The following is a 144,179-nucleotide window of genomic DNA, read 5'->3' on the forward strand; positions in this document are numbered from 1 at the left end:
TAAATTCTACCTTTGATGGCATCTAAGAAAATGTATTGACCAATAACAGACTAAAGAAAAACACAGAGAGCTCTTCTGGTTTCAAAGCAAATGTCAGAATGAACAATATACCCGCATCAAAACTGTCTCACTTTGTAAATCATATGATCATCTCAATAGATACAAATTAGTATTTTTATTTTAAACTGTTATCCATTTTTCTATAATTTTATTGCAGGAAAACCCAATAGGTTTCAAGCTACCAATTTATAATTCATTATAATAACTAACATTTCTGGAGTGCTTTATATGTGGCCAGGCACTCTTCCAAATGACTCAGGAAATGATGTTTAAATTGAAAATGGATGGATAAGAGTTGGTGGGCAATTGGGTATGTGTTTGGCATTAGAGGCAGAGAGGAGGATCCCAGGAAGAGGAAACAACACTAGGGAAGATCCTGCATTGCATGAACATGTCAAGGACTCTTCCACTTAAACTGCAGGAAAAAAAAATACACTGAATCATAGAAACCAGAAAGGCCTGGGGTAGAGTTTGAAGTTGACTGAGAATGAGCCCAAGGGACCTTTCTGGTGTGATAGAAATGTCCTATACCCTAAATATATAAAGTTATAAATTTGTCAAAATTGCAAAATGTGCACTTAAAATGGTTGCATTTATTGCATATTAATTACACCTCTATAAAGTTGATTTTTAAAAAATAGAAAGGGGATATGGCATCAGAAAGCATTAGAGTGCAAATGTCACTGACAACCTTTCAGGCCATAGTAAGGACTTTGGCATTTTCTACAAAGGAAGAAGCTATGAGAGGCTATGAAGGGAAGAAAAGGTATGATCACATTTGTGTTTTAAATATTCATTGTGACAAAAAGAAAAAAGAGCTTGGAAAAGTGTATGTGATGAATAATTAGGAGGCAATTACAATCATGCAGCAGAGATAGAAAAAAAGAAGATTTTTGTATCTGATACAAGAAAAGGCTCCAGTTTCATTCTTTTTCAGGTAGCTATCTATTAGCAGGTGAAATCAACAAGACTTATTAACTATTTGGCAGTAATCAGTGGAGAAAGAAAGGAGTTCAGAATGGTCCTACGCTTCTGGCAGGGTGTGTTGCAGCACTGCTAATGGAAATACGGCATGCTGCACAGAGAACGCCTTTATGTGGTTTTCAGAGTGGAGGGAAAACGAAGGTGGGCAATGGATAAATAAATTAGGTTGAGCCAAATTCAGTTTGAGGTTATGAGAGTGAAGTAAGATAGTAAAGTACAGATAAAAGTAAACTGTTAAAAGTGCACCTAGAGCCCAAATGAGTGGCAAAAACTAAAGACATAACCCCGGAACCCAGACTGGAACACCATAAAGACAAATAGCAGCATAAAAACAAACATTAACATAAAAGTTTTTCTGAATATGTTCCCAAGTTGTCTTTTAGTTAAAAAAAAACAACACACATATATGTAAATACAAAGACACATATATAGTTGCACAAGTAACTGCAACTACAAATATTTTAAGCTGAATGTTTTCCAAGATAGCATAATAGATCAGAATTTAAAATTTTATAGTACTCTTTCTTTATAATTATTATATATATTTTAATCTGTATCAAAAAATTTTAAAGCTCCCTAGTTAATGAGTTTATTTTTAAAACTGTGTATACTGTATCCTCTTGGAAATTAACAGTAAATATCACACTAAAATATTAAGGCTTCTAAAAGTTCTATAATTAAAATATGATTTAACTTTGTTTAAAATAGTGTTTCCCAAATTTATTTGAATACAGTGCCCATTTTTGAGCAATAGGCTTTTGCAGACATAATGGTCACAAAATATAATCTGAAAAATATTTATCTACACAATTTTCAAAATTATTTTCTGTTTTGCTGCTTATTTCTCCACATGACATCTGGTAGGAATAATGGGGACAACTGTTTTATCTTGGAAACATATTCACTTTTATTATTTAATCCCAAAATATTCCTTTCTGTTAGAAAATTATCCATATAAATCTTCTGATTAATGAATCAGGTACATGTATTTCCTTATTTTAGCATTGTTCTTATCCTGGTAATACTGCATAAATTTTCCAGGATCACTTCTGACTCTGAAATTATGTAACCTCTGCAAAATATATTCATCATTTTTCATTTAAAAATAATTCCCATTGCCAAAGACTTTCTACACTATGAACTTATAAATTAGTATGACTCTATTGAAAAGTAAAAATACTGCTATAAAATAAAGATGCTTTGGAATTCACCCAACCCCAATAATATTCTGTAAAGCCGCCATCCAACTAAGGCCCATGAGAAAGACCTTAGCATAAATTGAATTTATATCTAAAAGCTCCAATTAGACCCCTGCTGAAGTCATTATCATTAGGTTTTCGATTGTGCCTAGCCACTAAAATAGTTGTTCTCACTGTACACAATAAATGAGAAGCAAAACCGAATCATAACATTTTCAAACCGGAAGGCACTTTAGAGATTAGCTATTTCAAACTCTGCAGTTTACAGATGAGGAAAAGGAGTGGCAGGGAGGTTAAGTGACTTGTTTAGAAGCAGTTTTCAAAACTAAAATTTCTTATGAGTAGGATATATTATGTGAGTTAAAAGGTTTTGAAATGTTGTGGAATATTTTCTCTAATCAAATACATAATATCAGTTGTAGAACATTTTTTAGAAGTAGTAAAATTATTGAATTTATTCATGATGGCTGAGATTACAATGTTTTTCAGACAATTCTGTATCATTCACTTCTAAGTATTTTCTTTTTCAACATAATTCGTTTATCACTTCAAGTGCATATATCATTAAACCTTTCAGTAATCTTGAATCATCTGTGTTATCAGAAATCTTCCTATTTTATTATAAAGCAAAAGGAGTTATTCACAGAAGATTTGCTGGTTTTGCAGTCAAAACTGACTTCACAAAAAGGAAATGTACAAATAAAATAGGAACTATTTGTTCTATATTTCACCATCTTAGAGGAGGCAGGAATCACCCAAGCCAGCGCTGATACAAAGAGGAAACTGAGTCACACGGCTCTTGGTGGATATTGGATGAGACAGAGGAAGAGTTTAAGTGAGCAGCATCATCATACAGGTACAGATGGAACTGAGCAAAATTCTCTCAAATGATTTATAAATTTAAAAATTCAAAGTGTTGGGAAAGATGTGAGGAGTCATCCAGACTCAATCTCTTTTATAAAAAGTGAGAAAAATGAGGACCAGGAGGAAAAGTGACTTGGCCTTTGTATTAGCCAGGGATACAGTGATGCTGAAGGCCAGGCCTTCTGGATTCTGTTAGATTACTTTGACCTCTCTCTACTGTGGAGACCAGAGGACACACGTATCTGTGGGAAACTGTACATGTGAAGTCAGGGACAGAGTAACAGGCCGGGGAGCATGCAGGCTGCAATCTGAGAGTGCTGCTGGGGTCTCAGAGTGTCTGATTGGTATGTCTGTTTCTCCATATACTAGATGCTCAGAGACTAGTGACCTATGGTCTTTGGACTCTGTAGATTAAAGTCATTTCTTTTTCTAGTAAAACTCTCATTGTTAGTCGATTTTTGGAGATTATTGAGAGAGAGTCCATAGTACACAAGCTGTGGAGTTACCACCATCACTGCCAGGACCTCTAGCTTTGCTGATAAAGTAGCTGATATTTTGAGCAATGTGATTCTGGAAAATGAGATATGCACTTATGCACTATTATCATCTCTCACAGGATCCCACTCAGCTCCTTCTGCACTCCCCAATCCACCCTTCCATCCAATTTTTTGAAATGGTGCTGCCTTTGAATACAGAACCAGATGAGGACAAAAATGTACCAGAAAATCTCTAATATGTCATTGACTTTGTTTAGGCTTAGAAGTTTCTAAGGCCGTTTTCAAAGCCAAGATCATTTGGATTTCCCCTCAGTGATATAGCTATACATGATTAAGATTGCCTTCTCCAATTCAGAACTTTTATAACCCATTAGCTATTTATTCTAAACTTCCTTCATAGACCTGTTTGATCATTACTACTGATTGTAAGTCTTTGATCGTATTATTTTGTCTGCCTACTCCACGCTTCTAAAGGCTAAAACAAACTTAACTTTAATTCTGGGATAGGGTTCCACGACCTGGAATGCATCAGATGCAATGTTGAAATCAAGGACAGAGCCAGAAAGTCAATGATAACACAAAATGAGCTTTATTCACCATCAAGTTTATGGGAGATTGTGAAGAAATAGATGAAAGGGCCAGGAACAGGTCAAGAAGTGGTGTTTAAACAACATTGATTTGAAGGTGCTAGATAAGGTAAAGTTTGTACATATGTTGATTTAGTAGCCCTATGTATCAGTCTGTTCTCACAGTGCTATGAAGAAATACCTGAGACTGGGTAATTTATAAAAGAAAGAGGTTTAATTGACTCAAAGTTCTGCATGGCTGGGGAGGTCTCAGGAAACTTACAATCATGGTGGAAGGAACAGGAAGCATGTCCTTCTTCACATGGAGGCAGCAAGGAGAAATGTGGAGGAAGTGGGGAAAATGCCTCTTATGTAACCATGAAATATCACAAGAACAGCATCAGGCTAACCGCCCCCATGATTCAATTACTTCCCTCTGGGTCCCTCCCACAACATGTGGGATTATGGGATTACAATTCGAGATGAGATATGGGTGGGGAAACAAAGGCAAACCATATCACCCTCATATACCAAATGCTTAGCACTCCCATTTCTTTTGTCTTTTCTAAAGCTCTCAGAAAAATTGGGATTGTAGAGAAGGCTAAACCAGACCAGTGGGCTTTGACCTCTCTGCACCATGGAGACCAGAGGACACAGGCTATTGTACATGTGAAGTCAGGGATAGAGTAGCAGGCTAGCGAGCATCTAGGCTGCAATCTGTGAGTTGCCATCTGCAGCTGTCCCATTTTCCTTTCTCTCTGAGCATTCAGGCTGCTGCTCATTCTTTCTGGGGTGGCCACCATAGGACCTCCTGCATTCTGTAGCCTCTTCAGGTCTTATGCTTCCATCAGTGCTTTTCTTTTTTACTGACATTTTCTTCCTTTTCTTCTCATTGTTCTCTCAAGCCAGTAAGCAAACACCTTCCTTTTCTAGTGTCCAGCCATCAGTGAGCGCATCCATAGACCCCAATAGCAGAAGCTGTCCTTGTCCAACCAGTGATTTACAACTTGCCACATGCTCATGGTACCTGGGGACCGAGAAGGGTGGTACCCAATTGTACTCAGCTCACTGCACTGGAAACCACTGCCATTCCCCACTGAAATCTCGTACCTGCCGCCTTCCTTCCCACCATCTATGCCCTGATTCTGAGCCTGGCAGCCCCTGTCAGACCCCTAACATTCTCCTGGTGACCTTTATCTATTAGAAAATCCTTTATCCCATCTTGAATTGTGGCGTCAGTCAGGAGATAATTTGTCAAACACCTTTGTCAGTATAATACATCTGAATCTCAAGTAGATCTAAGTTCATATTCTTGCATTCTCAGGAAAAATTACTGTCCAGGCTGTTTACACCTGTGCAAGAGGCATCATGGAGATCACTGAGTATTTTGTGTTTTGACTATTTCGCTCACTACTGTATATATGCACTATGACTTCATTGAATGTATTTGTATATTTATATATGTATTGGTTTTTTGTTTTGTTTTGTTTTTTAGACAGAGTCTCACCCTGTCGCCTAGGCTGTGCAGTGATGCGATCTTGGCTCATTGCAACCTCTGCCTCCCAGGTTTAAGTGATTCTCCTGCCTCAGCCTCTCGAGTAGCTGGGATTACAGGCATCTGCCACTACGCCAGGCTAATTTTTGTATTTTTTTTGTAGTGACGGGGTTTCACCATATTGGCCAGGCTGGTCTTGAACTCCTGACCTTATGATACACCCGCCTCAGCCTCCCAAAGTGCTGACATTACAGGCATGAGCAACTGTGCCCGGCCTATTTATTGCGTTTTTATAACTAGACTTACATAGAAAATTCTAACAACATATCTTGCCATCCCTTACACAATTCTTTGTACCAAGTAAATGCTTCATTAGAGGACTCTTGGTTACTCAAAATAATGGACAAAACAAATGATGTGACTAAATCAAAGTGGAAAATAATTTAAATTGTGTTTGCTTATTTTATTTGTATTTACTAGTGGCCATGAACAGAGCTATTCTTGGAATCTATGCCACTACAAGATTGTGGTGCTGCTGTCAAGTCCTACTGAATTGTACCATTTTCCACCTCACTTCTCTGCAGCATTACCTTTTTTTCTCTCTACACTATTGATCAAGAGAATCAATTTTACAATTGAGGAAAACCATCAGACTAAATAGAACTTTGTTCAATTGTTCTTATGCTAAAGTTCACTATCTTTCTGCCCATACTTTCCCAAGCTGAAAGAAGTAATTAAACATTATAGGATAAAAGGTCTTCCCTTTCAGCACCAACTGGCTTGTGGGCTGTATTTAGCTATAACTACAAACAGTAATGACAATAATGTTAATAAACTTTAAGTAGAGAAAATGACTCGATAAACAAGAAACCAAGATTAGTTGTATTTAAACTATCATGAGGTTAATCGAGGTTGAGTATCCATGTTTTTAGTTCCCATAAAAATAAAGCTGGCTTTGGTTCTCACTTAAAAAAATTCTTCATACAACCAAGGCTATTTCAGAAGTTTCAACTAGCACTAATAAAAGATCTTTTCTATATAGTTGCATTGCCTTAAGAACTCTGATAAGAAAATCACTGTGATAAAAAGAAAATGGATAAATATAATTAGTTGGTCTTACAGTCCCACAATCTTTCTAAACAGTGTTACAGCTTAATTTGTACAGGAGTCAATGACCGTTTATACTAGCACCATACCATACAGAATATTTTGGATTTCCACCTTAAATTAATAATTTCATTACAATAACAGAATAGAATGGTTCCAAAAGCCAATGGCGCTCCAGCATTCCTCATACTTTTTGCTTCTATATGAAGTAAAAAAGTGTTTCAAATAGAGCGCAAATAGCATAAATTGCAATGAACTACAATCAGTACTAGAACAGTAATAAAAATGCTACATATATAAGATGAACTATGTTACGTGAGCTGAATAATAACTGACTTTCCTCAACTAGCCAAAACAGATACTTTTAAAACTATAGTGGTTTCCTTTGATTTTATAATTAGTTAGAAATGGTATTTTGAAAGAAAAGAAGCCAATATTTTTCTAAAAGAATGTTTGACTTTGGTATTTCTCCTTCAGAAGTACCTGTGAGAGATGGATATAAGGTTTTAATTCTATAATTTCTGCAAGTTTACAATAACCTTGCATGTGGCCAAAGGATATTGTTTAAATATACTATATTCAATATTATATTCTCCTCCTTTCCATGGTGCTGCATATACAAGAAATACATTTTAAAATTTAAAGTATATCCGTATTGGAAATATTGGGATTTTATGAACACCATTTGTAATTATTGGCAACACACAGAAAAACAACTGAAAATATCGAGTAAAGTCACATATAGATTCATCATATCTATCTGGTCATTTAATTCTTTTATTTAAAGTAGGATTTAAGTAAATATAAACTGTACTTTGGAATTAATGTGAGCACTTAGCAATGCTCACTAGACTTGGACTTGATATAGATTTGACTTGTTCAGGAGCTATTGTGACCAGGGAATTATGGTGTATAACAGTTTTTTCAATACACTCACATGGAAAAGGTGATTCTTGACATTTACATAATAGATTTGTTTGTATATTGTAAGTCATTCCCTAAACCACCTTCTGTAGGCCAAATTCAAAATTTTATACCAGAATTGACTGACAGTGATTTAGAGATACCCATGGAGGTTTGAGCAAGGGAAGAAAAGTCAGCCCTCATGAGGTAGCTGTGACACTTTTAGGCTATTACTTGTAGCAGCACCAGCCAAGCCAAAAAACAAACTGCTTTCTGACAATTCTCACTGCAGCATATTCACAGTCTTTTCTCCCCTCCTTTCTCTCTTCAATGCTGAGGGGTCCCATGCAGATTCCTAGGACTCTCAGACACCTATCAGTTCACACATTGTCACCGTCACTGCCAGCATCCCCTTATCCAACTTATTCTCTTTCTTTCCAAATCTTTCCCTCCTCCTCAGTCCTCAATCAATTGCAGGCAGTGAGAACAGCAATAAGAAAAGGCAACTTGCAGTGCTGCTTTAGAAGACAGCTAGAGAGTTTCCCACAGGCAGCCACATACGTAAGCCTGGCATATCCCACTCACTTTTCCCTTCACCATGCTCCAGAACATTACAGGCATCTACTTCAAGTGACTTAACAACTGCAAGCCACCCAGAATTCAGATCAAGTCCCCATGGAAAGGATCAGACAGAGACAACGTTCCTGTGAGAGAGGGAGGCTCATGGCTTGACTTCTCTTTTTCCCAGGAGATAATGGGCAGGCAATTGCCTCTCCTGCTGCCTATGAAGGTCTGAACCCACTCACTGGAACACCTGAACCCTAGGAGGCAAAGGCACTGCCAGCAGGGATGATGCTTAAGAAATGGTACTCATTGATAGCTTCCCAAAAGTGAAATATTATACCCATACCATAAAAAAGTCTACTGTATTTTTTTAGACATTTGACTTCTCAAACATATTTTTGTAGAATGTTTTGTATCATGAAGTACAGGCTGGCTGTATCCTACAAAAGATGCAACAAGTTATGAATCTATATGCCCTCCTTAGAATTCTTAAATTGCTTTGTAATTTAAAACATTCTCCCATTTCAGCAGGACTTGCTAAAAAATAAGTTGCAAAAATATATATCTTTATTTATTATCTTGTCCTTTCAGGGCACAGCATTTGAGTAGAGCTTTCATTACAACTTAAATGACATTAAGTTCAACCAATTGATTTAAAATATTTATAATGTGTTCAAAAGTTACCCTTAAGAAGCTTCACAGGACAAACTATGCTTCCTGAGCAAAACTCTGAGCAGTTTTATGACCCTGCCAATACATATGGGTCAGTTCTTTTGAGGAATCTTCAATAAATGCCAGGGTTTCAAGCAGTGGAATCATAATTTCTTTTAATTTTCAGAATAATTTTGCTAAATTTTTTGGAAAACAATGAAACTGTTAAATCTATGTGTATTTTTATAATGACTTTCTACCTAGCAATTCATGTTCTTCATATAATTATTGAAGGGGAAATTTTTTAATAGTTTTTTAATTTTATTTGTGGATTTTTAAAACTTATGATAAAAGTGTATAGACTAAGCACTTTTGTGTCCCTAGGACAAGTCAGTAAGCAGGAAACATTCAAGATGGGTATATATCTTCCAAGAGAGCAGGCAGAAAGAAGTTGGTGGGATCTATCATGAGGTGTCTGCCCCAAAATGCCTCAGGTAACCCCCTCTTCATTGGAACCATCAATAAATCAAGGAGACATAGAAAATGTGGACATACTGGCCAGGCACGGTGGCTCACACCTGTAATTCCAGCACTTTGGGAGGCTGAGGCAGGCTGATCACTTGAAGTCAGGAGTTCAAGGCCAGCCTCACCAACATGGTGAAACCTCGTCTCTACTAAAAATACAAGAAAAAAAAAAATAGCCGGGTGTGGAGGCATGCACCAGTGGTCCTAGCTACTCAAGAGGCTGAGGCAGGAGAATTGCTTGAACCTGGGAGGTGGAGGTTACAGTGAGCCACGATCGCGCCACTGCATTCCAGCCTGGGTGACGGAAAGAGACTTTGTCTCAAAAAACAAAACAAAACAAAAAAAAGAAAATGTGGATATACTTTCACAGGGTGTCACAATGGGCAGTGAAGAAAATACAGTCAATCACGCTACTATCTCCTGCTGCTGTTTATTTAAATAATCTGTATTTTTCTAAAAATTGACATTGAAAGCTGTATGAGGAGCCTAAAATGTTCTAATTATATCAACCTCACTGGTTCTGACATACTTCTAAAGAAAGGACATAGTAGTACAACAACAATAATAATGACCAGCAATTTCATCTAACATTGTGATAGACCTGACAGTTCATTGAGTGATTTCATAAGCAGTACTTTAGTGTTGATACACAGATATGATTAGCATTCCCACTATACAGATAATGATATCAAAGCTCTGAGGCAACACACAGCCTTCTAACATTAATGAGTAACTAAGTGGCAGAGGAGAAAGTCACCCAGGGCTTCTGACTACAAGTCTAAGTTTATTTTTCCTATATCCTATGCTATGGAATCCCCTCAAAATGAACTCAAATAATCAAATCTCCTGTTGGAATTTGCCAATGCATGCATTTTATACATTATTATCTTATAATTCCCCATGATACAAAATATTTGTTTATAGAAGAAAGAAAGAGAAGTAAAATTTGCTGATCACTCACTACATTGTAGGTGGGCCATTTTTATTACTTTCATATGTATCATAACAGTATATTAACATTGACTATCTTTCATTAATATATATTTTTCTAAGAAAAAATGGACATAATTATTATCCCCTTTGCTTCTAAAATTTTTGGCTACATGTTATTTATTTAATTAGGATAATCCCTAATTTATCAGCAATGATTTTATGCCAACTCGAGATTTTTGGTGAAGAAAATCTAACCTACAGATATTTTTTCAAGTATAATGACATTTTTGTGACTAATAAGTTTAATAGCTCATGAAGTTGATATAATGTTATACTTCATGGACATTTAATAAAACATTTATTCATTTATTATAGATTTTGCCGTTTTAAAAATAGGTTCCAGGGACAATTTCTTTTCCTCATCTCAAACTTTTTCTTTTACAGTCACTGAAAAACCTATAGTCCCCTAGCACTCTGCTCCAGTGCCTGAGAAATAAAGTGGCCTGAGCACAATGCCAAGCACTTTACAGACCTCATCTCACAAAATTATCTGCCCAGTAAAAAAGGAATGCTGGGCTGCAGATTATAGGTTACAATAGCAACTCCCCACAAAAATCTATAAAGAGGAGGACAATATCCTAGGGAATTCCTATCACACCAGTAATTTCAGTGTTCCTCTATTGGAATAACAGTTCAGTTAAGGGGGGAAAATTGTAAGATACAGGATAAATGCAAAAAAATAGATGAAATCCTTTTCTCCTCTTTAAAAATGTTACTGGAAATCATAGTCAATTATGGATGTTGATACAAAATGTACCATAATATTGGTTTATTAGTTGTGATGAATATATCACACCAATGGAAGATCTTAGGTATACTGGGTGCAGGGTATACCAGAACTCCCTGAACAACCTTTGCAAGCCTTCTGCAAACCTGAAGCTATTCTAGAATAAAATATTTATTTTTATAAATGCAATTAAATATTTAAAATAGAGAGCAAGTCACTAATAATCTTTTCTGTATCCTCTCCCTTTCTTTCCTTTCCCTTCATGGACAATTCCACCATAGAGCCATTAGGTTGGGTAGCGCTAACTGCCTATGGAGAGAGCAGCCTTTTAAGGGATGGTGGAATCTTTTTTTTAACTTTTTTATTATACTTTAAGTTCTAGTGTACATGTGCACAAGGTGCAGGTTTGTTACATATGTATACATGTGCCATGTTGGTGTGCTGCACCCATTAACTCATTATTTACATTAAGTATATCTCCCAATGCTATCCCTCCCCCCTCCCCCCATCCCACAACAGGCCCCGCTGTGTGATGTTCCCCTTCTTGTGTCCATGTGTTCTCATTGTTCAGTTCTCACTATGAGTGAGAATATGTGGTATTTGGTTTTCTGTCCTTGTGATAGTTTGCTGAGAATGATGGTTTCCAGCTTCATCCATGTCCCTACAAAGGACATGAACTCATCATTTTTTATGGCTGCATAGTATTCCATGGTGTATATGTGCCACATTTTCTTAATCCAGTCTATCACTGATGGACACTTGGGTTGGTTCCAAGTCTTTGCTATTGTGAATAGTGCCACAATAAACATACGTGTGCATGTGTCTTTATAGCAGCATGATTTATAATCCTTTGGGTATATACCCAGTAATGGGATGGCTGGGTCAAATGGTATTGCTAGTTCTAGATTGTTGAGGAATCGCCACACTGTCTTCCACAGTGGTTGAACTAGTTTACAGTCCCACCAACAGTGTAAAAGTGTTCCTGTTTCTCCACATCCTCTCCAGCACCTGTTGTTTCCTGACTTTTTAATGATTGCCATTCTAACCGGTGTGAGATGGTATCTCATTGTGGTTTTGATTTGCATTTCTCCGATGGCCAGTGATAATGAGCATTTTTTCATGTGTCTGTTGTCTGCATAAATGTCTTCTTTTGAGAAGTGTCTGTTCATATCCTTTGCCCACTTTTTGATGGGGTTGTTCGATTTTTTCTTGTAAATTTGTTTGAGTTCATTGTAGATTCTGGATATTAGCCTTTTGTCAGATGAGTAGATTGCAAAAATGTTCTCCCATTCTGTAGGTTGCCTGTTCACTCTGATGGTAGTTTCTTTTGCTGTGCAAAAGCTCTTTAGTTTGATTAGATACCATTTGTCAATTTTGGCTTTTGTTGCCATTGCTTTTGGTGTTTTAGACATGAAGTCCCTGCCCATGCCTATGTCCTGAATGGTATTGCCTAGGTTTTCTTCTGCGGCTTTTATGGTTTTAGGTCTAAGCAAGGTGAATGAAGCATCCACACAGGAAGAAGGCACAGCAAAGGGGATTTGGAACCCAGTGTAATAGGAAGGGAATCTGCATGTGAGTGCAGCTTGGCATGGGGTAACAGAGTCTGAGCAGGGTGATGAGGACATTCATGCAAGAGGAAAGCTCAATGAGGGGTGTTAAATTTGAAGTTGGGTGCGGAGGATATCCTGCCAAAAGAGGGAGGAATTGCCTGGTGTGAAATATTTAGAGTCGGAGTAGGATAGCAAGAGCATTCACCAGCAAGAGGCCTGGTACGGGGTGACAGAAACCAAGAAGGGTGGAAAGTGTCCACATTTTGAGAAAGAATGACCAAAATGGGATTCTGGAGCTTGACAAAGGTAAAGAGGGCTATGTGAATGGGTGTCCTAGAGTGTGCTGACAGAGCATGAGCAGGTTAAAAATGGTGACCATGCAGTGGGAGAGGAAGGCAGCTTGGCATGGGAAGACAGAGCCCCAAAAGAGCAGGGAGGTACACATATGCAAAAGAGGAAAGCCGAGTGCGGTGTGTGGGAACCTAAGCAGGCTGAGCAAGTGCTATCCAGTGGGTGGAACTACACAGTGAAAGTGTCAGAAAGGTGTCACAGCCTGAGAAGGTGAAGGAGGACATTGGCAAGGAGGAGCTACTTTGCATGGGATATCAGAGCATGACCAAGTGGGGAAAGGTGCCCACAAGGGGGAAGGAACAGCAACAATGTGAGATTGGTTACATACAAGGGACATTATATATCATAATAATAATATATATAATATATTCTAATAACATACCTAACATATAGTTATATACATATCCTAATAATAACATAGCCTCACACTAATTTTAACTGATATTCTAATATGGAAAGAACTTGACTTGAAAAACTGTACTGGGTTTCTGGTATTAAACACAATAAATTGTATTCTATGCCTAGCTTTTGTCCAAGTTATGTTTTGTTATACTGAGTTTCTACAGAATCATATGGATAGCATAGATAAGAGATTACAATTAAATAATAAAATAACTTTTTAAATGTTATATATAGAGAATATATAAAAATATATAGAGATTTTATATATTTTATTATATATAACATTTAGAATATTCTTTTATTGTAATTTATCTATGCCATACATACATATATGTGAGAATATACATAATACATATATGTATGAACACATATATACATATATGTAAGAATATATACACACACATATATATGTGTATATAAGAATATATATATTATTTTTAAACCAAGAAATTTGCAGGACAAGATTAATCCTCAGAAATAATTCCACTAAAAGCTCAGGATTATAAACAGGGTACTATTCAAAATTTTTCTTATCTGTCTTCAGTTACAAACTTGACATGTTTGTTTGTGTTTTTTCAAGATGAAAGAAAAGTAAGGGGAAACAAAAGTAAAAAATTCAAGTCTTTCTGTAGGAAATGAAGGAGAAGGAAGAAACTTTTATTGGATGTCAGAGTTTACATTAGGCACTTAATATTATCATATTTTGCTCTACACAACAACTTTAGGTAGGCATTGACATCTATTCCCATTTTTTAAATTAGAAAACTAACAGATTTCATTCATAGCTTAATGTTCCAATTATAATAAAATATAGAGGCCAAATTTAAACCCCAAATTGTCTTTACATGAAATCCATGGTCTTTTCAATGAACTAAGTTGCCTCAACTGAGTCTCATCATAATCTATGAGTATATGAGTAGAAAAAGTGCTATTATCATTAAACTTTCTGTGTGTGTGTGTGTGTGTGTTTGAAGGGAGGTAAGAGACAGTGATTGGTTCATATGGTTCTATGACTAGAAAGATTATACATCAAACCCCAGAATGGAAATAAACTTGCTCTGTAACAGAGTCATGTAAGAATTAAAATAACACATTATTCCAAAGAGTCTACATTCTTTCATGCATTATTCAGTCTGGTTAAATAATAGCCAGATGTACACCTTTTTAAAGCTGTTTGATCTTTGGAAACATGTATAAAAGTATATATACTGTTCTTTTACCAGAAATATGAAAAGTCTTATTCACTTGACAAAATGTTTTCCAGATACAGCATTTACTGACGTGATAATTAGCCAATATCCAAGAACAGAATATATAACATATTAGAGCCAGAAAATAAGTACTATAAATATCAATTCTGCATACATTTCTCTCAAATCAGAATTTTCACACTTCCAGAAATGTCTTATCTCTGTTTCTTCATGAGTACTACTTAGCCTGATGGTGCATTGGCTATGCATGTCAAGAATTCACTACAAAACCTAGTGAGTGCAAATTCACCATTTTTCTTTAGCATTTAAAACTCCAAGCAATTATGCATGGACTGTTGCTAAGGGTCTTAGAGTAGTTAAGTGTATAACAACTATATAACTAATGTAGCATCTTTAATAGATAAAATACCCTGTAGATAAGAAAATATATAAGTTTATGTGGATCTTAAGAATATTTCCAACTTACATTTCAAAAAGAACGGGTATGACTTGAAAAATTGTCCTAAGTTTCTAGTATTTAACACAATAAACTTCTTTCCTATGTCTAGACTTTAGCCAAGATACATTTTGTTATGTTGAATTTCAACAGAATAATATGGATCTCATATATTAGTAGCGAGAAAAGAGTTTATATCAAAAACATGAAGAAATTGATGCCATGTAAAAACAACTACAGTAAGAAACCTTAGTCTACATAAGAAAATATAATAACACTTAAAAATATTTAGCAAACCGCACACAGAGAATTAAACATTTTTTTCTTTTTTCTTTTTTTTTTTTTTTTAGATGGAGTCTCGCTCTTTGGCCCAGGCTGGAGTGCTGTGGCGTGATCTCGGCTCACTGCAAGCTCCGCCTCCCGGGTTCGCCATTCTCCTGCCTCAGCCTCCAGAGTAGCTGGGACTACATGTGTCCGCCACCACGCCTGGCTAATTTTTTGTATTTTTAGTAGAGACGGGGGGGTTTCACCGTGTTAACCAGGATGGTCTCGATCTCATGACCTCATGATCCACCCGCCTCAGCATCCCAAAGTGCTGGGATTATAGGCGTGAGAGAATTAAACATGTTTTTAAAACTCTATATAAGATTTATGGGAAACTATTTTTTAAAATTAAAATATAATTGACATTACATGTAATTCACCATTTTTTAATTGTGGTAAAAACCACCTAACATAAAATTTACCATTTTAATTATTTTTAAGTTTACAGTTCAATAGTGTGAGGTATATTCACATCTCCAGAACTTTTTTTTTTTTTGCAAAATAGAAATGTTATATCCATTAAACAACTCCCCATTTTCCCCTCTCCTTGGTCCCTAGTAACCACCATTCTACTTTCTGTTTCTAGGAATTTGACTAATTTAGATACCTCATATATGTGGACTCAAACAGTATTTGGTTGTGTGTGTGTGTGACTGGCTTATTTCACTTGGCATGTCTTCCAGGTTCATTTGTGTTGTAGTGTGCGACAGGATTTCCTTCCTTTTTAAGGCTGAATAATATTCCATTGTGTATATGTATATATACATACATACACACGTACATATATATATATATATATATATATATATACATACACACACATTTTTAAATCAATTCATTCATCAATGTCCAGTTGTGTTGCTTCCACTTCTTAGCTATTGTGAATAGTGCTGGTATAAACATGGGTGGGCAAATATCTCTTGGAGACCCTACTTTTGATTCTTTTGGCTACATACCTAGAAGTGGGATTGTTGACTCATCTGGTAAATCTATTTTTGTGCTTTGAGGAACCTCCATACAGTTTTCCATGGTGGTTGCACCATTTTACAATCCCATCAACAGTGTACAAGCATTCCAATGTTTCCACATTCTTGTCAACAGTTGTTATTTTCTGTTTTTTTGATAGTAGCCATCGTAATGGATGTTAAGTGCACACTAATTTTTTACATGGGTAATGGACACTATATTACCAGAAATATTAAAGACAAAATTAAATGCCTTTTGGACTGAATAAAGGTCAATTTCTTTGGAATGGATGAAGGACAATCTTCCTTGGATTCGTAGGGATAGATTATTGGCTGGTGCCTAAGTACTCAACTATTATACCATGAAATCTATATTGTCTGTGTTAAGAAAGGTTGTACCACTCCTACACGATTCTAATTACTCTGGTAGAGGCTACTGTAACAAGAAGCGGAGATTTCCAGTGTATATGAGAATTTATCGACAAAAGATATTACATGGTATATGATCATCAAAAAGTTCTCAATTCTTTTTAAAGTTCTGGGGTACATGTGCAGGGTGTGCAGGTTTGTTACAGAGATAAATGTGTACCATGGTGGTTTGCTGCACCTATCAACTCATCACCTAAGTATTAAGCCCAGCATACATTAGCTATTTTCTTCTGATGCTCTCCCTCCCCTGTCTCACAGGCCCCTGTGTGTGTTATTCCCCTCCCTATGTCTATATGTTCTCATTGTTCAGCTCCTACTTATGAATGAGAACATACGGCATTTGGTTTTCTGTTCCTGTGTTAGTTTACTGAGGATAATGGCTTCCAATTCCATTTATGCCCCTGCAAATGACATGATTTCATTCTTTTTTATAGCTGCATAGTACTCCAGGTGTATATGTACCACCTTTTCTTTATCCAATCTATCACTGATGGGCATCTGGGTTGATTCCATATCTTTGATATTGTAAATAGTGCTGCAGTAAACATATATGTGCATGTACCTTTATAATAGAATGGTTTATAGTCCTTTGGGTATATACACAGTAATGGGATTGCTAGGTCAAATGGTATTTATGGTTCTTGGCCTTTGAGGAATCGCCACACTGTCTTCCACAATAGTTGAACTAATTTACATGCCCGCCAACAGTGTAAAAGTGTTCGTATCTCTCCGCACCATCTGTTGTTCCTTGACTTTTTAATAATTGTCATTCTGACTGGTGTGAAATTGTATCTCATTGTGGTTTTAATTTTCTCTAAAGATCAGTGATGTTGAGCTTTTTTGCATATGTTTATTTGCTGCAAACCAACAGCCATACAGTTGGTATTTCTGACAACCCCAGTGCAACACTTTGATGTAATGGCAGGATCTTTGCTAGGTTTGGTCAGAATTAACATAAGAGCACCTCACACCTTAAACTCAACTATTTCTGATAACAAAACTAGTATCCATTTAGTCTGTTTTTTAATGCTTTTTTTTTTTAATTCTGAGATGGGCATTCTAATTTTGGTGGGTTTCTCAGTTTATCCTATCAAGGGTTTAACTAAGAAGCAACTCCTGGGCATAAACTGGTTCATCTTTCTGTAGAATAACTTGAAAATATTTGTCAAACCCTTAAAAAATACATAATCATTTTGCCACATATTTTACATCTGAAATTACTTAAATTGTAAAATGAATTAACTAAGATTCAAAGATGTTCATAGACTGTTGCTTATTTTAACAAAAAAGTAGGCAATTTAAAAATGTTGAAGATTGGAAGGTTATTTAACAAAGTGCATTTGTACATTGGAATTTATGCAGCCATTAAACATAAAGCTATTGCTTTATTGTTTACACTTTAATACTTTTTTATGCTTTTTTTTTTTTTAATGTGAGACAGGGTCTTGCCCTGTTGCCCAGGCTAGAGTGCAGTGAAGCAATCACAGCTTACTGAAACTTTAATCTCCCTGGACTCAGGTGGTCCTTCCACCTCAGCCTCTCGAGTAGCTGGGACTACAGGTGTGCAGCACCACACCTTGATAATTTTTTTTTTTTTGGACTTTTGTAGAGATGAGGTTTTGCCATATTGCCCAGGCTGGTCTCGAACTGCTGGGCTCAGGCAATCCACCTGCCTTGGCCTCCTTAAGTGCTGGATTACAGGCATGAGGCCCTGGGCTCAGCTCTTTTTTATGATTTTTATACACTTTTACATTGTCTTTAAATATATTTTAAAGTACTTTTAGTTCTTATTTTTATTTTACTAATAACAGGAATTCATAACATGTTACTAAGTGGTAAAAGCAAGGTAGAAAACCATAATTATAATACAAGGCAGAAAAGCATGACTGTGTGAGTGAGAGTGTGCAACATTATCAGGGATACATGTTAACTAAAACTCATTATATTTCAAACTAAACACATCTGTACGCAATTGCAATTACAGAGGAGCATCACGGAACATTGGTAGTGGTTAATTTATCTGGGTCACGAGATACAAGTGAATATCATCTTCTTGTTGGCTATGTTTGTTTTCTAAATGTTCTATAAGAAATGTATATTACCTGTGTCATATAAAACAATAAAGGAGTGGAAACTCAGCATGAATACATGAGAGCAATTTCTCAGGTTGGTCCATAGCTACTTGGCCTTTGGTCTCAGAAAGGTCAGGATGGTTACTGATATTGAAGATGGCCACCTTCCACTGCTAAGAGAAGCAACTGTGCTGAAAGGCTGGGAACATTTGGGGCAGGAAGCATTCACTCTTAACTATGTGTGTTGACTTCTATCTCCTCACATTCTCATAAGGGAGAAGACAAATCAATACTGTCAATAAAAAGTGTTTCTGTGTCCTTGAGAGAAGCTTTTATGCATAAAAAAATTCATCGGTTTACTTGGTTTTAAAGCTTAATATAAATTTGTCAAATTAGCAAATTCAAAACCTGACTTACCCTCAAGCTTTTAAAATCAATTTATAAATTATTAGTCTAGCATATTTTAATAGTATAAGAGGATTTCAATTGATCATTGGCCCAATTTTTTAAAATCCTTCCTTTAAAGACAATTCCTTTAAAATTGCCTGGCTGATAAATCAAATAGCTCAGAAGGAAGGTAGATAGGTAGGTAGGTTGGTAGATAGGTAGGTAGGTTGGTAGATTGGTAAGTAGGTAGGTAGGTAGGTAGGTAGGTAGGTAGATAGGTAGATAGATAGATAGATAGATAGATAGATGATAGATAGATAGATAGATAGATGACAAACAATAATAGATTCTGTATACATACATAAAATCTTAAATGTTTCAATGTTATATAAAACTTGGTAAGATTTCTATTTAAAATAACAGATCTAAATCAATTACTCAGTTATGCATTTTAAGATGGAATTAAAAAGCTAACCTGTTACTTAGTAAGGCAGATTCTTTCACATTAGAAATCCTTAAAATACTAAGTGTGTACACCTCCTCTTAATACAAAAATATGCTGCCAAATTTAGTTATTTTAGATATTTCTACTATAAATTACAAATCTTCCAGGGTTAAAAGAATTTTATCTAAGAAGGAAATGATATCACTACAAACAGTTTTGAGGTTACCTTCTTAGCCAATTGAAGATCTATATTGATCTGGGATTTCAACCCAGTTGCTGACTATTTTGTCAGTGCAACTAAGGGTCACCTTGAGCCCTATGCATAGTCTATAAAAGGGATTTCATAACTTACCAATGGTAGAGTTCTTAACTCTTATAAGCCACATAGCCTTACCTAATTTTTAAGTTAGGTTAACTTTCATCCTGCTATCAGTACCACTTAACTAAATCTGATATGTTGAGTCATTGCTCCATTCCCTTCTGAATTCTTTTTAGATGCTTTTCCAGGAGGACCAAAATTTCATTGTATTTTACATATTTTTCACAGCTTTTAATCACAATGTCTAATGTCTACTGACAAATATTTGTATATCCACATATATTCTTGAGACATAATGCGAGAGTTAGAAGATGGTTAAATCCCAGTACACTGTTCAATTTAGAGGTGAGGAGATCTCACTTCCTTCTTGCTACTCTACCCTCTACCCTAGACAAGACGATAATATAATACTTACTGACAATGCCTAGGAAAGAAGACCTACTTAAAAAAAAATCCAGACTACTTTCCTGGTTTACTTTTTTTTTTTTTTTTTTGAGATGATGTCTCACTCTTGTCCCCCAGGCTGGAGTGCAATGGTGCAATCTCGGCTCACTGCAACCTCCGTCTCCCGGGTTCAAGTGATTCTCCTGCCTCAGCCTCCCGAGTAGCTGGGATTACAGGCGCATGCCACCATGCCTGGCTAATTTTTAGTAGACATGGGTTTTCACCATGTTGGCCGGACGGGTCTCGAACTCCTGACCTCAGGTGATCCGCCCGCCTCAGCCTCCTAAAGTGCTGGGATTACAGGCATGAGCCACCGTGCCTGGCCTGGTTTTCTTTTCAGAAGAGATAAAGAGAGTACATATTTGAATGTAAGCCTGATTGCTGGGCCTTCAATGTGGTGTCATTTGAGGTTCACTGCATCAGAGGTACCATGCTTCTCTTCACCCTATGGCTCACACTAACAGCAACCAGACAGTTTACAGTTTAGTGAAGGCTTTTCCACTTCAGTTGTAGGAAATCCTTTGACCAGAGAATTTAATAATGAAGAAGAAAAATTACTGCCTTATATTTAGAATACCTTGTTTATACTTTCCTGAGGGCAGAAAGGTAAAATAGACTTGGTTATGCACAAGATTTTACTTTAGATACAATTATTTACTGATTCTCAATCCCAAAATCATGTTGCAAATCTATAAAGCTGTCTATAATCTTACAGAAGAGTTACAGCTTGAGACCTTTTGTATTGTATAGCTCTCACCAACATAGGAGTGCTCTAGTTTTATCTATGGCATGAATAAAAAGACACTGGCACCCAGCACCAGGATTATCATCCACTTACTCGGAAAAAAAAATGATTAATTTAAGATAAATAGATGCTGGCTTCAGACACACTGATTGTATTTCCCAGATATTGCTGCAGCAACATTCTCTCCTCTTAGAGGTTATAAAGTATTCAGAGCGATCATTCTTTTCTACTCACATAACACAAAGCATTCAAGATTTAATCTAGCTCTTCTGTATGGTGTGGTTGAATTTTATTTGACTTTGCCATCACCCTACCCATACAAAATTCTTCCTCTTTAATTTTATTTTGTATAACATAAACTTATTTTTGTTCTTTTTATTGTTCACCTTTATATCTTATTATAGAAAAAAATGCTTAACTATTAAATAGTAAAATTATGCCAATTAAAACTAACTTGAAAGTCAAATAGAAAACAGCAATCACAGCCTGAAACTAATGTTTTAAAAGTTTGCAGAGCATGGCTATGCTTTAGTTTTCCCTTAAAATATTTCATTTTCTCTAAAGATTGGCTTTCTGAAATATAGGTTAAAAGTATAAAGTTATCTTCGGTCAAAAAAGATACGGATTTTTCATTTTTTAAGTCACAAAGAAAACAGTTTTTTGAAGGCAGAGAAGATATACACTAGGCCAGAGACCTGCACTTGAATTCCAATATAATAATATGACCGTGAAGAATGTTCCTCTTTTTAAGAGGCATAGGTCTTGGAGAATGACCTTATAAAAAATGTAAAACTAGCCTGGTTCTCAAATAGATCACTGGAGGCAAATTTCTAACAACAATGAGTCACTGAACACAGGTCACACCATTGGCCTTAACCTCTAGAAACTTATTAAATATCACCTCCCTGGACCCTGTGAGCCTGAGATCTAAAATGGGCCTTCAGTTTGCTCAAGAGGCAAAGCTTAAAAGTATGCTTTCTTTCTACTATGATAATGGCTTATTACTGAAAAGTTTTAAGAACTTTTCTAACAACACACACACATACACACACACACACACACACACCTCAAATGAGATAGGCATTAAATGTAGGTCCATGGTAGACAGATGCATTATTTTGAGAAGCAGATGAGAGATTTAACCCATATAACAATGACTAGGCCAGGCTATTTCTCTACCTTATATTAAGGTAGAGTAGATGCCAGATATGAAAGTTAACTTACACTTGCAATTCTGTTAATGATTAAAACAAAATTACTCTTCCCAGAAAACCAAACCAAAAAAGTGTGGCCTCTCTTAAATCCAAACTATCCTTAATAAAAATTATAATTAGGAGCAAATATAATCACAGCAACTGCAATCGATACTCAAGTTGTATAGCTAAAAGAGTTGACAATTTTAAGGACTGGGTAATCCAAATAATTTTAATGTTTGACTCTAAAACTAATTATATGATTTTGAGAACTTTGCCTTTATAGTTATGCTTTTATTCACCTTGTATGATTAATGTTTAGATTTTTCTGAGTATACCACAACTGAACAGTGGAAGGGATATAGCCAATTTAAAATTTAAAAATTTAAATAGAAAATACATAGAAATAATGATTCCTACTAGCTAAATCAATGGGTTAGAAATAAGGTCCTCATAGTTAGATCAGCCACTATCTTACAAAATGTGGCACTTAAAACTTCCTGAGTTAGGAAAAAAAAAGCATAAAGCTATTATCTATATTTCAGCACGCAAGGCACACAGAGCCCAGAACAGCTTTGCCTGGGAACTCTTGGAACACGTACCACTATTGAAATGGTTTCCATGAGGCCAACAGTGGCACATATGTAGTTAAGAGGTACTTGTCATTGAGACAAAGAACTATAATGACAGGTGAGACATGGACCAGAGAGGCATTCATGATGATGATGGAGGACAGGTGCCTATACTTCCCATACCACTGCATTCTTACTCTAGACCCCCAGGAATGTGCTGTCCTTAATGAAGCAGGCACCATCAACACTGTGCTCTACTTCATCACCCTTTTATATTTTCACAAAATAGTCTTCACAAAAAAAGTGATCGTACTTTATGTTCACATATATTAAAACAGTGATACATAAGTCTCTCAACTGTCCACAACTGCTAGTGCTAGTAGGTACAGTTTCCAAAGAAATGTGGAGGTATCTTGAGTTAAAATGGGCAAAGGGCTTTAAATTTAATGGATGCTGGGAAAGTTTCAGGATAATAAAGGCTTGTTGGATAAATTAAAGGCAATCTGCTTAGGCATCTAGCACATAGCTAATATTTAAAAATATTTTATTATGTTGTTTTTACTGTACTCCTGCTCTAGTCACATGGAATAAAAACAATATGTTATTTAGACTTGGATTAATATTACTGTTACTTTAAAAAGAAATACGTTTTAAAGTTCTAAATTCTAGCCTAGACTCTCATTGCATATTTGGAATACAATAATGTTTTAGTAGGGCATACCTGACTGTAAAATTTCTGTCTTCCCAAAACTAGTCACCATTAAATGTGTAACTCATCATATAACTTTACTGCTTAAAACATTTAATGGTTCTCAATATTAAGTGTCATAAAATTCAGATTCCTACAACTTCTTTCAGAATAGCTCTAACACCACTTTATCCACTGAAACTTTTACAATATATTAAAAAATACTCTAGTGTGAAATATTATCTCCCTGTTTTAGTATTTCATGAGCACACATTTTCTGGCAACTTTACAAGTAAGCAACTTGAAATCAGTAATATCTGTCTCTTTTTGCCACGGTTTTCTTAATTGCAAACGGAGTACGTTATGTCAGGGGTACCAAGTTCCCCTCCAGCTCTAAACTTCTAGTCAAATTTTCTCCATTCCATGTGACAACTGTTCAAAGCTAAACCAAAAGGAAGCACTAAAATAGATATTAGCTTTTAGCATAATAGGTTATATGGGCCTGAGTAATGAAATTGTGAAGATATTACTCTAATCATAATAAAATTTGTATGTGTAAAGCAACTTTGCTATTACACAAAGATTTTAAGTCATAAAAAACTAAATTCAAATTTGTTGTGTTTATGTCACCTCATCATAATGTGCACTGTGTGTTAGTTAAGTCATAAAGCTTTAGTGTTCTGTCCTGCAAAGAAGCTGAAAAAAAACTGATTAAAAGAAGATAAAAGAAACATAACTGAGAGTTTAGTGTTATATGTAGTCTCCAAATCTCTGTATAGAAGCTGACAATCTTAAGGTATTTTCGAAGCATACCATACAGCATTCCATTTTCAGATTCCACCTTCCTGGCTGGACACAATGATAGAAAAGACAAAAAGATACCCAGCATGCTAGTTTTTAATAGGTAAAAACCTAGGATTACTATACGACTATTAATCTACTATCTTCCTCCTCTATAGTTTACTATCAGAGTGCTTTCATTCTTCTTACTGACAAATGTGGAGGAGTGGTCGACCCTCTGACCACTTATTCTCCTTTGATCCACTCAATGCTTGCAGCCTGGCTTTGCTCAACTATTTTACCAGATCTATTTTTCTTTAAACCCCTAGGAAACGTAATTGCCAATATTAAATGGTCACCCCAGTCCTTAGGCTTTTTTATTTTTGTTTAGAATTTTACCTCAACCACCAACTTTTAAACGTTTCTCCTGCAGTGACCTTCATAAGCCTGTGTTTTCTTAATTCTCTACCTATTTCTGATTTGTTGTTGCCTCTTTCACTGCCTCTTATTTGCCTACTCCCTAAAACTGGATGTTCCATAATGTGCTCCTCCACCTTCTTCTTTCCTTTCACTATCTCATGACTTCATTGTTTCCCATGGTGTCAGTTCTACCCTCAATGCAGACAACTATCAAATTTTCATCATAAGTCCAGACTTCCTCAGATCTTCAGATTCATAGTTACATATATACCTGGATATTTCCATGGCCTCTCCACTTCAAGATAATCTACACAAACTATTTTTCTTCCCAAATCTGGGCATCCTCCTGTATCTTCCATCTTTATTTAAAGAAAAAATGTTAGTCCTCCCAGTGACTGATATTCAAACCTTCAGTGTCATCTCTAAATCCTTGCATTCCTAACCTCCCATATCCAGTGGATCAGGTCTATTCTACCTTGGTGATGGCTCGCACATTTTCAGTCTTAGCAACTGCTTTAGTTCAGACTGTATCCAACTGGCGCAAATTCTTTGAAGACTCACCTTTTACTCAGTAGTATGCAAGGTGTCTGGACTAAAATTCCTGGACTGTTTCTTAGTAATTTCCCTATCTTATACCCTTATATTTTCCTATCTTGACTCTTAGTTGGTAGGTACAGATTTCCCAGAGTGAAGCTTCTCTTTGTTCAATTTGGTTCATGATCCATCATTCTACAAGTTCTACTCAATAGCAGGCTCTCAGGCTAGACTATCCTAGACTTACAAACAAAGCAACACATGTATCATCATTCACCAAACCACTGCAATAGCCTTATTTTTTAATGTTATTTTTTTCTGAACATAATAACATAGACACACTTGAAAAATTTGGAAAATACAAAACAAATATCCGTCCAAAATTCTACCAATTAAAACATGGCTAGATTTCTCTCTATTCTTGTTTCTGTGACTTTTTAAAAATAAGGTTGGGAATCCAATTTAAACTTAAAATGTTTTTCAAAAAACCATTTTAAAATTATGCACAGTTGCAGACTGGAAAACTTAAGGGGGTGCCTTATAGTATCAATGTTAGGAGTTTTATTTAGTGCATTTAACGTAACTGGCAATTGCAAAATCCACTTTGCCTGCATATGTGAAAAATATAGACGGTTATCTTGTTTCCCCTATGAAATTCTGCACTTGATATTCAGTATATACTCCACCTTCATTAATTTCTTCTGCCACTATGTTCTGCCTTAGCACTCAGTTGCATTCTTTCCCTTTTTTTTTTTTTTCCTGTTCATTATGGTTTAAATCTGAGAACCACATGAGGGTAGAATATATTATCTTTAAAAAAATTACGAAAAATTATATAGGCAAATTATTTTCTTAAATTTGATGGACAAATGTCAAAATGTTATTTTTCATATCATTTATAATCTTGTCCCAATCCACTTAACAAAGTTTGGTTAGATCTCAGAGAAAATTACATTCCAGAGTAGTTTTTTTCTTTTCCCTGAGATAGGGGGAAACTTTACTACAATTAGTAAGTGTGGTACAGAATTTCATGCAAATGAGGTGTGCCAGCAGTGTGACAATTTTAACATATTTTAACAAAAACAAAAATGAATGCATAAACTTGCTGCTGCTTAGACCACTGTAGCTTCTAGGACCCAGTTTCTTTTACTGATTTAAAAACAAAACAGAAAAAAGTTGTGCCTGAATAAAGATATTACTAGTTCACTTTCGCACTGTTATAAAGATACTACCTGAGACTGGGCAATTTATAAACAAAAGAAGTTTAATTGACTCACAGTTTCGCATGATTGAGGAGGTCTCAGGAAACTTGCAGTCATGGCAGAAGGTGAAGCAGAACAAGGAGCTTCTTCACTTGAGGCGGGAGGGAGCGAGCACAGGAGAAACCGCCATTTTTAAAGCCATCAGATTTCCTGAGAATTCCCTGGCTATCACCAGAGCAGCATGAGGGAAACTGCCCCAAGATCCAATCACCTCCCACCAAATCCCTCCCTCAACACATGGAGATTACAATTCGAAATGAGATTTGGGTAGGGCCACACAGCCAAACCATATCAGATCCAAATTTTATTTTTAAATATCTATAATTTTTCATATTATGCTATTCTTTTCAGTGAATAACTATTTTTCCTCCCTTGAAATATTCTTCAAAATTAATTTCAAGGGCATCGTAGTAGTTGTTCATTAATACATATATTCATTTTTTCAAAGTTCTTTTTTCTATAAAAACTGTCTTTATATTTCAAATGTTTGTCAGTAATTTTATTTCTTTTTTAAAATTTTTTCTTCACTTAGCTTCAACTTGAAACTCATAATTTTATTTACTTACCATGGGATCTAGAAGAGGCATTACTTAGTCAAAGAGTAGATTTTTAAGCTTATGATTTACATTTGCAAATTGGTTTTCAGCAAAGTTGAAACAATTTACTGTTAAGCTGGCAGAAGATAAGAGGGATCACTTGCCAACTGCAGAGTTCTTAAAAGGGCTCTGGGTGCCTCTAGTATTTCCCATCTCCAATTCCTCTGCACTTCAGGGCAACTTCCTAAACAGTTATAATTACAGGCACTCAGGAAATTCTCATGATTCTCTATTATCCACGGAGTAAAATTCAAACTTCTGAGCGTGGCATAGAAGTCCTCCACAAACTGCTTCCAAGTTACTTTTTTTTTTTTTTCCCTCTCCTCCCACCACTCACCCTCTAGCAGTTCTGCTCCAGGCTACATTTAAAATCACCTGGAGAGGTTTTAACAAACTACACACCAGGGTTCCATTCCAGACTAATTAAGTAAGACTGGGAACTGGCTTTTGGGGTGCTGGGTGGGCGCACCAGAATCTTGCAAATCACCACTAAAGAACTTACTCATGTAACCAAATACCACCTGTTCCCCAAAAACCTACGGAAATAAAATAAAATAAAATAAAATAAAAAATTCTCCACTAGATTATTCTAATAGACAGTCAGGGTTTGAATCACTGTGAGTTAGCCTCTTCTTTCTTAAAGTGAGGTATGTAGAGAGACTGGGAGATTACTTGTCAAAAATGCAAATTCTTGGGTCTCACTTTAAGCCTACTAACTTAGACATTTTTGGCCTAGAGACCAGGAATCTTCAGTTTAACAAATTTGCAGATTCTGTGGTTTGAGGACTAGTGCTTTAGCCAGAACAGATTGTTTCCATTTTCTTAATGGTGTGCCACACTTCCTATCTTTAACATATGCCCTCTGCTGTTTATGCTTTAAGCACACACACACACACACACACACACACACACACAAATCATATCTATTTTTTAATTCCCAGCTTAAATGCTCATTCTTCCAGCCAAATTTAAATGTTTCCAAATTTTGTGCTTTCATTGTTCATTGTTTATATCTTTGCACTCTTGTATACGCCCATCCAGCCCTGTACTAAACATAGTCATGGGGATCTTAAGATCCAGTAACAGAATTAAATTTTTCATGTGCAGATAAAATATCTGATTCACAAGAATATTTCCATAGAGCCTGGCACATTTTTCTACAAATAGTAGATAGATGAAAACTATGTGAAATGTTGTAATCAATTAACTAAATGTTCCTAGCCTGCACTCTCCTTGATAAGTAATTACCAAACACTGTTCCGTAATACTATTGGTGAAGAGAGTCAATGCGAGAGAAAGTAATCTAGTTTGTTTGTTTTTTTTTTCTTGGAGGGGGAGTATCTTTTTCAATAAATGTTCAAATACCTAGTGATTTGATAACTAAGCTCCCTCAGATTTGCTATGCTAAATCAAATATATTTTTTGTCTACTCAATAGCTTATTATATGTGCTCTTAGTGAAAGGCTGTACCCAAGTTGTAAGCCATTTATTTAGATGATTAGTTCTCTTTGGCTGATCATTTTGATATAAGACATAAAGTGAAAGGAAATGATTTAGAGTGTTTTGTTTCGCTAGGACCTGAGCACAGGTGAGAGTTTAAAGCCTGGTATTCCAGATGGAAATCAAGTTTAGTAAGTGCACAACCTCACATTTTAAAGGAATGAATGTGAGACCAATTCATGAGGCTGTCCTTCAATCCTGTTTCTCTGAAGGCCATGCTCAAATGAGAACTCTTTCACTAACGTTTCTAAGAAAACTCCAGAGTTACCCTTTCTAAATTGGTGTTTCTAAAGCACTAAACATCATTTGCATGATATTTATTGTTTTTCCCTGCTCTGTCTCAAGAACATCTCAGATTCATGTACATTTCGTCACCTGTACCTGACTCTAAGCTCCTGAAATTAGGGAGTAGGTATTTTTCAGACTTACATTTCTTATAGTGCCTAATGATATCACCTGGCACACCAAAGGCGTCAATAAATCTGAGATAAATGAGTAGATAATAACAGTAGATAAATGTTGCTGAAACCTAGGTATAATGTAGAAGTTTTTCTTTAAATTTACTTTATCCAAACCATAAGCTATCCTTCACTTCCAGAGGAATCATCTCATAGACAGGGGGAAGAATGACACTGTGGTCATGGATAGAAATAGGAGATAATTTACCTCCTCTTTACCCAGGTAGACAGAATATGGAGGCTGCTGAGAGAAGATTTTAATTGTGTGCAAAATACTTAACTACTCTAAATTTTGGTTTCCTCCCGTATAAACTGTAGAAAAGATTCTATCTATCATATAGGGTTACTGTTAAAAGTAGCTTAGTTACTGTATGTAAAAGTATCTAGTGCATGGCACATGGTAAATAATAAATGGTATTTAATTGTTTTAATCCTTTCTGTCTGGCTTACAAAAACAAAAAGGACATGATAAATTTGTTATTCAGGAGCATTTGGTTCTGAAAAAGGAAACCAGGGCATAAGTATATCAGTAACAATAAGGTGTACTGTGTGACACGAGTTACAAGTATATGCTATGTATTAACATCAGATAAGATGAATTAAAAAGGTAGATAAGTAGAATAATTGAAAGAAGACTTGGCATCCTAAGCTTCTATTAAGGTTCTGTGACTTATCAGTTGTTTGAACTTGAACTTGGATAGCTATTCTGAACAGATCGCTCTGGGTAGAATAACACAAATGCTTCTTTATCCAGATACATAGACAGACAGATAGAAGAGTTCTCTTGAGTCACCATCTGAAGGTAAATAATTTGCCCTTAATAGATGGCACATAAGGATTGTGGCACCTGGGCACTTAAAGCTGAATGTCCATTGAGCAGAGAGTGTACAATTCTAATTACACATGACAATGAATTAAAAACTGTCTGAATTGCATGTTGCTTCTATTTCTATCTAGTCAGAACTTACTCTTGACAGTTCAGAGTGTGATTGATGAATGATAAGAAAACAAGTTGCCTTTAAACCTTTCAGATAGCCATGTGACAATGAAGCTAAAATTTTTAGGAAGCAACCCAATTGCAAAAAAATAATTTGAAAATGGAAAATTACATTGAGAAAATGGAATAAAGATGTCAAACCATCCATGGAGATTAAAAACTATTGCTTCTGAATGTATTAGTTTGAACCATGCAACATTGTCTCTACTTGCCTTTTTTGACTTACAGAAATGATAGTTCATATGTTTTTCAAGATAACAACAATTAGGCTTTGTTAAGATATTATCACTCTTTTGAAGAAAGGAGAGCTTAGTTGATTTTCTATAGAGTTTATATGTTTATCATGATGAAATATCATTCTTCTATTAGGTTTATATTGGAGGAATCTAGATATATGAAATAAAAGGAAAACAAAAAGCACACATGGTGAGAAAAGATGACCACTAAGCTTCTTTTGATAGGAATAAAAGGTAGAAAGACACATGTGATTATCAGAGAGATATTGTGTTGGAAGTATTGATCAGAGTGGGGAGCTATGATTTAGAAGAAGGGGGAAGCCATCAAGGTTCTGATACCCATGGAAATAGAAATCTTAAAAAAGAGATTTGGAAAAAGCAGTGCACAAAAACTAGACCTGGAGGAGAATGAGCAAAGCCAGAAGATAAAACAAGCAGAACTATGAAATCGTTTTTATTATTTATTCTGAGATTCAGGGAATCCAAGAAGATAGTGGGAATCTGACAAGGTGAGTTAACAATCTTGTTCAAAACTTGATAGTACATCACTCTCATTTGCTGTGGCAATTCTTTATATTTTGAGAACATAATTATAATAAAAATATGTAAATGAAGTCAACAGAAAGTTGAGGTGGAACAGTACATCCTGGGGTTAGCCTTATCTTGAGGGATAGTTCTCGGCCATGTTAGGGAAGAAATTGGGCTGTCAGTAAGAAACAGTTTCATGAAGAGGAAGAATCTCACCTGTGTATAAAAGACTAGTTTGAGTTTGTGCACTGAAAAGGGGCTCCTGGGTAGCAGTACCTCATAAATTATCCTACTGACTTTGATCAGTAGCTGTGTTAGGTAACAAATCACACCATTGCATGTCCCCATGTTCTCTCTGGTTTAATCCATGACTGGAAATTGGAAATAAATACCAGAAGTCACTCTGGATGTGGTGAAGGCAGAGGCTTTGCCTCCCAGCATTCTATGGAGGGGAAGAAAGCAGGGAGGACTTTGTAAAATGAGAATCTTTTTAACTTTATAAAGTAGATGTATCAAAGGGCTTATGGTTTCACACTCTTAGCTGAATTTGTGGGGTGGAGAAATCTAGAAATACTGTGGGTAGAGACCCTTATTATAATCCAAATAAAGAAGTAGTACTATGAAAGAGGTAGTGTAAATCAAGAACCCTTAAGGCATATTAAAGTGAGTAAAAAGACTTAGTAAAAAGAATAGAGTTGGAGTATATAACTTGGATGAAACATGAACAAATAATACCAAGGATTTTGGCCTGGGAACTGAGAGGAAAAAACGTGTTAATTTAGACACAAGTGGGGTATTTGTAAAGGGAAACATGTTTAATAAGGAAAATAATTGTTTAAATGTTTTCATTTTAAATTTGAAAAGACAGAGTTGCATCCAAGGAGAGAAGAGTTGTGAATAAGTGACTGGAGATAATAATTTGAGAATTTTCTGTGCAAAAATAATCTAGAATGGGAGCTCAGTTTTTTCTTCTTTCTCAACCCCAATTAACTAGTTGTGCCTACCTTGAGCCTCAGATTGAAAAATATTTTTAGTCCACAGGTAAGCTCAGAAGGAAAGCCCCATGATCAATTTCCAATATCAATCGTGCAATCTAGTGGCAAGAGCGGCTTTAAGGACCACTTACCTGCCCTCACAAAAGAGACATATAGATGGTGCTGAGCTAACTGGGCAAAGAAGTAGAGCGAGAGATCCCACCACATCATGAGCGCAGAGCCTCAGTATTTTCCAGAGTTGGATGTGAGAAGGTATTGCCGGGCAAGGCCTCATACAGAGATTTAGAAAGAAATCAAAGAAAGTGCAGTATCATAGAAACCAGGAGAGGAGAGAAGGCCATAATGAAGGCTCTGGTCAACATGGACACTTTCTTCCAACAAAGCTGTAAGAAGAATGAGAGTGAGATAATAACTAGACTGGGCAATGACATGGTTTGGCACCATGGTTTACATCTTGGGAAAGATTGTATTGCTTCAGGGAGTGATAAAGTGAATCACAATGAGGAAGAATAGTCCATTTTTATGTATTACACAATTAATTAATTATTAAGTCACCTCTCTGCCTTCATTTACTTGGATAATTTATCATTGTATTATCATTAAAATTAGATCATTAGTTTGGATAATACAGAACTCAGGGAAAAAATTACTCTTAGGTTTAATTGTTAAAAATTGAATAAACGTTTTTTAAACTTGTTTTAAAATTACTGTTTAGAACTCATGTGGATGCAATTTTAAGAGATGCATCTCTTAAGACACAATTTTAAGAGGTGCATCTCTTAAATTCACATTAAGTAAGCCAAATCTTACTATATAACTTTCTCATCATATATTCACCATTACATAGATTCAGATATGTGTTCTTGAAGTCTTTAGTTAGTGTCTAAGTAGAACGGAGGAGTTCTACAACCATACTTTTTATTTATCAAAAAGAAAAAATGAAAGGAAAAAAAGAAAGGAAAAAGATGTCCAGATTCTCACCATCTGTCTGACTTACAAATGCACCTGACTAAAAATAAACCATTCAGGAATAAGCCATTCACACTTCCTCTGCAGTGACTTTGAAGTGTTTGTCGAGATACCCGTATTAAGAAACTTGGCGCTCTGGTCCTTTAATGGTGCTGACATTCTGACTCACGTATGCCCGAGGGAAGGCAGAACACAGGACAGCTGAGAACACCAGAGGACTGGCAGTTGGGAGCCTGATGGAGGACAAGTAGGGCCTTGAGGACAGGTGCGTGACAGAAGCACAGGAAAAAAAAGAAAAATGGTAAGTTGACCTGGAAAAAAAATTGAGGAGATTTGTAAGCAGAGTAAGTTAAAGTAGCAGAATACTTTCATGTAGCCCTTACAACAATAAAAACAACAAGAAAACAAATAAAGGGGGGGGAAAATGAATCATTTCTGAGATTCGTCGATAGGAGAAAAAACAAAGAACCAAAACTTTTCCCTTGAAATGTTTACTGTTATTATTCAAGGAACATTATTAACTATTAGTGACATGACTAAAGGTTACATAAGCTAATTAGGACTTAAAAAGCCTTGGATTTTTTTTTAAAGTTATAGACCAGTTATATTTGTAAAAGAAACTGGAAGAATTACCATAAAATACCATTTTTAAAAAATTTGGCTTATAAAGGACAATCTGTAATCACCATTACACGACATTTACAAAGTTTTTTCCTAGGATATGATTTAACTCTTTCGTTGTAAACTTTTAAAAAAGTCTATAGTTTGAGTATTGTTTTAACATTGTCTTTCATTTCAAATACATTGTTGCCTGATAAAACTGGCAAAAGATTGGGATTTTACTATTTAGTAACATTTGACAAACTGTGATTTACTCTTTTTTTTTTTTGTCAGAAGAAATAAAAACACGAGTTCATCAGTAAAGAGGTACCCTGGCAGCATAAATATTATGATAAGCTAAAAACTGGAATCATCTGGAAAAATAAATAAGACTCCTCATGTCCTTTTCGGTCCATAACCAGAAGGGCAGCAAAAGGCCTTTGCCACTGGAACCTCTTCTTTTTCTCCAAGTCCCACGTAGCAATTACCTGCACTTTCAAGAAGACAAACAACGACTACACCTAAAGAAATTCCTTCTTCATAGGATGTTTCTAGTGGCCAAGATACAAGCAAATGTAGAAAGAAAAGATGTTGCTGACTACTATGAACAAATGTTTCAGTCAGTTTTGAAACATCACCTAGGAGAAGCAGTGACAGGATTGCTGCTCATCTATCCCACTTCCATTCTGCATATCCTCGAGTCCTCCAGCGACACTCTCTACCAAGTTCTTTTAGATTATATTGGCCATGACAAAGATGAAACAGTATTTTTTATTCAACAAATGAAAATTATAGTCATTTCTCATAACATTCCAATGAGGCTTTTTATGCAATGGCATGTTTCAGTGATAAAAGTTCCAGATATGTATCTCGATGATGTGACACAGTCACAGTCCCTAAAAGAGGTCATCACAGATTTTCTCACACAAACTCATAAACTGTCACTCTACCTTTGCAAGACTATGAAAGTAGGCACTAAAGGACCAGGCGATAACTTACACCAAGTTGCACCTGACCTACTCCTCTCAGAAGAAATCATAAAGTACTTGTGCAAATCCAAAGAATTCATGGACCCGGCAACATTTATAAACATGTATAATAGACCCATACACATCACTCTGGATTCTGAGGTGGTATGGCCTGCTCCTTCACGTTTCTAGGATTGAGAGGGATAATGTGCCCATGTCTGTTAAGGAGTTTGTGCTACTTAAATAAAAAAGAAAACATTTTTAAAGTTACTGGTCTCTTTTAAAAGAGACAGAACATTGCAATATACACAGAGGTAATATATTAATCTTTACAGAGTATGTTGAGCTAAACTTTAAAATGTATCTATTTGTTGTGGTATTAAGTTCAATACATTATTTTACTAGGTAGATGGGTTTAATAAGTTTATCATAAGCTCTCAAATATTAACATCATTTTCATGAATTGACACTTTTCAAAAAAAAGTATGGCTGAAAAAAGACAAACGGAATTCAGATTATCATCCAATCCCTCAAGAGTTAATAAACAGTCACTACTACATAGCAGAAGTACAGTGTTCTGAGGGTACAAAATCGAGAAGAAAAATCCCACCCTTGAGTTGCTTGCAACCTCAGGTTAGAGGCAAGTACATGTAGAAGTAGTTATGATATGACATATAATGTAATATAATATATCATTATAGTAGCAGTATATAGGAAGGGCTTTGAGAGCACAAGTAAAGGAATAATCACTGTATAATTCCTGCATTCAGAAAACAAAATCTAATTATTGAAAATATTTCCAAAGCTCACATATTCTGGCCTATATAATCAAGAATATTGAGACCATTATAAAGCTACAGAAAACAATAGCTATTTGGAATGAAATGAAAATACATTATCAGGTGGCATTGTGCTACTCCATGCAACATCATTTATTGAACATCCCTCTATGTTACAAACATTTGCCAGGCACTGAGGAATATGGCAGGGTACACAGAAAACATTATCTGCCCACTATTAAAACTTACTTCTAAATGATTTTATGTAAAATAAACAATCTGGTTATTTTCTCAATTCACTTTCTAGAAAGCAACTAATTATATATAATTTCTATGTGACCAATTTCAAGTTGATCCCTTCTTTTATCCAGATGAATATTTTTTGCATTGTTTAAAAGTTTTTAGCTTGTTTAAACAATTAATTGACATCAATATTTTGAAAACTGCAATGATATTTGTCCCAAATCACCTTAATATCTTATGAAACCAACTTTGGAGTTAATGGAGAAAATACTTATCATTATAGTTTTATTTTTTATTATTTTTTTTCATTTTTAGCTTCTTTGAGGACAAACCAATCTCAGTGTGCACCTCAATTTTTCATTTGAAGAAAATTTTGTTCTGCATATGAAAATACTGACCAAATTGTATGTAACAAACAAAATTTATATAATAAACAAAAATGATATGCATCGTTGTTACATAACAGAATCAAATTTTAGGAAAGACCATTCTATTTTCCAAATTTTGTAATACTTCATTAATTAGAATGGTATTTTTCAGTTTTAACTGAAGTTTCAAGTTAGTAACAGAAAAAAATGTTTAAGATAAAATGAAAATTCTTCTAGCTAAGAAAGAGTATATAACTTTCAAAATTTATATCAATTTAGAAAAAAACACCTAATATTAAACAGCATTATGCTGTCTATTCTTTGAACTGTGAAAAAGACACAGGGGCACGTCAATAGTAAATGATTAGTGATAAACTGACTGGAAACGTAAGTAAATATTTTCCCAGCAAAAAAGGAATAGAGAAAACGTTCAACAAAGATACAATCCTTGGTCCAGGATTAGAATGAATGTGAAAGTGGTTTGGGAGAGAAGACGAGCATATGTAAGAGAATAACTGATAATAAATGTTTATTGGATCAGATAGAATTCCTTTAGCAGGGTGAATTTTGTTTGGGAATATTATTTTCTAAAGTTATCTAGTGAATAGAAGTTTGAGTTTTGGATAAAAATTATATATTTATAAATCAGAAAATATGGCATATTGTATTTTCCAGAAATGGTTACTGCAATATATCCAATCCCACATGCCTTTCTTACAACATGAGCTTGATATTCCTCCTATTGTGTAGTGGCTTCTAACTCTCTCCCCTTGAATGCAGGCAGACCTCTTCTGTGACTGCCTTAACCGATAAAATACAAAAGAAGTTATTCCGTGTGATCTCGAAGGCTAGGACATAAAAATGTGCACTTTGCCTTGCTCACTTGAATGCTAGCTCCTGGAATTCAAACACTATTCTGTGAGCAATCCAGCAATTTCAGACAACATCCCCAGCTAAGGTCGCAGCCAACAGCCCCTATCATCCACTAGACATGTGAGTGAGTGAGACTTCAGGTGACCCCAGACCCCAGGCTTCCAGTAAACCTGGGAAGCCAGCTCAGTTGACATTGTGTGGAGAAGAAATGAGCTGTTTCCACTGAGTCCTGCCCAAATCGGAGTTCTGTGAACATTAGTGATTATTGTTTATTTAACCACTAAGGTTTGGGTGAATGATTACGCAGCACTGTGGAAAAATAATACATATGTAATGGGAAAAATAATATATATGTATATAAGCTCTTTGTATCACTTATTATTCATTAATTTATGTACCAAAATTTATTGGATAGCTACTGGTAAAAATGTACTAGTAGGCCAATCACTGTGCTAGTCACTGGATGTACAAGTAGCAATAAGAGGTATATTCAACACACTGCCTGGCATAGATTTTTTATGGGTCTATAATACTTTTTGGTGTGAGAATACCAATAGAAACCTAATTCACTAAGCCAAAAAGAGAATTATTAACAATCTTAATCATTTTTGGAAGAAGTTATAGAATATCTCTCAACGATGAAATTGCTGATTTACTTAGCATATCGTAATTTTAAAGAATTCATGAAGGCTCACTATGAAAATAACTGGAAAATAAACACAGTGTGACTAGAAACAATTTCAGTTATTTAGTTATTTGTTCATTTTTGTGAACACATCAGAATGAATGTATTCAAATAAATTTACCCCGTATAGGAGTCACTTCAGGAAGATTTATATTTGTCCAGGTAGCAACACCATTGCTGAAAACATTTTGGGACCCTTTGGCAGTTGAATAAAGGAGGTTTATAAATCAAAGGGAGTTAAAATATTTTAATTATATCTAATTTTTGATCTCCAAATTATTGTTATACTCCAACTTAATTAGTAACTTTAAGATTTGATCTCCATTGATAGAATTTTTTTAATCTATACTCACTCTCAAAGACAGATCTGCTGTCACTGAACATATTAAAAAGAGCGTGGCAATGCTTCTAAGGGGAAGTAAAAATTGTTTTCAGTAACAAATGAGTTATTGAGATACTTATATAGGTCACTGATATAATGTCTTCAAATTGGACTCATTTAGCTATGTATGTTTGGGTACATTTGATAAAATCCAGAAATCTTACATTTATACCTTACAAATTTAGCTTAATGAAATCCAAAAATGTGAACTTTTAAGCCTTAGTATGACTGATAAGGTAATTCTTAACTCAATGAAAGTTATAATAGAATGAAGATACATGCACGCGTATGTTCATTGCAGCCCTATTCAACAATAGCAAAGACATGGAATCAACTCAAATGCCCATCAGTGATAGACTGGATAAAGAAAATGTGATATATGTATATGTGATATGTGATATGGAATACTATGAATATATACTATACAGAAAAAGGAACAAGATCATGTCCTTTGCAGGCACATGGATGGAGAAGGGAGGGCATTATCCTTAGCAGACTAATGCAGGAACAGAAAACCAAATACCTCATGTTCTCACTTATAAATGGGAGCTGAACATTGAGAACACATAGACACAAGGAGGGAAACAACACCCACTGGGGCCTGTCAGGGGTGCAAGGGGTGGGAGAGCATCAGGGTAAATAGCTAATGCACGTGGGGCTTGATACCTAAGGGATGGGAAGACAGGTGCAGCAAACCACCATGGCATACATTTACCTACGTAAAAAATCTGCACGTCCTGCACATGTACCCGGAACTTCAAATAAAATATTTTAAAAACAAAGAAAGCTACAGTTGCCTTAAAATAAAATTTTAAATAGAGTACATAACTTAACCCACAGAAAAATGAATATTTAACAGTGTGAACATATAATATTTAATATTCATATAACAGCGAACATATATATAAAGCCAATGATCATATAACATTCAAATGATGTGGCCAGCACCATTCTAATTCTTTTCTTTTTATATGAATACTTGAGTACAGACTGCCCCGTTGATAATCCTATGCTTGTTTCAGAGTTGACATTCAAGAAGGTAATAGATTTCTTGCAGAATAACTTAAATAATATTACTTGAAAGGAAAAACTCTTCCAGGGTGAATTCTAACATTCTACTATCATAAATTTAATAAAAAAGGCATCTGGATCCCTTCATGGAGCATTATTGCTTAATACAAATAGAATTTGACATCCAGTGACTGTATCATAACTCTACAAACACAAAACCACATTTCAATTAAGTTAAACCTATCGCTAGCAGTAGAATGCCCCAACTTCCACAAGGAAGTGGAAATGAAGCAGCCTATCACCAACCTCACATAGCCAAGTACTTTCAAATCATTTCATATTGTATTAAATAATTTAATGCAGAATTAAAGTTCTCCCCCTTGTGGTCAGTTACTTAAATTTCCTGATTACCTGTGGACAGGATGTATGTAGTAAAAACAGTGCATAGATTTTAAGAGCATACAGAGAGAACCCAAAAAGTACCTTTCAAATATCTGTTTGACTCCTCTTATTCCACAGGTAAAGATTCTGAGACCTAAAGACATTGAGGTGTTTTGCCAATGGTAAAAGGAAATGTAACAGTATACTGGTATAACAGTGTAACAACAGTAACAATAAAAGCAAGATAACAGTATTCTCCCATTTAGGGTCTTGTGATTATTAACTTCACCACATTAATTATGCAGACCTTTATTCCTCTACAAGTAAGTAACTTTAAGCAAATTATGCCTGTTTACTCACTTTTTCTCATTCGTTTAGAACTTTTTATTGGTATGGACAGTTTATAATATCTGAGAAAAATTTTATATTAGCTGGCCTCATGTTGAGTTGCTATATAAAAAAACTAGTTCTTATTACCATTTCTGTGTTTTCTTATATTTTTGAAAGACCAAGTTTGATACATTTTATTTTGGTTATTTGTTTAGTTGTTAATTTCTAACAATGGTTGGACTTTGGATTTATTAAAATACTTTTGCTAGTATGTTTCTATATAGGCAGAAACGTAAAAGAGATTTTCCATATAATTTAGACCAAATATATTTTATTTAAGCATAAGTAGATATAAATTTCAAATGAAAAAGAAACCATTTTTAACTGAATGTGAATATTTATAGAATTAGTTCACCTGTAATTTCAGTTGAAAAGATTACCAATTATCCTTAAAGAGGATACGAAGAGAATAATAGTGTTGTCAAGGCATTCTTCTCTTTCCCTGATCACTCTAGTTGCACACTTCTCTAATTCATTCTAATTAATGCCATGACCTCAACTCCCATCTAAGAGATAATGACTTCAAATACATATTTTATATCTTCATTAATTCATTTAACAAATATGTGTTATACAACTATGTTGTTTGCATTCCTGCCTACACCCTGAAGATACAATGGTAAAAAAGACAGGGCCAGTGTTTCCAGTGAGCACATACTCTGGAAGAGGAAACAAAAAACAAATAAACAAATAGAGAAAATGACTTCAGATGGTTTCATGTGCTATGAAAAAAGTCATAATGTTGACAGTAACTAATGGGTCTGGTTTACATTCGGTGGTCAGTGAAGCCTTCTCAAACTGAGATCTGAATGAAAAGAGGTGGGGTGGTAACGGTCAGAACATTCTATATGACAGAACAACAAGTGTAAAGGCTCTGGGGGAGAAGCAAGCTTGGTGTGTTGAAGGACAGAAGGAATACCAGAGAGACCAGAGTACTGGAAGCAAGAGGGGAGTGAGGTTGGTGAGAGTGGCCAGGGTTACACTATGTAGGGCCTTGTTGCCATGATTAGGGGTTCTGGATTTAATTCTACATGTTTTCTTCACTACTACACCAAATTCCACCTGGCCTCCAGTCCTCATGCAGGGCCTTCTCAAGAAGTCCCACTGGAACCCCACAGGCATCTGCACCTCCACATGCACTAGATGAATGCATCATTCCCTGCCGCCACTATTCCTTCAACCTACCCCTCCCCATACCCTCTTTGTTGCTATAAAATGAACCACTCTCCAAACGGCTGCTAAGTCAGAAATTCAAAAATTATCCTAGATTCCTTTCTGTCTTTTTATGATTGACAGCCAATCAATCCAATCCTCATCTGTTTTCCACAGTGTTCCCATTGTCTGATCTTGTTTCTGTGCCCTGCTTAGGCATTTTCCTCACTCCAATTTCTTCTTCCTACTCTCTCTTCTCAGTTATGTCATGTTTCTATCAAACACAGAGACAGTGTAGCATAAGGTTTAATCAAGAGAGCCACTCTGGTATCAAATTGCTGAACTGAAACCAGGTTCTACAACTTTTTAGAAGTGTAATTTGTTTCTTTACCTTTCTGTACCTCAGTTTCCTCATCTGCACAATGAGAGTGATAACAGGATCTGTATTTTACGATTAGTTATTGGTGTTAACCCATAAAACAATGGTGTAAAGATCCCATCATATGGTGACATCTTTGAAGAATGTTTAAACACTTCATTACAGAATTCACAGTTTGAAACAGTTAAATTCACTGCAATAAAACTGTGCAAACCTCATCTTTTAAGTAATATTCTCAGATTCATCTTTCACATATATATGTAAATTCCTAGTAATAAGGCCTTTAAACTCAATGAGAAGGAATGTCTTTAAAGAAGTGTGCATAAACACTTACTCACAGAGTTCACTATTTGGTTAACAGGTAAATTCACAGTAATTTGAGTATAGTCACACTCAATAAATATTATTCCCCTGATCAAAATTATTCAATGGATTCCATTTCACCTTCAGGATAAAAAGCAAAATTCTATAATAAATAATCTGCAAAACCTTGATTCTCTGATCCATGCTTACTTTGCTACCCAGATTCACCTTATGGTTTTCTCTTGTCTCTTTCTCCTTTCTCATAGTCTTTTCTCACACTTTGTTCTCTAACAGTTCCCTAATTTTTCCATGCTCTTTGCTTCTATCACCCTTCCTCACTTCTCTTAGCAAAATTCTGCTTAGTAATCAAATTATGTCCTCTGTGAAGACTGGCAAACTCAAGGAACTTTTTTCTGTCCTCACTGTACATCGTACTCAACCACATTCTAGAAATTCTGCTGCCATGTTTGTGTGCACACTCATCTTCCTGCCAGCAACTTGTAAACAATTGCCATGGCCCTTTTTCATTTGTATATTTAGTGTCTTATCACAAAAAGGAATCATTTAAAATATCTGTAAGAATTATTCCATAAGGTTAATTTTACTTTTATCAAAAGTGTTATGCAATCTCATAAACAGGCCATTATCAATATTTTCATTATTGAAATGGAAATCAAACAATTTTTGTTGGAATTATCAAGCAAAAATTGCTCCTTCCTGGTTGGATATCTCCAGTATTGCTATCTTTAGATGAGGTGTAGGTCATATAAATTATATTAAATCTTATTCTTTGTTGAAACAGCTAGGTACCAACAGTATTTTCTGATATAAGTGAGGAACTCCTAGGAAAGAAAAACAGAATAAAAGCAGTTTGATAAATTAAAATAAATTAAGCTAAAAGAGGAATTAGCCCAAAGATTATTCTTAGCCTGAAATCTCCTACATCTCCCCTTAATCTTACAGCTGCATTCAGTAAAGAGAAAAAAAATCAGCAGTGCTTATTGAGCTTAATTTCTTCCTTTAGTCAAATAAAAGTCATTCAAACATTAATCCAAGAATTATTTATTGATTGCCCATTATATGCAGAGTCATATCCTAGGGACTATGGAAGACACAAACACATAAAGCGCTCTCTATAGCTCTCCCCAGATTCACTGGTATAGCATCTACTCTATTTGCAATTAAAATTTAGGTGCCAAGGTGTCCTTTGGTACTATATTGAAATAGCTTGCCCACTATTTCTCTCAAATGGTACTGGGAGTATATGACAAATATTACATTTTATTTTCTCTCTGCATTTAGTTATTCAGCAAGGATGAACTGAAAAACAGTGTCAGGCACTTTGCCAAGCATCAGCAGGGGTACAATCATAAGCAAAATAAGCATAATTTCTACGTTAGAGAGCATGCAGGATCTTTCTCCCTTCACCCCAGACATATAAAAGGAAATTAAACAATTATAATAAGTGTTGTCATCCTGGATATACAAGTTACAATGGTTTCCTAACTTCACCTAATTTAGAGGATCGGGAATGCCTCTAAGAGAACAAAGACACAGGGATTTCTGAAAGTTAAATAGAAGTAAGCCAATTAAAAGTCAAGGAGTAGGAGGGGAATGTTCCTGGCAGAGGAGATTTTATGTACTTATCTATATATGTATGTATTCTAGCAGAGGGATATTCTAAAATCTGAAGGCAAGAAGATGCATACTGTGTTGGGAGAACTGAGAGAATTTCTACAAGGCAGGGCCTCAAGTACAAAGGGGAGTCATAAGAGATGAGGCTGGATAGCAAGGTATGGGGCCAGATTATGCAAACATTTAAAGCGGAATAAAGAAGTATCATGACCTTATCTTAATAGAAATGGAAAGTAGTTTTATTTTTATGAGAGAAATACTATGGTTAGTTATGCATTATAGAAGGACCACTCTGAACTGTGGGAAACAGATCGGATGAGAACTAGGTAACGAGACTGTATAGATACACTTAAGAGGCTACTACAACAATCTAGGAAAGAGATAATAGAAGTCTGTACAAAAACAGACTCCTATAGTCTCCTTTACTGAATAGAAAGAGGTGGAAAGAATCAAGAGATGTGTCCAATACCTTGGTATTTGTCTGAAAATAGAATGTTAAGAAGAGGAAAGAGTCTAGGATGAAGTACCAGGCAGGTGAAGATGCCATTCCCTAAGATCAAGAATATTGGAGGAGCAACAGTTTGGGTTTCAAAGGAAGTGAGATGAGGTTTGTCGTTTTGGACATGCCGAATTTGAGGTGTCTGAGAATCACCGATGTTATACTATCCAATACAGAGTTTGATGTATTTCCTCAAAGCTCGTAGGTAGATCTGTCAAGAACATGAAGATTTGTAAATCAATTTCTGGATAATGACTGAGACTTCAGGAATGGTGCTATCTATTACCCACACAAATATATAGAATAAGCAGAGAAGAAAGCCTCATTCTAAATCTTGAGAAATGCCTATGGAAAAAAAAAAAAGAGCCATCTACAAAGAAATCTAAGATAACATAATTTAAATTGCCAAGAAGCAGAAAAAGAAAAGCAGAGAAAGAAAAGAACATTCCCTAAAGAGGAGAATACTCAACAACATCAATTTCTGCCTCAAAGTCAAGTAACAAAGAAATGTAAAAGTAAGTTTAATAACAAGAAGGTCACTGGTGACTTGGAGAGGGTGACCTATGCAAAGTGGCAGAGGCAGAAGCAGGATTTGGTGGGTTGAGGAGCGAGAGTCTGGTGAGGAAACAAGTATAGACAGTATTTCCAAAAGCTTGGCCGTTGGCAGTGAATGTGCGGAGTATATTTAAAAATATAAAGGTCATTTTTAGGATTCTAAAGTTTTTGGTAAAAGGAAGATAACCTCTTTATTCTGGTTTCCAGTGAGGTTGGTTCTGTCCTTTCATGTGAGATTCAATGTCCAATTGTGGCCCCAGGGTAAAAGGGCTCTATCCAGTTTTGAATGGCAGTGTATAATAATCCTGGACTTTAAAGGTCCCCGAGTGACTATGTGCACAGCTCAGGAACAGCATGTTGTCTTCTTAATAAACATTTGTTTAGATAAATAATTGCACTAATCTCTAGAAGAAACCAAGCTGTGCAGAAAGTGAGTTTAGAATATGTGCAAGCTGTAATGTTACAGCTCAAGCCTTGGGTTAATACACTGCTATTTCCATGGTCAAACTTTTACAGTTAATTGCAGATTGTCTCCTGTGTTCTATATACTTTACGGATCAGCCACATTGTATTTATAAATTTTGCTCTGAAATTTGGCCCTTATCCAGGTCACTTCTTTTTTTGCCCAGTTAGGGCATGCTAGCAAGTCACGAATTATAATCAAATCTCACTTTTCCAAACTAATGACTTTAAAGAGCAATAATGCATGATCCAAAATGATGGTGAATTCATGAACCATTTATCTCTGTAATGTATATTCATTAATTATATTCATGAAACTTGTAATGTATATTCATTAAATATATATTCATTAAACTTGACTATGAATATGTCTTATATGATATTCATAACAAAATGATAAAGCATTTCAACCAAAATGACCCAAGGGGCCTTGGAAATTTTTCCAACTTCTCTGTTCCCATTTCCTACTATGTTCTACTGTTTATATCACATTTTATGTTGCAGTAACTTCTTAGAATAAACTAACATATCATGTTTTTTAGGATGGAAGATGCAAGGAAGTTCAATCTACTCTTTTACCATTCCCGTATTATTGTAACGATTCTCTGCAGCTATGTTTCTCTTTCCCTGTTTCTCTGAACATTTTTATTCACAAAAGTGAAGACAGTAGTATAACAAACCTATTTACCCATCACTCACCTTCGACAATGATCAGCATCTCTTTTCAAAATGTACTATTTTTTAAGAAATATGACTATCATACCTCTAAGATATTACGGATGAAGACATCACACTAAGGGAACTTCTAATACTGTCTATTCCGGCCCAGTGTCTCAGTGAGGAAAATGAAGCATGTAGAGATGCGCCCAAAGTTACAGCACTAATCAATAGGAGTGCAGAAGCTAGATGTAGTCCCCATCTTTCTCATTCTCCCCTTGAAATCAGGACTACACTTCTACTGCCTTATTTTGGGTATAGAATTTTTCCCAAAATCCACATATTACTGTTACTTTCTACAATCTCACAAAGCACAAACGACATGCAAAAACTTCAAGTATTTATAAGTCTGGCACTTTAGCCACGTGCCTAGTGGGTTGACTTATTGGGGTGAGGGAGCTGAATAATAAACTGTAAGAGACAAAGTTTTGAATTATTTTTAACCAGCATGATTTTTATTAAGGTACTCAATATTACCTTTTAATGAGATGATTTCCACAGTTTCTATATTCCTTTTACCACATAAAGGGAAGGTAATTATCAGTTCGACATTTGCACGTTTGGCCTTTTTGCAAAAGTGCCAGTGATTCTGTAACTGAAGAAATGTTTAGGGATCTCACATAATATTAAGTTGAAATAAGTATGATGCTTCCCCCAAGAGTCCTCTTGTACACAAATGCTTATTTGTGCGATGATTCTTAGGAAGACCACTCACCCATGCTCGCTGCTAAAGATATTTACACAGAATACTGTACCATATCAGAGGAGCTGGAAAACCATAGGTAAGCAAGTTTTACTCACAGAAGCACCATTTCTTATTTCTCACACTACCTTGTTCTCCCTGCTAATATTAACCAAGTGATGGTTGCATAAACGTAAGTAATTACTTTACAAATGACAATAAGGCAATGTTTTCCCACTGTGTGTTTCTACAAGAAGCATCAAAATATCTCTTTGATGAAGGAGACTCCTAGTTAATTAAAGGAAATAAAATGCCTGTGTAAATAAAATTACATACATTTGCATATTTGAAATATAATTATATAGAGGTGGAGATATTAGTGTATATAAATACATGTGCACGTATATACATATATGTATATATATAACTATATTGAAATAAAGAAACCAATTAAGATTCATAAAATGGCTCCTAATCAAGTGGAAGAACCAGGGGGTTAACTATCAGTGTTTAACAGTGCTGTACAAGAAAGGCTTTGCATAAATAATGCAGATTATTTCTATTAATTATGTCCTCCCTGTCCCTCCTCTGATCTCCTTCTGATAGAGCTGCCCATGGACTTTTCTCAGAGTGTATCTTTCCATAGTTCCCTGAGTGAGATACAGATGTGTGACCCTGTCACCCTCTCCTCCCCAACCCAATCTCTTTTTCTCTCCTCTCTTGCCCTATTACACAACACACACACACACACACACACACACGCACGCACACAAAAGCTGGAATAGTCACTACTTACAAATTGGTGTAGAAAGCCCTTTTGTAAGGCAGCAAATTATGAAACTAAAATAAGAAGCAGAGATGAGATATTTGGAAATAGACTATAAACAATGAGTCACCTCAGCTCCCAATTTCCTTTCCCATCTTGGCCAAGGCCTGGAGACATTTTCTACCCCCGAGTCCTCTCAATCAATGGGGTAATTCTTTTATGCTTAAGTCAGGTAAAGTGTTGCAGGGTTTTTTGTCTCTTGAAGCTAATAAGAGCCTGAGTAACCTGAGGATATTTTCAAAGGAACCTACTCACACATAGCAGAAAGAATCCCAGGTTTCACATTTGAGGATCTGTGTTCAAATCTCAGATTTTCCACTCACTAACTGTGACTTTGAGTAGTTTGTTTAGCCTCTGGGTCTCAGCATTTTGTAAATTGAATGAGCACAGAAATATTAAATAAAATAAATGATATAAGAAAATTATCAGCAACTCCATAAATGTTTATTGAATTAAGCTGTGTTTGGCATATAGTCTGTTGGCCCACACTTTCCATAATGCAGTTATGATGATCAGCTTTGTGACAAGGACATAAAAAGTTTTGAATTCTGACCAGTAGCCCTGGGTGACCTCAAGAATGTTAGACCAATTAGTCAAGCTGCTGATATATAATGTCTCTACAACAAGGAGTCAGTAGGCTGAAGATACTCTAGAATATGTCTTAGCAAGTCAAAGCCCAGGGTAAGTCCTTAAGCAGGCTTCTGCTGCTGCTCTTAATATCCTCAGGAAGAACATGAGCTACACTTCAATAAACGCTTGAATGCCAATTCAGATAACCAGACCCTGATCACTTAATTAACTTCTATTAGTATGCATTATGGAAACCCTTCTTATATTCTTCAATAATAATGTGAATATCAGAAAATTACTTCACTCTTTCAATTAAATGGCTTAATATACATACGAAGGAATTTTTATTGTTTTTTAAAGAACTCAAATTCTAAGATTAAAATAGACTTGTGTCGGTTTTATGGGGTTTTGTTTCCATTATGTGTTTCTAACAAGAAATGTGTTGCTTAACTACATGTGCCTAAAAGAATGAGATAATAATACTACTGTGCCTTGTTGCCTGATGTATAAATTAGATTTTAATATTCATACCTATGAACAGAATTAGTACATTATAAAATAAGTAAAAGTGCATAATGATAAGGGAAGCAAAATACACATTTTTGTTTCTTCCTGTGAAGAAAGATAAGAGATTTCAAATTATATCATTATTTGCAGTTTACGTGAGATAAAATTGTTGAAAAGTATTTGCTTCACTTTTGAATTGTTACACACTTTTGATGTCTTTGCATTCTCAGAAAGCGTCTTTATAGTTTTTTGTAATTGTCAATTAGAGTCTTTACCATTAGGCCACATGCAGTGGCTTATGCCTTTAATCCTAGCATTTTGGGAGGCTGAAGTGGGCAGATCGTTTGAGCCCAGGTGTTTGAGACCAGTCTGGGCAATATGGTGGAACCCTTTCTCTACAAAAAATCAAAAATTAGCCAGGCTTAGTGGTGCTCCTGTAGTCCCAGCTACTCAGGAGGCTCAGGTGGGAGGATCACCTGAGTCCTGGGAGGTCAAGGCTGCAATGAGCCATGATCATGCCACTGCACTCCCTCCTGAGTGACAGAGTGAGATCCTCTCTCAAAAAAAAAAAAAAAAAAAAAAAAAAAAGACAAAAAGGTATTTACCATTAATTTCTTACTTAAAAAAAGTCTGAATATCAGTTAATTATACATACATATTAACTGCTGAAGATATGAGTATGTGTCTAATTTTTAGTTTTTTGAGGAACCTCCAAACTGTTCTTTTTAGTGAATGTACTAATTTACATTCCCACCAGCAGTGTACAAGGGTTCCCTTTTCTCCACATCCTCACCAGTATTTTGTATTCCCTGTCTTTTGGATATAAGCCATTTTAACTGGAGTGAGATGACATCTTATTGTAGTTTTGATTTGCATTTCTCTGATGATCAATGATGATGCACACCTTTTCATGTAAGTTTTATCTTTTAATTTTGTTGATTATGTATATACCAAATTTTACTTTTACTTAATATTTACATTTTGACCCACTCTAAATCAACTGAGATTGAATGAATGAATGACCAGTTGGACAGTTTATTGAGTATCTTCTAACCCATAGACCCTGTAGCACCTTAGGGCTATCATTTACTTGGATAAAGAAGACACTGATCCTATTGCTGGGGGAATCGAAGAAAGGAGAACAGATATGTGAATCAACAATTTAAATGCCATTATTCTGTAATAAAAGAATGTGAAAATTTTCATGGTGGCACAGAGAGGGAATAATAGTCAATTCTCAGAGAAGTAGTTTCACATTTGAGCTTTGTAATTTGAAAGCCCTGGAATGAAGCCCTAGCATTCTTCCATGCAATGTAGTAAAATGTGAAGTTAAAGTTTGATCTTTTATCTAATCTGCAAATGAAAGATAACAGTGTCTCCAGCTTAAGGTTGTGTTAAGGATTAAATATGACAACACGTGAAAGGCTGACTTTAGCACCGTATGTCTGGCATATAGTGAGTGCTTCCTTCATGTTACTCTGATTGTGAACTGGGCACTAGGGAGATATTTAGTCACCATGGAAGCTTCACAGAGAATATTCACAGGAGTTATTGCAGAAAAAGGAGAGAACAGACAGTGAGCCAGCCATAAAACCTTCCTCATCCTCTGGCCTCAGTGTTATAAATCCAGGGATTATTCATGAGTTGACATTGGTTCAATAATTTCATAATGTCAATGGGCACAAAAAATTCATGGAATACTTGTTTAAAATGCATAGCCCAGGCCCTACTCCGGACATTCTGATTCATTAAGTCTAGTGTGGGGGCCTAAAATCTTCAACTTAATCCCATTTAAACAACAATTGATGGAGATGAGCCCTAAAGCCATTCTAGCTTGATTTTATTAAAATTAAACTGCCATACTTGACATGTCATTTAGTAGTCTTTTTTGCCATCTTTATATCTCAGAATCAGGGAAAAGTGACACACATGCACAAAAAGTACTTACTTTGATTACTTTTAAATAACACAAATTGTCCTCTCTCTAGAATATTCAGAAATTTTAAAACCCCAATTTTTGAAAATGGAACTGGGGAGCCATGAGCAGAAAGATCAGAAATGGACATTTACCACAGATTTATTTGTTTAATGTGCACTTTCCATGCTAGACTGCACATTCCATTGGAGCAGACAACATGGATACCTTTTGCACATCAGCTGCTCCACCAGCTAGTACAATGCTAGGCACCATTAATCGAGAAGTACTTTCAGGGTAATGCCCGCATTCCTTGGCAGGATACATGAGTGGTAAGAGAAGTGCAGGGTAGGGGTAGATTGGAGATATATTTAGGAATGAAAATTAGCAGATTTCCCAATCTAATGAGGGACTACAGAAAAATATTCTCAAGCTTCAAGCCTAGGCTGCTAGATGAAGACAATGTCCCCAACCAAGGGGGAAGAATATTTGTTGGAAGAGTAATTTTGTTTTAAAGATTACATGTTTGAGATTTCTAAGGAAAACAATAGCCAGTGAATAACTACAGATATATAGGAGTCTAAAATTCTGAGATATAGTAAGCAGAATAATGATCTTCATAGATGTCCACGATCAGGACCTGTGAGTGCTGTCTTGCATGTCAAAAGGGACTTTATAGATGTGATTAAAACTAAAGACCTTGAAATGGGAAGAGTATCCTGGCTTATCCAAGTGGACCCAATCTAACCATGAGTTATTTAAAGCAAAGAGTTTTTCCCACTGCATAGAATCATAAAGATGGCAGCATGAGAGGAAGTTTCTAGCTTGAAAATGGGGATAGGTTGCAATGAGCCTAAGAATGTAGGGAACTTCTATCTAGAAGCTGGAAAAAAACCATTAAAATGAATTCTCTTTTGAGAGAATACCTGTGGAAAGCAGGGCAGCTTTACCTATAACTTGATTATAGCCTAGTGACACTAACCCACAGAATGGCAAAATAATAAATTTATGTTATTTTTTTCACTAAATTTGTGGTAGTTCATTACAGTAGCAGTGGGAAACTAATACATGAGGTGTGAGTTGAATATAAATATTTGTACCCATTCTTTAGATTTCTGTATAACAGATATATACATATATATTCAGAAAATAATTTCCTTCATTAGTTAATGCCACTTCCTCTCAGTTTCTGCAATTTTTTTTTTTTTTTTTTTTTTAGATGGAGTCTCACTCTGTCACCCATGCTGGAGTGCAGTGGTGTGATCTCAGCTCACTGCAACCTCTGCCTCTGGGTCTCAAATTATTCTCATCCCGCAGCCTCCAGAGTAGCTGGGATTACAGACACATGCCACCACGCCTGGCTAATTTTTATATTTTTAGTAGAGATGGGGTTTCACCATGTTGGCCAGGCCAGGCTGATCTCGAATTCCTGACCTTAAGTGATCCACCCACCTTGGCCTCCCAAAGTGCTGGTATTACAGGCGTGAGCCACTGCGCCCGGCCAGTTTCTGCAATCTTATATTAAATGGTCTAAATACGGTGCTGGGTATTTGTCTGATAGCATTCAGCTTTATTCTCACTCTTTCTACTTTACTCTGGGACTGCATGCCTGTAAACTGCTGGTTTGAAGCCAGTAAAGTACCTATCCCAGATCCCCTTGCCAGATGGTCTCTGGTTGGGTCTTCCAAAGGAAAGGACTGGTGGGAGAGTGGAAGTTAGGAGAAGAAAAGAAGCCATGATTAATTTTCTTCTGCTTCTGCGTCCAACTGCCTTAGCATCTTAGCGCTCATGAGTTTTGGTGGTGGCAGAATCAGCACCAGGCCAGTGGTTGCCTCTCTGCAATACCAGCATCATTATGGCAGCAGCCAGTGGTTGTAGGCACCAGTCGCTCACCTTGTCAGTGAGTCCAGTAGCACCAGCAGGACTGTGGGCTCATGGATGCCTGCAAAGCAAAGGTCAGGTGGTTTTAGCAGCAGCTGCAGCACTCCCAGGTACATGCTTGTAAGGTCCACATAATACTGCTTATACCACTTTCCCCTTTGCCCTTCCAGCTCTAGGGGCAATAGTGACTTCCTGCAGTTACTAATTCTGGGTAATAGCAACTAACTCTTTTCTCTCCCTCAGGCTTTTTAACACATCGGTAAACAATTACTTGGTATTGGATTACCTCTGTTTGAAAAGCTGAGAATAATTTCTGTTATCCTGACTAGACACTGATACAAATGTTTTTGCACTAATATTTCCTTATTTTAAATAAGGAAGTGAACAGGGTGGGGGTGGGGGTTTATGGGTTACTAATTGGGGTTCATCAGAATTTCCAAAGACAGAAAGACATTTAAACAGTAATGAGGTTGGATGCTTCCCAGCACAGAGACAGTAGTTTTAGATTAAATATCTAGCCTTATAGAAAAGAGAGAGAAAAATCCTTCCACATGGCAGCAAGTTCATGAAAACAACTGGTCTACTTAACTCAATTTGCTCTGAAAAAAAAAAAAAAAACACCACGAGAAATAGAAAAGCCACTACAAATGTATCATTATCTTGAATTAAAGCTGTACCAGGAAAGTAGGGCACACACTGACCATTTTTTTATTATGAGAGTTGTGAAAACACAGGGCTGCTATTTGCAATAGTTGTGCTCAACATAATGCTAACTGGCCCTCATGCCTGAACTTCTCTTCCCAATAAAAACCAACTACAGTATAATGTGATCTGATAGGGCCATCCAGAAGAGCAACAATTTCAACAATTTGATACAAAAATTTTAAGTTCCCCGTCACTACTGAGAACATTTTAAGGAGTCATGAAACCTGTTTTTAACAGAACAAGCCAACTGTGATCAAAGTAATCATCAGCTCCTTTCATTGTACACTTACTATTGTGCAAGACCCTGTGTTAAGCCCTTAACATTAATTAGCTCATTCACTGCCTGCAAAGGCCCTATAAGACAAGTAACACCACAAGTGAACAACCTGAGCCTGATAATGGTGAAGTAGTCAAACAGCTGGTCAGAGCTGGAATAGAAGGTCAAACCAGCTCAGTCCAACTCTAAAATCAATACCTGTAAGCACCTCTTGTACTTAGTACAAGAAGGGAAAATTTTCATGTTCCCACCTTAAAATTGGAGGGACAACATGCAGAAATGCATGAATCAAGGCAACTTACATATATAAACTATACCACAAAGCCCTACACATATCACAATTTTATTTTCAAATTTTAAATAAATATAGAAAGAGACAAGCTTTGTCACCAAGCAACACTGGAAAGGGCTCATATTTTAGTGGCCATACATGCTTTTCAGGAATGAGGAGAGTTGCCTCGTCTGTTGACTCTTATAAGAAGAGAAGAACTGAAAATTAACTTTATAGAGCTATACACAGGAATGGATCCTGAATTTACTGCACATGTAATTAAATTAGTGATGATTCAACTTTGGAACTCCTATTTTCTTGTTTATAAATTATTTCTGATTTTTGTTCCAAATAATAACAACAACAACAAAAAAGTCATGGTTACCTACTCATTTGGCATGACTGAGAAGAAGTAGAAAAGCTTCTGTTGGGACTATGGAATGATCACGTTTAGTTCTGTAGTTGGATTAAAGGCCATATATCTCTCTACTTGAGATGATTTTCTTATTTCCTTGTTACAGGGCCTACAGGGTCCTGCATGGTTGTTCCTCACATATCAGCCTTTGCTTTCTTGTTGCCCCTCGGCCTCTGAGCCAACCTCCAAAGAACCGTTCCTTGGGTCCTGACTCAGAGCTCTATGCCAAAATAGCTCCTCCTCATTCTTCATGTCTCGGATTAGGCATCATTTACTCCGGGAAGTCTTACCCAATTCTAGGACTAGGTAGGGTGACCCTGTTTATCCTTCTTTAGCATCAGTTACTTATCTTCACAAGAATTTTAAATTCTTATACATTTTTATATAAGGTATTAAGAAATAAAAATCTGTTTGTTGCCTATCTTCCTTAGTCTCCACTAACACGGACAGCATGTCTGTTGTGTTGACTTCACTATCACCAGTACCTGTAACAGTACCCAGCATGTAGTAAGGACCCCAAAATGTTTGTGAAAACTTACTATCTGAATTCCACCCAGCCTCAAGGCATAGCCATAATCCCCCTGAGAACTTTTCACTGGGAACTTTGGTGACAGGGTCTTCCAAAAAGAACAGCACAGAGCTCTTCCATCCAGTGCCCTTTCCTTTAAGTCCTCATTTTTCTATTAGGAGCTTCCTTTTTGTGGTCTCTACAATTTAGAGGGCCCTAAACCTACCCCATCAAAGCAGAACCTTACAATAACACTCATCTTCAGCTCTCATTATTCTTTTCAGTGGTCTCCCACATTTTCTTTCAGAGACCCAACACCTGAGGTATTAGATTAAGAGAATTGTTTCCAGATCCTTTATTCACATTGAAGAATAAATACTTAGTAGGATGAACAGATACCTCTAATGTATATTTTCATTTAGCAGCATCTAAATTGAAATGTCTGGCATTGACCACTAGGAACAGAGAATTCTCCATAGAGTAGAAACAGAACCTTCACTATGGACAGGGGCCAACTGTGCCTCTCTTACTCACAGATACCCAATGAAAAAGAGGTACTCTGGACCTCACACTAGATCAGGTCCAATCTAGTGCTCTAATGCTTTCTTTCCTCTCAGTCTTACATCTAGAACATCCCCTCAGCCTCTAGCTGATCACACTTTTGGTACTGGCCCATAGGCTGCACCCCACAACCAGACTAAGAGGATTAACAGGAGCCTTTCAATTGCTGTAATCCCCTTGGTCACTTGGAGGTGGCTGAAGTTTCAAAATTTAAAAAAAAAAAAAACTTAAAAAACAAAAGAGCAAAATTGAAAAGTCTCTAGATAAAAATTTAGAATTGTATAGATCTAAATTAATTTTAAACTCTGACCTAAGTGCTTTGTGTGTGAGTCAACTGACCCATGACAACAGAGATAACTATCTCAGTCCATCCATTTCAGATGCCCCTTACCTCACTTTTTTCCTTTTTCTGTTTTATCCAAAGGAGTTTGGTCACTGATACAGTTTGGATATTTGTCCCCACCCAAATCTCATGTTGAATTGTAATTTCCAGTACTGGAAGTGGGGCCTGGTGAGAGGTGTTCAGATCACGGGGGCAGATCCCTCATGGCTTTGTGCTGTCTTCATGATATGAGTTCTCAGGTGATCTGGTCATTTAAAAGAGAGTGGCATCTCCCTCACCCCCCTTTCTTGCCCCTGTTCTGGCCATATGACATGCAGGCTCCCACTTTACCTTCCACCATGATTGTAAGCTTCCTAAAACCTCCCCAGAAGCCAAGCAGATGCCAGCACCATGCCACCTGTAAAGCCTGCAGAACCGTGAGCCAATTAAATCTGTTTTCTTTATACCTAACCCAGTCTCAGGTATTTCTTTATAGCAATACAAGAATGACCTAATACAGTCATTTATCCAAGTAGTGTTACTTCCCAGGATTATTTGGTTTATGGAAAACATATCTGCTCTTCCCACAATGTGATTTATCTTTCAGTTTTGCTACATGGCCAGCAAGTGTCTGACAGACAATATACTCTTAAAAAATACTTGTTGAATATGTGATTGATTGACTGACTGACAGAATGAATGAATGAATGACTTGGACTCCCCAGTTGAAATATTTTTGTTTTTAATTCTAGAACTCTTTGGCTTCTTCCAGATGTTAGTTCTATATCCAGGTTTCTGCTACACATACTGCTAATTCCTGCTTTACTTTTTAAAGTGGGCCTCCCCTCCTACTTGAGCACTTAGCTCAGGTGAAAATTTCTTGTGCTTTCTTGAATTTACCCACTCAGGAGTTCCTGAGGGCTGAGCTCCCAAAGTCACTTTAACATTTTTCATAAAAACTGCAAACAGAATGAAACTAATATGTAATCAACACTTAGAGATGGAATTAATTGGCAGTGTATCAGATAGCTAATTTAATTACTCCAGGTAAGATGTATGAATTTTAACCATGTTTTAGAAACAGCAGCTGCTTCCCCTTCATGGTCCATCTAAGTGTTATTCAGATCAAAGTATTCTGGGCTTATGCCAAAAGCACCTTTCCTGCCCAGATACAGAGGAAAAGGAAGAAGCTTTCACCATTCAAGACCTTCCCCCCACCTTTAAATAAAGTAGTTCTGCTTATGACTATTTTGCCTGGCTCCTAGAATTTCCTTTGAACAAAGGATATCATAGCTTTAAAAATAAAGCAACCACCACCTGAAATACACTGGTCAAGTATTACTGAGTTGTTTCCAAACACGGGAGTAAGAAATTTTGAGTCTGCAGTTCTTTCCTTGCGTCATGAAACAGCACTCATCAAGATCAGAAATTAAATCCTAGGGCTAGCTTAATATTCATGACTTAATGAAGAATTTAGAACTTCATGTACCCAACTTTGTCATACAATCAGATCACATGTTGTATTCCAGTTACTATGTATTTGGTCTATTTCTAAGACCTTCAGACTTAGGGATGCTTATGTACTATATAAATCCACCCAAGGCCACTCTTCATGAATATTTTAGGCCAATTATCATTTCTCTTTAACTGTGCTTTCTCACCTTCTCTATTCCCTGTGGAAGACTGGTTTGCCCTGTCACTTCAGGGGTGGAATGCATCCTGATGATCATAGAGATTTAAACAGAGTGTGATATATAAAAACAACAACAAATCCACAGTAAAGTGACCTACTATTGGAAGAAACACATAAAGAAGATTTATGGTTTTTTTGTAACACAATTTCACAAATCTTCTTTCAATGATGACAGGAAAGCAAATCATCAGTGGTGGTCACCAAGGATTCTCCCAGGGATATTATACACACTTCCTAAATGTATAGTATGTAGCACATGAATATTGAAAGAAGAACATTAAACGTGGTTTAAAATACATGATCAATTATTTAAATCTATTTAAATTCATTTAAATCAGCATTGTTTGGGCTTTATCCACAATCTTCTTGGCAATAACCCTGTTTCCATAGTGACAAAAATTTGTATTTTATCTTCATGCATGCTTGTGGAAGTATAACAACTTTTGTAATAAAGTTTACATATTATTTGTGCATAAATTTCATTTTTGTGAGAAGTCCAAGCTACAGGTTTCTTTCCTTTAATCATTTATTGCTGTCTTGCCATTAAATACATAATTCACATCTCCTCTCAAGTAATGAAAACTCGACAGAGGGCCATTCCTAACCACTTGCAAAACAGTTCTAAATCTACATGATGATCAGATCTTTGAAAATTGGCATGTAATATTAAGGAAAAGATAATGAAATCCTTCACAGATGTCACTCTTCATATAATATATATGTTTTATTAGCATAAATCCATTCATTTGTGCCTAATCAGTATTCTCTTATTTAATTGTTTCAAGTGGTTAGTAAGTTTGCTTTGGCCAGTCAAAGTGAAACAGAAAAGTGAAGCAACAGAGACGTTGTCCTGTTACCCATCCGCACCCAGAAATGAGGGCTTTATTTCAATAGTTTGCTGTCAATTGAGCTGCAAATCTGTGTGTTCTTTACTAAAATTCCTTTTAATATTAATTTTTAAAATAAAACTTCCAGGGCCTGTACTGTTCTCTGTTCACATTCGTGGCATCAAAAAGCTGTACACATATGATTAGTGATAATTTATATATTATTTTATTCTTTAATACAAAAGTTAAAAATAAGTTTCCATTTATATGCCACTATGTCTAGAATAGAATTTTTTTATTTTATGAAATTATAGCTATTGCTTCAATTCATACATCACATTTTATTTAAAACTAATGCTTTTTTCCCTAGGAATTCACAAATCTGTAAGCAGAAGAGTAAAAAACCAGAAGAGAAAGCCTTAAAATATCCCTTTGAAATGATTTGATTTTTCTGTTTACCCTCTGGATACAGGATGTAGATGGTGTGACAGGGAAACATCTGGGTAAAGTAGGCAATATTTAAAAATGTGAACAGTATTTTTAATATATGATAGTGTTGTACTGAGTTTACCACCTTATCAATAATATAAGAACCATCAGTATGTTATATTTCAAACCTGCACTACATTAAAATGTGTAGTAAAGCATTTTGAATTGCATAAATTTCAATTTATAAGGAAATAATGCAAGTGATATACATTGCATAGGATGTTCTTTGTTCTCACAAATGTTTGTCCCTTTTATGTCTTAACAATGAAATTTACCAGCTGTCTCTGAATATTTAAAGGGATATTATGTTGAACAGAGAGCTCTTCTTGTTTCCCTACACTCTTGCTTCAAAAAGGCACACTGAAGTCCAGTGAGTAAAAGAAAGAAGGAGGAAGGGACATTTGGGCAGAGACAGGAGACTGGCATTAATTCACTCATCTCACAGGAGAAGAAATCACCTTGATAAGCAGAGAGCTCCCACACCATTGGAAATATTCATCCATGTTAAGGTTGAGTGAGGTTGAATTAACAGTCTTACTGGCTTAATGCAACATCAATTTATTATCTTATAGTCCTCTAGGTCAGAAGCTCCACTGGGCACAAATCAACATGTTAGTAAGGCTGTGATTTTTCTTGAGCCTCTATGGGAGAATCCATTTACTTGCCCTTTCCAGATTCAAGAAGTCACTTGCATTCCCTGGCTTGTGACTTCTTCCTCTAACTTCAGACCTAGAAGCATAGCATCCTCAAAGCTTTCTCTCTGACATTCATGCCTCCCTCTTATGACCCTGGTGATTAAGTTGGACCCCACTGTGTGATCCAGGATAATCATCTCATCCTCTTTAATTCAATCATAACCGGAAAGTCCCTTTTGTCATGTAAGATATTGGATTTGTAGGTTTTGGGGACTCAAATATAAACATCTTTGGGGATATCATTAATCTGCCTACCATAGTGATATATTTAAAATATAGATTGGTAAATGAACCTAGATTGCTAAGGGTCTTTCCAATGTTTATATTCTATAAATAAGGCAAAGAATTTAATTATCTATTAACAACTGATAAAAAGTTTATTTGGATTAAGAAACTGACCATAAAAATAAACAGATTCTCTTCACTCCTAGGAGTATTACTTTCTTTCTGTATGTCTACCCTAGATGACTAAATATTTTAGATAAAATTTATTATTTAGAAGAAGTTCAAGCTTCTCTTACATACTGTGGTCCCATCCTAACTGGCCTGAGATGGGACAATTGCTTACAAAACCTTGCTGAAAAGTATGTGACTGATAAACACAAGCAATTGGAGATTCTTAACAATTATGAAACGACCACACTGTGGCTTTTCCAGGATGTTGCTATCTCAAAGGCTGCAGTGGTCGTTGGTCAGGGAATTATTGTCTCTCTTTCAAAAAAAAGAAAAAGATTAAAAAACACTATTTTTCCTTCTTCTTGCGTACCTCCTATAAACTCCTAAATAGGAAAGAAATGATCAAGTTCCTAACTTGTAATTCATTTATCAGAAGCTGTTACATATGCCACCAATGAAAAAATATGGCTTAACTAACTCATGTACAAATTACACCAATTTATATATACCAGTCTTCAGTTTCTTGTGGCCTTCAGCAAAAGATGTTCTGAAATGCTGCATAGAATAAAGCACTCTGCAATTTGGATTGATGGGAGACACTAAATTATACCTAAAGCAATTGACCAAATGATCTTGGTAGATCTTAAAGTGATAAACATTGCCATGAAAACAGTGACCACTTAATCCATCAGTAGAATAGTCTGCATTCTAAAAAATTCTAACTGGGGAAAAAAATTCTGTATGGAAAAATCTTCTTTGTGGACCTACCACCAGGACAAAAGGGAACATATTTATACTAATTAAATTTCCATTGAAATCTATTTATTTTCTATTGAAATCATTAAATTAACTAAGACAAGGATAATTATCCCAATTGAAGTTTGATAAAACTTGTTGGAAGTTTTCCCCCACTACAACATCAGGTGTATATATGCATGCACACATATCAACACACACGATCTGAGTAATAATCACTGTTAATGTTTACTGAACACTCAATGAATGTCAAGCACTAGGCTCAAAACACCATATTAGGAACCATTGTTTCCCACTGTGAAGAAGTTAAAACTGAAGTTAAGAGAAGTTATAAAATTACTAGTCAATGGCAAAACTAGAATTCGAAAATAGGCGGTTTAACTCCAGGGCCTTCATTTTTGATCCTCATGTAATGTTGTCGCTCTATCAGTGGCCAGAAGTAATACCCAAAGAGAGAAATACATTTAGGTATAATATATCATAGAAACTGAACACATAAAAATCAATATTCGTAAGTTTTGTTTGTTTGTTTTCTGAGACAGAGTCTCACTCTGCCACCCAGGCTGGAGTGCAGTGGTGCTATCTCGGCTCACTGCAACTTCTGCCTCCCAGTTTCAAGTGATTCTCCGGCCTCAGCCTCCTGAGTAGCTGGAATTACAGGCTCGTGCCACCATGCCCAGCTAACTTTTTGTATTTTTAGTAGAGATGGGTTTCGCCATCTTGCCCAGGTTGATCTCAAACTCCTGAGCCCAGGCAATCTGCCCACCTGGGCCTCCCAAAGTGCTAGGATTAAAGGCGTGAGCCACTGCGCCTAGCCAAATATTTGTGAGTTAATGTTCTTAATGCCTAAATATATACTTAAGATTTCCTTAAATTTCACTAATTTCAATATAAATATATAGCTAAACTGTAGAGCTAGCCCCAATTTTCTGGAGGCTTCTTGCAGTGAAATTGCATAAGAGGTATTCACAGTAATTCATTAAGTTTAAGTGGTCTTTAAATCATAAGATAAACATTAAAGTCAATGACTAGGTGGAAATTTCCAATATTCCTCATACCAGCTACACTATTGTCAAATGTATCAGTGGGAATGTCCTGAATGATGAAGAATCTAATAATATATTGTTCATCATTCATTTTTATTCACACATCCGTTCATTCATTCTACAGATATTTATTGAGTAAAATAAGGCAGAATATTTGCAGACATAAGGATGACAGCAGACTTACCCCAAGGATTTCAATGGATGTGATGGCAATTGATGGATGTAATGGCAGGCTATAAGAGATGCACTTGACCTGTGAAAGGAAATGCAGGACTGAACTCCTTAGTTAAGTCTGTAAGAATATACAAGATATGGCCCAACAAATGAAGGGTAAAAAATTTTCTGGGCAGAGGGAACAGCGTCTGCAATGGCAGAAAGATCTGCAAACATGTCATAGTCAAGAACTCTTCAGTATAAGTGGACAATAGTAGAATCATGTGGACGGATACACAGTGAAAGCTGAAAATGTAGGTGAAGGCTGGATCGTGCACCTACACTTAAAATATTATTCAAGGATTTTGAACATTTTTAGATAATGTGAATGCAACTAATATGGCCACCTCCATGCCTCTTCCTTTCATATCAGATGAAGCAAATGAATAGGACAAGTCTAATTTAAGGCATGCCTCTATCCTCCCTGTCATTTAAAAAAAGAGGCCCCATGGCCATTTTTGTTTAGAATATGGCATTTATTTCATTCACAAAGAGAAAATGCATATAGCCTTTGCTTGCCAAGGAAGACGTTAGAGAACATAATTATTCACAGCAAAATAAAGAACTGGAAGGGACATATGTGAGTGGAAAGAGGGGAAGCTGACTGTATTTGTCTGGTGCTGAGAAGTACACAGGACAAGTGAAGTGCTGAGTAATAGCTGTGGGAAGAAGGGCAGGGGAAGAACACTGGTAGGTGGGCTCTGAATGGAGATATGGGGAAAGCTGTAAATTCTGAACTAAAGATGAAAGTTATGTGTGGATGGTGAACAGGGGAGAAACTTGTAAGTTTGGGTGAAAGAGCGTACAGAATAGAGTAGTTCTTACCATTTGCGAGGGCTAGTATCTCTGGAGTTAGAAGTATATGCCAACATTTATGTGTGAACCAAAAAAAGATGTTGAAAAACTTGATAATTATGTGAATGAAATGAATAAGGACTGATGGCAAGAAGAATAGAGAGGAAGAAGATTGTTTAAGAAAAGAAAAAACTGGCAATATCCATTTCAAAATAAGCTATATTCTGCCTCTTACACCCACACAAAAGTGAAATAAAATTTGCCAAAAGGAAATTGCCAATTTTCAAAGAAAAAAAGAAAACTGGCAGTCCTAATTACACTTGCTAGAAATGAACAAACTGAATAATCTCTATGAATCATTCTCATTGCTGTCCAGTACAAAATCCTGAGTAGCATCCTTAATTTGGACATTCAATATTTTATTATTGATTTACAACCCAACTTGTTTTCACAACAGATCTAAGTCATCTGAAAGAAACTTTGTACATTAAAACAGCAAAATATAAATGTAAAAATAACGAGAGTCATTGGAAATAGAATCAGAGCTGGACTAGGAACAGGAGATGAGCAGAGACGGGTATATCATGTTGCTTTTAAGGCCAACATCAATTCCTATCCCTTTGCTAAGCCACAGATTTGTCTCTTCCTCCCAGCCAAAGAAGAAAAGAAAATGATTCAACTATATGGTTATCCTTTTCTGTGAAGAGAAAAATATATTATCAGTTCTTCAGAAGTATATGTTTAGAATTTAGATATCAAATTTGAACGAAATAAGAGATTAGTTGAATACATGTTATCTGAGTGTCATCTCAGGAAAATTAATATCATTAGCGAATATTTTAAAAAGCAAATCAAAACCCCCTTTTCTGTTATATTTATTTATTTTTGAGACAAGGTTTCCCTTTGTTGCCTGGGGGCTGCAGTGAAGTGGCCTTATTATGGTTCACTGCAGCCTCCAGCTCCTGGGCTCAAGCTATCCTCCTTCCTCAGCCTTCCAAGTGGCTATGACTATAGGTATGAGCCACTGAGCCCAGCTGATTTTTTTGTTTTATAGAAATGGGGTCTTGCTTTGTTGCCCAAGCTGGTCTAGAATACCTGGCTTCAAGCTCTGGCTTCAAGGGATCCTCACACCTCAGCCTACCAAAGTGCTGGGATTACAGGTCCTTTAAACACCATAATACTCTTTTGTGTTTTTTATCTTCAATTAAGTTTAGAGTGTCTTAGCTACAACTGAAAATGCTGTCTAAGGTAGAAAGTAATTTATTTTTCCAGAATTTCCTTCCTAGTAAGTACTTCCAAAACAAGAGAGACTACGTAACTTGGGAATTGGTATATCGCTATTATCACTATAACTACACTTTTTCTTGAAAACATATCAAATATTTAATTTCTCTCTCCAGATCTTGTTCTCTAAGTAAACCTGATTTGTAAAATCAATCTACAAAAGGCTTTTTCAGCTGTCATTTTATAAGGGCTACTTGAATTTTTATGAAAAACTACATTTGTTATAACCCAAAGGCATTTTCAAGCAAAGTAGCATTTTTATTTCAATTTTTATTCAAATTATTTTATACAAAATATGTTCATATATACCAAAGAATTATGACAATGTGTATTTTGAAAAAATCAACTTCACACTGAAAGGCACTTGATAGTTATTTGAGATATATATTATTGTTCTTGTTGTCTGCTTCCAACACAGCCTAAAACCAACTGGCATTTCAAGCTCTGTTATTACTTAACACATAAAAATATGTATTTTAGTGCATACGCTTTAAACAGCAAAAATTTCACAGTTACAACTAACATTATGTTTTCTTTTAAGTCACAAATAGTTAAGTTCTATGTTAAATGCCATGCACATTTAGCCTACCCATGATACCAAAATGTTTCATTTTTATTTTAGTTCCAAATTATGGAGCAGAAACCTAAAATAGAGAGTTCATTTTAGTCATATATCTGAAAGAAACTAATCAAGGTATATGAGCCCTCTAATTTCAATTATGAAATAAATGTAGTGTAATCTAATAAAAGCCAAAATTATAGCGCTCAAATACCTATTTAAGTCTTCTTACTATGGAACCTTTCTGAAGTCAAATAAACACAAATTTGTTTAGGTTCTGGAAGGTACCAACTAGCATAGGTGCTAACTAAAAAGTTATTGAAATCAGTTAGGGGAAAGAAGAAATGGTTGTAAAGGCAATTACAAGAAAGGAGGTTGCTTTATATGATACTTGACATAAAAAAGAGAACATGTATTATAAGAATTGTAACTAAGTCGTCCTTATTGAAAACATCTGAAAATTCCAACATGAAAGGCAGTAGTATTATGCATTCATGAATTCAAGAAGAGGATGCAGGTGACTTCTCTACAGGAGGGCATGTCTTCATAATTATATTTGGCACTTGAAAAGTGCATCACTTTAAGAGCAATTTTGAATGTCTTTAATGTGTATTTATTAGGCATAATGAAAATATACACAGTCAGATATTATAGGCATTAGGAAAAAAGGACAAGGGTTTAACTGCACTCATTTCCTCATTTAAGAAGTTCTCTGGATGGATGGATGTATCTTCAAGGTAGTTCATCTCTTCTAGAACTTCTTTCATTTATAGATATACATTTGTAATTTATCAAGGGAATTCTGTAGAAGATTGTTGGTCCATTTAAAATGCTTGTTTATTTATATTCCACATCCTCCTATTAGCCAATTTAATAAGCTATATAACTTAAGATAAGATAACATAAAACATTCAGCGACCTGATTTTTCACTTTGATGACAATCCCCAAAATTTCCTTTATACCCAATGCATTAAGACAATAGGCATTCCCAGAAAAAGATATTCCAGGATGTCTAACTATGGTGCTCCCAGGAATAAGCACTTCTTAAGAAATATAACCTTATCTAAACTTCAAAAGAGTAATAATAAGCTAAATATGTACCACAGATAAAATATATATCTACCATTATTATTAACATGTAATCAATAGGTATCCCGAATGATAGTCTCACTATTAACGGCACTACATTCGAATATAAACTTGAGATGCTATTTTAGATTACATAACTAAAAGTCAAGTCAAATATATTTTTCTTATTACATAGAAGATATTTGTTTTATTGAATTCAAACATGATGATAGAACTTAGAAGTTCATGAACACTGAATTAATCTATAGACTATGTTCTCAATGAATAGCTTAATTATTAAGTTATTAAATTTAATTATTAAATTGAGCAGCCACCTTTTCAGAGCAGCCCATGTGGACTGGCTTGCTGGGTCCCCTAAGTGTTCCCAATTATTAAAACAAAGTTTTACCATTAATATATTTGATGGTAGAAGACTATATAACATAATATATAAAAAACTTCTTTGGCTTGAGCACAGATAGCAATGTGTATCTATCTATCTATCTATTTTTCTGTCTATAATGTATATATGTGTATCTCATAATGATTTTTAAAGTCATCATGTAGTCATATTATTTTAGAGTTTAGATAGAGTTGGGGATAGGTATAAATTGTGGTAGAATTTAGAAAATGCACAATTTCTAAAAATAGAGACTTTTATCATTAAGCACCATAAAATCCTCTCTCATTTTTCTTTTTTTTTACTTTCTTTAATATATCCCTGGATTTAAAGTAGTATAAACTATCTCCACTCAATTATTCCCATTTTAATTAGGTTTAAAAAGCAGTATGCTATTTTTTCACACACAGTCTCTAAAAAGAAGAGAGATGCAATAGATAAAAGACATTACCATGTTTTCACTTTGAAGATAGAAGCTGAATTTCACTCTGGGATTTTCAGTTTACTGATCTGCAAAAACTGTTTGGGGGTAAAATGCTTTATTTCTCAAATAACTCATTAAGAATTTATTACAACAATTCCATATAATGATTCAACATGTTTTCTAAATTAAATCCTTTGAAATAAATATAATCATTCTTTTTTACTTTTAGCTTAATATTGCATGTTTGGATTTTACAGACATGTGATTTGAACATAAATGTACACAACTACTTTACCTATATAATTGAAGAATTATGTCTATAGGAAAGTGAAATGTTTTATCCATAATATCCAGCTATCAGATATCCATAATATCAGAACTACAAAAGAAGAAATCCTTATTATGTCAAAAAGGGATTGTAGCTTTCTCCTTTCTGTAGCAGAGGTAGAAAGTAGTCTTAACCAATAATTGTTTTATTGAATATTAAGACCATGTACTACATGCAAACAGTTCTAATAAAACAGAAAAATGTGGAGCAAAAGTAATAGGAGAGACACTTGGATAAAAAGGGCAAAGACCAAAGTTGAAGTATTGGAAATCTTAGTGAAAGTTAGTTAAGTCAACTAAGAATATCTCTATACTAAATAAACTGAGTTTCAGTGAGTGGAAATAATTAAAATCATTGATGTAAAGGTCAATTTTAGGTCATTCCTGGCACTAAATTTGAAAAAAAAAATGTCAGAGTAGCTATATTTTTTTAAAGAAATAGATGAATGTATTTTATGGATCTCTGAGTTTAACATTTATACTAAAGGAAAAAAATCAATAAAGTTATGTCAACCTGAAAATAACTGGGGAATGTGTATTGCTGAATTAAAAAAAGATCTATAACCACAGTTTACAGTTTCATATTTTGCAATTAATTAATAAGGAAGGCAAACACACATTTATCTAGATTAGGAAAGTTTTCAAGTGTGTAAGGGTCTAAGGTCCGGAAGGTAGTGATCCACTTCACCTTAGGGAGAAAGGCTAAGTGTTATGTAATGGGAAGAGGACCTCAACTCGTTGGAAGACTCATCTCAACCACCTGCCAATGATAGAGAATGAATAAACACAAATTTTCACACAGTGCCCAGCTCACATGAGAAACTATTCAAATATTGAAAAAGCCATGCAAATTCCATAATAAAATGTAAAAGAAGACCAAGTAAATGAAATAGTGTTGAGAAAGTACATATATCATTTAATTTAGATTTTTTAAATGATGCATATATAATTTAAGTACATCCAAATGTGTAAATAAATATTGGAGAGAACCTTCCAGTGAGTCAAAGTGTAGATCCTAGATAACAAAGTAAATTAATTTGTACTTTAGTAAAAACCAGCCCAGCAGTGAATAAAAATAGTGCCCTGAGGGTGGGGAGTGCCTGGTGAACCCTGGTCAACCAGCACAGCCATGTGGTCAATGGGCTGTCTTCTCCCATCCGCATTCACACATCCAGTCTCTATAGTGTCAGTCAGGTTCTTGGGAGATGACTGACCAAAGTGGGAGAGAAAGGACACTTTTTGACCATGTAACAGAAATTCTTCTGCAAGCCCTACAGATTTGGGAAGATGAACACCATAGTCTAACCAACTTGAATAGAACTAAACGGTGTGAGATTATGAAGCAATTCTCCCTTTACACTGAGAAGTCTTAAGGCACAAACAGTACAATGCACTACCCAATTTAGTTTTCCATAACCAAAAGGAGGGCAAGGGAGACAGGCACGGAGATTACCAAAGCGTTGAAAAATAATACCTATGAGAAAGGCAGAACATTGTATGTTTTCTAGATGAAATAGACTTAAAGAAGAATTTAAAGGATTTAAGTTGGCTGTAAGAAAGATTCTCCTGGCACTGTGAGTTGTTAAACATTAAAGTGGTTTGCTGAGACTGCAGGAACTCCAATTCTGAGACTCTTTAGAAATGGGAAAGATTCAGACCTGCTGCTTAGAGGGACTGAATGTGGGCTTTATTCAACTAGAACTCTGCAAGTGCCTGCTAACCCTGTGAGTTTAATTGTTAAGTACTTATACAAACAGTATTTTCCATCTAACAGTTCTGACTCAGTACTGTATACAGTTGTTGGGGGGAGCAGTTGCAACAACCCACTTTTTATAGTACATAAAAGCATGTGAAGGAATAGTTTGTCATGAGGAATCCTAGTGATATCTCTGGGCACCTGTACTTTCTGATCTTAGATTTCTCATGTAAATTACATATAGCATTTATTAATAATCAAAGGCTTTTATAATATGTTGCAGTTTTGAATAATTCATGCTAAAGAAGCATTAAACCATGATGGAAAATATCAAACATAAAAAAATTAAAGTTGGGCAATTTCAGTTTTCCCTCTTGATATCATACAGACTTAAATACTGTTTTTTATATGAAACCTCAAAAGTTGGTCTTTAAGTTTGGATACTTAGTCACTAGTAGTCCAAAACTAATATATATATATATTTATTATATATATATTTATTATATATATAAATTACACACACATACACATTCACACACATTTTCTTGAAACATATTTGGAGCCTTAAAACATAATAGCATGTACCAAGAAATGAATTAATAATGTATTTAACTCATATAATCTGGATGAAATTATTTTATAAAAAGAATGTGAATAAATTGAATAGTAACTAAATTGAATAGTTTACTAAGTTAAAAAGCAATCACGTTAATTGCATGTTAATATATTTGTATATTATACAATAAATTATCCAACTCAGATTTCCATAAAGAATTCTTTTACTTCCCCTTAAAGAATGTGCATAGTTGAGCATTAGATATAATCAAGTTTTCACTACCTATACCTTTCCTTTTGCCAATGATTTGAGGGAAAATCTTTGAGTTTTTCTCACAAAGTAACAGTAGCATTATTAAACTAATCTCAACTGATGACTTTACAAAAGCACATTATAACGTGCCACTCAAACTTTCTACACTGCTCAAATAAGCAGATTCATAAGTTGACATAGCACAGAGGAGCTACCTTCTGAGCCCTGCAGTTAACTGCATTCAGTAAGTATTTACATCCGTAGCACTACAGATGCTACTGACTGAATTGAAAATACACATGTAAATACACACCCCTGTCTGTGTCACAGTCTGTCAATAAATTGTATAAACGGACACGATGTATCTCCATACCTATGGATAAGGTTTACGTTTTAGATGTCCACCACCTACTCATTGTATCAGGATATTATCTCTCAATATCTTTTTGTTTGTGTTGAGTTGGAACGTTTGCGTATGTATGTGTGTGCGCGCGCACATTACCGGAGAGGGAGATCCGTTCTTGCAGAGGGGTCCCCTGAAGACTCCTTTAATGCCCCGGTAGTGCCCATTGCTGAGATGTCTCGAACTGATGACCAGGTAACAAGCCATGTGGGTCCGGGCGGAGGCGCAGAGTCTCAACTCCTCACCAGGCGACCAGCCGTGGAAAGCGGGCGGGTTTCTCAGCGGCAACAGCGACTACCACCTCCCGAGAAGACGCGGCCAGCAGGACGCAGGGGGAGGCGGTGGCAGCGCGTCCCTACTCCGCGCCCCGTGCGGGGCTCCTGCTGCGGACAGCTGCTGCTCTGACAGAGGCGGCGGCGGCGACAGCACAGAGCACGGAGGGGACCCGGCGAGCCAGTCCACATGCTGCTCTGACGAGGTGGCTGCTCAACCGCGGGCCGGCGATATATTTATTTAAGGACAACTTCCAGGGTCCGCCAGGGAATCAGGAATTCCCCCGCCCCTTTCCTCCCGCCCCTTGCCTTCGCGCCTGGCGCCTGCCCGGGGGATGCTCAGGCGCGGGTACCCATCGTCCGGCCGGGGGCGTCCTGGGCTGCTGGCTGCAGTGCCGGGATCCAGCAGCAGCCGCCGCCGCCGCCGCCGCTGCCTTTGTGGGGAGAGTGGCGGGGAGTCCTTGGGAGCGCCAAAGCGCTGCCCCCGCTGCAGTCGGGAGAGGGCGGAGGAGGAGACGGGCGGGCCGGGGAGAGGACAGGGAGTTGGGGACGCGGTGACCTGTGCTTGAGGAGGGCAGTTAGCGCCGCTGCTGGGAGCTGTGGGCTCGGGGCTGCCCAGGAGGCTCAGGTGTGCTGTGGGGCGAGGCCAGGAGGTGACAGCTGCCGCGGCGGCCGCGGGGGGCTCTCGAGGCGGCGGCCCCCCCCTCTCCCGCCTCCCGGCCTCAGCCGCCCAGCCCCCCGGTTCTTCTGCCCTGTCTCTGAGCCAACTTTCTATTGTGTTTGGGAGTCACCTGGGAGGACTGGGGAGGCCGTGGTGGAGGAGATGGGCAGGAGGAGAGCGTTTTCTTTACTCTTCCGTTGCCTGCTGGCCTTCAGCTTTTCTTCAGCGCTCTGGCTGACGGCGGCGTTGGCAGAAGCAACAGCTCCCCAGCCGGCTGCAAGAATGAGCTGTGCAGCCACAAATAGGGCAGACAGATTAGATGCGCCGTGGTAGGGAACGCACGGACGAGGAAAGTTTTGGGCAGAAAACTTATATAAGGTATAGAAACGAGACATGCATACGTATATGTGCATATACATGCACGTACCCAGAGTTATGAAGATTCACTTACAAGCCTTTCTGTATCTTAGCGAGGCACATATTTTTGGTCTCTATAAGACATCTGTGCTTTCAAAACCCCCAATAATCACCCCTCTCAGAAGTGGTTTTTAACCGACGTTATTTCGTTTACGGTAATTTAAGCCACCAGGGAGCGAGCTGCACTGAGAATAAAAAGACCTGGGCAGAAATGTGCTCTGAAAGGAGAAGATAGCCCTCCCAGGGTTTGGAGACACCCTGCACTCTCCTCCACCCCGCGGTTGCTTAATGCGGTTCTGCAATCCATTTCTGCTTCACCTCGCCTTGTCTGTGCCTGGGAGAAGGTAAAGGTTCACCTCCTCTTAGTCTGTTGCTTCAGCGCTGGAATTGAAAGGCTACCGCCAATGCGCTGAGAATTCTCCCCAGTATTGTCGTCTCCTGTCTCCCACAATGCCCCATTCGCATCCCGGTTGACATTGACACAAAAGCAGAAACAGGTTAAAAGGAAAAAAAAAAACTGTTAATTTAATTTTTCCTATTCAGGCAACTCATAAAATTCTTAAGCAAAAAAGGAACAAAAAAGAATCTAATTATAACTTTTGTAACTACCCAATAAAAGCTTGACTTTTTGTTTACATCATTACAATGGCTTAATATCCTTAATATTTTATTTGAAAAATACATAGATGTACTTCTCATTTTAAAGGTTTTATATAGTCTTTTAAAGTGTTTGCAAAGCTTCTGAGTATATAAGGTAAAAATGCCAATTCCTTGCAAACCTTCAGAATAAAAATTACTGAAACTGGGATAGTGCAATGTAAATCTTAGGAATTGTTTACTTTAAATAAATTGTTGGTAAGAACTTTTGAAATAAAAATAAATTTATAGAGCAGTGGCAGCAGATGCAACAGATCCATCTTCTCCTTTCTATTGATGTATATAACACCACATCAATGGCATGTTTAACAACGTAGTGTTTGTTCAACTTACAGCTGTAAAGTGTTTCCTGAAGCTGAGAACAAGTAATATTACTGATGTATAGACATTAGATATATTTTATACAAAGAAAACAATGTATTTGCAAATAGTAAAACTTCAAAAATAGGTGAAATATTGACCAAAAAATGAATAAAGTGGAATTTTTGAAGAAGATAGTGTGGCTCAGTTGATAGCTACTATTTTACTCTGGATAAATAAATGTAGGTAGCAAACAGCATTGAGGACCAAGGCATAAGCAACTTAGAACGGATTAGAAAGATGAATGACGTCATTTCTGTAAATAACAGCCCAAGGGTACTATGTCTTCTTCATTGAGCAAATATACTTCCTAATACTGCTTAATTATTTTTATGAATCAGCCATATTTTTATAAAATGGAAGGATGGATAAGAGTAATCAAAATAGAAAATTCAAACACACTATTCTGTTTTACATCTTATTCAAAGTACTTGTTAGCTATCCTGACATTCTTGTTCATTAGACCATTATCCTGTGTCTATTTGAGTTTTCCCCAGAGGAAACAAAATAATCTACTTTTTATAGTAATGTTTCAAAGACTACTGTAATTTTGCTGAATTTCTTAAAAATTTTTAAATTTCGAAATACTTTTCCTTTAGAAATGGATAACAGAATTTGTTCATTTGCCATATTTTAAGCATTAGGTTGTCCTTTTCTTTCTAATTTTTGCCATTCATCTTAAAATATTGAGGCAAAAAATTGGCACAATTGTCACATTTATCTAGTTTTAAGAATAATTCTAAAAACAAACAGAAAATGAAAGCAACTCCCTTCTTTTCCTTGCCAGATTGTGACTGATATCTATCAGTGTGGTGTCGTCATATTTCACAGCTCCCCATTTTTGCTAGCATATATTTTAGATGTGGCTCACCAAATGTAAATAAAAGAAAGATGTGTATATTTATTTACATAGTTGCTAAAGATATCAAGTTGCTCAGTTGTATTAACTTTTCTCTCTACTAAAAGAGATACTTTCTTTCCAACTCCAGTAATTAAAAATTTTCAGTGAAAAGTGAAAGAAAATTGGAAATATGTCTATGCTAAATGAGTTTTAGATATGAGTAAAATTCTATTACAGCAAACATTATGAAAAGCAAATATCATGTGCAATTTCACAAGGTCCATTTATTTAAAACAATATTTTATCTGATGAGTCCTCATTCCATGGAAGAGGATGTGAATGGCAAAGGGCATGGACTTCAGCCTGTAACCAAGTTGATATTTCCATATATTTCCAGATTCATAGCTGTGTCATAGATGATTGACACAGTGAGAAGTCCTCTCTTCTATTACCTTTATCAACATATCGTAAATACACCCCACACCTCTATATCCCCTGCCTCCACCTTAGTCCAAGCCAGTATTATCTTCTGCTTGGGCCATTGCAATATCTGCCTAACCAGTCTTCCTGCCTCCAGTGTTGCCCCCATACACAATTTATTCTTTATATCCAAAGGCCATAGTGATATTTATTTTAATATATTATATCCTAGTACATCGCTATTTAGCCATCCAATGATTTCATATCACACTCAGAATAAAATCCAAACTATACTCTGTTTTAAAAGTCCTGTTTGATCAAGTCCCTGTCTGCCTCCTTCTTCTGCCTTCCCCTGGGAAATCCCTGTGCTCCTCACAGTGTTCCTCAGGCACATGCAGCTTTTCACTGCAGAGTCTCTTTTCCAGCTCTTCTTTTTACTAGAAATCCTCCTATCTGCACGTCACAAGTGAAACATCTTCTTGTCCTTCAGGTCAGATATAAAGGTTGTCTCTTCAGAGAGGCCCTTCCTTCTGACCAATGAAGCTAATGGAGCTACTTAGAACCTGGAACTTTTTGTTGTTGTTGTTAAATAAATTAATAGACTTTATTTTTTAGAGTAGTTTTAGGTTTGCAGAAAAATTGAACAGAAAGTACAGAGAGATCCTATATCCCCTTACTGCCCCAGCAGACAGGTTTTTCTATTATTAACATCTTGCATTTATGTAGTACATTGTTACAATTGAAGACCCAATGTTGATATAATATTATGAACAAAAGTTCATGGTTTACATTAGAGTTCACTCTTTGTCTACAGGTTTTGACAAATGTATAACAACACGTATTAACCATTACAGTATCATACAGAATAGTTTCACAGCACTAATATTCCCTGTGCTCCATCTGTTCATCCTTCCCTGTCTCCCTCTGAATCCTTGGCAACCACTGATCTTTTTACTCTTTCCTTAATTTTACCTGTTCAAGAATGTTGTGTAGATGGAATCATACAATAGTTAGCTCTGTCACACTGGCCTCTTTGATTCAGCAACAGACATTTAAGTTTCTTCCGTATCTTTTTAGTGGCTTGATTATCTCCTTAATTTTTGTTAATGAATAATATTCCACTATGTTAGGGGTTGAATTCTGCACCCCCCACCTAAAATGGCAAAGTCCTTATCACCTGTGAATGCTACCTTATTTGGAAATATGGTCTTTGCAGATGATCAAGTTGAAGTGATGTCATTGGGGTGGACCCTAATCCAAAATGACTCTTGTCATTATACAAAAAAAAAAAAAAAAAAAAGGTTTGGGAAGGATTTCAATGCAGAGACAGAGGCACAAGGAGAATGTCATGTGAAGATTGTAGTCCTTATGCCATGAGCCAATGCCATGAACCAAAGAATGCCAGAAGATTGCTAGCAAACCATCAGATGTTAGGAAAGAGACAAGGAACAAATTATCCTTCAGAAGAACCAACCCTGCCAATACCTTGATTTCAGACTTCTAGCCTCCAGAATTGTGTTACAATTAATTTCTGTTGTTTAAGGCACCCAATTTGTGAAACTTTGTTACAGCATCCCTAAGAAACTAATGCACCACAGTTTATCTATTTACCTACTGATTAATATTTTGGTCACTTTGAAGTTATGGCAATTATGAATAGAGCTGCTATAAAACACTCATATGCTAGTTTTTGTGTGGACATAAGTTTTCAACTTATTTGGCTAAATGCTAAGAAATACAATTGCTGAATCTTAGGTTTAGTTTTGTAAAATATCGCCAAATTGTCTCCCAATGTGACTGTGCCATATTTCAATCCCACCAATAGTGGATGAGAGTTCCTTTTGTTCCATGTGCTCATCAACATTTATTCTTGTCAATGTTTTGGATTTTGACAATTTAAATGGATATGTAATAGCATTGCACTGTTGTTTTAATTCACAATTTCCTAATGACTTATGATGTTGAACATCTCAATATGCTTATTTGCCATCTATATATCTTTTTTGCTGAATTATCTGTTCATGTCATTTGCCCATTTTTAATTCAGTTGTTTGTTTCACTGTTGCTAACTTTTAAGAGTTCTTATATTTTAGATACTAATCCTTTATCAGATATGTTTTGCAATTATTTTCTCCACGTCCATGGTTGATCTTTTCATTCTTTCAACTGTGTCTTTTGCAGAGCAGGTATTTTTAATTTGAGTTCAACTTACCAATTTTCTCTTTCCTGAATCATGTTTTCAGTGCTCTATTTAAAAAGTCATTATCAGACCCAAGGCCAACTAGATTTTTCTCTGTATTTTCTTCTAGGGTCTTATGGTTTTGCCCTTAAAAGTAAAGGGCAAAGTCTATTATCCTTTTTGAGTTAAATTTTATAAATGTGGAAAGTCTGTGTCTAGATCCTTTTTCAATTTTTTTCATGTTGATCCAGTACCATTTGTTGAAAAGACTATACTTTCTCCATTAAACTGCCTTTCCTCTTTTGTCCAAGATCAATTGACTGCATTTGTGTGAGCTGTTTCTGGGCTGTATTCAATTCAATTGATCTATTTGTCTATTCTTTCACAAATATCATACTGTCTTGATTACTATAAAAACTTGTTTAGCAGCTTAAACTACTGTATATTTTAATATTTGCTTGTACATTTATGTATTGATTTATTATTTTTGAATTACAAGTCTATGAAAGCAGAGAATTTCTCTATTATGTCCACTTCTATGGTTCCAACACCTAAAGCAATATGGGGATATATATGTGTGTATATATACATATATGTATATATATGAACACACATATATAGGACAAATTCTGAAATTCAGGTTATGATATTTTTGCCTTTTTACATCTGCATCCTACGAAACATCTAATCAAATTCCACTGATTCTACTATTTAAACTATATTTAAGCTAATTCCACTATTATTAAATTCTCACTTTCTCTATTTAAAGTCTCAACTTCTCCCCCTAGATATGATGCTTTATATCCTGCCACTTGAAAAATGAATTATTGTAAAAACTATGCATTCAATTACATTAAAGTTTTTATTACTTGGTAGTCAGAGATTTGGCATTCTTAAGTATGTATCATCCAAAAGGGACCTTCGTTGTCCCTTAAACTATTGAACCTGTCAGGCAAAAAACTCTGGTAGGTACAGCTCATAAATTTAAAAAAGGGAGATCTTAGATCAGGCTCTCACACTAGGCACCAACAGAACTGGGCTGGTATTATGAACCTGTGAAGTAGGTTGGTGTAAGAAGCAGCAGGGACCATAGTAGGCATCTCATGGGAGTAGCTACCATGCAGCCTAAGGTATATGAGATCTCAAGCAAAATGTTGCAGGATCCTCCTACTACTTTAAAAGAAATTAAAAATCCAGATTTTTCTATAAATCCTCCTAATATTTAAATACTGGTAACTAACAGAGTATCTTTTTTTTTATACTGTGGTTTTTCTTTTGATCACAAATGAAAAAGCAAACTGCACTGGGAAAACATACAGACAATATAGAGATACAATAAAGAATTTATGCCTTGAATATAAAGGACTTATATCTTGAATATAAAGAACTCCTACAAATCAATAATAAAGAAAAACATTAAAAAAGAAAAGAAGAACTTCAAAGGCACTTAACAAAAGAGGATATTGAAACTCTTAATATGAAGTATAAGAAAAGATGCTCAATATATTTTTTCATCAGAGAAATGCAAATTTAAAAAGCAATGACAAATCTCAACCCACCCTTCAGAATGATTAAAACTAAAAAGACCAAACTACAAAATGATGACCAGGATCTGGAATTATCTCACATTGCTGGTGGGAGTTTAAATTGGAAAAACATGCTGTATGATAGATCTCTTGAAGTTAGTCCTCCTATCTAAAACTCTGTATCCTTTGACCAACATCTCACCAACTGCCCACAACCACTACCACTCCAGCCTCTGGTCACCACTATTCTACTCTCTACTTTTATGAGATCAACATTTTTAGATTCCACATGTAAGTGACATCACATGGTATTTGTCCTGTGCCCAGCTTATTTCCCTTAACATAATGTCTTCCAGATTTATCCATGTTGTCACAAATGACAGAATTTCCTTCTTTATTATGGCTGAATAATATTCCACTGTGTATGTATAACACATTTTCTTTATCCATTCATCCACTGATAGACACTTAAGTTGATTCAATTTCTTGGTTATTGTGAATAATGCAATAAACATGTGAGTGCAGTTATCTCTTTAACATACTGATTTTATTGCCTTTGGATGTATATACCCAGGACTGGGATTGCTGCATCATATGGTAGCTCTATTTTTAATTCTTTGAGGAATCTCCATGCTGTTTTCTATAGTGGCTGTACTAGTTTCCATTCTCGCCAACAGTGTACCTTTTCTTCACATCCTCCCCAACACTTGTTATCTTATGCCTTTTCTGTTAATAGTCATTCTAATAGGTGTAGGTGATATCTCATGGTGGTTTTAATTTGCATTTCCCTGATGATTAGTAAGGTAAAGCCTTTTTTTATTCTACCTGTTGATTATTTGTATGTCTTCTTTTGAGAAATGTCTATTCAAATACTTTGCCAATTTTTAATCAAGTTATTTGGGGTTTTTTCCTATTAAGTTGAATTCCTTATATATTTTGGATATTAAGTTTTTATCAGACATACGGTTTGCAAATATTTCTCTCATTCCATAGGTTGTCTCTTTACTTTTTAATTATTTCCTTTGCTGTTCAGAAGCATTTTAGTTTAATGTAATCCCATTTGCCCATTTACTTGTTGCCTGTGCTTTGGGGGTTATAGCCACAAAAATCATTCCCCATATCAGTGCCACAGAGCTTTTCCCTTATGTTTTCTTCTGGTAGTTTTATATTATAGTTTTGGGTCTTACATTTACTAATCTGATTTTTTTTATATAATATGACATAAGGATCTAATTTCAAATTTTAGTATTGACAAATGCTGAGAATGGGTTTTAAATATTCTTACCACAAAAATGATAATTGAGGTAATGCATATATTAATTAGCTCATTTTAGCATTCCATAATGTATTTCTATTTCAAAATATTATGTTGTACACAACAATATATACAATTTTGTCAATTTAAATAAAATAAAATTAAGAATGAAATGTTAAAAATAAACTGAAATCTTCCTGGTCCTCTTTTCTCAATAAATTAATTGCTGTTATAGAAAAAATACTTAAGCTGGAAAAACTCATTTGAGAAACTGCTTGGCAATATCTAGTAAAGCTAAACTTATATCATCTATTCCATGACCAGCAATCCTTTTCCTAGAAAAACAGTAAACATAAATGAGTGTTTATACCCACTAAAGGCACACATAGGAATATTTATAGCTGCTTTATTCCCAATAGCCAAAATTTGGAACAATGCAAGTGTCCATGATCAAAAGAGGGGAAAAATAAAATGTAATATATCAATCAAGGGAATATTACACAGCAATATAAAATAAAACTTGCTTGCAATGTTCATCTCTTAACACATATTAATATCATAGACATAAAAATAAGCAAAAGAATTGAGACACAAATGGCTACAAACTGTCATTTCATTTACATACAATTCAAGAACAGACAAAAAAAATTTATGTTGATGGAAGTTGGGATAGCTGTTATTTCTTGGGTGGGGTATATTGACTAGGAAGAGATAGGGTTATACTGGCTAGGAAGATATGAGAGTGTTCTTGAATGCTGTCGACGCTCTGTATGTTTATCTTGGGTGTGTGTGTGTGTGTCTGTGTAAAAACTCTTTGAGAGGTACACTGAAGAGTCAATGAGATAGCAAGACCCATCCAACAGAATGGCTACAATTAAAGAGACTAACAGTACTAAGTGTTGGCAAGGATGAAAAATAATTTAAACTTTCATATAGCATGTACTGAGATTAGTGCAAGTATTCCAGAAAACTGTTGACAACATCTCCTAGAGCTGAATACTCACATACCCTATGACCCAGCAATTCCATGCCATGTGTGCATGCAGGTGATCACCAAAATACACACATAAGAATGTTTATTGAAGAAGTGTTCATAGAAACCTCAAAATGGAAACAATCCAAATGTTCCTCAACCATGGCATGGATAGAAACTGTGGTATATTCATATAGTAAAATATTAGATAACAATAAAAGCAAGTAACTGCTACACAAAAGAAAATGAATGAATTTCATGGACATCAAGTTGAACAAAAGAAACCAGGCACAAAGAAGTATATGATGTACGATTCCATTAATATAAATTTCAAAAATGTAAAAACTAATCTATGGTATTAGAAGTCAGGTTAGTGATTTCCTTTAGTGGGAAGTAAAGGAAGGGGAATAAAAGTGGACTCTGGGGGCAAATATTATTCATGATATGATTTACTCATTTCCTTAACATATGTTACAAATCAGTTTTTGAAGTGTATTTTTAAAATTAACCCCATTTTAAAGATAAAATAACTAGGGCCTGGGGAACCTTAACAATATGCTTCGAGTCATTCAAGTTGAGAATAGAGTTCATGTCCCACTACCTGATTCTCTGGTGTTTGTTTTGTTTTATTTCCTCATGACCAATCTAAGTTTATGTATTTATTTATGCCATCTCTTGCCACAAGCAAAGAGATGGAAGATCAGTACAGATACTACTTAACTTACAATGGGGTTATGGCCTGAGAAACTCATCCCAAATTGAAAATATTGTAAGTCAAAAATGCATGTAACACACCTGACTTACCAGACATTATAGCCTAGTCTGGCCTACCTTACATGTGCTCGGAACACTTGCATTAGCCTAGAGTTGAGCAAAATCATCTAATATGATGCCTATTTTATAATAAAGTATTGGCTATATCATGTAATTTATTGAATACTTTTCTGAAAACAAAGACCAGAATAAGTGTATGAATGTTCAAAGCACAGTTTCTACTTAATGGTATCACTTTCATAATATTATACATTTGAAAGTAAAAAGACTTTAAGTCAAACCATCCTAAGTGGGGGACCATCTGTATACTGGTCACCACTTGATACAAGTAAAGAAAATGGGCACAAGGTCCCATACACTTTTCTAGCCCATATAGAAAGTCGTGGTCCAAATCAATGCTATCCCCTTTACAGCCAATCAGAAGCAGATTCATATAAGGGTTACGGAATAGAATTTGGTTACAGTCTCACCAGGGAAAGAGCCTAGATCTGATGCAGAGATAGGGTAGGTAATGTTCCTGGATCTCAGTGTTCTTCACAGGGCTGCTTCAGGAAAGTATTAAGCATGCTCACTTTCCCCTAGGAAAGTGCAACAAATAGGTGAGGCCCTTCCACATGTAAGCTGAGCCCTCTTCCCCGGGGTACTACTGGACATAGATCTCCTCAGCTGTAGCTGGGACCAAGCCAGCAAGCCAGAAATTCAGGACCCAGCCACTGCCATTCTTGACCTGGACTACACAGCACTGGAAACCAAAATAGTTCAGTGTTTTAAAAGTTTTGTCAGATGTATCTACAAAAGACACTACAATACATTGTGTTTCTGTCCTTCATTAAAATAATCATGACAGTGTGAGTATGAAAAGCTATGAAAATTTTAAAATAACTTAATTGAACAAAATACTTTTTTGAGAAAGTCTTCAGAAACTACATATTTTAATCTAGTTTTTGTTTTTCCCTAACAGTTCTAAATTCTTTCACTCTAGGCTGCCTTATTAGCTTACTGATTGCACTCTTTCTTCATAGCGACCATTTTTCATTTTTGATAGATCTGTTCTGTTTTACCCTAATATTTAACTGAACAGAGGTTTAAAACTTGGAAATAAGAAAAAACAATGTTTTGCAATTGCCTAATGTCAAACTCAGTTTAGGTTCCAAATAGAACTAAGAAAGGAAGGAAGGAGAGAAAGAAAGAAGGGAGAGAGGGAGGGACCGAGAAAAAGAGAAGGCATTTTTAGCAGCAATTTAAAAATCCTTAAGATAGTGATGTGTACGCCTGAAATTAACCCAACAGGATTAAAAAGTGGAGTGAGAGTGCCTGTAGAGTCCTGAGGTCCCTAAGCAAAAGGTACAATATTTTTAGTACTGTCCCCTAGCAAATCAAGTAACAAAGACAGGGATGATGATTTAATCAAAGTCAAGAAAAGAATTTAGGACGAGGTTTTCTCAGACTTAGTTTCAATTACTTATTTTGCAAAAGCATATCAGTTAAGTCAGACAGTAAAGTTGTACAGTGATAGCTGAGAACACATGGCAAATGATAAGAAACAAAACTGATTTCATGAGTTTATATGCCTTGAAATTTAAAAAGATAAGTTTCAGTTCAGTGATTTGGATTCATTAAGCCTACATCATCGAGAAGCCATTGATCCTGACTGATGTTTCTCTGAGTCATCATGAGAAAGACACTGCCTTTCCAAAATAATTCATGGATTCACAACCAAGCAAATAAGACCTATCTATAAATCTCCAATAGTAGAGCACCCAATCCCATTCCACACACCTCCCTCTCCTCAAAGAAGAATTCCATAAGCACAGGAGGTAGAGAAAGACTTCAGATGACAGAATGATAAAGAAAGAAAAACAGGAGTCCCTGCTGTTTACGTAGCACTTATGTGTTCTCATTTCACCGTTTGCAAAGTTATGGTGCCAGCTTGACAAAACCATGGAGAGAGAAGAGGGCCCAGCTCCCAGCAAATGCCAAGCAATGTGATCACCACCGTGTCTGCTGGCTCAGAGAATCCCAGTGAAGTCTGGAAGGATGGCGGTATCATTCACTGCGGCTTGGACCCTCTTCTACTTTTCCTGGACCCTTCCCATGTCATATTCAAGGGAAGGAACCATTCATTTAAAGACAAAGTGTATATTCCAAATTTACAATTTCTGATTTCCAGATGCCACACTTATTTTAAAACACAACCTAATTGAATATACTTCTCACATTTAAAATAAATTTCAGTACACTGGGGCTATTATACAATCTGTTCTTATCACCTTGAAGATAATACAAGGCTTATAGGTTCTTAAGACGAGCAGACAGAAAATTTTCTTTTTTGTCTTTCCCTTAATTCCACACACCATATTGGAGAAAAAGAAAATATACCTACCTTCATCAAGCTTAACATCCTCTTCAGGAAAAATCACAAGTATAGATATTTTTTATTAAATTAGAGACATGTGAACCAAAGGTAATGCATAATTCTGGGTTGGATCCTAGAAGTTTTTTAAATCAATAAAAAATATTTGGGGACAATTGGAGAAATTTGAATTGAAATAATATTAGGTATATTTTATCAATTTTAAATATTTTGGATGGCACTGAGGTCATGCAGGAGAATTTTCTTAGGAGATGCAAGCTGAAATATTTTGGAGTGAAATGTCAAAATACTTGTAATTTACTTTCAAATGAATCCAAAGAAAAATGTGTCTATGTGTGTGAGAGAGAGACAAAGCAAATGGTGTAAATGTTAATAATCACTGAATCCAGGTGAAGGGGATAAAAGTACTTACTATGTTATACATACTTTTTTGTCAGTGGAAGAAAATATGAGGCCACGCAATGCAGCTTGCAGTTGCAACAGCATTTACAACATTATCTTATTAATACATTTTCTAAGAGGAAGAAAAGTGCAAAAGTTGTAGCCTAAAACCAAAAGTCATGTGATCAGAAAAATAAAACAATTCACACATGCCAGTATGCCCCTAAATGAGTTCTCTTTTTGAACTTTAAGGAAAAGAAAGTATACACAAAAAAAAACAAGATGAAAACCCCCCAAATATCAGAGGACTGTAGTCTTTTGCTTAAAGGGAATTGTAACACCAGAGGGTCTCGGAAATAGTATTTGGTTACAGACAGGATGAGCTATATCATTTTAGGAGCCCAATGCAAAATGAAAAGGAGGTTTTTTTAATTAAAATATTATTAAGAATTTCAAGAAAGTAATAGCAGAACATTAAAGTGTGGGTCCCTTCAGAGTGTGGATTCCTGGGCAACCACATTGATGGCATGCCCATAAAGCCCACCCTTATTACAAGTAAAAATACTGAATATGCCACAGTTCTCTTCTTATAATTATAAAAAATCCATAGCCACTCAGCCAAAATAAAGACTGTATTAAACCACTGTACATGTGTCAAGAACCAAAGTTGAAATAAATGAGCTTTATAATACATTCATTCAATATATAAGTTCTATAATTTTAGCAATATTATTTTGAGTTAATAGCATTTATTATACTATCTTTTGTATTCTAAATATAAACTCATATATTAACTATTCATATCACATGACCCAAGGCTTTTATATTTTATACTATATAGGAGACTTATAAAAACATTTATGCTGTCAGCCACATAAAACATTATGTGTGAGTTGTAAAATGGATTTGATTTTCTCAAAAGCATTCACCCTTTCAAAGTAAAGAAACTGAGATTGTAATCTAGCAATTTAATAACAACGTAACATGAATTTTTACTATGTTTAGTTTCACATCTTCAATTACTCATAGATGAACTGATTTGTAATGTTTGCATTTGTCTTGTCAAATTGTCTTGAACTGGTAATTTGCCTCATGACCTTGTGCAGTTTCTAGAAAGAAGTGGAACGTTAAGCCTTTGTCCTAGAAAACTCAAGACTGGGGTAAACAAATCAAACTAACAAACACTGGCTAATAAGTTTATCTTATTACGAGTTCACATAGTTGTTTAATGTCACAAAATCGCAATGAATCATTTTTTAATGTTGAAATGCTTACCCTGTGAAGTGTTATTTTATGAGGATAATTTTTCATCTCCTTCTACCTGGTAAAACTATTTCCTTAGTTATCATTAATCATGCTTCATGCAAATCAACTACACAGGCAAATCGCCAACACAAACAATATCCTATGAAAATTTAAATCTTTTTTTTTTCAAAATTCTTTCATTATGAATTAGATCATATTGGTTATAAGTCACAATATCTAATTAACTTCCAGATATAAATGTAGTTCCATTCCTCCAAAACAAAGCTGTATTTCCTGACTTCTTGCAATACAGAACATTTCCCTTTAACTCCTGAGCTTTGTAAGATATTTTGTCTATTGTTGTAGGTTGCTAGACTCCCATGTTAAAAGAATGGCAGAATATAAAACCCATACAATTTTCAGGGATGATAGCCTGACATCCGGTGATATTTCAAGTAAGCCAAAATTCCTACAAAATACCTGTATATTCAAATTTAAAAACAAAAAAAAAAGCCCCTAATATAGTACAGTAATATTAATTTTCATTTTATCTTAACCAATAAATAATCACATATTTCTTAGTTCCCATTTGAAAACACCTGTTTTAGTATGAAAATACTCCTTGGATATTTTCTGATTCTTCTATAATGCAAATATTGACTATTGACTAATATATTTTAAAGGTACTCTCACATAAGTTGCTCTGTGGGGTTGGCACACTACCCATTAAAATAGTCCTTAATTATTTTCTTGCCAATTCACAAAACTTTTTAAAATGCAAAAAAAGAAATATTATTTTTTAAATGTTTAATAGCATAACTGTGAGGTGGGGCTGCCAACTCTGCCAGATATCAAGTCACTTTTTAAAACAGTGATAATCAAAACAGCATGCTGTTAGAATAAAAATAAGTGTGATGATAAATAGAACATAGTGAAAATGCCTGAACAAAACTATAGAAAATTTTTTAGACATAGGCAACATAAAGTAACAGAGAAGGACTACTAATAAATAAAGATTATTAATTAGCAATCTGTGGAAATTGACCTTATATCAATCTAAATTCCTTATAGACTACTAAATTGAGTAAAAACAAATCATAGGAAATTTAAATAGATAAAGATCACTAGAGGGACGATCTATCTGCAATAAAAACACAATTTATTCAAATTAAGCCTCCCAAAAATAAGTAGACAAAAATAAATTACATTAAATGAGTTTAAAGCTATTTAGGAACTTATATAAACTTCAATTCTGAGACAGAAGCAACGCAATTAAACTAATATTATGGTGGAATTCTATTACTTTTATATTAAAAATACTGATGTTAATATCAAAATACAACAATGATAATGAACTTGGGGTAAAACCAGTTTACTCTTATACTCTGATCAAACTGTCTTCATATAACACTTATAAAAGGCAAACTGCAATCTGTATGAAGACTAGATTTATTTCCACAATTTCTCTGAATACCCACATTTCTGGGAAATTTATGTAACCGAATAATTTAGCTGCAGAGAAATCAATATGTATAAACATAACAATAAAAAAATTAGAAATATATACAAGGTTTAATGATGGAAGAATGCTTAAATTAATAATTTTGCATTCATTATAGCATTAACATTATTTGCATCCATTGTAGCCTTAACAATCTCACTTAACACTTTTTAGGAAAATTGACAACATGATAAAATAAGAGAATCTCTAGAAAGTGTTGTCAGAAATTCTCTAATAAATATTAAAATTGATAACATTTGATTCTAAGATTGTCATTATAATCTTGGTTAAGAAGCAGTAGGGATTATCATCTGTGCTTAGGCTTTGATAAATGTCATTTAACAATATGTTTCAAAACTTATAAAAACAAGTGTATTCATTCATAGAAGAGGTTGCAGTACTTTTTAAAAGACCACAAAATATGTAATAATTCAAAAACAATAGAAGTTTATTTTTTAGTCAACTAGTTCCTGAAATGGGGTTATGGCTAAAACTAAATAAATGTAGATACAGCTACAGATATAGATTCATACAAACATGAAGATATAATTAAATTAAGAAATACAGAGGCTGGGTGCAGTGGCTCACGCCTGTAATCCCAGTACTTTGGGAGGCCGAGGCAGGTGGATCACAAGGTCAGGAGATTGAGACCATCCTGGCCAACATGGTGAAACCCCGTCTCTACTAAAAATACAAAAATTAGCTGGGTGTGGGGGCGCATGCCTGTAATACCAGCTACTCAAGAGGCTGAAGCAAGAGAATCACTGGAACCCAGGAGAGGGAGCCTGCAGTGAGCTGAGATCGCTCCACTGCACTCCAGGCTGGCCACAGAGCAAGACTCCGTCTCAAAAAACAAAACAAAACAAAAACAAAACAAAACAAAACAAAAACAAGATGTATGTGTCTCCAGATTGGTTTTCTTTTTTAAAAGAATTTCAGGTGATTCATCTTTCTTTTAGTTTATTTGTATTTTCTACAATGACTAATACTTTCCTAAATCATTAAGATTAAAAAATTAAAAAGCGGTAAATTAAAACATACGTTAAAACATTGAAAAAACTTATTTAATATGCTAAGATTAAACACAATCTGCAGTTGTTAAGTACATCATGATTACAAGTATGTATTTATACATTCACATGTATATATACACACATATACATAAAGATTATAAAGGCATTTGTATAAATATGTAGTTGTGTTAAGTTTTTGATACTACAATTACTTTTCCGTCTTTTAAAATGTTAGGTCATTTTAACAATTTTTAAAGAGAAATCTTTAAAATGAGAAGAAAAGCATTCTTTTAAATCTAACTGTAATTTGCTCTAAGAACTGGGCTGCAGAATTATTCTGAGAGACAGAAATACTGTTTTTATTTTTAAATTAAATAAAAAAATTATTTGATTGATTGTCTCTTAAAGCAGAGAAAACTGGAGTCTGTTTAGACTATGGTGTGCATTGAATGACGGCTCCCCAAAAGATATGCCTAAATCCTAATTCCCAGAACCCATGAAGGTGACCTTACTTGGATAAGGGATCTTTGTACATGTAATTAGATTAGGGGTCTTGGCATGAGATCATCCTGAATTACCTGAGTGGGCCCTGAATGCAACGAAGTGTCCTTGTAAGAGAAAGGAGAAGACATGCGGAAGAAGAGCCACATGAACACGGAAGCGGAAATCAGTGATGCAGCCACAAGCCAAGGAGAATCAAAGAACGCCTGGAGCCACAACAAGCTGGAGGGAGGCAGAAAAATGAATCTTCTCCAGAGCCTCTGAAAAGAGCATGGTCTTCCTGACACCTTGATTTCAGATTTCTGGCCTCCAAAACTGAGAAAAATAAATTTCTGTTGCTTTAAGCCACCCAGTTTGTAGTAAGTTGTTAAGGAAGCCATGGGAAACTAACACACAATGGTTATACAAAATGAAATAAATTATTCTCCATAATGAAGTATTAAGAATATAAAATATTTTCCTGGTCACTGAAGAACACGCTTTGGGGTCCCTGAATGGGGAGGAGAGGTGTGGGAAACAGTCACCAGGAAAAAAATAATCTAGCACAAATTGGCAAGAAGGACTAAGGAGGGTCTGACCAAGAAGCTCTAAACTAAATAACTTAGTTTTACTTGTACATTTTCTCCCTGTGCTGTTCTGAGCTTACGCTCCATCTTTTATCCCCCATTCTTCAGTAAAAGTTTATTCTTAAAAGAACAGGGCTTTAGAGATTGAATAACCAGCATCTGTGTTTCATGCCAGGGATGAGAGGAGAAAGCAATGTTGAAAAGGCTAGAAACAGAGAAGGAGAGCGGAATTCAGCGGCACCATGAAAATAGCAATGAGCAGTGAGCAGAATCAAACCTATTAAGGGATTTGGAGGAGGCAGGGGATGGGGCTTCAACAAATGCATTTGGATAATTAGAGAAGTGAGACTCCAAAGACTACTGAACTTGGCCACACACAAGCAATAGAGGTTTGGATTAAATTACAGGAGAGGTCAATTTTAGCCAAAGTAAAATTTTAAGTTCCTTTTAAAATCAGCCATGTAGGGCTACATCTCTGACCTTTTGTTTTCTCTTCTTCCTCCATCTCTTCCGTGTCACGATGTGGATTTTTCTTACCAGGCTGTAAGATAGGAATAGCCAAGTTAAATTAAGTAGAGTAAACACCAACAACTTGCTACCCCACCCCAGGGTTGTTAATGTGAACAAACTATTAAAACAGAGATCATGAGGACTCAAAGTGAGAAAAAACAATTAACACAACAATCTTTAAAACATCAAAGAGGTTTGTCTTTTTGTGCCTGGCTAATTTCACTTAACATAATGACCTCCAGTTTCATCCACGTTGTTGTAAATGACTGAAGGATAGTTATCAGAGGCAGGAAAGGGTAGTGGAGAGCTGAGGGGGAAGTGGGGATGGTTAATGGGTACAAAAAAATAGAATGAATGAATAAGGCCTAGTATTTGATAGCATAACAGGATGACTACAGTCAATAATAATTTAATTGTGCATTTTAAAATAAATAAAAGAATATAATTATATTGTTTGTAACACAAAGGATAAATGCTTTAGGAGATGAATACCCCATTTACCCTGATGTGATTATTACTCATTGCATGCCTGTATCAAAACATCTCATGTACCTCATAAATATGTACACATACTATGTAACCACAAAAATTAAAACTAAAGTATTATAAAATTAAAAAATATCAACAAGGGTGAACAAAAGGAGAGTGGTGCAAGCGAGAAAGGAAGACAAGCTGGTGAAAAATGGTCAGAGGGGTGAAAAGATAGGAAGATAAAAGAATAAAATAGTGATGAGTATGTTTCAATCAAATAAATAATGAGGTAAGAAGAAGATGAAAGAAATGAGGAAAGAATTTAGCAGGAAAGGGAAGTAGAAAAGCTTTGAATGCAGAACACAATATCACCATAACAAATCAGATTATATTAAACATGAGTGCTTTTAGAGCATATATAAAATCATTTCAACTTTCTGACTTTAATGAGAGGATAGTATAATCAATTTAAAATTTAATTTAAATGACACTTTCCAAAGATCATAAAATTTTAGAGTCAACAAAGACTTATTACACTCTGGGAGAAGTTAGAAATTTGGAAATGCATTAATTCTCTTATGACATTTGGAGTTGTTACAAAGCCAGTTGTTTGGTAAATAACTCCATGACCTAAAAGAGCTCATTTATTTTTCAAAGTGAATATTCACTCTAAGGGAGCATCTTTCATAAAAGGAAGCTCCAGTTCAGGTTTTAGGAAGAAAGGCTAATGATGAAACAGCACTTTAGTGCTTCTATTTTGAATAAATTATTAGCCTTTTCCAGTTCCAACATTAATTTTGTTATTTATGTGAATTAATATAAACTCTAAAGAAAAACTATCTAATGTTATTAATTCGAAAAATGTGGCTTTGGAAAACTTATAGTCTTCCATTTTAGTTTTATAGGAAAGAAGTTCTCAAAAAGATGAAATGTGAAGGTGATGAATATGTAATAATGTTTTCATACACTTGCCAATTTAATATGTTTGCATAAATATTTAATACATCAATCTTTTCAAGAAGAACATGTTCTGCATTTCAATGTGTCTTTTCTTTTTCATTAGATTGGCCTATTTATAAAGTCCCCAGAGAAAATTGTATTATTTGGTGGACATTTCCAAAACAGGGATCAAACCTCCTTATTTTGTGAGTGCATAAGAAAATGTAATTTTTATCTGGACTCCATGCAGTCTGATTATTATACATATGTGTACATGATTTGTAAGAGTAAAATCTGCTTTAGTTGATTTGGCATTATATAAAATTATGAAAAACATAATTTGAATCAAATATTAAGAGTGAAGCAAGTGTGTTGAAAGTACCTTAAATTTCAATCAAAGAAGAAATGTTTGTGGCTAATTCCTGACATTACAACTTTGTCCAGGTTTGAGGTACCTGCATAAAATATGTAAACTTTTATCTTGAAATTTAATTCAACTCTATTAAATTGTTCTCATTTTAAGGTTCTATTCAGCTAAACACAATTCTTTATTAAACTGCTCTCCCTAAATCTCATTCAAATTTAACTACTTTTCCAATATACCTTCTCAAGTCATAAATATGCCTGACTACTCCACACATAGTTCCTCTCAATGACACCTTGAATCTGTTAGTTGATTTCTTTTTCTTTTCTTTCTTTTTTTTTGGAGGGGGCGGTGGGGACAGAGTCTTGTTTTGTCTCCCACGCTGGCATACAGTGGCGTGATCTTAGCTCACTGCAGCCTCAAACTCCTGGGCTCAAGCAATCCTCCCAACCGAGCTTTCTGAGTATCTGGGACTACGGGTGTGCACCAACAGACTCAGCTAACTTTTAAAATTTTTGTGAAGCGGAGGTCTTGCTATGTTTCTCAGGCTGGTCTCAAACTCGTGGCCTCAAGCGATCCTCCTGCCTGGGCCTTCCAGTTTCTTTCTTTACACTTGCTCTTTGAGGTGATATTTTACATATATGTACTTGCTGCATTACAAAAACCATCTAATTTATCTCTGATGTTACTATTCTTGTCTCATGTTTCTATATACGCCTTTTACTGGTGTACGTATTTTGAAACAATATTCAAAATTTTTATAAAACAAAACTGCTGACCAGGAATCAACTACTGAGGATCTGCCTAGGACTTACCAAGCTTATGAGGCAGTAGTCTTTCAGCTTTCAATTTTCCTGCAAGTCCTCAAGGTCTAGCAAGACATAGTCGACCTTCCCAGGACTCTGCACAAGCAGGTTAGCATGACTTTTCTCCAGCAGGGAAATCACAAGTACACAAAGGCTAATCACCTCTAAGAGTGGCAGAGAATACATGCTATCTCTTTAGACAGACAAATGATTGGGAGTTGAAGAGTTGATAAACACTCAGGCTGTCATTTTCTTCAGAGTCCCCTAGCAAAAATTTTAAGTTAGTAGTTGTAAAATTTCAAGACATGAGCACTACAGGTGTTGAACATAAGCTCCTCTGGGGATGAAGATTTTTGTCTAGTTTACTATTCCTCTGTGGTTAGAAAAACGGTCCTCCTGCATGCTAAGTGTTCAATAGTTAATGTAAAATAAATGAATCAGAGGAGGACAATAATTTTAAAAGGAAAAAAAAGTGACCAGTTTTTTTAATGTTCCATTTACATGATTGAATAATGAAATGAATTGTTCAATGGGTGAAGCACATCAGGATTGGACAGGCCTAACCCCAGAGCACATTTGGCAAAATTATGGGGACTTGCTCTTCTCTGAGAATATGCTACCAAACAACAATCTTCTATTACCTTATATTCTGACAGCCTTGGTTTTCTATCACAGTAGTCAACAAACATTTCAGTGTGAAAATAGAAGAAAACATAATATATGGAGTTTTCTCAAAAAAATTAGTAGAATTACCACTACCATATGATCTAGCATCACACTTCTGAATATCCATCCAAAAGGATTGAAATCATGATCTAAAAGAGACATCTGAAGCCACATCAATATTCACAACAGCCAAGATGTAGAAACAACCCAAATGTCCATAAACAGATGAATGGATAATTGTATTCTCAACTTTTGTTTTAGATTCAGGGATACATGTGCAGGCTTGTTATGTAGGTATATTGTGTGATGCTGAGGGTTGGGGTACAAATGATCCATCACTCAGGTAGTGAGCATAGTATTCAACCCCTGCCTCCCTCCCAATTCTAGAAGCCCGAAGTGTCTATTGTTGCCATATTTATGTATATAAGTACTCAATATTTAGCTCCCACTTATAAGTGAAAAGGCACAGTATTTGGTTTTCTGTTCCTGTGTTAATTTCCTTAGGATAATGACCTCCAGCTACATCTATGTTACTGCAAAGGACATAATTTATTCTTTTTTTATGGCTACTTAGTAATTCATGGTGTATATGTACCAGATTTTCTTCATTCAATCCACCAACGATGGGCACCTAGGTTGATTCCATGTCTTTACTATTGTGAAAGTGCCGTGATGAATGTATGAGTGCACGTGTCATTTTAGTAGAATAATTTATTTTCTTTTGTATATATACCCAGTAATGGGATTGCTCGGTCAGAGAGTAATTCTGTTGTAAGTTCTTTGAGAAGTCTCCAAACTGCTTTCCACAGTAGTGGAACTAATTTACATTCCCACCAACAGTGTATAAGCATTCCCTTTTCTCCTTAGCCTGGCCAGCACCTGTTGTTTTTTGACTTTTTGATAAAGTCATTCTGACTGGTGTGAGATGGTATCTCACTGTGATTTTGAAATACATTTCTCTGATGATTAGTGATGTTGGGCATGTTTTATATGTTTATTGACCACTTGCCAGTCTTCTTTTGAGGAGTGTTTGCTCATGTCTATTGCCCAATTTTTAATGGGATTATTATTTTTTTTTTGCTTGTTCAATTGCTTAAATTCTTTACAGACTCTGGATATTGGTCCTTTGTTGGATGCACAGTTTGTGAATATTTTCTCTCAGTCTGTAGGGTATATTTTTACTCTCTTAATAGTTTCTTTTGCTGTGCTGAAGCTCTTGAGTTTAATTAGGTTTCATTTTTCAGTTTTAATTTTTATTACAATTGCTTTTGAGGACTTAGTCATAAATTATTTCCCAAGGCCGATGTCCAGAATGATGTTCACTAGGTGTTCTTCTAGGATTCTTGTAGTTTGAGGTCTTACATTGACATCTTTAATCCCTCTTAGGTTAACGTTTGTATGTGGTGAAAGCAAGGGTCCAGTTTTGTTCCTTTGCATATGGTCTTTATTGCAACTACTGAATTCTGCCGCAGGGTGAAAGCAGCCCTAGACAATGCATAAAAGAATGAGTGCTGCTGCATTTTAATAAAACTATTTACAAAAACAAGCAGCTGTCCAGAATGGGACCATGGGTTACCGTTGGCCAAATCCTGTATCATAACACATAAAAATTCAAAATATAAGAATATTTTCTATTACAATTTCACATTTGAAACACATGGGGCCATCCCTAATTTACTACTTGTTCATATTCTCTCTCCCTCCTCCCTTTCCCTCCTCTCCCAATCTCTCTCTCCCACCCTCTGTTCCAATCTCATCTCTCTCTTTCTCTCTCTCTCTTCCCCACTCTATTCCCAAGTGTTATGGGAACAACCTACCCCAGTGGGGAGAAGTATTTTATAACTGACATTGTTTAAACTGCCAGCTTACCATCATAATAAAAAGCAGACTGACCTTTAGTTGGCTTTATTATGCGTTGAAATTCTGTATCACTTTTCTTGTCCATATTGCCTGAATTCAAGGCAGGGACTGCTCCTGCCATTGACCCTCTGTTGTTTACCACTGTCCTTTTGTTTCTTAAACAGAAAACATAACTGCATATGTTGTACTTTTAAAAAAATAATAATAAATATTTTAAAACTATTATGTAGAGGTAGTTGGACATATGCTAATTTATTTAATGAATCCTATTAATGAACATTTGTGCTATTTCCAATGTCCTTCACTAAATATACATGAATACTCATCTTTGCACATTTGTGAAAGTGTTTTGTTTGTACAGATTCCTAGAACTGAATCAATGACACACTTAAAATTTTAATAAATATTGCCACATTGCTTTTCAAAAATTCTGTCAATTTAAACTCTACCCGGGATTGAATGATAGTCTTTTTCTCTATACTCTCTTCAACAAAGAATACAATGATATTCTTAATTTTTGCCAAACCATTAACCCCAGAATGATAACATTTTATTCAAATAACACCTCTTTTCATAAATTATCAACCATTTCTATTTTTTTCCTTTGAAAATTCTCTTCATTATATAATGGTGCATGATTTGGGTTCAGGTGGAGTGAATATCCACAAAGGCAGACTTCCAAACACGTAACATTTACTATATTTAGGTAGAGTCTTTTAAACTTGCACAGCTTGTTAAGTTGGATGAGTCTCGTGTGAGATTATTTAGTCTCTTTAGTGGAATATGTTCGGATATTTCTGTCCACACAAAAATCTCTCACAGGATCATCAGTAAATTATTTGTACTTTTATCAGTAAAATTAATTATAAATATTTATGTTTGATGTGTAGTGCCAATCATTTCATTTTAATTTGAGTATGATATTTTCTGAAGACATACATAGTCCCCAGGAAACTATATTTCTCTTATCTAGGAGTAAAAATGGGGTAGATTCATCCACAATAACCCATAGTATTTAATAATAAAATTAACAATTTCTAATCTAACTTCATATTCACATCATTTAGCCTATGTATTTCACTTTTCTATTTTCCTCACATACCTTTATTCAATCCATCAAAATGGATTTTGAATTCATCATAGAATATTGCATATTATTACTGATTTCTATGAAAAACTTGAAATACATGAGATATTTTTTCATAAAAAATGTGTTTTGTTTGAAATGACAATGTTAGGCAATATAATAATGTTGAAACCATTTTGGATATTAATTTTTATAGGGAAAATATTTAAGATGTTTAAGTTTTAAAGTATCATCTAAACAAGACATGTGCACCCAGCCTTCCTATTTTTTGACAGGGGTACAGCACTTACCCTCCCTTCTTTCCATGGACCCTCCTTCTTGGTCTCTAACCACCACTGAGCCCTCTCCCCTCAAAGTGCAGAACTTTATTTCTCTCTGTATTTCCTTCCAATTCCAGATTAAGGAATCAGAGTCTAATAGTAATTATTCTCCTAAGTACTATACCTAAAAGGACAACATTTTACTCTAGAATGTTTTCTCTGGCTGTATTATACCGCTGGACAAAATTTCTATACACAAATACTGTACTCTGTATTCTCCCCTGTTGGAATGAATGAACTGTTAATTCTCCTATCTAAACTCAGATGTTCCTGAGTTTACTGGATATCATGCACTATTCACCGATACCATCCACTTATTGTCTACTCAGAGGCATAACTCCCGCATTTGTCCCCGTTCTTTCTCTCTTCCTTCATTATCTGCAACATTGATATTCCTCAGGACTCTTTTCCTGTACTCATGTCCTCTTTATCTATGTTCACTCCCTAAGAGATCTCATGTAAACTCATAACCACAAATACTGTCAATCTCCTGAAAAATTGCTAACTTGCATCACCAAGCCAAACCTGACTTGTGAACTCTAAATGAATATGTTCAAATTGTTTTCTTAACGTCTTCAGCTATGCAACTAAGAGGCAACATGTTTAAAACTGACTCTTGATCTCTTCCATATCTTTTCCTCTCATAGTCCTATATATCAGTAAATGGCAATTCTATTTTTTTTCTGATTTCTGAGATCAAAACATTTATAGACATAACTTAATTCTTGCTTTTCCTCATAACTATATACAACTAACTATAAATACTCTCAACTTTTTCTTCAAATATCCAGAATCTAATAGTTCAAGATAATCTAATTCTAACTACCCCCATATCTACTACTCTAGTCTAAGCTACTGTCATGATCCACTTCAACTATCTGGGCTGATTCTCTTACCTTTGTTTCAATGTAGTGTGATACAGTAATGATTGTTTTCTTTTTAAAACAAAATACAGATTACGTCCTTCTAGCTTCCTCTGAGAGAAAACCAAAGTACAAGACCCTACATGATCTAGACAAATAAGATCTCTCTCTGATCTCATCTGTTACCACTCCCTCCTTGTTCACTTCCAGCCACAAAATGGACAAATTTGCTATTGCTCAGTACACATCTAGCCATCTCTCATCTCAGGAGTTTGTATTCCCTTTGCCTCTCCTTTCTGTATAGACAACTTTGCAGGCACCTCCACTTTCTTCAATTTTTCTGTCATAGAGCCATGATATAAAATATAATATCAACATTAATATTAATTCTATTAATAAAAATGTTAATATTAATGCAATAGAATATTAATAAAGACTAGGACATCCATAATAGCAAATGCATGTATGGGTAGCTAGATAAACATAGCTTCAGTGTATAACTGAAATCTAGTAGATTACAAAACAGAATTAATATCTTCCAGGTAACTGTGAAAGATAAATACTAATAGCTAACACTTAATAACTGTTATTCTTTTGGACTGTATTGTGTGTGTCTTGTGCATATTAATTCACTTAGTCGTCAAAACAGCCCTATGGAGCAGGTAATACTATTCTCATTTACAGATGAGACACTGAGGCAAGAGTGGTTAAATAACTTGCCCCATTTCACATAAGTAGTAAGAGCTATGATTTAAGTCTAAATAATGGCTCTAAAATTATGCCCTTGATCATCATACTCTTGACCACTGTTCAAACTATCTTTATAGTATAAAGGTTTTTTATAAAGTAAAATTTCTTTAGAAAAAAATTAAGAGGCCCAAATACATTGTAAAGTAAGATTACAAAAGTAAAGACAACTGTGCTAGGCATAATTCTAAGATGTTCCCATTATACCCGCCTTTCAGTGTGCACCTCTGTATAAACCCCTCCATTGATGGTGGACAGGCTTTGTGAATGTGATGGAATAGTCTCTTCCATGATTGGGTTATGATAACTGGCACAGCTGACCTTAATAAGGGCAGATTATCCTCAGTGGGCTTAACCTAGGTAGTTGAGCTCTGTTCGTAAAGAAGAGTTTCAAATATGAGAATGGGTATTTGATATGCAGGAAGTTCCCCATTGCTGTCTTTGAAGAGGAAGAGGGTCATGTGGCAAGGGACCTAGAGGACCCTTAAAGAGACGAAAGTGACACCTTAGCAGATACCCATTAAGGAACTGAACTCTGCCAACAATGTCAATGAGTTTGGAGGAGTACCCTGATCTTCAAATGAAAACATAACCAGCTCAACAGTGAACAGAGAATTCAGTCACTCCATTCCTGAGCTTATAACTACATAATAGTGAGATCATAAATTGGTATTGTTTTAAGCCATTATGTGTGCAGTAATTTGTTACTTAGTGATTGAAAACTAGTACAACAGGAATCTGTTATATCAATGTATATGATTCATTTAAATTTATTTAAAAATTGATTTGTCTGATTTGGTTTAAAGATTAAAGGAATAGGAGGAGGAGGTGGAGCAAGATGTCTAGATTGAAGATTCCACCAATCATTCTCCCCACAGAAACACCAAATTGAACAACTACCTACAGAAAAAAGCACCTTTATGAGAATCAGAAATCAGATGATTAATCACAGTACCTGGTTTTAGCTTCGTATCACTGAAAGAAGCACTGAAGAAGATAGCAAAGACCGTCTTGAATTGCCAATGCTACCCCTCCCCCATCCCCTGGCAGCAGCCATGTGGTGTAGAGAGAGAATCTGTGCACTTAGTGGAGGAAGAGTGTAGTGATTATGGGACTTTGCCTTGGAAGTTAGTGCTGCCCTGTCAGGGTGGAAAGCAACACCAGACAGAACTCAGCTGATGTCCACAGAGGGAGCATTTAGAACAGCCTAGCCAGAGGGGAATCACCCATCTCAACAATAGGAACCTCACTTCTAGCAAGCCTTGCCACCACAGGGAAAGTGCTCTTGAGTCCCAAATAAACTGGAGAGGCAGTCTAGGCCACAAAGACTACAATTCCTGGAAAAGTCCTGGTACTGTGCTGGACTTGGAGCCAGTGGACTTGGGGGGTACATGACCCTGTGAAACACCAACTGGGGTGGCCAAAGAAGTGCTTGCATCACCCTTCCCCTAACCCCAGGGAAGTAGCTCACAGCTCTGAGAGAGACTCCTTCCCTCTGCTTGAGGAAAGGAGGGGGACAGTAAAGTGGACTTTGTCTTGCAACTTGGACACCAGCTCAGCCACAGTAGAAGAGGGTGCCAGGCAGAGTTCTGAGGCTCCCATTCCAGGCCCTTGCTCCTGGAAAACATTTCTAGACATACCCTGGGTCAGAAGGGAACCCTCTGCCTTGAAGGGAAGGATCCAGTCCTGGCAGGATTAATCACCTGATGACTGAAGAGCCCTTCGACTTTAAATAATCAGCAGTGGTAGTCGGGCAATACTCACCGTGGGCCTTGGATGAGACTTAGAGGTGTGGTAGCTTCAGATATGACCCAGCACAATCCCAGCTGTGGTGGATATGTGGAGAGACTCCTTCTGCTTGAGAAAAACAGAGGGAAGAGTAAAGGGGACTTTGCCTTGCAGCTTAGGTACCCAGTGCAGCCACAGTGGTGTAAGGCATCAAACAGGTTCTTGGGGTCCCCATTTCCAGGTCTTGGCTCTTGCATGGTATTTTTGGACCTTCCCTGGGTCAGAGGGGAGCCCACTTCCCTGAAGGGAGAGTCCCAGGAAGAGAATCATTCACTAAAAGCTGACTGAAGAGTGAACATCAGTGATAGCTGGGCAGTTCTTGCCACAAGCCTTGGGTGATGGTGGCCATGGGGAGAGACGCCTCTGCTTGTGGAAATGGGAGGGAGGAGTCATAAGAACTTTATCTTGAGGTTTTTACGCCAGCTGAGCCACAGTAGATTAGAGCATCAGGTAGATCCCTAAGGTTTCCAACCCCAGGCACTAGCTCCAAGATGGCACCGCTAGACCTGTCCAGGCCTGGGGGAACTCTCTGCCCTGAAAGGAAGGACACAACCCTGGCTGGGCTTTGCCACCTGTTGATTGTAGAGGCCCAGTACCTTGAGTGAACATAAGTGGTCACCAGGCAGTGATTACCGCAGGCCTTGGATAAGACCCAGTGCTGTGTTGGCTTCAGATCTGATCCAGCACACTCCCAGTGGTGGTGGCCACAGGCGTGCTTGTGTCACCCCTCCCACAGCTCCGGCAGTTCAGCACAGAGAGAGACTCCATTTGTTTGGGAGAAAGTAAGAAAAGAAAGCAATACTCTCTGCCTGGTAATCCAGAGAATTCTTTCACATCTTATCCAAGACAACCAAGGTGGTACCTCTATGAGTCTATAAGAACCACAGCGTTACTGGGCTTAGGGTGCTCCCTCATGCAAATATGGCTGCAATGACAAAAAACTTAGGTCACAACACCCAGGTTTCTTGAAATACCTGTAAAGTCTTGACACGAAGAATAGTTACAAACAAGCCCAGACTGCAAAGACTACAATAAATGCTTAACTCTTCGATGCCCAGACACTAATGAATACCCAAAAGAAAAATACGGCCTTACCAAATGAACTAAATAAGGCACCAGTAACCTCCTGGAGAAACAGAGATTTGTGACTTTTCAGACAGAGAATTCAAAATAGCTGTTTTAAGGAAACTCAAAGAAATTCAAGATAACACAGAGAAGGAATTCAGATTGGTATTAGATAAATTGAACGACAAGATTGAAATAATTTAGAAGAATCAAGCAGAAATTCTGAAGTCGAAAAGTGCAATTTACATATTGAGGAATGCACCAGAATCTCTTAACAGCAGAATTAATAAAGCAGAATAAAGAATCAGTGAGCTTGAAGACAGGTTATTTGAAAATATACAGCCAGAAGACACAAAAGAAAAAAGGATAAAAAGAATGAAGCATAAATACAAGAGTTATTCGTTTTTGTTTTTGTTCTTTTTTTTTTTTTTGAGACGGAGTCTCGCTCTGTCGCCCAGGCTGGAGTGCAGTGGTGCGATCTCGGCTCACTGCAAGCTCCGCCTCTGGGGTTCACGCCATCCTCCTACCTCAACCTCCCGAATAGCTGGGAATACAGACGCATGCCGCCACGCCCGGCTAATTTTTTTTTGTATTTTTAGTAGAGATGGTGTTTCACTGTGTTAGCCAGGATGGTCTTGATCTCCTGACCTCGTGATCTGCCCACCTCGGCCTCCCAAAGTGCTGGAATTACAGGCGTGAGCCACCGCGCCCAGCGAGTTATTAGTCTTAAAGAGCAGACAGAGAGAGAAAGAGAGAGAGAGAGAGAAATTTTATTCAAAGGGACAACAAAAAACACTTCCCAAACCCAGAGAAAGATATAACATTCAAGTACAAGAAGATTATAGAACAACAAGCAGATTTAAACTAAAGAAGACTATGTCAAGACATTTAACAATCAAACTCCCAAGGATAAAGAAAGGATTCTAAAAGCAGCAAGAAAAAAGAAACAAATAACATACAATGGAGCTCTAATATGGCTGGCAGCAGACTTTTCAGTAGAAACCTTACAGGCCAGAAGGGAGAGAGGCATGACATATTTAAAGTACTGAAGATTAAAAATTGTTATCCTAGAATAGCACATCCAGGAAAAATATCCTTGAAATGTAAAAGAAAAATAAGGTCTTTTCCAAACAAAAGCTGAGGGCCATTATCAACACCAGACCTGTCCTACAAGAAATGCAAAAGGGAGTTCTTCAATCTGAAAGAAAATGATGTTAATGAGTAATAAGGAACCATCTGAACACATAAAACTCACCGGTAATAGTAAGTACACAGTAAAACACAGAATATTATAACACAGTAATTGTAGTGTGCAAACTACTTATATCTTGAGTAAAAATACCGAAATATGAACCTATCAAAAAAATAACTACAGCAATTCTTCAACACATAGTACAGTAAAATATAAATACAAACAATAAAGAGTTTTTTAAAAAAGCAGCGGGACCAAGTTAAAGTGTAGAGTTTTTATTAGTTGTATCTTTGCTTGTTTTCTAGTTTGTTTATTTGTTCATGCAATAATTCATTGTCATCAGTATAAAATAATGGCTTATATTATTTGCAAACCCCATGGTAACTTCAAATAAAAAATCAAACAACAGATGCAAAAAAAAAAGTAAAAAGGAAAAAATTAAAACATACAACCAGAGAAGATCACCTTTACTGAAAGAAAGACAGGAAGGAATGAAAGAAGGAAAAGCAGACCACAAAGCAACCAAAAAACAAATAACAAAATGGCAAGAGTAAGTCCTTACATATCAATAACAATATTGAATGTAAATGGACTAAACTCTCCAATCAAAAGTCATAGAATGAATGAATAGACACAAACACAAGACCCAACAATTCGTTACCTGAAAGAAATACACTTCACCTATAAAGACACACGGAGACTGAAAATAATGGACTGGAAAAAGATATTCCATGCCAAGGGAAACCAAAAAAAAAAAAAAAAAGAGCAGCAGTAGCTATACTTATATCAGACAAAATAGATTAAAAACACTATTAAGAAGAGACAAAGAAAGTCATTATATAATGATAAAGGAATCAATTCAGCAAGAGGATATAGCAATTGTAAATATATATATGCACCCAACACTAGAACACCCAGATATATAAAGCAAATATTGTTAGAGCTAAAGAGGGACATAGATCCCGATACAATAATAGCTGGAAACTTCAACACTTGATTTTCAGCATTAGACAGATCATCCAGACAGAGAATCAACAAGGAAACATCAGACTTAGTCTGCACTATAGGCCAAATGGACCTAATAGATATTTACAGAACATTTCATCAATGCATGCAGAGCACACATGCTTTCCTCAGTACATGGATCATTCTCAAGGACAGACCATACGTCAGGCCACAAAGTAAGTCTTAAAAAATTTAAAAAAAAAAAAAGAAATTACATCCAATATCTTTGCTGACTGCAATGGAATAAAACCTGAAAACAATAACAAAAGGATTTTGGAAATTATAAAAACAAATGGAAGTTAAACAATATGCTCCTGAATGACCCGTGGGTCAATGAAGAAATTAAGAAAAAAATTGTAAATTTTCTTAAAACCAATGATATTGGAAACACAACATACTAAAACCTATGAGATACAGTAAAAGCAGTAGTAAGAGGAAAGTTTATAGCTACAAATACCTACATGAGAAAAGAAAAATAACTTCAAATTAATAACCTAACCATGCACCTTAAAGAACTAGAAAAACAAAAGCAATCCAAACCAAAAATTAGTAGAAGAAATAATAAAAATCAGAGTAGAAATAAATGAATTTGAAATGAAGAAAACAATACAAAAGATTGACGAAACAAAGTTTTTTTGAAAAAATAAACAAAATTGACAAACTTTTAGGCAGACTAAAAAAAAGACTGAAGATTATAATAAATAAAATCAGAGATGAGAAAGGAGATATTATAATACAACTGATACTGCAGAAATTCAAAGCATCACTAGAGGCTTCTATGAGCAACTATATTGCAATAAATTGGAAAACCTAGAAGAAATGGATAATTTCCTAGACATAAACAACGTACAAAGATTGAACCACGAAGAAATCCAAAAACTGAATGGACCAATAACAAGATCAAACCCACAATAAAAAGTCTCACAGGAGAGAAAAGCCCAGAACCTGATGGCTTCACTGACAAATTTTACCAAGCATTTATAAAAGAAAGGAGGAGGGAATACTTCAAAACTCACTTAATGAGTCCAGTATTACCCTGATATCAAAACCAAAGGAAGAACATTGAACAAAACAACTACTTCTAGATGAATATTGGCACAAAAATCCTCAACAAAATATTTGCAAACCAAATTCAAAAATACATTAAAAAGATCATGCGGCCAGGCGCAGTGGCTCACGCCTGTAATCCCAGCACTCTGGGAGGCCGAGGCAGGCGGATCACCAAGTCAGGAGATGGAGACCGTCCTGGCTAACACGGTGAAAACCTGTCTCTACTAAAAATACAAAAAATTAGCTGGGCGTGGCGGCATGCTCCTGTATTCCCCGCTACTCAGGAGGCTGAAGCAGGAGGATGGTGTGAACCTGGGAGGCGGAGCTTGTAGTGAGCCAAGATCGTGCCACTGCACTCCAGCCTGGGTGACAGAGCAAGACTCCGTCTCAAAAAAAAAAAAAAATCATTCACCATAACCAAGTGGGATTTATACTAGGATGCAAAGATGGTTCAACATATGTGCATATGTAAATCAATCAATGTGATACATCATATCAACAGAAAGAAGGACAAAAACCATATGATCATTTCAGTTGATGCTGAAAAATCATTTGATAAAATCCAACATCGCTTCAGAATAAAAACTCTTTAAAAATTGGCTATAGAAGAAACATACCCTAACACAATAAAATCCATATACAACAGACCCACGGCTAGTATCATACTAAATAGGGAAAAACTGAAAGCCTCTCCTCTAAGATATGGAACATGACAAGGATGCCCACTTTCACCACTGGTATTCAACATACTTCTCGAAGTCCTAGCCAGAGCAATCAGACAAGAGAAAGAAATAAAGAGTATCCAAATTCAAAAGGAAGACAAAATTATCCTTGTTTGCAGATGATATAGTCTTATATTTGGAAAAACCTAAAGTCTCCACCAAAAATCTATGAGAATAAACTAATTCAGTAAAGTTGCAGGATACACAATCAACATACACAAATCAGTAGCATGTCTGTAGCCAACAACAAACAATCTGAAAAAGAAATCAAGAAAGTAATCCCATTTACAATAGCTACAAATAAAATAAAATAACTGGGAATTAACTAAAGAAGTGAAAAATCTCTACAATGAAAACTACAAAACATTGAAAAAAGAAATTTAACAGGACACCATGTTCACAGATTAAAATAATCAATATTGTTAAAATGCCCATACTATCCAAAGCAATCTACAAATTCAATGCAATCCCTATTAAAATACCAATTACATTCTTCACAGAATACAAAAAACAATCCTAAAATTTACGTGGAACCACAAAAGACCCAGAATAGTCAAAGCTATCTTGAGCAAAAGCAAAGCAAAACAAACAAACAAAAAAAAAACAAAACTGGAGGAATCACATTACCTGACCTCAAATTATTCTATATAGCTATAGTAACAAAAACAGCATGGTATTAACATGAAAACAGCACGGTATTATTCAACAGAATGGTTAATGTTCACTGTAGATGTATGGATTTGTTTTTTGGGTTTCCTTTTCTCTTCCACTGATCTTTTATTTTATTTTTGAATTTGGTTTGCAAACACTTTGTTGAGGATTTTTGCGCCAATATTCATCTAGAAGTAGTTTCCTGTTCCAGAAAAGAGAACAGAAAAGAGAACTCAGAAACAAATCCATCATCTACAGTTAACTCATTTTTGACAAAGGTGCCAAGAACATACACTGGGGAAATGACAGTTTCTTCAATAAATGGTGCTGGGAAAACTGGATATCCATATGCAGAAGAATGAAACTAGACCCCTGTCTCTCAACATATACAAAAATCAAATCAAAATGGATTAAAGACCTAAATATAAGACCTCAAGCTATGAAACTACTAAAAGAAAACATTAAGGAACCTCTCCATTATATGGGACTGGGCAAAGATTTGTTGAGTAATACCCCATTGGTACAGGCAACCAAAGCAAAAATTGACAAATAGGATCGCATCAATTTAAAAAGCTTCTGCACTGCAAAGGAAACAGTCGGCAAAGTGATGTGACAACCCACAGAGTGGGAGAAAATATTTGCAAACTATCCATCTGACAACAGATTAATAACCAGAATATATGAGTTCAAACAACCTTACAGGAAAAGGATCTACAAACTTGATTAAAAAGGGACAAAATATTTGAATAGATATTTCTTTAAAAATGATATAAAAATGCCAAACAACCATAGGAAAATGTGCTCTGCATCATTGATCACTAGAAAAATGCAAATTAAAACTACAATAAGATACCATCTCACCCCAATTAAAATGCCTTATATCCAAAAAGCAAGCAATACAAAATGCTGGAGAGCATGTGGAGAAAAGTGAACCCTTGTACACTGCTGGTTCAAACGTTGTAATGTAAATTAGTACAACCACTATGGAGAACAGTTTGGAGGATCCTCAAAAAAATTAAAATAGAGCTACCGTATAATCCAGACAACTCACTGCTAGGTATATCCCCAAAGAAAGGAAATCAGTATATCAAAGAGACATCTTCACTCTCATGTTTACTGCAATATTATTCATAATAGTGAAGATTTCAAAGTAACCTAAGCGTCCATCAACAGATGAATGAATAAAGAAAATGTGGTACATATTTACAATGAAGCCATAAAAAAGAATGAGATTCTATCATTTGCAAAAACATGGACGGAATTGGAGGTCATTATATTAAGTGTATATTATGTCAGGCACAGAAAGACATACATAGAATGTTATCACTTATTTGTGGAAGCTAAAAATTAAAACAATTGAATTCATGGTAACAGAGAACAGAATGAAGTTACCTAAGGGTGTGAAGGGTAATGGTGGAGAGGGAAATGGGGATGGTTAATGCGCACAAAAATATAGCTAGATAGAATGAATAAGATTTGGTATTTGATAACATAACAGGGTGGCTACAGTCAACAATAATTTATTGTACATTTTCAAATAACTAAAAGAGTATAATTGGATTGTTTGTAACAAAGAAAGGTTAAATGCCTTAGGTGATGGATACCCCATTTACCCTGATATGATTATTGCACATTGAATGCCTGTATCAAATATCTCATGTATTCTATAAATATATACACTCAGAAATATATATCTCTACTATATACCAACAAAAATTAAAAATTTAAAAAATTTAAAAATATATTCTGTCTAGAAGAGATATATGTAAAACAAAATTCTGCACGAATGTTAAAAATATAAGAATATATAAAAGTGTGCCAAATAAAAACCAGCATAAATGGTAGAAGTATTAATATTAACTGAGTGGACAGAAAAATTGCAGAGGCAAGGATTGTTTCTATTGACCAAAGGGTTATAACCAAAGGTTACTTTTATTGACCATGTAACTATGTGATGGTTAACTTCATGGGTCAACTTGACTGGGGTAAGGAATTCCCATATAGCTCTGGGTAAACATTATTTCTGGGTGTGTCTGTGAGGATGTTCCCACAGGGGATCAGTATTTGAACTAGTAGGATGAGTAAAGAAGATCACACTAGCCCATGTGAGCAGGCATCGTTCAATTTATTAAGGGCCTGTATACAAACAAAAAGGCAGAAAGAGTGCAAATTTGATCACTCTGCCTGATCTGAGACATCTATTTTCTCTTGCCCTTGGACTTCAGTGCTCCTGGTTCTCAGAGTTTTGGACTCAGACCAGCTCTAACACCATCACCAACCTCAATCGCATTCTCCTCAGACCAAATTACTCCCTCTGCTTTCTCTGCCTTCCTGGTTCTGCAGCTTGCAAACAGAAGATTGTGGGACTTCTATAACCATATGAGCCAACCCCGGTAATAAATGCGCTCTTATATATCTCTCTGTATATCCCGTTGGTGCTGTTTTTCTGGAGAACCCCAGCTGACACAAATTTTAACAGCCATTCGCTTCTATGACATAAACAATATGTGTGTGTACTTTCTAAAAAATAAATGATGAAGAGCATCAAATCATTGCGATATTTAGATGCAACTGGACATTTTTAAGTGAGTGATCTGGAGATAAATTTTTAAATGCCAATATTTGCAATATGTCAAAAGCACATTATTTATAATAACTTATTTGTGATGAAAAACATTTGGGTTTCAAGTTAAACATGCATGAGAGGGAGCATAGTTTTCATAATTCATTCAGAGTATACATATGATCAAAGAAATATGAAGATGCTACAATAAACAAAAGGGCTTTGCATTTTGGCATTGCTGGTATCTAATAATTTCTCTACTATTTCTTAACCATCAGCCTGTATCATCAGCTATAAAATGGAACTAATGCCCCGTTCAACATTGTTGGGAATAAATAAAATAATATCTATAACTGACTAGCCCAGTACTTGGTGCCAGCATCTTCATATTTTCCACTACAGCCAGCATGGCACCTAACATATGGTACTAGTCAGTAAATTTGTTGATTTGATTTCAAATAATCCGCTTTATCCATAATAATGCCTATTGAAAAAAAATGTCTTGGGTTGACAAGACAGTTCTGGTCTCTGACCAATATCTGAAGACATGAGTGTTATTAAAATAGACTCATTTTCTTTTTAAAACTAGTTTATCTCCCACCTAGATTAATTCATTAATTACACAGAGAATCTCTGAACTTCACATATATTATCCACATATCATAAAATATGCTTGTCATTAAAAATAGTAAGAAGTCATTTTATAAGAAAGAACATGGGGATGTTTTCTTCAGGAATATTAGGCTGACCTTATAAAATGGCACATGAATACACTTATTTCTTGGAATCAGCATATTCTATTATGGTTAGTGAATATTTCAATCCAGAATTTTTTTGAGCCTAATGCGGAAGTCAAAAATGATTATGTCTTTGTGTTTGGCAGTGAGGTTAGCGTTTGCCTGAGACTGATGAATGTCATGTGTCAGTAATCTTTAAATAAATACAAGTAAAGAGAGAGATTGCAAATTTGTCAGAAATATGAACAAACTTTAGGTTACTGAGTATCAGTAGGTCCTTAAAACCGATGAACCACCAGTGAGAGGCAAACCATGCTTCTCTGAATTTTATCTCTCAAATTAGAAATGAGAATGAAGAAATTAATAATCCTCAGAAGTGAATTAATAGGGGCCAAATCTACGGCCCAAAGGACTAAGATGTATACATAAACAATGGCATACCTATCTAATAATGGTTTTGATGGTAACTATCAACTATAATTTATTAGCCTCTGTAAACTAGGGTGCTCTGTAAATTAATCCATCTAAAATAACCTCCAGCAAATGGTTCATAGATTAGTTTTCTGATTCATCATGACAGCTGAATGTCCTGTGCCTATTCTTGACTTTTATAGAGAGAATTTTTAAATCTTTCTGGTTGGATGGTCTCTTGGCAAATAGGAAGAAGGAATTCAGTATGTACAATTGTGGCTTAAACAGACAAAAGAAAAACTGTTCCTAAATCTACCTCATGCAAATAAACCTTTTTAAAAACTATTTCACCATCCTTTTAAAGTTTTTCTTTTAAATGTAGACAAGTAAAATTGGGCTAGAACTGTGAGTTTAAACATTTGAAAGTATTATATATATTATAAATCTATATATTTATAATAAACCTATCTAATTATGGCTCAGTCTTAGGAAAATTAAAACATGGTTATGTATAGTTTACTTAATCATCTTTATACACATCTCTTTAATATTCCTTGTCTCTAGAATCTTTTTTAGAAATGATTTTGCAAAAGCAATCATTTAAGACAAAGCACTGGCAATGGCGAGAGTCAAGTGAGCCATTCAGTACTAGTAAAATGTTTTATTCCCAAAGATTCTACAACATTCATTTTCATGAAACGATATAAAATATATGTTAGCATATAAATTCAGCCTTCTTTTATGCACATTGTGTGTTCTAATTATAACAATCTAATTTATAAACAACACATGCTATGGTTCTGACAGTGAGATTGTGATGAAACACAGTACAAATTTTAATTACATACAGTTCTAATACAGTGAGCACTGCAGCATTTTTGTCATCTTTGAAATGGTAACAGAAGGAAAAAAATTTTTTTGAAATATGAGCATGAAGGTAATGAGATCAATAAATGTCAGCTAGAAAAAGTAATCACAACTCCTGAGACTCACTGACCTTTCTACAAATTCCAAAGTAATAGAGTAGCTGGGGATGAGGAATTCTTTAACAATGAGAATCTGATACCATTATAATAAGAAAGGGAAGCCAAGATTGCTCTATGACATCAAAAACACTGCCTATACAGGTAATTTTGACACAACAATTTATTCCCTTGATTTTTCTTCTATGATCACCACCAAAATAGATCACAAATCTTTGGTCTTCACAGAAACAAAATTCCCATTGAAGCTTCTGAATACTGAAAAAGCTGCTTTATAAACTTTAAGCTTGCTTCATAATGTTTAGCATTCTAATAGAGTTTGATAATACATTTAGTTAATTTAAATGCCCAAAATGAAAAAATATTTTATTTTGGTACTTGTGAAATCACTCTATCAGTACTTGAGTATAATTTTACAAAAATTCAATTTGGGAAAGTGTCTAAAGGAATCTTTGGAAAGATTTAATCATCATGAAATAGTTTGTATTTGAATATAAAATGAAATTATGATATTGTGAAACTCTAAGTTATGATATTAAAATATTTTTTAAAGCCCACAACAGTTTAGACAATAATGCAAAATAAGGCTTCCAGTAAGGCTAAGATTCTACAGGGCCAAAAGGGACTAGAATGGAGTGCATTTTCAGTTTTTATGGCTTTTCCCCTATGGGCAAACTGAAGTTGGAAACATAAAATTTGCTAAAATTACATCAGAAAAATCCACAGTCTTTCTATCCTAGAAAATCAGAGAAAAGTTCAGGTAAATTATAGATATTCATAAATAGGGGAGGAATCAGGGAAATGAAAAGGCACAGATTTGAGCCCCAAATTATCCTCAGAAACCCTGTCCATGTATTTGACCCCTAAAACTACAAATGCACTAGGCAAACTCAGAGCAGTATAGGTTAATGATGAAAAAACTGAACCGAGATCTGAGCTGCCAGTTAAGAGGCAGAGTTTACCATTTGACTCCAACCAATTAATTATATCAACATACTTCAGAGAAATACAGCCAAATTCAGTCTCTATAACATTCACAATGCCCCAGACACAATTCTAAATTACTTGACACATGAAGAATCAGAAATGTCTAGCCCAGATCAAGAGAAAATACAATCAACTGAGACATATCACAAGAAAAACCGGCCGGGCGCGGTGGCTCACGCCTGTAATCCCAGCACTTTGGGAGGCCGAGGCGGGCGGATCACGAGGTCAGGAGATCGAGACCATCCTGGCTAACACAGTGAAACCCCGTCTCTACTAAAAAAAAAAATACAAAAAATTAGCCGGGCGTGGTGGCGGGCGCCTGTAGTCCCAGCTACACGGGAGGCTGAGGCAGGAGAATGGCGTGAACCCGGGAGGCGGAGCTTGCAGTGAGCCGAGATCGCGCCACTGCACTCCAGCCTGGGCGACAGAGCGAGACTCCGTCTCAAAAAAAAAAAAAAGAAAAAGAAAAACCAAGCAGTAAAATTATCACACAAGGATTTTAAAAGAATTATTATAATTATTCTCAATGAAAATAGTATCACAATGAGAAATTGTTTTAAAAAATCTTGGAGAATAATTAAAAAGTGATTTTTAAACCCTAAATGCAAATTTTAGAACTGAAAAGGACAATATCTGAGATTTCTTAAATTGAATTTACTTAAAAACAGAATGGAAACGACAGAAAAATAAATGAGCCTTAAAATGGATCAATACAAGTTACCTAATATGAAGACAGAACAAAAAAAGATAGATAAAAGGTGAATAGTAACTCAGAGAACTTTTGGACAAAAGCAAAAGTGCTGATGTACATAATTGCAGTTCCAGAAGAAGTAATTTTTTAAAGCACAAAAATATTTGAACAAATAGTGACTAAAACTTTCCCATATTTGGCAAAAAATAAATGTGCATATTCAAGAAGCTCAGTGAACACCAAGCAGAGTAAATATGAAAAAAACAATTCCTAAACACATCACAGTCAGATTTCTGAGTGATAAAATCATGAAAGCAGTCAGAGAAAAATGATAAGGGAACAACAACTTGAATGGCCAATAACTCTTCATCAGAAATGGCTAAGTCCAAAAAGTAGTGGAAAAGTATTATTTGAAGTACTGAAACTAAAAAAAAAAAATCAAAAATTCTATACTTGGTGAAAATATTCTTTAAGAATAAAACTAAAAATATTTTATTCTAAAAGTAAAACTAGGAGAATTCATTGTCAACAGAAATTCACTGCTATAACAAATGATGTGGAAAGCAGTTTGGAAATTTCTCAAAGAACTTAAAACAGAACTACCAATTGACCCAGCAATCCCATTACTGGGTATATAAAAAGTAAATCATTCTACCAAAAGACAATAGGTACTCATATGTTTACTGCAGCATCATTTGCAATAGCAAAGACATGGAAGCAACCTAGGTGCCCATCAACAGGCCATTGGATTTTAAATATGTGGTACATAGAACACTAAGCAATACTATACACCCATAACAAGGAATAAAATCACATCCTTTGCAGCAACATGGATGCAGCTGGAGGTTATTATGCTAGGTGGAGAAACAAACAAACAAAAAAAACCAAATATTGCATGTTCTCACTTATAAGTGGTAGCTAGCCATTGGGTACATGTGAACATAAAGATGAGAACAATAGACACTGAGGACTACCAGAGGAGGGGAAGGGCTGGAAATCTACCTATTGGATATTATGCTCACTACTTGGGCGAAGGGATCATTCATATCCCAAATCTCAGAATCACATACTATACCCATGTAACAAACCTGTACATGTACCACCTGAATCTAAAATAAAAGCTGAAATTATTTTTAAAGTCTCAAATTAGATTAAAAAGTAAATGCAGATGTCTGTTGTTTACAGAAAAACTATACACTTAAAGCCGATGGCCCAGAAACAATAAAAATAAGAAATATGAGTATATGAGTGGGCAAAAATAAAAATAAATGATAAAGGGGGTTCCACAGGCTTAAGATATACCATATAAAAACCTGGATCTTTAGGAAGAAATAAAAAGCCTTAAAAATGTTTTTATAAAAAGTGGGGAGCCAAATATAAAAAGCTACATTTCCTTTTAATTTCATTAAAATCCATAGGACATTTTAAAGAAAATATTATAGCATCATCCTGTGAGGTTGTAAAATGTATGTAAATGTAATAAATATGACAGCCTAGCACAGAGGATTACAGGAAGAAGAATCAGATCTATATAGTTGCAAGTTTATTGCCCATTACATTAAGTGACAAATGCTGTTTCTAAGTAGGTGCTTATGGTAATTTGTAGAAAAAGCACAAAAAAAAGAGTGCAAGAGATATAGCTAAAAAGTCAATAGTTACATTAAAATCATATGCAAAAATTACTAGAGCAATCCAAGAGATGGCAGGAAATAAACAAAGGAACAAAAACAGATGGGACAAACAGAACCAAATAAAAAACTGGTATGGAAGCCCAAAGTCAATCCTTTCAGCAATAATTAATTGTTAACAAACTAAACATGCCAATTTTAAGACAGATATTATCAAAAATGGGTTAAAAAAGAGAGCAAAACCCAAGTATATATTAGCTAGAAGAGACATATTTTAGTATAAAAATACAACTAGGCTGAAGGTAAATAAGCAAATAGGAAGGGTAAGAAAGCTTGTGTGGTTATACAAATATCAGAAAAAATAGACTACAAGCTGGAGTATTACCAGCAGTAAAGTGGCACATTTCATAACACTGGTCAGGTCAATTTATCAGGAAGACATAATGATCATAAATATGTATGTGCCTAACAACAGAGCTTCAAAATACATGAAGTCAAAAGAAACAAAACTCAAGGGAGAAATATATAATTCCACAATCATAGTAATTTTACCACCCCTCTCTCAGCAACTGATATTATAATAAAATTAAATTCATAGTCTGAAAAACACTATCAACCACTTTAGCATAATTTTTATGTATAGGTTACAACACCTAACTTACCCTGCAAAGTTTACATTCTTTTTAAGTGCACATAGAATATTCACTGAGATGAGCCCTATTCTGTGCCATTTTAAAAGGTCTCAAATTTTGCAAAATGATTGTATTTGTCTGTTCTGACACTGCTAATAAAGGCATACCCAAGACTGGGTAATTTGTAAAGGAAAGAGGTTTAACTGACTCACATTTTCACATTGCTGGGGAGGCCTCACAATCGTGGTGGAAGGCAAAAGAGGAGCAGAGTCACATCTTACATGGCAGTGGGCAAGAGACCATGTACAAGGAAACTTCCCTTTATAAAACCGTCAGATCTCGTAAGACTTATTCACCACCACAAGAACAGCATGGGAAAGACCCACCCCCATGTCTGAATTACCTCCCACTGGGTCCCTCCCACATTTGAGAATTACCGGAGCTACAATTCAAGATGAGATTTGGGTGGGGACACAGCCAAACCATATCGATTATGAATCATTGAAGCGGCAGTCAAGACACCTGAATGCAGCCATTTACCAGCTGAATGACCTTGGGAAGTTCACATTGTCTGTCTGAGAAGTAGTTTATTAATCTTACAGATAACAGTACTATCTATCAGCCAGGTTTGTTTTGAGGACTGGAAGATAATAAAAGTTGGAAGACCCAGAATAGTGTTTAGTACCCAAATGGAATTTAAGAAATGTTTATTACATTTTTTGGACCAGAATTTTTACTGTTCTTACCAGTGCCTAAACCCAGGTGAGAAATGAACGCTTGGTAAACAGTAAGTAGTATGATAAGCAGAAAATATTGGTCATTTTTAATATTATTATTTAGGAAGCAATATGGCCCTTTGCATCTATTCCTCAGCTAAAATTCCAACTCAAAAGGGATTCTTCCCAAGAAAAGGGTCTTCCTGGTCACATCTATGTATCAAAAGCCAACACAAGAACATACATTCAAGATCAAATGAAAGTTGCAGAGCCTAACAGACAGAAGTCAGTGCTGGGATTAATAGACAAACCAGGGAGCCAGCATTTTGTAGAGCATATTAGCAAGAAGCAAAATCACTGCAGAACTTACCTAAGCTACAGTATTAGACTCCACTTTGAGTACTTGTTGATGTAAAGATTGAAAATTTGGGGCAACTAATAATACAAATAATGACTATCCAAGTATCAAAATGTAGTACAAAAAATGACATGGGATACATATAAGTGGAATGAAGAGAACAGAATAATGCAAGATGTGCCATCTAAATACAACGTGAGTTTACTGCCCTGGAAGTACCATATTTGAAAGATAAGAAGATAACTAGGTATTGATGTCAGAAATCATTCCATTATATTCATAGATTTTATATATGTTTACACATGTATCAATGAATACTAAAAAATTTATAGTTTTATTCCTAAATACATGCTCATTCCCAATTACTTTTTTTTTTTTTTTTTTTTTTGAGATGGAGTCTCACTCTGTTGCCCAGGCTGGAGTGCAGTGACACGATCTCGGCTCACTGCAAGCTCCGCCTCCCGGGTTCACGCCATTCTTCTTCCTCAGCCTCCCAAGTAGCTGGGACTACAGGCACCCGCCACCACGCCCGGTTAATTTTTTGTATTTTTAGTAGAGACAGGGTTTCACTGTGTTAGCTAGGATAGTCTAGATCTCCTGACCTCGTGATCCGCCCGCCTCAACCTCCCAAAGTCCTGGGATTACAGGCATGAGCCATTCATTGCACCCGGCCCCCAATTACTATTTTTATTCTGCTATTAAATCCCTAAGATAGAAAATCCAGCCTACTATAGCTATATCTGGATATTTGGCTCTGGCAAAAATCTAAATCCTTAAAACAGTAGATAGCAGTCTGATACTCAGAGTGGTCAGGAACAGAATAGAGCATCTTCACAACGTTTCTTTCTTTCTGGGGGTGCTACATACGCCAACTGCATTTTCTAAAAAGGATATTGCTAACACAAGTCTGTATGTTCCTATTCCGGAGCCATGTCTGATATTTCCTACTTGAGTAAAATTATGAAAATTTAGCATTAAGGACAAGACACTGAGGCTTACACATAAACCAAAATTTCCTCATGTTTCCAGAAACTTAAAAGCTTTTATAAAGCAATCTTTACTTTGCTATATAAAAGATAATTACCTGACATACATGCAACCTCTGAAAGACCTCAAGAAAGAAACACACGTATCAAACTGTCATACTTTGATTTCTTGATAGGTCAAATTTCATTCCCAATGTTTTGCAAAATGGTGAGCAAATTACAACCTGCTATATAACTGTAAAATAATATTAGCTTCAGTAACAACTCAGGATCTACCTATGACTTTGCAGGAAATCAAGCCATGACAACTTTTTCATGAATTAGAGTTACTTATTCATTTAGAAAATTATGATTCTACCATAAATAAATGCATATATATTATTATTTAATTCTTAATATACATACAGGCCATCATGATTGTACATATACACCATAGAATATTACACAGCCATAAAAAAAGGATATCATATTCTTTGCAGCAAAATGGATGAAGCTGGAGGCTATCGTCCTAAGTGAATTAATTCAGAAACAGAAACCCAAATATCTCATGTTCTCACTTATACTTATGAGCTAAACATTGAGCACTCATGGACATAACATGGGAACAATAGACACTGCAGACTATGCAGGGGGGCTTGTTGCGGGGAAGGCATTGAAAATCTCCCTATTGGGTACTATGCTTACTACCTGGGTGACAGAATCCATACATCAAACTTCAGCATCACACAATACACCCATGTAACAAACCTACACATGTACCCCCTATATATGGAACTTAAAAAAATACAAAAAAGTCTTACAAATATTAATGGAAGGCAAAAGGACCATAATGTGTTGCCACTCACCTGCCGAGTGGTAAATCAAAGAGGATTGTCCTAAATGTGGTAAATGTGAGAAAACTTATATTTCTGCTTGAGGTTAAAAGTCCACAAAAGAATCACTTGATCTGATTGACATAGTTGCTAAAAGTGCCCTATATGTGGCACCTACAGACCACACTGACAAGAGGAAAGCATAGACAGGGTAGTTGTGTTTGAGTGTAAATATCAGGCAGCTTGAAGGGCAGAGTCAGTATGTTGTTAATAAGGGACTCCACAGGTAAGAGTAACATTCACTAAGTGGAGAGCTGGATTATAGGTCACTCACTGAGCATTTTAGACAGACCTGCAGGAAGTACCATTAGTAGGGATATTTCTGTATAGAATAGCAAAGTATATGCATAGATAAAATAGTATGGAGTTTAATAATTGCCATTTACGATTTGGTGGAAGAAAATTAAGAAGGGTTAAATGACTTGTCCAATTTCATACAGCAAGGCAGTTATAAAGCTAAAACCATAACCCATGGTAGAGAAAATTTCCAGCTTTCAAATACCTGAAATATATCTGATGTTGTGTATAATAGTTGTCTCATGCTGAGCTGCCATTTTATTCTTATTGTGTTACAGGAAAAAAAAAAAACACCAAATGCATTACAGCTTTAGGATTTCCTTAAGAGTATAACCACTGAAAATATGTATTTCAGCAATAAAGAAGGCATGTTTCTCCCATCTTCCCACTGCTTTTGTTTTGAAAAAAAGTCATACATTTTTACCATAGATGAGTCCTTAAATGAAGAAAAATGCACACATTTTTCTTACATGCTTTAGTTCAAGTGGCATTAGGTATATAATTACTCAAAAATAGAGTTTTTGTACATTCGCCAGTAAGTGCTCTCTTAATAGTTGCTTGAGAAAAGGCTTAATATAGCATTTTATATTTCAAAAATGAAAGAAATGGTTTTGTTTTTAGAAAGTTAACCAATAGTCTTCTGCCTATAATGAAAATGGTCAAACCACTCAGATTTATAACTGGATTATACCATTCTGACCCTCTAAGTTCACCTTTTTTTTTTTAATGTTGCCTTAATGCACTACATTTTTAAAATAAGGTAACCAAAAGAGATCTGATTGGAAAACATAAGGAAAAGGCCGGGTGCAGTGGCTCACACCTGTAATCCCAGCACTTTGGGAGGCCAAGGCAGGCAGAGGTCAAGAGTTCGAGACCAGCCTGGCCAACATGGTGAAACCCCATCTCTCCTAAAAATACAAAAAAAAAATTAGCTAGGCATGGTGGCATGCACCTGTAGTCCCAGCTACTCGGGGGGCTGAGAGGAGAATTGCTTGAACCCAGGAGGTGGAGGTTGCAGTGAGCCGACTGCACCACTGCACTCCAGCTTGGGTAACAGAGCAAGACTACGTTTCAAAAACAAAAAGGAAAAATAACTTTGTTATATTATAGCAGCAGCATTGTATTACTTTAGGAGTATATCCCCATTACCTCCATCCACAAACCACAAATATTTACGATTGCTATCCTTTAATGCAGTATTTGATACAGCACCCCATTATGTCATTTTCTCTTCTAATTAGTATTTTCATGAAAATTATTTGCAATTTTTTATCCTCTCTGTTATAGTGAATGACAATATCTTATTGACAGGCAAAATGGAAGTGCACTGACTCTTTTCAAAGAAAAATCATTTTCATCAAAGAATATAATAAAAACATGCATTGTTGTATTTATGAGTATCCACTTAAAACATATTTTTAATTACCATCAACTATTCATTATATATAGACATTTATGATTTCCATCTTAAATATGTAACATAGATCCTCAAAAGTTTGGTCATTGACTTGATCTCTCTAAAATAATGCTTAGAAAATAAGAAATAATTGGCCAGCTATAACGGCTCAGGCCGGTAATGCCAGCATTTGAGGAGGCCAAGGTGAGATAATCACTGGAGGCCAGCAGTTCTAGACCAACTTGGACAAGACAGTGAGATCCAGTCTCTAAAAAAAAATCTTAAATTAACTGGGTGTGATAGTGCAAGCCCATAGTTCTAGCCACTCAGGAAGCTGAGGTGGGGAGATCCCTTGAGCCCAGGAGTTTCAAGAGCTATAATTGTGCCACCGCACTTCAACCTGGGCAACAGAGTGATATCCTTTCTTTAAAAATAATAATAATTGATGAGTAATTACTTATGCACATATTATATTATAAATAGCTGACAGAAATATGCTCAACATTTACAAACCATTAGTAGTAAAAATTTTGATGTACTAAGAAATCAGAATATGACAGGTTGATCTTTGGGCAGATATTTATTATAATTAAGTAAATGATATTTATGACTGATCCATGTAGTATACTATATATATTTTTCCTTTCCTACAAAAAATATTTTATTGGCTTAATTTTTATGTAATTATTATTCTTCATCCCTAAAAAAATCTCAGTTATATAAATCTTTATTCAATATATCCCAACATGTCAGGAATCCTAACAATTCCATCTTCACAGAGACATCTCTTCCAGACACCTCTTACTTGCAAAGCCTGGTCAAGTTGCACTCTAGTTATCTTCCCATATTCTCCTTTGCCGTCATCCTAGGAATTCTCTTTACCTTTCCCTTGTACTAGATCTTCCATTTCCTGGATCCCATGTATTCTCTTTTATTGGTTTACTCTGTGTTGGGGGAGCATATGCTACAGTAGTTTCCTAGAAAAGGATGCATGTGAGTATTTTTTCCACATCTTGTGTGTCTGAAAATGTTTATTTTTATGTTTACATTTGATTGATAGTATAGAATTCTAGATTGGAAATCATTTTCACTGTGCATTTTCAGAACAGCCTTCTAGCTTTCAGTACTGCTAAAAAGTCTATGCAAATTCTTGATCTTTTAAAGGAATTTTTTTCTCTCTGTCTCTCTGGAAACTTGTACAATCTCCTCGGTGTGGGGAAAAGCAAGAGAGATCAGATTGTCACTGTGTCTGTGTAGAAAGAAATAGACATGGGAGACTCCATTTTGTTATGTACTAAGAAAAATTCTTCTGCCTTGAGATTCTGTGACCTTACCCCCAACCCTGTGCTCTCTGAAACATGTGCTGTGTCAAACTCAGGGTTAAATGGATTAAGGGCGGTGCAAGATGTGCTTTGTTAAACAGATGCTTGAAGGCAGCACGCTCCTTAAGAGTCATCACCACTCCCTAATCTCAAGTACCCAGGGACACAAAAACTGTGGAAGGCCACAGGGACCTCTGCCTAGGAAAGCCAGGTATTGTCCAAGGTTTCTCCCCATGTGATAGTCTGAAATATGGCCTCGTGGGAAGGGAAAGACCTGACCGTCCCCCGGCCCGACACCCGTAAAGGGTCTGTGCTGAGGAGGATTAGTATAACAGGAAGGCATGCCTCTTGCAGTTGAGACAAGAGGAAGGCATCTGTCTCCTGCCCGTCCCTGGGCAATGGAATGTCTCGGTATAAAACCCAATTGTACGTTCCATCTACTGAGATAGGGAAAAACCGCCTTAGGGCTGGAGGTGGGACATGCGGGCAGCAATACTGCTTTGTAAAGCATTGAGATATTTATGTGTATGCATATCTAAAAGCACAGCACTTAATCCTTTACCTTGTCTATGATGCAAAGACCTTTGTTCACGTGTTTGTCTGCTGACCCTCTCCCCACTATTGTCTTGTGACCCTGACACATCCCCCTCTTGGAGAAACACCCACGAATGATGAATAAATACTAAGGGAAATCAGAGGCTGGCGGGATCCTCCATATGCTGAACGCTGGTTCTCCGGGTCCCCTTATTTGTTTCTCTATACTTTGTCTCTGTGTCTTTTTCTTTTCCAAGTCTCTCATTCCACCTTACGAGAAACACCCACAGGTGTGGAGGAGCAACCCACCCCTTCACCTCGGGGCTCAGGTATTCCTGCTTTGGCCTTATCTTTCATCAATGGTCTCTAGCTCATGATCTACCCATATTGCCCTGCTCACATTATTTGTGTACTTAAGGGAGAAGTCAAAGGAGTTCATTCATACCTTAAATATCACATTTTAAGAAAAGCAGTGATCTCAGAAGCAGTATTTCCTGATCAAAGATCTAATAAGTGTTTGTACCAGTTCTCCTAACCATTAAAACCAGGTCATATTCTTTCTTGGTCCGCCTCTTACTAGGTTGTTACATTGGGAGTAGGGACTTCATTTTCATTGGCTCATTTAAGATTCAATCAGAGAGTAGAGGTCTATTTGTTTGTGGCTGAACATTTCATTATGCCTAAAGACATTAAGCTTAATAATACGGGAAACTAATATTTTATTTAGATGGCTAGGTCATGGTGAAGAATAAAAACTTATCTTTTAGTCATTATAATCACCATATGCTGATGATGACTTTCAGTGCCACTTTTCCCAAAGAGAAATGTTTTTAAAATACTTTTTAAAGAAAACTCAGAGTAATATTATAAAAGAAGGCCACATAGATCTTTTATGTTAGATATTTGTTTATACCATCCTTTCCTCAATTATATCTCCAAAATTATGGATTTTATACAGCTTTCAGAAGCTACAAGAATTCAATCAATGCTCAGGATAATGAGTTAGAAGATAAGCTAGGGATCTCTTTGAGAGTCAGTATACTTTATTAGCTTGATAACAATTTTCTTTTTAAAAATTTCAGATGAGGTTTACAATGCATCTTAGAACTTTTAATCCATTGTCTCTATTATCTATCACAATTTGAAGATATTAAACCATTTTATCTTCTGTATATATTACCATGATGCCTTCTTGGGGCAAAACAGTAAACTTCACTCTCCATGTTTTTAGCAGATTTTTCTTGGTATTTGATTTTCCTATGCTTCACAGACATCTTTATGTGCATGAAGCAACATTAAGGAAGTCACTTTTAGAAAATTTTCTAGTCATCCAAAGGAGAGCGTTTAAAAAAAAAAATGGACAAATACTGTATAGTAGGCACTATAGTAGTCATCTTCATTTGTCTACCTCATAATATTTAATTCTTACTTGACTATTGCATAGTAAATATTCATACCCATATTTAAAAATGTTTTAAAAACTGAAGCTCAGAGGAAGTAATTTGCTTCACCTTCCAAAGTTATAAGTGGCAACATCAAAATTTGCATACAAGTTTTCTTCTAACTAAAAAACCCTTACATTTTTCCAATTTTGATGTGTAGGTTTAAATAGAAAATGATGATGTTTGCTTGTCTGCCAGGAATAAAACATTCAAGAGTTTAAAATACTTTTCCTCTAAGGAGAAAAAAGGTATAAGCTTTAAAAATATTTCTTTTAAAAACTTCACAATTATTAAAATTTAGATAAGCCTTTAACATAGTAAATGGCCAGATATATCACTTTTATGACAGACAGCATTTCTTCTTCAGCAATTCAAGTAAGACCCTGGCTAAAGATCTAGACTGGAAAAAAAGCATCTGTCTCTGTACATTCTAATGAAATGAAAGAATAGATATAACCATCAGGATATACTCGCGGAGTGTCACTAGTATGTCAAGAAGTTCAACAAGTTTCTGGAAGACAGAAGGATAATTGGAGCACTTCTCAATAAAAACAGGAGAGAGAGAATATACCGTATAAGAACTATAAGGCCAAAGTTGCCCAATCTGTTCATGGAAACCTAAAAGCAGCAGGTGTAACGGAGGATAGGAGTGAGATATAGGTTTGAAAACAGCAAAATCAACCGAAGACATGTGTACAGAACAACTGGAGCAGATGTCCCTCTATTCTTCCCCCATCACAACTCAGACATAGGCATCAGGCATTTATCCAAGCCTTATACCAATTGTAAATGGCTCCTCTCTAAAGAAATTATAAGGAAAACTACTGCAGATGTTTTCCTGATAATTTCTTTATTCTCCCCATTCTGACATTTAAGGATCTGTAGCCTGATTTCCAGTTCCCTACCTGCTCATTCTGTCTGTCTGATGTCAGTACTGAAACAAAAACAACTCTGGTTTTTTTAAAAGCAACTCAAGATTAAATAAAGGGAATTAGGTGATTGTAAAATGAATGGAAGTGATGGAGCAGCAGGATCTACAACTGGCTTTCAGAAATGATTTCCAGAGCAGTGCAGAACTGATCCACAAGAGCAATTGCTACTTCTGTAACAAGCAGAACTATGAAAACTATTGAGCTCATGAACTCACAGGTCAAAAGACAGGACTCAGTAAAGAGTGCCTACCTACACTCTGACAAACAGAAAGCTGGAGATTGGAGATTGGAACATTCCTGCAGAGATACATCTCTAACACCTTTATTGCCTGCAGAAAAGAGCCATAGGGCAGTAGGAAGATGGTTTTTTCTCTCTCCTACTTTACAAATCTGATACAATTGTATCTAATGCACAGAACCTACTTTACTCCCAAAATCATGTCTGCTGTGGAGTCTAGGGAATACACAGTCGTTAGATTTTCAGCCAGTACATAAATAAATAAATAAGACTTACTAGAAAGAAGTGAATCCTGATGCTGACAGCAATTAGACTACATCCACCCAACTCTCCCACTAAGGAATAAAAATCATGCACCGGCACTCCCATGCGTCATTCCATAGAGAGCTCCTAGTCAAAATACCAATTAAGGCAGATACCTGAAAGAAAACACACTTATTTACATAATAGCAAAGAACACCCCAAAGCATCTACTCACCCCATCATCTAATCATCTTTAAGGGCAACCAAGGATCATTGGGTATAAGAGAAGCATCAAATCATGAAAGAGACTAATGACTAAAACAAGAAAATAGAAAATTTAACATCAGAGAAAAACAGATCACTCGGGAAGCAGAAGAGAAACCTCTGATATGATCAGAGAGATCAAATAAAGCTGGGATTCTTGACCAAAGTATCAACTAGGGAATGTCAAAGCATTCTTAAGGATTTATAATAATATTACCAGAATGAAAAAGCAATAATATATTTTAAAGTGTAGGAAAGAAAGTGTGGACAGAAAATGTGAATGAAAAGAAGCAGATAAAAGAACATTCCAGGAGATACAGACTTGGAATAGCAGGAGTTCCAGATAAAAAAGGAGCATCCTCAAATGCAGCAGACCTGGAGAGTATCTAATCCAGACTGGAGCAGGAAATAGAAGACCTCCAAGGGGAGAAAATTCTAGGACAAGGGAAACTTTACATGCTAGCATTATGACGCAAAGGGTACAAAGATGCTAGAAACGTTCTTCCTAGGAGTAACCCAAGTATGGTGACATCGTTCCTATAGAAAAGAAATCTAATCCTAGCACATTATTTGACAATGAAGAAACAGGATAAATACTGTTCACTTGCTGTTTAAGAGTAAACCTAAAATCATCTAGCTTTTAAATACTGACTCAAATGTATAAAATATTACCTATGCCAAATAAAACAAAACTACAGGGTAAGTCCAGGCCACAGTCCTCAGCTGACAACTCAGCAGATGATATTTAGCCACTAGAACCTCTGAGATGGTAGTCTTAAACCAGTGGTTTCAAAAGTTTCATTTATTTGAACAGTTTGTAGCCATTATCACATTTGATCCTTAGACACAAGGCAGGAAAAGCATGGTTGTGGTTTCAGAAACAGAATATAAATGTCAATAAATTTAACAATATAAAAGTAAAGCTATAGAAGATAGATGCTGGGAAGCAGAAAGCAGGAAAAGGTAAAGGAAAGTCATGAGAGTCCTTATTGTATGAGTCAGGAAGTGAGTGATGCTGTTAGCAGTTGAGGGCACATACAATTTTTAAAAAATGGTGTAAACATAGCATTTGAATTAGAGAAGAGATCAATAGACAAATTAAACATAATAATTAAGCTATAAATATTTGAGAGCAGGGGTAAGAAAAGTAAGCCAAATCCTCATCTTTCACAGAAGAAGTCAATAAATGTTTATTAAATACCATCTCTGTGCCAGGCAGTATTCAAGCACTGAGGATGCAATAATGCACATAAAAGAAGGGGAAAACTGATGCTTAAAATGCATCTCATTGTTGCTTACTGTATTAGCCCATTTTCACACTGCTGATAAAGACATACCTGAGACTGGGCAATTTACAAAGGAAACAGGTTTAATGGAGAACTCACAGTTCCACATGGCTGGGGAAGCCTCACATCATGGTGGAAGGCAAGGAGGAGCAAGTCACATCTTACATGGATGATGGCAGGCAAAGAGAGAGCTTGTGCAGGGAAACTCTGCCTTATAAAGCCATCAGATCACGAGACCAACATGGGAAAGACCCTCATGATTCACTCATCTCCCACCGGGTCCCTCCCACAATACGTTGGAATTATGGGAGCTACAAGATGAGATTTGGGTGGGGACATAGAACCAAACCATATCATTCACCCTCTCTCTTTTTCCTAGAATGTTTTATGATTTTGATTTTCTGGTGAACCTTCATTCCTCCAACATAAACCCATGTTTACAAGCATGAAACCTGATTATGACTGAAGAAATACTGAAGAAATATAGGTAAAGCTATGTAATCCTGTGCTTAAGGACTAACCACTAGAAAATATCAAAACAGAAACCATAGAATAAGATTAGCTATGAGTAGCAGCACTGGTAATACAGAAAGGTGGAGAAGGAGACTACTCCTTTTTCTGAAGTGTTCTTTCTGTTATTTGATAGGTGACTATGGTAGGAATGGATGTGTGGCCCCTTCAGTGACAAACTTCTTGCCCTCACTGCTGGAAGTGCAGTTGTCAGACTGCCTTTGGCTGTCAGCCTCTTCAGGAATTGTTTCAGATGCAGAAAGCCATTTCTCCCAAAGTAAAGCAGCTTTCCAGGCAGCTCACATTTAATGAACAACTGATGTTGAAGATGGGCTTGGCCATCTCAACCAAACTTGGAACAGATGACTCTTAAGGGCCATTCTAGCTCCTGAGCACTCCTTGGGGTCAGCAGACACTGTCATTGGACCTGTGTCATAGCCTGACTTCTTCTTCTCCATTTCTGCTTTCTTCTATTCCTTTTCAAAGGGTTGATCCCACAATTTCTCACTCATTAAATTGTTAATTCCACAATTTCTCAGTAATCCCACAATTTTCCCACTAACAATAAATACTGCTTGCAAGTATTACATTGATTAATATAAGTTTAAATGCTAGAAAAGTGCCAGTAATGATTTATTCAATGTTGTGCAGAACACAGGAATAATTAGTAAAACAAAGAATTCATGTGGCAATAAAATCCACTTTCACTTTTTATTAATATAAGTTCCTGTTTATTTTATTCCACTTTGTTGCTTTCTTAAATTTGTATTTTTGCCAAGGATGGATAGCTTTCTACTCAATATCTAGCCCTTAACATAAATTTTTATGTTGCTTTTGCACATACACAAAATATTGCTATTTGTTTATTGCTGTGTTTCCTTTCTAATGTACATACACTTCAATCTCATCAATGCTCATATCATGGCAAGGAAGTGTCACTGACCAGCCAAAAAACAACTTTTCTATTGATTTCTATGCATGTATGTCACTTTCTCACCAAATGATACTGAATTCTACTCACCTATGTTATTAAAAAGATAACGATTTCTGACATGCAAATATCATAATAAATTATGGTAATTTTATTGGTGTAAAAAATGCTAAAATCCCCTTAATTTTTAATGCTGATGTATGTCAACAGACATAATTGCTTTATTTTATTGTCTAAGGAAAAGCTTAATAGCTTTTATTTTTGTAAATGCTGTCAGTAAATGCAATAATTTCTGTGACTTTATTCTTCAAAGGACTTGCTTAAAATATTTAAAGTCTATGCCTCTAATGCAGAGTGTAGCTCCATTATTTATATATCTCTGATTCTCAAATATTTTGTATAAGGCAAATGGTCAATAAATTTTTAAAGAATGTATGAATAAATGAATGAATGAGCTTGCTTTATATAATATTTTATCTAGAAATCTTTATTCATTTAATATTGTATACTGACTTCTTTATATTTTTCCAGTCATGTTCTAAGTTCTGTATATATCAGTTTCCTTATGGCCTCCTGGGCATTTAATAAATGAAGTCTCCACTTTTCATTTATTAAATTCATAAGTATTTATTAAATACCTACTTTGTGCCAAGCAGCATGCCAGATGCTGAGGGTATAATAATGTACATGAAATGGGAGAACAGATGCTTTAAATGCATTTTATTGTTTTTCACATTCTCTTTTCTGCCTGGGATGCTTTATTACTTTTATTTTCTGACAAACTTCTATTTCTCCAAAATAAAGCCATGCATAAGGGCACAGAGTCAGACTGCTAGTGTTCAAATCCTGGCTCTACAGTTAGTAGTTAAATAACTTTTGGCAAGTTTCTTAGCCTGTGAATTTTCCATTTTCTCATATTTAGAATGGTATCTACCTCATACCGCTGATGTCAGAATTAAGCAATTAAAATGTATGTAAAAGTCTCAGCTTAGTGCCCGGTACATACTTGTTCAATAATCGTTAGCTATTATTCCAGCATCACTATGCCTTGCTGTTAGAAAAACAGTTAAATCCTGACAACAAATTCCAAGATATAAGAGCTGCCACCAAAATAGAGTGACTTTAGAATATCAAAAAAGCCCTTTTATTCACTATTTTTAATAGAAAACTTAAAGGTTCTATTAAAAATAAAATATCGTCCATGTTGATGCATATTGCAGAATTTCCTTCTTTTTTAAAGGTTAAATAATATACTATTGTATGTATAAATTATGTTTTCTTTATATATTTTTCTATCAATAAACATTTAGTTTATTTCCTTAAGGACATTATGCTAAGTTTAGTAAGCCAGTCACAGGAAGACAAATACTGCATGATCCCACTTATATGAGGTATCTAAAATACTTAAGTTGTTAGAATTTAAGTATTCCACTCTTTAGAATTACAAAGACTAATTCCACTCTTTAGAATCAGAAAGACTAATTCTACTCTTTAGAATTAGAGTGGAATGTTGGTTACTAGGGGCTGGAAGGAGGGGAAAATGAGGAGTTACTCATCAATGGGCATAAAATTTCAGTCAAGAAAGATAAATAAGAAGTGAAGCAAGATGGCAGAATAGAAGACTCTACCAATCATTCCCTCAGCAAATATCTACATAGAAAAAAACACCTTCATAAGAACCAAAAATCAGGTGAGCATTCATAGTGCCTGGTTTTAACTTTATATTCACTGAAAGAGGCACTGGGATAGATAGAAAAAACAATCCTGAATAGCCATTGTCACCCCACCCCTACCCTGGCGTGGTGGCTTGGTGCAGAGGGCATCTCTGGGTGCTCGGGGAGGGAGAGCACAGCAATTGTAAGGCATTGAACTCAGTGCTGTCCTGTTAAAGCAGAAAGAAAAACCAAACCAAATTAGCTAATGTCCACTCACAGAGGGAGCAAAAGACAGCCCTAGCCAGAGGGGAATCAAGGATCCCCAGTAGTCAAAACTTGAGTGCTTGCAAACCTCACCACCATGGGCTACAGTACTCTGAATCTCCAAGTAAATTGGAAAGGTAATCTAGGCCATAAGGACTGCAACTCTTAGGCAAGTCCTGGTGTTGAACTAGGCCCAATGACATTAGACAGAGCGGGAAGACAACATACTGAGACACAAGCTTGGGCAGCCAAGGAAGTGCTGGCATCACCCCTCCTCCAACCTCAGGCAGCACAGCCCACAGCTCCAAAAGAGATCCCTTCCTTCTGCATGAAGAGAGGAGAGGGAAGAGTTGGGAGGACTTGGCCTTGCATGTTGGATACCAGCTCAGTCACAGCAGCATAGGGTTAGAGTCGTGAGGCCTCCATTCCAGGCCCTAGCTTGACATTTCTAGACACACCCTGGCCAGAAGGGAACCCACCGTCTTGAAGGAAAGGACCCAGTCCTGAGAGCATTCATCACCTGCTAACTAAAGTGCCATTGGGCCCTGAATATCAGCATTGATACCCAGGTGCTATATCAAGGGCCTGGGGTGAGCCTCTGAGACTTGCTGGCTTCAGGTGAGACTCAGCACATTACCAGCTCTGGTGGTTATGGGGCAAAACTCCTTGTGCTTGAGATAAGGAGAGGAAAAAGTAAAGGAGAGTTTGTCTTGTTCCATAGGTAACAGCACAACCACAGTGAGGCAGAGAACCAAGCAGGCTCTTCGGGTCCTCAACTCTAGGACTTGATTTTTGGATGGCATTTCTGTACCTGCCCTGGGCCAGAGGGGAGCCCACTGCCCTAAAAGGTGAGTCCCAGGCCAGAAAGAATTCACCACAAGCTAACTTAAGAGCCCACGGGCCTTAAGGAAACATTGACTGGTAGTTTGGCAGTATTCCTCATGGCCTGGGGTGGTGGTAGCTACAGGATGAGGCTCTCTGCCTTCAGAAATGGAAGGCAAGAGTGAGGACTGAATCTTGTGGTTTAAGTGCCAGCTCAGCCCAATACAATAGAACACCAGGTAGACTTCTAACATTCTTGACTCTAGTCCTTGACTCCTAGATGGCACCTCTGGACCCAGCTGGAGCCTGGGGCACCTTACCATCCTGAAAGGAAGGACACAGACCTGGCTGGCTTTGCCACCTGCTGATGGTAGAGCCCAAGGACCTTGAGTGAACATAGGCAGTAGCCAGGAGTGGTTACAGCAGGCCTTGCATGAGACCCAGTGCTATGCTGGCTTCAGGTCTGACCCAGTGCAGTCGTAGTGGTGGTGGACTGAAAGCCATTCCTCTATGACATGGAACAAGATGAGAATGCCCACTGTCACCACTGTTATTAAACATGGTACTGGAAGCTCTAGCTAGAGCAACCAGACAAGAGAAAGATATAAAGGACATCAAAATTGCAAAGGAAGATATCAAATTATTCTTGTTTGCAGATGATATGATTTTATATTTGGAAAAAATTAAAGACTCCAACAAAAAACTATTAGAACTGATAAATTCTGTAAAGTTGCAGGATACAAAATCAACATACAAAAATCAATAGCATTTCTATATACCAACAGTGAACAATGTGAAAAACAAATTTAAAAAGTAATCCCATTAAGATATTCACATATAAAATTAAATACTTAGAAATTAAACAAAGAAGTAAAAGATCTCTACAATGAAAACTATAAAATATTTATGCAGGAAATTGAAGATGACACCAAAAAATCGATATTCCATGTTTATGTATTAGAAGAATCAATATTGTTAAAACATCCATACTACACAAAGAAATCTACAGATTCAATGCAATTCCCATCAAAATACCAATGACATTCTTCACAGAAACAGAAAAAAAAAAATCTAAAATTTATATGTATCCACAAAAGTCCCAGAATAAACAAAGCTATCCTAAGCAAAAAGATCAAAACTGGAGCAATCAGATTAACTGATTTCAAATTATTCTATAGCATGGTACAGGGATAAAAAGAGACACACAAACCAATGGAACAGAATGGAGAACCCAGAAACAAATCCACACACATACACTGAATTAATTTTTGACAAAAGTGCCAAGAACATCCACTGGGGAAAAGACAATCTCTTCAATAAATGGGGCTGGGAAAATTGGATATTCATATGCAGAAGAATAAATCTAGACCCCTATCTCTTGCCATACACAAAAATCAAATCAAAATGAATTAAAGAAGTAAATCTAAGGACTCAAGCTACATAACTACTAAGAGAAAACATTGGGGAAAATCTCCAGGACATTGATCTGAGCAAAAATTTCTTGAGTAATATTCTACCATCATAGACAACCAAAGCAAAAATGGACAAATACGGCCAGGTGGGGTGGCTCATGCCTGTAATCCCAGCACTTTGGGAGGCCGAGGTGGGGGTATTACCTGAGGTCAAAAGTTCAAGACCAGCCTGGCCAACATGGCAAAACCTAGTCTCTACTAAAAATACAAAAAAATAGCTGGACTGGACGTGGTGGCATGTGCCTGTAATCCCAGCTACTTACGAGGCTGAAACAGGAGAATCACTTGAACCTGGGAGACGGAGGTAGCAGTGAGCTGCAATGGTGCCATTGCACTCCAGCCTGGCCCACAGAGTGAGGCTCTGTCTCTAAAAAAAAAAAAGGACAAATGGGAAAATGGGATGACATCAATTTGAAAAGCAAAGGAAACAACAAAGTGAAGAGACAACCTACAGAATAGAAGAAAATATTTGCAAACCACCAATCTGACAAGGGATTAATAACCAGAATATATAAAGAGCTGGAACGACTCTATAGGAAAAAGCTAATAATCCAATTTTTTAATGGATAATAGACATTTCTCAAAAGAAGACATAAAATGGCAAACAGGGATAAGAAAACGTGCTCAAGATCATTGATCATTGGCAAAATGCAAATCAAAACTACAATGAGATATCCTCTCACCTATCAGCAGGGTGACTGTAGTCAATAATAACTTAATTGTATATTTAAAAGCGACTTAAAGAGTGTAATTGGATTGTTCATAATTCAAAGGATAAATAATAGAGGGGACAGATTCCCTCCTACCCCAAAGTGATATCTTGGGTAATTTTCTGTTTATTCTATATGTAGTAGATGTGGGATATGTTTTTTCCTTGGTCTTCCTTCATTCCTAGGAAGGAATTATTTTCAGGTCTCAATGGACTGCTTTTTATAATTTACTGGAAATTTATTTCCATGCTGATTATACATTGCTATGGTTTGCATATTTGTCCCCTCCAAAACTCATGTTGAAATTTAATTTCCTTTGTAAAAGTATTAGGAGGTAGGACTTTTAGGAGGTGATTAGGCCATAAGAACTCCACCTTTATGAGTGGGATTTGTGCATTATAAAAGGGCAAGTTCAGTACCCTCTTGCTATCTCTATTGTCCTTGTTGTTTTCTGCCCTGGAATGATGCAGAAGAAGGCCTTTGCCAGATGCTGGTACCTTTGTACTGGGACTTCCCAGCCTTCAGAACTGGGAGCCAATCTATTTCATTCATTATAAATTTTTTAAAAGATTAATAACTCTATAGAACTGTTGTACAACATTGTACCTATAGTCAACAGTAAGGTATTGTACACTTAGAAATTTGTTAAGATTGTTTATCTCATGTTGTGTTCTTACCATAATAAAAAATAAAATATTGTCTAGTATATGCAATAAAACAGAGAATTGTCAATCGGTCTAGTCTGCCACCTAATCCAGCAGTCACTCCAAGGTTGTGGAAGGAATGGGAAAAATAGTAAAATTTGGAAAGGAGCAAAGGAAGAGAGCCTACATTGTTCTAGGTTTCAGGAAGCAAATGTTTCAAAACAGATCCCTATTGCTTTACTGATTCTTCAGCAGTCCTATGAAGCAAGTAAAGCTTCCAATGATTGCCCTTATTATAACTCTGAATATTCCGATTGAAAACACTACATTGCTCCTTTTATTACAGAATAGGAACAGTACTATAAACCAGATTATATGGCCTCTTGCCAAATGTTCTTTCTACTACCCAAACTTCTCACATATGGATATGGAATTTTAGATCAAAACTTCAAAAACCTTTTTCCTATGAGTGCAGTTATGTTTTTAATATAATGATTTATTTTCCTTTGGGTACATACCCAGATCCACATGGGCATCCTTGTCTTGTTCCAGATCTTAGTATCCTAACTGGATCAACAGATGATCAGGCATATATATATATATCAGGTATATATAATAGGTGTATATATATATATATCAGGTGTGTGTATATATATATATGTATATATATATATACACACATACACAATGGAATACCATTCAGCCATAGAAAAGAATGAAATGAAATCATATATTTTGCAGAAACATGGATGGAATTAGAGGCCATTATCTTAAGTGAAAACTCAGAAACAGAAAGGCAAATATCACATGTTCTCACTTATAAGTGATAATTTATAAGTAGGAGCTAAATGATATGTATACATGGACATAGGGTTTGGAATAATAGACTTTGTAGACTTGGAATGGTGAGGGGTTGGGAGGTGGGTGAAGGATGAGAAATAACTTAATGGGTACAATATATATTATTGGGTGATGGTTATACTAAAAGTCTAAACTTCATCACTATGCAATACATCAGCATAACAAAACTACACTTGTGCCCCTTAAATTTATACAAATGGAGGAAAAAATTCTCTCCTGAGTCAAGTTTAAATGAGCTAAATGATTATTCTGATATCATATATTTGAGTGCATGGATGGTATCAACCTCTCTATCAAGATAGCACAGAGTCCACAGGAAGTATGATGTGGGCAGATGCATTGTCAAGAAGATAGTGGATTTCTACCCCTTCTAGCTTCCTCTCCCAATTCAATCAAGTAATCACTCAGCAGCATGTATGAAGGACCAATCCTGTTCTCAGGCTGTGGGTAAATTAAGATACTAAGCCTGACCTAAGTAACCTGAAATGGAATTGAATGGCAATGTTCTACCTATGAAACAACAATAAATAACGGTTCTTATGCTTTTGTGTCTTGACTGCAAGTATCATCTGTCATAATATCTAACTCCCTGAGTTGTCATGAGGATTAGTTGAGATATCATATGAAAATCACTAGCTCATCACTTAGCGCATAACAGGGGCTCAAAAAATAGTAAACTAGTGGCATGGGTAACAGCCAGTAAGAGCAATATCTGTGGTAGTGGAGGACAACTAAAATTTGAATACTTTGAACTTTGTGGGTTCAAAGGAGAACGACATGTTCATAGGAATATTAGTTTGCATTAGTTTCATGTCTATTTTCAGAGGTAGAGTCAGAATCAGATTTTTTTCTCCTAAACAAATGAGCCTCATGCATTAGTTTGCTAGGGTTGCCAAAACAAAATACCACAGACTGGGTGGTTCAAACAACAGACATTTATTTTCTCACAGTTCTGGAGGTTAAAAATTCGAGATCAAGGGTTCAGCAGGTTTGATTTCTTCTCAGGCCCCTCTCACTGCCTTGCAGATGACTCCCTTCTCACTAAGTATTCACTTGGTCATCTCTCTGTGAGTGCACGTCTACTATTTCTCTGCACGTCCAAATTTTCTCTTCTGATAAGGGCACCTCTATCATATTAAATGACTGTCCACCCTAGACCTCATTTTAACCTTAAACACCTCCTAAAAGACTTTATATCCAAATATGACTATATTCTATATTTCTAGGGGTAAGGACTTCAATATACATTTGTTGGGGACATAAGTCAGCCAATAACACCTTTTCTGGAGACACAGATGCGCAGAGATTGGTTAAGTACAATAAGCTTTAGTAATGCTTAGTTCAAGGACTCCGGTGGAAAAGAAGAGAAAGGATCCTTAGCCAAATGAGAGAGATAAGGGAACAATCTCTGATCATTGCAGAATAACCTGGCACATGTCAAAAATACAGAGGGGTGGACAGATCTGCGGACTTAGTTTGATTTTACATGGAAAGAAGGATGGAATTCCTTTCAGTAGGTCTCAGAAGGTGTAACTGCAGGACACAGAATGAGTACATGCTTTAATATCTCGAAGTCTGGAGAGTGGTCATTGGAACAAGCCAGTCTGCAGCTTACAGGCCAGCTTTGTGGAATACTGATTTATTTCCAGAGCAGTCAGGGAACAGAGAAGAGGAGGCCTAATAATATTTCTGGTGTCCATGCACTCAGGGTCTATGAATACCTGGGCAAAATGAATATGTCAATACTTTTAAAATGTGCTTACATTCCTAGGAGTTCATATTTATGGAAGTGCCATATGAAGTGTGACTATCAAGTACTATTTTCTGGAGCAATCTTAGGCATCTGTAAAAGGTATGTTGCTCCACAGAAGCTATCCTATGTAATGGTTAAAACACTGGATACGAAGTCATTGGCTTGTACCCAGTACTGACACTTACTAGCTTGGTAAGTGGGCAAGTTCCTTGATATCTGCATCTCAACACACTTATGTTTAAAGTGAGATAATACTATTCTTACAGCATTGGATATATTTGAGGATTACTTGAGTTAAGATATATAAAGTGCTAAGAATATTGTATTATTACCAAGAAATTCTGAGTGAATCACACAATTTCATACAAAGAAGCAAAGTTCCAAAATGTTCCTTGCCAGATTTAAAAAGTGAAAATACAGACTTCCCAGTTAAATTTTATTAACAAACAATTTTTGAATATAAATATGTCCTAAACATTTTATAAACACTCTTATACTAAAAATTTATTTGTTGTTTATCTTGAAATTCAAACTAACTGGGCATTCTGTATTTTATTTGGCAACTGTAAAAAACATATTTTGAATGATATTGAAAGAGAATATCAGAAAGCAATACTTAAAATGTCATCAGTGTTTAATAAGCACATACCTAATAACTATAATAACTGAATGAGTTGGTAGACCCAAGGGCTGTAATGTGGAGAGCCCTTATTGAAATACAAGCAGTCAAATTGACTTGAGGAATTAGGAGAAATGGGAGCTAGTTAAGATTTGAGTAGAAAAATGAATTACCAAACCTCATGAAAATGGCAACCGAGTTATAATTTCAGCTCTCTACCAGAATTTATGGCATATAGAAGGTATTTGACAAAAGTTTGATGTATGAAAAGATAGTGAATGATTAAGCAAATGAATAAACAATGAACAAATAAATATGTAAATGGATCAACTATTTAAGAATGGTAAATTATAAAGGATGGGGTAAATGAAAAGAATCATAGGTTCAGAGAAATAAATTAAGAATGGCTTGTGGTAATCCCGTTAGAGGAAATGAGAAACAACCTAGAATAAATGAAGTTGAAATGGAGAGGAGACAGAAAATTCTAAAAGCATGTCAACACAAAAATCGTAGGATAGGAAGACTGTGCACAAACTAATATTACCATCTGTCAGCTGTGAATACTCCTCCATAGAAATAGCTAGGTTTGGTCTCCTCAGACTTTCTACAAAACATAGTCTGGAGGGAAACACTTTAAGGGAATCCATCAAGGCATTCCATTTCAAGGAATCTGGGTAGACTGTAATACACCAAAAGAGGAAAGAGGAGGAGGAAGACGAGGAGGAGTAAAAAGAAAAGTTTCTGCTATTGTTGTATTTATTTTTTGTAAGCACAAAAGAAGATAGCTTACTCATAATCTAAAGTAAATATTTATTAGACAATGAAGAGTCACATTGTCTCCAAGAGGATTTCTAAAAGTAAGATAGGATATGTATGCAAGTATTTGAAAGTCTCAATATAAAAAAGTTTCATCTAAGATTATTGCAGTATCTTGAGCTCTACACACAACAGAACACTTTTTCAAACACTCTTTCCTCTTGAATATAATACAAAATAACAATATAATTCAGCCTATTCAAAGCAGCAAATCACAAAAGACCTTATCTTCCAACAGGTACACATGTAGTGCTTAGTATTGTTGCTCTACCATCGCAATTGCTGATGCATGAACCAACAAAGGAATAAAAAGAAATGAAATAAAGTCCTAAGATTTATTTATATAAATGAAATATGTCTCTCATAAGTACATAGAGGTGTTGAATTTTTCAAATTAGTCAGAAATATGTGTAACTTTTCCTTAAACTTTATAACCATGGATAATCTGCAGTAGGAATAATTTTTATTTCTATTAAAAATAAGTATTATCATTAATATAATTGGATCTTTTAGAACTCATGAAGTAATTGCAGCCATTTATTTTTTAAAACATTTGATGGTTTTGGCATATCATAAAACAATTTTGTAGGCATTGTTCTATAATTTTCAAATTCATTTATTTCAAAAGAAATATAATCATGTTTTATGGTATAATTAAACTTAGCTCAAATTTTTGAACTCTTATTGATCTCATTAACACATGTTTAGCCCTATAATTAAAAGGGGATCAAAGTCTTTTACAAAAATCTCCAAAACAATCATGGAGTTGAACTTTGAAATTTTCTTTATGGAAGTTCTAAAAGGAAAACAGTTTGCCTAACGCCACACATTTAGTTGGATGGTATAAAGCAATGATGTTCACAACCCCAAAATGATCAGGCCTTGCATTCACTCTTTCATTCTCCTCATGGTTTTGCTAAAAAGTATTGTTCTTTCATTGCCTCATGATTAGAAATCCAGTCTCGTATTTTCTGGATAGTCTATAATCCAGCACTTGAAGAGTGTAATTGCAATAAGGTTAGAACAGAATTAGAGGGGAGTGCCAAATGCAGATACCAACAAGACAGTATTAATTCTCCCTCAAAAGTCACACCAAATTAAAAGTTTCTATTAAGGATATGAAAGTTTGAAGTTGAAACTCAGCCTATATTCTATGATAAAATTGAATATTGGATATTAATATCAGCCTACTAACTTTAGCAATATTCAAAATTAACAGCTAAGAATCAAAATAATACAAATAATTATTTTCAGACCCTTACTCTTGTTATAATCCTAACACTTAATTGGAATTCACCAAATGTTTAGTTCCCCTAAAAATGATTGATAATGTTGTTACAAGTGATTCATAAGGTAATAATAGCAATAAGCCAAACTTTATTTATTCATGCAATATTCATAGAACTATATAATTCAGTATGTTAGTAATTATATTAAGTATATTAATATCATATCAATTAATATACTTGCATTGTATTAAGTATGGGACATAAATAAGTTTCTAAAATGGCTTCAAGAAGATTTTGACATAAGAAATATTATTAGAAGTACATGCATGATGGTGGTCATAGCCACTATTTTATGAATGCAGATGCTGTGTACTTACTTCTATGAAGTGTAGCTCTTAGCCTGTGATAAAGTAAGAATTTGTTACCTAAATTAACATGTCTTCCCAAATGAAACAACTTACCTTCCAGTAGAAAGATCAGGTTCCTATGATGTTAAGGACAGACATGCTAGGCCATGGGAAAAAATGAATAAATAAATGAGACATTTTCATCTAGAAAACATATATATAATATTCAATACCACCTTAAATCAGAATCATAAACCTGGCTTCAAGTCAGTATAAAATCTATCAGGGAAAGTACCTAATATCTAAATACCAATAATCCAAAATAGAATATAATTAAATACCATAAAAGAGGACCAGACTATGAGATGATATTTCAAAGAAGGAAGAGAAGGTATCCAGCTGAATAATCTGGCATAATCCATTGAAGAGAAAGTATTTGAGTTGTGTGTTGAAGTATCTGGTAGGATTAGGACCCATGGAACTGAGAAGGATATTCTGGATAGAGGAAATATCATAAGCAAAGTTGGAGTGAAAATTCCTGAAACATATAAAATGTCCAGAGAATAGTCCCATTGGTCAAACATGCTGTATATGCAGGGCAGCCCTGAGTGATAATATTGAGAGGATGGTGAGAGCATGTGGGGAAATAAAACTTCCCTAGATTTCTCCTGTAAAAATTTTGAGCCACCTGAGACACGTAAATGTATACAACATAAAAATAATGTTTGCTTTCCCTTCCCCTAGAAACATTTAACTATCCACATATCATGAGGATTAGATCTGCAGTCATTTGTTGAGTTAATCATGCTGATCCAAGAGTATGATAAAACTTCTCTTCTCTCTCCTACAGGAACAATTGGTTACAGCCTAGATTAGGCCCTTAGGTTAAGCAATCAAGATGTCAAGAAGACTGTCTTCCTAGGAATTTACATTTCAAAATGATGAAGCCCAAACCCTGGGGATATGTTTAGGTCATAAAAGCCATAGACACTAGGGCTTACTAGTCCCTTGGAAAGGTGTATTTACATATTAAAAACAGTGAGTGCAATCCAGGATCCTATCTATCCCATCTTTCAGAAGGGAAGAGTGAAAGCTGATAAATCCATTGCTGTTTCTGTTATCATCTCTCCTCTACCAGTGAAACTTAACCACTTGCCTGGAAAGTTTTCATTAGAACTCATCATGTTGCCTATAGGTCTAGGTGTGAGGGACCAATGCAACAATGTTACTGTTGATGTGGCTGTGAGCATCAATATAGAATGCTTTTCTCTACCCAAATGCCTTGTGTTTCTGCAGTATTCAGATAGACATATAAGTAGGTACAGACAGACAGACATGAATGAGATGGGTAACATCTCAGAAACCTCAAGGTTCATGACAAAACAGAGTCATATCATGAAGAATTTTAATTGACAAGTGTCTAGTTTTCATTTTAAAAGGTTTCCTTTTGAGCAGTGTCAATACCTTCCAAAAGCTTCTCTGGATTTCTCAGTGCTCCTGTAAAAAGGAAAGTGGTACATTATCCCCACAGACATTACAACTGCTTCCAGAGAAACAGCTCAGTAAAATAACAACTCTATAAAATGTTGCTGCAGCTCACAACAGAGAAAGTAGAAGGTTAGGAAAATCACAACAAGGGTTGAAACCTGGGACAGGTTGGTTCAACAAAACTCAGTTCTATGAGATTAACCTCCATTTGGGAATTGGAGCATACTAAAGAAATATACAGTCATGTGTCACTTAACAACATGTATAGGTTCTGAGAAATGTATCCTTAGGCAATTTCATTATTACACGGGTATCATAGAGTGTACTTCCCAAAACCTAGATGGTATAGCCTACTACACGCCTTGGATATATGCTATAGCCTATTGCCCCTAGGCTACAAACCTGTACAGCATATTCTAGTGAATACTGTAGGCAATTAAAACACAATGGTATGTATCTGTGTGTCTAAACATATCTAAACATGGAAAATGTATAGTAAAAATATAATATAATCTTATGGGACCACTGTCACATACACAGTTTGTCATTGATTAAAACGTTGCTATATGGTGCATGACTGTATATATCAAGACTGCTGCCTTCAAAGAACTTTTCTGGTAAAACAAGACAAATACATATTTTATCTAGATTAGTGCTGAGATTTTTAGTTCAGATAATAGTTTTTAGAGATGGTTAGGAAGGAAAAATTCAATGTGGTTAGGATACTATATTTCTGAAGGAAAGATGAATGTTCACAAAGACTCTTTTCCTTTCTAACTTCTTAATTAGTAATTTTGTTATTTTGCAATCTTCCAAATGGAACTGATAATTCTATACCTAGTTACCCACCACCCTCAACACTCTCTCAAAGTCTCTAATGTCAAAGATCACAAGAATAGGAAAGGCTGGGTTAACCAGATTTAAAAATCATTTAAAAGAGCATTCAGAATTTTCTTGCTTTTTCTCATGTCATGTTCTTGCACTACTTGGCTTTGGATTAAGATAAGCTTGAATTTGTCTTGGAAAGCTTACCTAACCTCTTTGAGACACAATGTTCTCTTCCGTGAAATAGTAAGATGAAATTAGATGGCAGGTTTAAAATGTCCATCACAACATCTGACTCTTAGATACTCAATATTGTTCTCTGTCCTATTCAAGCCACTTGTCCCATATACTCTGGTTATAGAAGTGTCTTTGAAGTAAAACCAGAGATGTGGGACAATATAGATGTCATTGTATTGGGCAGAGGTGGATAGTTAGCAGTATGTAAGGACAATAAAATTGCTTGGGATTTTCAACTTCAGACACAGACATAGGAAAAAAATATTGAGAGGATTCCCTAAGGTATGGCAAGCTACCAAGTCAGGGAACACATAAATTGTTCCTCCTCAATGAAGTAATACCAATGCTAAATATACAATTGGGGATAGACAGGGATATAATTGAATTTTTAAAATATGTAAACAAACAGAAATGTATTCAGTTATAGGAAAAGTATCACCACCTCATAGGCTAATCAAAAATGTCTCCAGGTTAAGGGACAAAAAAATTTATAATAATTCCAAGGTCTCTTAGATATATTTTTGAAAAATGCAATAACATAATTGGCTCTAATTTTCAATAAACTGCATTTTTTTTCCAGGGGGAAAGAACAAAGATTAGAACTTGATCAGATACTAAAAAGTGAAAATGCCCCTAGTTGAACACAGAATTGAACCTGAAAGCGTTCTGGAAACTCAGGGAAGTCTGATTCACAATCAAATGGTTTGCAGATTAATATCTGCAAATTAATAAAGATAATACTCCTTGTGTCTTTGTATTTTCGGGGTGTGGGATTACTGCCATCATTTGATGGAGAAGAAGTTTTAACTACTAAGTCAGCATGTTTTCATGGTGCTACCTGGTTGCAAATCTGGGATGACATAAGGCACCAGCTTTCTTTACAAACCTTCAAGCTTGGAGGAGGTGCAAATCAAATTTGGTCTGAATATTGTAGTTTTGTTTTTCAAGAAGTACTATTTCTGTTTAAGAGTTTTTGTTTGTTTTATAGAGATCTCCTTGGTTAATCCTTTAGCCACACTGATTTGATGCCAAGTTATTGTTTTCCAAATAGTAAATTTTTAAACTTCTTATCTGATTAGTTTTACCTGTTGAGGACAGGTGTTTTATGCCTCATAATTTTCCCCTCCATACTCATTTATACTTGAATAATTTTCAAGATTCTTGGTGAATTTCCCTTTGAAGGTTTCAAGTCCCTTTAATCCCCAGAATAAATTTATTAATTTATTAATGTTTCCCAAATAAAGAAAAAACCCTATTGGGAATATAGTGTTAATTATTTTTCTCAAGTACATCCACCAATATTGGTGCATACACTTCTCAGGAAATTAAATTTTCCATTAGTTCAATATGCTTGGAATGTTTGAATTAAAAAGAATTTTCCGAAAATGGTCCCAGGCTTCTTTTAAATGATGTTATTAAAAATATAAAGTTCATATTCTAATAGATTACCCAAGAAGGTTACTGCGTACAAATTTACCTAAGTTCTTGTTTGCTATTATCTATTTTCCTGTAGTCTTGCTTGGTTCTGGAGGGACAGTTTGGCTGAATATCAAATACTTAATTTACACTATTTTTTCTCATTGAGCATTTTTTTAAAGTACTGCTTTAAAATTGGATTATCAAAAGACCAATGTCAGTCCAATATATCTGTCATTGCAAGTTATATGTTTGTTTATTTAGGCCATGAGGTCATGAGAATTTTTCTTTTAACTCTGAAACCTAATGGTTATTAGAATATGTCTTAAAGTTTATCAGTCTGGGTTAATGATAAACTAAATTTTCTCATAAACTGTATTTTCCCAAGTACCCAGTGGGGTCTTCCCATTTTTAGGTTCAAACTTTTTATTAAATGTCTGGGAAGTTTTCTGTGATTATAATTTCAAATATTATTTTCCAATGTTTTTGTTAATAGTTATTTTCTAATGTCTAATGTCCTAAAGTTTTGCTTTTCACTCTTTGTTTTGTTCAGGGATTGCAATAATACGCATATTATTCCTTCTCTTTCTATCTTTGTGTCATATTCACTTCTGCACTCATTTTTATTCTCTTAATTATTTTTCTGTTTTTCTTCAATGCTCCTCATTTAATTTTTTAAAATCAGTTCTCTCATGGGCGTCTTAAAATCCATTCTTCATTTCTATGTTAATTTTGTCTTTTAATTCCATGTCTTTTTTTAATTCAATCAACTTTCTTTTAATTTTTACTGGTTTTTTCCATGTCTAGCCTCAGATTTTGAATTTCTGATTTAGATTATTTTTTCAAATCTTCATTTACTTGTGAGACTATCTCATTCCATTTATAGTTTTGACTTGGAGTTTTCTTCTGCTTCATGGTTATTAGTCTGAGGGAAAATTTCCTCAGTTAATATGTGTTGAATTTTGTTTTCAGATTTCTTTCAAAAGCTCATTTTGAATCTGTTAATCTTCTCTTGTCTATTTTTTTATGTGTGGTATTACAGTGTTTTACAAGAGTTTTAATTTAATGATACTCCTGTCTCACAGTATTTCAAAACTCGAAAACTTCAATGGTTTTGTTTGTTTGCTTTTATGATAGGCAATGGGATTGTGAATTATCTAGTTTTGTGTTCCCCTTTTGTCTTGTGGGATTCAAAAATGTCCTCTTTCATTTAATTCACTATCCCATTGGCCAGAGGTGCCTTCTTTATGGTTTCTTTCTCCTCCAAAGCAGCTATGTGTTTTAAATTCTGCTTCTTTAAGTTGTGAAACTCTTAAATATCTTTTCTGTGGCTCATGCTCTGTCTTACCTGGACATTATTTTAGTATTTTTAGAAAAGAGTGGACTTAGTTTTTCTGGCAGAGATTTTAGACCTTATGCCTCATTGTTTATTTCTTTATCTCTTTTCTGTAGGTTTCCTAGGTCTGTGTTTTCTTTCCAGAAATGTCTTGCGGTGGGGTTGGAGTGGGACAACTGTGTAAGAGACCACACACTAAAACATCTTACAGCTATTAAGAATGTAGGCATTCTCTGTATGCTAATTAGGTTTAGAAGTAGTTTTTTTCCATAACTTAATTTGTTCCTCTTATTTTCTACCTTATTAATATATAGAAAATGTTGGAATGAAATACTGAAAGACAAGAATATAGGGAAAAGCTACCATTGTCTTTGTGCATACTTATGATTTTTAACTTAGCAATATATTTATATTTAAAACGTGGCTTTTAGGCCACATGCAGTGGCACTCACCTGTAATCTCAGCACTCTGGGAAGCCGAGGCCAGCAGATCACTTGAGGTCATGAGTTCGAGACCAGCCTGGCCAACATGGTGAAACCCCATCTCTACGAAAAATACAAAAATTAGCTGGGCATGGTGGTGGGTGCCTGTAATCCCAGCTACTCAAGAGGCTGAGGCAGGAGAATCACTTGAACCAGGAGGCAGAAGTTGCAGTGAACTGAGATCGCATCACTGCACTCCAGCCTGGGTGACAGAGAGAGACTTCATCTCGAAAACAAAAAATAAAATAAAATAAAATGTGGTTTTTATAGACAGACTATAGTTAGGTCTTGCTTTTTTAACACATTATGACAATCTCTGTATTTTTATTGATTTTTATATTTTATTGATCATTTACATTTAATATAATTATTAATATGGCAGGGTTAAAATCTATTATATTGTTTGTTCTTCTATACTTGTTTTGTATATTCTTTATTCACTTTTTTCTTTTTACTGCCTGCTTTTGTATTAATTGAATGTTTGTTATGATGCCATTTTATTTTTACTACTGTCTTATTAATAATACTTCATTGTTAAAACAGTTGCATTAAGGTTTACAATTTATATCTTGGTTTTATCACAATCTATCTTTTAATATGAATAATGTTAGAACTTTACAACTGTATCCTTTCAATTCTTGCCTCAAATTCATTGTACTACTATTATGCATTTTATTTTGCCTATAAATATCACAATACACTATTATTATTTTTGTTTTAAATATTTATTTATAGTTTAGAGACACTGAAAATTAGGGAAAATGTTTATATTCATTTTTACCATTTCTAGAGCTCTTTATTTTTGTGGTAAATTCAAGTTTGTATCTGGTCTCATAATCCTTTTGCCTGAAAAACTTCCTTGATCATACCTTGTAGCATTGGTCCATTGGCAATAAATGCACGTACCTGTTGGTTTTTTTCTGAAAAACAAATCTTCATTTAGACTTTACTCTTGAAAGATATTTTCACTGTGAATAAATTTCTAGGATTACTTTTTTTGATACTTTAAAGATGTCACTTCATTGCTTTTCTGAATTGTGCAGTTTTTGACAATAACTCTTCTACAATTCTTATCTTTCATTCTTCCTGTGTAGTGTTTCTTTTTCCCTAGCTGCCTTTAGTGATTCTGCTTTATCTTTGCCTTTCAGCTGTTTCAGCTGTTGTAAATCAAGCATTGTGAAAAATTACAAAGTACTCTTTGCAGATAAGTTTCTACATAATATTTACCCTAAAATACATGTAAGTATTTGAAATAACTTAATTTCTAGTAAGTATATTAAGTCTCTGAGAATAAAATTGGTTACTTTAATTTAAAAATAATATGAAGATTTTCATAGCTATGGTAGCATTTTACTTAACAATATTAAGAATGAAGTATCCCTTTAGAGTTCAGGATATTTTTTAATTTGTCTCTGCTCAAAGATACAAGCTAATAACAGATTGTACCTTATACTAAAACACTGATAATAAGAAATGATTTTGGATATTCTAGAAGGGCATGTATGCAAAAGAGATTTAAAAAGAACTAAATCATATATTGAGAACAAAAAAAATATAAAATTTTCACTAGAAAGTATTCATTTTATTACCACATATGACTACTCTTTGTAGAATGATTTATAACATGCTAGAAAAACAATACTTATATCATTATCTCTAACCTCATATTTCAGAGTTGCAGATAGTGTAGGTGTGATTTCAGGGTCTTACAATATCCTGATATCTAGTTTTCTTTTTTTATTAACTTCTCTAGCACAACTGAATCTACATTAAGTGGAAACAAAGTTTTCCTTTCCACAAAGAGGTAAAAATAATTTTTAAGTCCTAAATTTTAAGAGAGGAAACACAATTGAACACCCATTCTAATATATGCTCTTGTAAAATTTGTTGACAAATTGAGGGTTTATGTTGTGATTTCTTTTTAAATTAAGGATACAATGTAGTACTGGGCACCTGAAATTAAGATAGCGAAATAAAGATCAGAACAGGTTACAAAAGAGTAATGAGTAGGAAGACAGGGAGGACCCTCAGAAAAGCTGAACTACAAAGAATTTTGCTTGGCAGTTTTGGTTTTTGGTATCACTAAAAAAGACTGTGGCAATTAGAGATGTATTTATTTCACTGATAACCTCAAACCTAATTTTATATATGAAAATAAAGTTTTTCTACATTTAACTGAGGAAAACCATATGCCTTCTAAAATACAATTTTATAAAAGGCTATATGTATTTGCTAGAGCTATTGTATCACAAATACTACAAACTGAGTGGTTTACACAACAGATATGCATTATTTTACAGTTCTGAGGACTAGAAGTGTGAGATCAAGAAGTCAGAAGGCTTGGCTCCTTCTGAGGGCTTCTGGTGGTAGGCTGGTAATCTTTAGCATCCCCAATCTCTGTCTATCTTCACATGGCACTTTCCCTATGTGCTTTTCTGTGTCCAAATCGTCCCGTTTTTTGTAAGAATAGTGGTCGTATTGAATTAGGACCACATCTTACTAGTATACCCTCATCCAAACTTAACTAATTACATCTTCAAAAACCCTATTTCCAAATAAGTTTAGATTCTGAGATATTGGGATTAGAGCTGAAATATATGAAGCTATAACAAAACTATTTCCATTTCACATTTAGAACAGTTTTGTTGAAGTTTTACCAAATATATTACTTGCAGGATGATTGCTAACTGATGGATGTAAATTTGTTTTTACATCCATCAGCAGTTTTAGTTCTTTATTAATGAGAAATTAAACTTGGGAGTACACTCTGTTATTTTTTAGTTTGAAAATATTTAAATTCTAAAATTAAGGGATCAACCTGATTCATAAACCTTATAATAATATGTTGATTTGCACTCATGATTTTGGAAATACGGAGATAAGGTTTAAGGTTTAGCTTTACCTAGAATATATTCTCATCAAAGACATACATAACAACCAACCAGGCATCTTGAATTAAAAATAAGTATTAAGTACATATAACTAATGTTTAATTGTAATATAAATATTACTTTAACATAAATATCAAATAAACCATAGTACATGGAATTAAATTGAATATTAAATTTTGATAAATTGTTATTTGAATGAATACTAATTAAATAATACATACTATAAACCAATATTATTGAGAAATTTTTATTATATTCTACATTGCCTATAAGTATCTGGAAAGGGGACCTGAGAATCAATAGGATTAGCTGGGTTTTCACCAAATAATGGGTGAAAAGTGTACATAGAAATGTCCAAATTGCATTTTCATGTCAAGGAAGAGTGAAGTTGTATCATGTAAAGGTCTGTTCTGTCTTGGTACTCTGTAATATACATTTATCCAGGCCACTGTTTCTTATGTAAGTAAAAAGTCAGGATGCTAATTATTCACCTTACATTCTCCTATCTCAAAAGTGACATAAGTGTGGAAGGGTTACTTATGACGTGCCTCCCCTCTAGAAGTGGTTGGTTATATACATGGGCTCACCGTGTTGCTCAGGCTGGAGTGCAGTGGTGCTATCTGGACTCACTGCAACCTCCACCTCCCAGGTTCAAGCTATTCTCCTGCTTCAGCCTCCCCAGTAGC

General features: G+C 35.5%; 1 protein-coding gene across 2 annotated transcripts; it reads left to right on the plus strand.

The window, feature by feature from the left end:
* The first annotated feature begins 33,115 nt into the window (after positions 1 to 33,115).
* On the plus strand, positions 33,116 to 37,512 carry TEX47 (testis expressed 47). 2 transcript variants are annotated; one of them, XM_019030349.2, is made up of 2 exons: positions 33,116 to 33,244; positions 33,841 to 37,512. In XM_019030349.2, the coding sequence occupies exon 2, from the start codon at positions 33,942 to 33,944 to the stop codon at positions 34,701 to 34,703; it is 762 nt and encodes a 253-aa protein (XP_018885894.1). In that variant the 5' UTR covers positions 33,116 to 33,244; positions 33,841 to 33,941; the 3' UTR covers positions 34,704 to 37,512. The 2 variants fall into 2 exon arrangements, with proteins under 2 accessions (XP_018885894.1, XP_004045747.1); XM_004045699.3 differs by having other exon boundaries at positions 33,127 to 33,244; positions 33,838 to 37,512.
* The last annotated feature ends 106,667 nt before the right edge of the window (positions 37,513 to 144,179 follow it).

This window comes from Gorilla gorilla, chromosome 6, assembly GCF_029281585.2.
Source record: "Gorilla gorilla gorilla isolate KB3781 chromosome 6, NHGRI_mGorGor1-v2.1_pri, whole genome shotgun sequence".
Lineage (NCBI taxonomy): Eukaryota > Metazoa > Chordata > Mammalia > Primates > Hominidae > Gorilla > Gorilla gorilla.

Coding starts and splice junctions, on each gene's coding strand:
- TEX47 (XM_019030349.2), top strand. CDS start 33,942: ATGTCCTTTTCGGTCCATAACCAGAAGGGCAGCAAAAGGCCTTTGCCA.